Source organism: Bombina bombina, chromosome 8 (assembly GCF_027579735.1).
Source record: "Bombina bombina isolate aBomBom1 chromosome 8, aBomBom1.pri, whole genome shotgun sequence".
Classification (NCBI taxonomy): domain Eukaryota; kingdom Metazoa; phylum Chordata; class Amphibia; order Anura; family Bombinatoridae; genus Bombina; species Bombina bombina.
In genome coordinates, this window is record NC_069506.1 from 120,541,598 (window position 1) to 120,685,776 (window position 144,179).

Sequence of the window (144,179 nt, forward strand, 5' to 3'; positions counted from 1 at the left end):
CTTCTAGTAAAAGCTACTGTTTTTCATTGGCACATAAGCTGTGAGGGTCCGTGCACAATTATACAAGCTCAGAATGCTGGCAGTGGTATGTACTGTGTCTGAAGACTTGATTTGTGTCTTAAATGCCATTGCTGACTCTCTGAGAAGGTGTGGGGTTTGAATACTGGTGCACAGCCCTGACAGGAAAACAGTAATTACTTTTACTAATTTGAGGATCACCAGAATGCTAAACACGTGCAAGCTCTTCCTCTTATCCCTAAACTTTTTTGTTGTGTAGCAGGAAATAACCAAAACTGTGCATAGAAAGTTAAACTGCACCAGGGAAGAAAACGCTGCAAGGTAGTAAAGCAGACCTTTTTACCCAAACCTACCTCTCAAGCTGAAAGAGGCAAAATGGAGCCATCAGAGAGGAAGAGGGGGGGGGTATACATTTTTTGGGAAATTCCACTGAATTTAAGTGGGCAGAAGGCTATATACACATCTATGCTAAATATCAGACATGTATGAAATATTTCTTTATATATAAATACATGCAATTGTACTTTAAAGATACAGAGTGCAAGATTCAGTACAAAATGTACCATAAGGCTTTACAGTTTACTGATATTCACTACATGGCAGAAGACCTAGAAATTAATGACATGAACATGTTAAACAATAAAAGGTTTTAATTCTACAAATTTACAGTAATGAAAAATAAATAAGTCAAAGACTTTTTCTTTTAATATATTTCCGTAAGTCCTTGCTTATGCATTTAGGTCCCCTTTTGAGTATTCATTTCTGCCATATGTTTAGCTGCAACAGTATTTGAATAGATGCAAGGGGTCGTCAAGGTTTGCAGCAACAATAACAAAGAAAAACATAGTCCCAAGTCTAAAAAGATAGTGAGGTGGTTTTCCTTAGAGTTCATTTAAAACTTGAGGCTGAATCCAGGGCCGGCAGCTGAAGCTCCTTGATTAGTAGTAGTCAAATGAAATCCAGTATCTTTCAGATCATCATCACCCTGACAAAAAGAAATATGAAGATATTATAGAAAAACCTTAGAAAAGAAACGTGTACCACCTAGTGGCTAAGAAAAACTACTGCATGTCAATAGGGTCATGGTTCAATAAAACGTTAAGCCAAGAAACACACATATACATAATGCAAAGAATTTTATTAGAATATCGACCTACAAACCCATTTTAAAAATACTTTCCAATTTATTTTAAATCATCAAATTGACTTTGTTCATATGGAAGAGCAGAATTTAACTGATGCCAAATACCTGTTTTCTGTTTAGCAGTATAATAATTCTTGACAACAAGCATTCCCTGCTTTAAGGAACTGCAAACAATTATTGACTAAATATTGCTGGGACTTCATCTAACAACCTGGTTAGTATGAAAAGTTACAAGCCGTCTTTAGAACTTTCATTGGAATGACACTTGCAAGCAAATCTACTCACCAGCTGGCTATACCCCAGTCCACCTTCTGGGGGACGGGGACTAGTGCCACGTTTAACCCTCTGCTGCTCACTTTTAGCTGGCCATGTGGGGAACATTGATGGGTCGATGGGCAGAGGAGTTTCACGAAAATATTCATGCTTTAAGCCATCTTCTGCACTGATTCTCTTGGCTGGACAGTAAGTCAGGAACCTGCAATTCATATGTATAGAAATAAGAGGAGGAAAATGCATTAAAGGGACGTCATTTTAAACAACTTTTCAGTTTACTTCTATTATGAAAAGAGCTTTATTCTCTTTGTATCTTCTGTTGACAGAGCAGCAATGCACATCTAGTGAGTCAATGACAAGATGCATATATGTGCAGCCACCAGTCACCAACTAGCTCCCAGTAAAGTACTGCTGCTCCCAAGCCTGCCTAAAGGGACACTAAACCCAATTTATTTCTTTCATGGATCAGATAGAGCATGTAATTTTAATTTCTAATTTACTCCTATTATCAAGTTTTCTTTGTTCTCTTGCTATCTTTATTTGAAAAATAAGGCATCTAAGCTAAGGAGCCAGCCAATTTTTGGTTCAGCACCCTGGGAAGCACTTCTTTATTGTTGCTGTCCAATCAGCAAGGACAACCCAGGTTGTGAACCAAAAATGGGTCGGCTTCTAAACCTACATTCTTTCTTTTCAAATAAAGATAGCAAGAGAATGAAGAAAAATTGCTAATAGGAGTAAATTAGAAAGCCGCTTAAAATTGCATGCTCTATCTGAATCATGAAATAAAAAAATTGGGTTCAGTATCCCTTAAGTATGCTTTTGACTTAACTGTCCCTTTAAGAACTACACCAAAGCAAAATTGAAAAGATGACAATTTTTTGGTATCCCTGATAAATGCCCTACATACTTGTTCATTAGATCAAATCCTTGGTCTGAAAGAAGAGCGCCAAATCTCTTTCTGAGGTTGTTGTACGGATAGTCTGTAAAGGTCATCTTCTTGACTGCTGGAAGTTCATTGTACCCAGGCCAGATTTTCTCACTTGGAGTTCCAAGATCCTGCAGAACAGTAAAATTACCACAATCAATTATATATCAACAAAAATAAATAATCATCACATTCTTGATATAGCCTTAATTTACACAATAAAAGTGAGTTATCCAGACCATTTATCTAAATTCTGTAACCTATTTTTCCCTAAATGCTGCTTAAACCACCTATTTTATTAGCAGGATTTTAAAGAAAAACAAATTATGCTTACATGATAATTTAATTTCCATCATGGGGAGGAGAGTTCACGGCTTCAATCATTCATTACTTTTGGGAATAAAGAACCTAGCCACCAGGAGAAGGCAAATACATCCCAGCCAAAGGCTTAAATACCTCTCCCACTCTCCTCATCCCCCAGTCATTCTGCCGAGGGAACAAGGAACAGTAGGAGAAATATCAGGGTATAAAAGGTGCCAGAAGATAAATTCAATTTAGGTCCGCCAACTGGAGTTACGGGCGGGATCCTTGGACTCTCCTCCCCACGATGGAAATGAAATCGTCAGGTAAGCATAATTTATGTTTTCCATCTAAAGGGGAGGAGAGTCCACGGCTTCATTCATTACTTTTGGGAAACATAAACCCAAGCTTTAGAGGACACTGAATGAAACACTGAGGGCAATGTTATAAAGCAAGATAGCCAGTAGCCGATTCCAATGTTTAAAATTTAACTTTTATTCTCAATTAAAATTTAAAACATGGAGGGTAGAGTACCCAAAAATTCAAAAACAGACTGACATGTTTCGGCTTAGCGCCGTATTCATAGTCCATAAAACTTAACACACACACTGATGTTTAAAAACCCACCTCTTGTTTTTGATTGGTGGAAATGTTAATTGCACAAATTTAAAGGTACAATAAAAAGTTCTTGTATATAACATTAGTATGCCATGAGCTAAGATGAAAAAAATATATATGTATATATGTGTATATATATATATATATATATATATATATATATATACACACACACACACATATATATATATATATATATATATATACACACACACACACATATATATATATATATATACACACACACATATATATATATATATATATATATATATATATATACACACACACACACATATATATATATATATATATATATATATATATATATATATATATATATATATATATATATATATATACACACACACACCTAGGTACATAGGATTTTAAGTACTAGGCCTATCTGGAGATGTTTTAGTTGAGCCAGTTTATAAACATAATGTGTAATTAAATATGCACTAATCCTATTACCCTGGCTTCATATTCAAAACTTTTACTTTGTTGGAAGAAACTAGGAACATCCTACTTAATATTACTTGCTTATTTGGATATACTCTAGAAATGCAAAAACTGCAGATATTGCCAAAAATGCATGAAATTTGTGAGAAAAATGTGTACAGATTCAAATTGAATAAAGGACCTTATATAATATATTCGCGACATACATCATTCAATAACGGATGAATTAATCATCACATGTCATATATGATAAATATAAAAACATATACTAAAAAACTTTTTGTCTTTGAACAGACTGCATGTCACGGCATATCACAAAGGTTCCCATAGAGTGCATTGATTTGAGCATAAACAAGACACATGTAAAACATGTGAACCATATAATCCATAATATCATGTGCATTCATTCACCCTTGAGAGAAGGGGGAGGGTCAAATCTAATGCCAGTGATTGATAAAGTCATACTCAGAGTTCAGACCAAAGGGCACCTTGGTCTGAAGTCTGAAAATCCAATACATTTCTTGTCTGGATAAAACCTGGTATTTGCCCCCCTCCTCTGGGTCTGAACCTTCTCTATGATCATCCATTTGAGTGAATCACAATTTTTATCATGGGTCCTCACAAAGTGGTCCACCAATGGGGTACTTATCTTCCCCACATTAATAGTGGACAAATGCTCACAAATGCGTGAGCGTACTTCCCTTGTGGTAAGTCCTATATATTGCAGGTTGCAAATTGAGCACCATAGTAGGTAGATACAGAAAGTGGATCTGCAATTTAGGCAAGAGGTAACATCAAATGTCTCCCCAGTCACATATGACCGGAATGATGTGCCCACCTTAACATGTTCGCAAGCCTTACATTGTGTGTAGCCACATCTGTAGGTACCTCTATGTGTAAGCCAAGATGATTGGGACACTGGTGTTGATTTTTTGAGTAGTGAAGGAGAAACCATACTTCCTATAGATTTATTTCTCCTGTAGGAGAACCTACAGCCCTTCTTCACTGCATCAGTCAGGCCATCGTCAGCTACAAGCAGCCTAAAATGACCACGTATAATGTTACAGATATCCTGATATTGTTCACAGTATTCTGTAACAAATGTCAGTTTACGTTCCGTTACATGTTTGGGCTTCATTTTGTCTCTGAGCAACACCTCCCGGTCCATACTGGTAACCTCTCTTTTTGCTCTGTCAAGTACATTAGGGCTATAACCTCTATCCCTTAGTCTTTTATATAAGGAATCAGCATGTTTTTCAAAGTCGCTTTCTAACGTACAATTTCTCTTTAAACGAACGAACTGTCCCTTGGCCACTGAATATGGCACATGCCGGGGATGAAAGCTCTTCGCGTGCAAAAGGCTGTTACCTGAAATCAGTTTTCTAAATACTTCTGAAGTGATATTTTCCATGTGCCAGCCCTTTAACTTCAAGTCCAAGTAACATACTTTGGACTTGTCAAATTCAAAAGTAAATTGTAGGTTAAGCTCGTTCAGATTCAAATATTCAATAAATCTTTTCGCTCTGTCTTCGCTGTCTTCCCAGATGAACAACAGGTCATCTATGAAACAATGGTATATTTTGATTGCCGACCTGAATGGGTTACTATCTGCATAAATGTGGGACCTCTCCCACCAGCCCATGAACAAATTAGCGTATGTGGGGGCGAACTTAGCGCCCATTGCGGTCCCACATTTCTGCAGATAGAACTCTCCTTCAAACTGGAAAAAATTATAGGATAATAGGAATTCAGTTACCTCAAGTGTGAACTCTATGAATGGCACATCGTGTGCTGTATTATTTTTTAAAAAATATTCTATTGCTTTCAAACCTAGACTGTGGGGTATGCAAGAATACAACCCAACAACATCAACGGTGAGCCACCCTGAGTCATGTGTCCACTCGGTCCGCTCTACAATATTCAGGATATGCTTAGAATCCCTGATGTAACTCGGGAGGGACTTCACCAATGGCTGTAAAAGGTCATCAAGCCATTCTGACAAATGTTCTAACATTGATCCTATCCCACTAACAATGGGTCTCCCCTGAATGTTATCAGTCGACTTGTGCACCTTCGGCAAATGATGGAATATTGGGGTGACTGGATCCTTCACATACAAATATTGACTAGTATCTTGGTCAATAAAGCCATCCTCCAGTGCCCCATCCAAAAGGTGCACAAGTTGACGCTGAAAAGTAGTGGTAGGATTACTGGGGAGTTTCTCATAATTGTTGGCATTATTCAACTGTCTTAATGCCTCATCAATATAATCTGAACTATTCATCAAGACCACTGAGCCCCCCTTGTCCGCCTGCTTGATAACAATGTTTGGATTGTCACCTAACGATTTTAGTGTCTGTTGTTCCAATCTATTTAAATTCCATTTCACAGTTTTTTTTATTTTTATTGAGTAGCCTCAAATCTGTTTCAACCCTTTTATAGAATGTTTCTATGATGTTACCTCTGCTTTGCAATGGGTAGAATTCAGAGGGATTTTTGTATTTCACCTTAGTAGTAATTCGACTACTGTCATTTGACACCCCACTTTCTTGTTCTAACCCTTTCAAAGCAATGTGGTCACAAGTTTCTTGGAATTGAAATCTTGATAGACATTAATATTGTCTGACACCTGAGGAGGCGTAATATCAGTGTTTGTATTCATAGACGAGAAATGTTTACAGAGTGTTATGTTGCGAACAAATTTATTAAAGGGACATTATACACTCATTTTTTCTTTGCATAAATGTTTTGTAGATGATCTATTTATATAGCCCATAAAGTTTTTTTTTTTAAAAATGTATAGTTTTGCTTATTTTTAAAGAACATTGCTCTGATTTTCAGACCCCTAACCAAGCCCCAAAGTTTTATGTGATTACCATCAGCTACCTTCTCCAGCTTGCTCCTGTTTGTGTAAAGGGTCTTTTCATATGCAAAAGAAGGGGGAGGGGGGGGGAGTGTCTTATTTCCCACTTGCAGTGGGCTTTCCAGCTACCTTTTCAACAGAGCTAAACTAAGAGGTTCTAAGTAAGTTTTTAAACATTTTTATACTGGATTTTTATATCAGTATCTGTGCATCTTATTCTTTATAGTCATGTCTATTACATGCAGTTATATGAAAATGAGTGTATACTGTCCCTTTAAGGTCTAACATTGTCTGAAATAGGTTGAAATTAGCAGTTGGTACAAAACCCAAACCTAGGCTGAGTACTTTAGACTCCTCCTTAGTTAATACATGATCAGATAGATTTATGACGGTTTCTATTTTGAGGGTACTCTAGTCTGCCTTGTGGGATACCTCCCTTGTTGTTGTTGGGGTACTTGTGTACCTGTCCCTCCATATGAAAAACCTGTTCCATTTGACTAAATTCCTCATCCCTAACTCCCAATGTACTAATGCTCTGCTGTTCATGGGGATGCATTTGATGATTTGTTGGTTGGTACCTTCTATGTTGTTGTTCGTATTGTGCATGTACTCTAGGCTGAGCCGGATGTTGTGTCGCATGTGCTCTATTGGGGCCCTGTCTCACATCCATATTCATGTGGGTTCTGCCCCTCGCTGCACCTCTATTATAATAAGTATTTCTAGCGACAACCTCATCCTGTTGTAAACTGTCCTCATTTCCTGACTGTGTATCATCTCCAGATTCTGCCTCACTTTCCGAAAATGTCACTGATCTGTTACCTCTGCCTCTATGCGTTCTACTCCTGCCTCTCCTGTGTCCTCTGTTAGCATTATAATTTCGCCTATAATTGAATCTTTGGTTTCTGTTCCAAATATATATTTTACCACTGTCATAATCTGACTTGTCCCTTATAAACTTAGCATGTTTGGTTTCTACAATCTCTTCCTTTATCTCCAAAATAACTTTCTGCAAAACCAAATCAAATTTAGAGTAGTCAAGATTACCACAAAAACCATTCAACAAAGTTTTTTAGTATATGTTTTTATATTTATCATATGTGACATGTGATGATTAATTCATCCGTTATTGAATGATGTATGTCGCGAATATATTATATAAGGTCCTTTATTCAATTTGAATCTGTACACATTTTTCTCACAAATTTCATGCATTTTTGGCAATATCTGCAGTTTTTGCATTTCTAGAGTATATCCAAATAAGCAATAGGCATAGTACTTAAAATCCTGTGTACCTAGGTGTATATATATATATATATATATATATATATATATATACACACATATACATATATATATATATATATATATATATATATATATATATATATATATATATATATATATATATATATATATATATATACATACACATTTTTTTTTCATCTTAGCTCATGGCATACTAATGTTATATACAAGAACTTTTTATTGTACCTTTAAATTTGTGCAATTAACATTTCCACCAATCAAAAACAAGAGGTGGGTTTTTAAACATCAGTGTGTGTGTTAAGTTTTATGGACTATGAATACGGCGCTAAGTCGAAACATGTCAGTCTGTTTTTGAATTTTTGGGTACTCTACCCTCCATGTTTTAAATTTTAATTGAGAATAAAAGTAAAATTTTAAACATTGGAATCGGCTACTGGCTATCTTGCTTTATAACATTGTCACTTTTTTGCTGAAGCTGCACTGCCGCCCGGACAGTTCTTACGCTGGCATTTGCTTAACGGTTCCTGACATAGGAATCCTCCTCTTGGATATCGCAATTTTTGTGTGTGGACAATTCAACTATCCAGGATCTAATACTCATAGCAGAGGACGGTGAGCGGTGAATGAAAGATACGGAGTCCCCGTAGTCCCTGGAGACCCATCAAGCCCCTAGAGATCCGGTAATACAAACGGTTGCCAAGGAAGTGAGGTCATCGGAGTGGCAAGGTGACGGAGAACGCTCAATCCACGTGGAGTGGACGGACAGGAGTCCGGGAGCTGCCGCCTAATCGATTGCTATCAGAGGAGTAACAGAGGGACATCTAGGCGAGAGCTTGGATTCCGGGACTACTGGGTAAGACACGTATGCATTACAAGCAACTGTACATGATTAATTCACATACAGCCTTTATTCTCACGGTTTGTCAGTTCTACCAGGAGGATTAAACTTTGTTCACAGAGTATATAAATTAAGATGATATTAAATTGACTGTATTACGGAATGTACTTGACCAAGAGGAGAAGGGATTCAAATATGCAGTAATTGAAACAGAGTTAATTTTACAATATATACTCAAGGCATAATTGAGGAGCCTGGCTGCATGGGAGCATTGACCTATAATATATATTATTTGGTCCGGGCATAAATTGTTTTGAGCAGATATTTTTTAATGTTCATTTGGATATTTCTTTTTTCTATTTGCCTAATCTGAGGGCATCACAGCCTGCAAAACCTCTCTCCCCAAAAAAGCTTCCGCAGAAGCAAAAATATCAAATTTGTAAAACTTTGTAAAAGTGTGAAAGGAGGACCAGGTAGCCACCTTACAAATCTGTTCCATAGAGGCTTCATTCTTGAAGGCCCAAGACAAAGCCACAGCTCTAGCTGAATGAGCCGTGATCCTCTGAGGAGGCTTATGTCCCGCTGTCTCATAGGCCAAGCGAATCAAACTCCTCAACCAAAAAGACAAAATAGTAGAAGAGGCCCTCTGCCCCATGCTCTTCCCGGAATACACCACAAACAGAGATGTAGACTGTTTAAAATCCCTTGTAGCCTGAAGATAGAACTTCAAGGCACGAACCACATCCAGATTATGAAGTAACCTCTCCTTAGAAGACGAAGGGTTAGGACACAAAGAACAAACAATTATTTCCTGATTGATGTTACGGTTAGATACCACCTTGGGAAGAAACCCCAAACCGGTGCGAAGAACCGCCTTATCCGCATGAAAAACCAGGTAAGGAGGCTCGAATTGAAAGGCAGCGAGCTCAGATCCTCACGTGCCGATGCAATAGCCAACAAGAAGAGAACATTCCAGGACAGAATCTTAATGTCAATGGAATGCATAAGCTCAAACAGAACCCACTGCAATACCTAAAGGACCAAGTTTAAGCTCCATGGGGGAGCAGACTGCCTAAATACAGGCCTGATTCTAGACAGAGCCTGAACGAAAGATTGAATTTCAGGAAGCTCAGCGAGTCTCCTGTACAACAAGACTGATAATGCTGAAATCTGTCCCTTTAAGGAACTAGCAGCAAGACCATTCTCCAAACCCTTCTGGAGAAATAACAGAATCCTGGATACCTTCACCTTGTGCCAAGGATATCCATGCTTCTCACACTAGGACAAGTAAGTCCTCCACACCTTAGGGAAGATGCGACGAGTGACTGGCTTCCTTGCCTGAACTAAAGTGTCAATCACACTCTCAAAAAAACCTCTCTTGGATAAGACTAAGCGTTCAATCTCCACGCAGTCAGCCTTGGAGAAACGAGATTTTAATGCTGAAAGGGACCCTGTTCAAGTAGATCCCTGCGACAGGGTAACCTCCATGGTGGAGAGGATGACATCCCCACCAGATCCGCAAACCACGTCCTCCACGGCCACGATGGAGCAATCAGGATGGCTGAAGCTAACTCCTGTTTGATGCGTGCCACTACACGAGGTAGAAGTGGTAAAGGTGAAAGCTCATTCCTGTTTGATGCGTCCCACTACACGAGGTAGAAGTGTAAATGTAAGCTAGGCTGAAACCCCAAGGTACCACTAAGGCATCTATCAGCTCTGCCTGGTAATCCCTCAATGTCGACCCGTATCGGGGTAGCTTGCAATTGAGTCTGGACGCCATGAGATCTATTTCCGGCGTTACCCATCTGAGACAAATCTACGAACTTTGGGGTGAAGAGACCATTCCCCCGGATGGAAGGATTACCTGCTGAGAAAGTCCGCTGCCCAGTTGTCCACACCTGGATTGTGGATCGCTGAAAGCGAGCAGCTGTGGGACTCCGCCCACTCCAAAATCTGAGACACCTCCCTCATTGCTAAGGAGCTCCTCGCACCCCCCTGATGGTTGATGTAAGCCACCGAGGTAATGTTGTTGGTCTGGAATCTGATGAAGCCAAATGACCCCAGAGGAGGCCACGCCCTCAGAGCATGGTAAATTGCCCGATGTTCCAGAATATTTATCGGAAGGAGAGACTCCTCCCGGGTCCATTTTCCTTGTGCCATCCTGGCATCCCAAACAGCTCCCTATCCTGCGAGACTCGCGTATGTGGTCACAATCTCCCAGGACAGTCTCAAGAAGGATGTCCCCAGGGACAGATGCTGCAAACGGATACACCAAGAGAGGGAAGTCCCTGGTCCGAGCATCCATGGATATCCGCTGAGATAGATCTGAAAGATCGCCGTTCCACTGTCTCAACATGCACAATTGAAGAGGTCTGATCAGCTTTCACGGCAGGCTACTGGCGCTGGGTCTTGTCCGCACGAAAGGGACAAAAAGTAGATATTTTAGGCTTAGCCGCCTTATCCTGCGGTAGGAAAGCTCCCTTGCCTCCCGTAACCGTGGATATGATCGAATCCAATCCTGGACGAACAGAATCTTTCCTTGCAAAGTCAGGGACAACAGCCTTGACTTAGAGGTCATGTCCGCAGACCAAGACTTTAGCCACAGAGCCCTGCAAGCTAAAACGGAGAATCCTGAAACCTTTGCGTTCAGGCGAATAATTTGCATATTGCCGTCACAAATGAAAGAATTGGCGACCCTCAACACCTTAATCTTATTTCTGTATCTCGTCGACGGAAGTCTCCCTCACGACCATATCACACAGGGATTTACACCAATATGTTGCAGCTCCGGCAACCGCGGCTACAGCCGCTGCCGGTTGGAAAACAAACCCTGTGTGCTGAAACATTTTCCTTAACATGTTTTCCAACTTTTTATCCATGGGCTCTTTAAATGGCAAACTATCCTCGAGAGGAATAGTTGTCGGCTTCGCGAGCGTGGAAATAGCACCATCCACCTTAGGGAGTCCCCCATAGCTCGAGTTGAGAGTCCGGGACGGGGAACAGTTTCTTAAAGGAAGAAGGGGAAAAACTAAATTTATGCTTACCTGATAAATTACTTTCTTTTACGATATGACTAGTCCACGGATTTCATCCTTACTTGTGGGATATTAACCTCCTGCTAACAGGAAGTGGCAAAGAGCACCACAGCAGAGCTGTATATATAGCCTCTCCCCTTCCCCTCCACCCTCAGTCATTCGGCCGAAGGTTATAGGAAGAGAAAAGGAAAGGCTAAAAAGGTGCAGAGGTGACTGAAGTTTTCAAAAAATAAAATAAACCTATCTTAAAATAACAGGGAGGGCCGTGGACTCGTCATATAGTAAAAGAAAGTAATTTATCAGTTAAGCATAAATTTAGTTTTCTTTTACAAAGATATGACGAGTCCACGGATTTCATCCTTACTTGTGGGAAACCAATACCAAAGCAATAGGACACGGATGAAAGGGAGGGACAAGACAGGAACCTAAACGGAAGGCACACTACTTGAAGAACCTGTCTCCCAAAGATAGCCTCAGAAGAAGCAAAAGTATCAAATTTGTAAAATTTGGAAAAAGTGTGAAGGGACGAGCAAGTTGCAGCCTTACAAATCTGTTCCACAGATGCATCGTTTTTTAAAAGCCCATGTGGAAGCCACAGCCCTAGTAGAATGAGCCGTAATTCTTTCAGGAGGCTGCTGTCCAGCAGTCTCATATGCCAGGCGGATGATACTTCTCAGCCAAAAAGAAAGAGAGGTAGCCGTAGCTTTCTGACCCCTACGCTTTCCAGAATAAACAATGAATAATGAAGATGATTGACAGAAATCCTTAGTTGCCTGTAAGTAAAACTTTAAGGCACGGACCACGTCCAAGTCATGTAACAGATGCTCCTCCTTAGAAGAAGGATTAGGACACAAGGAAGGAACAACAATTTCCTGATTAATATGTTTATTCGAAACAACCTTAGGAAGGAACCCACGTAAAACCACCTTATCAGAATGAAATATGAGATAAGGCGAATCACAATGTAATGCTGAAAGCTCAGAAACTCTTCGAGCAGAAGAAATAGCAACCAAAAACAGAACTTTCCAAGATAATATATCTATGGAATGCATAGGTTCAAACGGAACCCCTTGCAGAACTCGAAGAACTAAATTCAAACTCCAGGGAGGAGTAATAGGTCTAAATACAGGCTTAATTCTAGATAGAGCCTGACAAAAAGACTGAACATCTGATACATTTGCCAAACGTTTGTGAAACAGAATTGACAAAGCTGAAATTTGTCCCTTTAAGGAACTTGCTGATAACCCTTTCTCCAATCCTTCTTGGAGAAAAGACAAAATCCTAGGAATCCTAACTTTACTCCATGAGTAACCCTTGGATTCACACCAATAAACATATTTACGCCATATCTTATGATAGATCTTACTAGTGACAGGCTTTCTAGCCTGTATCAAAGTATTGATAACTGAATCAGAGAATCCTCGCTTCAATAAAATCAAGCGTTCAATCTCCACGCAGTCAGTTGCAGAGAAATTAGATTTGGATGTTGGAAAGGACCTTGAATGACAAGGTCCTGTCTCAACGGAAGTTTCCACGGTGGCAGAGAGGACATGTCCACTAGATCCACATACCAAGTCCTGCGTGGCCACGTAGGCGCTATCAGGATCACTGAATCCGGTCTGCCCCATCTGAGAATCAATGAGGCAAATACCTCCGGGTGAAGTTCCCACTCCCCCGGATGAAAAGTCTGTCGACTTAGAAAATCTGCTTCCCAGTTCTCTACCCCTGGGATGTAGATCGCTGACAGATGACAAGAGAGGGCCTCTGCACAACTGATTATCTTGGATACTTCTATCATCGCTAAGGAACTCCTTGTTCCCCCCCTGATGATTGACATATGCCACAGTCGTTATGTTGTCCGACTGGAATCTGATGAATTTGGCCGAAGCCAACTGAGGCCACGCCTGAAGCGCATTGAATATTGCTCTCAGTTCCAGAATATTGATTGGAAGTAGAGACTCCACCTGAGTCCAAACACCCTGAGCCTTCAGGGAGTTCCAAACTGCACCCCAGCCCAGAAGGCTGGCATCTGTTGTCACCATCACCCACGAGGGTCTGCGGAAACAAGTCCCCTGGGACAGATGATCTGGCGACAACCACCAAAGTAGAGAGTTTTTGGTCTCTTGATCCAGAATTATCTTTGGAGATAAATCCGCATAATCCCCATTCCACTGACCGAGCATGCACAGTTGCGGTGGTCTGAGATGAAAGCGAGCAAACGGAACGATGTCCATTGCCACTACCATTAATCCGATTACCTCCATACACTGAGCCACTGATGGCCGAGGAATGGACAGAAGTGCTCGGCAAGCATTCAAAATCTTTGATTTTCTGACCTCCGTCAGAAATACTTTCATGGCTACCGGGTCTATCAGAGTTCCCAAGAAAGGAACCCTCGTCTGTGGAACAAGTAAACTCTTCTTTAAGTTCACCTTCCAGCCGTGAGTTCTCAGAAAACACAACACTATGTCCGTGTGAGATTTTGTCAGATATGTTGATGCCTGAATCAGAATATCGTCCAGATAAGGCGCCACCGCTATCCCTTGCGGTCTGAGAACCGCCAAAAGAGACCCTAGAACCTTTGTGAAGATTCTGCGTGCTGTGGCCAACCCGAAAGGAAGAGCCACGAACTGATAATGTTTGTCCAAGAAAGCAAACCTTAGAAACCAATGATGATCTTTGTGGATTGGAATATGAAGGTAAGCATCCTTCAAATCCACAGTAGTCATATTGACCCTCCTGGATCATTGGCAAAATCGTTCAAATTGTCTCCATCTAGAATGATGGAAATTCTTAGAAATTTGTTTAGACACTTGAGGTCTAAGATGGGTCTGAACGTTCCCTCTTTTCTGGGGACCACAAATAGGTTTGAGTAAAACCCCTGTCCCTGTTCCAATTTTGGAACAGGACAGATTACTCCCATAGTAAAAAGGTCTTTTACACAGCGGAAAAACGCCTCTCTCTTTATCTGGTTTTCAGATAATTTTGAAAGATGAACTCTCCCTCTTGGGAGAAAATCCTTGAATTCCAATTGATAACCGTGGGTCACTATTTCTAGTGCCCAGGAATCCTGAAAATCTCTTGCCCAAGCCTGAGCAAAGAAAGAAAGTCTGCCCGCTACTAGATCCGGTCCCGGATCGGGGGCCACCCCTTCATGCTGCTTTGTGGAAGTGGAAGAAGAAGCGGGGGGTCCTCCTTTAAAGTTCCGAAAGAAACGAAAATTATTCTGTTTACCCCTCATTTTAACCGACCTATCCTGAGGTAGGGCATGGCCCTTACCTCCTGTAATATCAGAAATGATCTCCTTCAATGCTGGCCCAAAAAGGGTCTTACCTTTAAAGGGAATAGCTAAAAGCTTATGTTTTGATGACACATCAGCAGACCAAGATTTGAGCCACAATGCTCTACGTGCTAAAATAGTAAATTTTACATTTTTTGCCGCTAATTTAGCAATTTGAAAAGTGGCATCAGTAATAAAAGAATTAGCTAGCTTAAGAGCCTTAATTCTATCTAGAATGTCATCTAATGAAGTCTCAACCTTAAGAGACTCTTCTAGAGCCTCAAACCAAAAAGCTGCTGCAGTAGTTACTGGAACAATGCAAGCCATAGGTTGGAAAAGAAATCCCTGATTAACAAATAATATCTTTAGTAGACCCTCTAATTTCTTATCCATAGGATCCTTGAAAGCACAACTATCCTCAATGGGTATAGTAGTACACTTAGCTCCCTCTACCTTAGGGACCGTTTGCCATGAGTCCCGAATGGTATCTGATATAGGAAACATTTTCTTAAAATTAGGAGAGGGAGAAAACGGTATACCTGGTCTATCCCATTCCTTACTAATAATTTCCGAAATTCTCTTAGGAACCGGAAAAACATCAGTGTAAGTAGGAACTTCCAAATATTTATCCATTTTACACAATTTCTCTGGAGGAATCACAATAGGATCACAATCATCCAGAGTCGCTAAAACCTCCCTAAGCAACAGGCAGAGGTGTTCAAGCTTAAATTTAAATGACATAGCATCCGAATCTGTCTGAGGCAAAACATTCCCCGAATCAGAAATTTCACCCTCAGACAGCAATTCCCTGATCCCCAACTCAGAGCACTGTGAGGGAACATCGGAAATAGCTAATAAAGCATCAGAGGATTCAGTATTTACATTAATACTTGACCTACTGCGTTTACCCTGCAACACTGGTAATTTAGACAATACCTCTGTAAGGATAGTTGACATAACTGCAGCCATCTCCTGCAGAGTAAAGGAATTAGACGCACTAGAAGTACTAGGCGTCGCTTGTGTGGGCATAAAAGGTTGTGACACTTGGGGAGAATTGGATGGCATATCCTGATTCTCTTCAGACGGAGAATCATCCCTAGGCACACTTACTTTATTTAAAATATGCTTTTTACATTTTAAAGCCCTTTCAGTACAAAAGTTACACAATAGCTTCTAAACACATAGAACAATGAGAAACCTCAATGTCAGACATGTTGAACAGACTAATAATACCACAAAAGTCGATTAAACACTTATTTATAGCATAAAATAAACATTAGAAAAAAACGTGTACTGTGCCTTTAAGAAAAGAAAAAGTGAACAATTTTTCTAAAATGCACAAAAAACGTTAAATTATTCCCAAATTTAACTTAATATCGTTGGTTAATCCAAAAATTACTGAACTCAGAAGCAAGGGCAGAAATAAGGCTTTAGAAGTACTTATATCAACATGTAGTCAAAAGATAGATAAAAATATACTCTGCACCTCGCCACAGCTCTGCTGTGGCGCCTACCTGCCCCCAGGGTATTTCGAATCCAGTTTCCAACCCTTCAGACCAGCTACACAATCCAGGAGCCACCGAGTTACTGTTTGCTGCTGCTAAGCCTGAAGAAACACCACTCTTATAAAAATAGGTTTTACTGCTTACCCCATTCCCATACAGGGAAATAATGCCAGCCAGTTCTGATACACCAAGTCTCCCCAGAAAAAAAAGGCTGCACATACCTTAATGCTAATTGTAGCATGAAACCGGTCTCCACACTGAAGATGTCTCATGGTTACCTTCAGAAGTCTTGTGGGAACCAGCGTGGATCTTAGTTACAAATGCGAAGATCATCAAACCTCAGGGCAGAAATCTTCTTCCATATCCCCCTGAGGAAAATAGTATGCACCGGTACCATTTAAAATAAAAAACTTCTTGATTGAAGAAACTAAAACTAACACCTCACTTTACCATGTCTTCCTAGTATAACACAGGCAAAGAGAATGACTGAGGGTGGAGGGGAAGGGGAGGGGCTATATATACAGCTCTGCTGTGGTGCTCTTTGCCACTTCCTGTTAGCAGGAGGTTAATATCCCACAAGTAAGGATGAAATCCGTGGACTCGTCATATCTTTGTAAAAGAAAGGAAGAACCTAATCGCTCCCATTGATTCTTAATGTTAGCCATCTTAACAGGAACCGGGAAGGTCTGAGGCACCACCCTGTCCTCGTATACCTTATCAAGCTTAGGAATCGAAGGTTCCTCCGGAAGCTTTGGTTCCAGAACCTCAAGAGTAGCCAGCACTTGCTTCAGCAAAAAGCACAAATTCTCTATCCTAAACCTAAAGTCAGGCTCCTCCACAGCTGGAGGATAAGATGACCCGGACTGACCCAGAAGGAGCCTCCTCTGAAGAGTCAGAGTGGGCCTCGTCATCGCATAACGCCTCTGATATTTCCATAGGCGTAGACAACCCCTGGGTTGGGCAGCCATGATACGCCCTACACTTGCGCTTAGCAGAATGTGGTAAGGCATGGATCACTTTCGATACTGCCGTTTGCAGTTGATCCGCAGAATCTGACGGCCAACGAATCTCTTCTGTAGGAGTAATGGTTGGACCCTGGGGCGCTGCATGTGCACTCTGAGGTGAAAGCAGGGAACGCACCTCGCAGGACAGGGAACCCTCAGAGGTGGACGGCTCAGTAGTACTAGACATCCCTATATTTTTAGATGTCGCAACTTTATCAAGGCATGTGGAACATAGTTGAGCAGGCTGATCTACAAGAACCTCCTCACAATAAACACAGGAATCAGACTTTGTTAAAGAGGGAGTACCCTCTAATGCGTCAGAGTCCTCCATAGCTTGCGCTTTTAATATGGACTAGATAAACTTCATAAACAGGCACCTTTATACCTCCAATGGCCGGGGCACTCACCACCTCCTATGACCCGGACTACGGAAAATGCTTTGTCTCCTGCACTGCTGTTCAACAGAGGAAGTGGAGACCGCCCACGGTCACATGGAAAGCCTTGCAGGACCGCCCCTGCACTAAGGAGAAAACGTGCGAAAAACGGCCACGCAAATACTCACGGAAGTCATCCTGAAAGTTCCACCATTGCCAGAGCCTCATCTCGCACATAATGCAGCAATCACACAATAAACAATATGGGCTTAGAAATTAGCATATGACCCTACCTAGGTTTAGCTTTGAACATAGAATACCAAGAGAACAAAGTGATTTTGATGATACATTGGAAAGTTGTTTAAAATTGCATGCAATATCTGAATCATGAAAGCTTAATTTTGACTAGACTATCCTTTTAATAGTGTGTATAAATGTCAACATAGAATTTGCCAGACAGTATAAAATCTTATCTGTAGTAAGCATATGTCCCAAACTCCTCGATAAATAAAGGACAATCGGTTCCATTGCACTTACAACTGAATGTGTTTGATAGACAGCTAAAACATCTAGGGTAAAGGAGACCGGGTAAAGGAGACCAGGTAAAGGTTTGAGTGCTTGGAGGCGTGATAGCAAATGGTATGCAGAGAGAGGAAGAGACTTATATCCAATATCTTGTGTGTCAGGTTTTGGTTTCTGCCATGCAACCTATTTTTTTTATAACCATTGGTTATATTGGTAAATATTACTAGTATGAGCCAAGATAAAAAGTTAGAAACCAGCAATGCATTTACCTTAAACACTTTGTTGATCTGATCTATCTCAGATTTTCCTGGGAACAGTGGCTTCTGGGTAAGGAGTTCACCAAATATACAACCAACTGACCACATGTCAATAGCCGTAGAATATTCCTGAAAAAAAAAAAAAGAGAAGATGCTCACTTCAGAAATCTGTAATTACAGTTGATTAACCAAAGTACTGATTTTGTGAACTTTACTTACCTTAGCTCCAAGTAACAACTCTGGGGCTCTGTACCATAAAGTGACAACTATAGGTGTGTAAGGCTTCAACGGCGAGCCATACTCCCGCGCCAAACCAAAGTCTCCAACCTGAAAAAAGAAAGAAATAGCACAAATTAACAGTTATAAATTAAGTTATAAATGATAAATATTCTTTAGGTTCTGGACAAATAATTTAAGAAAGGTCACTTGCAGAAAAACAAAATGTATGCTTGCCTGATAAATTAGTTTCTTTCAGGATGATGAGAGTCCATAGGTGAACCATAACATGCGGGATATATTTCCCACGACTAGGAAGTCACAAACCCTCACAAAAGCTTTAATCCCTCACACCTCCCCTCCCCACTCAGTTTATGTATAGCCGAGCAGAGTTACAGTAGGAAAGAGAAAGCTAGGTTAAGAGATGCAAATAAGAACTATCGCCATGGTACAAAAAAGGGGGCGTGTCCTATGGACTCATGGTAAGCATACATTTTGTTTTCTTTCGTAAGATGATGAGAGTCCATAGGTGATCCATAACATGTGGGATGTAATACCCGAGCGAGTACCATGTTAAGGATGGGTGAAACAAGAAAATAGGCAGTTCGTATTTGCTAGACACTGCGGCCTGAAGGACTTTCCTGCCAAAAGCAGCTTCAAAAGAAGTGAAAACATAAAAAAACTGTAGAATTTGGAAAGGTCTGAATAGAAGAACAAGTTGAAGCCTTGCAAATCTGTTCCAAAGAATCATCAAGCAGAATGGGCAGTTATTCTCTTAAGAGGTGACTTTCCCGCTACCAAGTAAACCTCACAAATTGACAGTTTAAGCCATGACGATAAAGCAACAGCTGTGGTCTTTTGACCCTTTCTAGGACCAGAAAAATGGACTACAAGCTTGCCTAAAATCCTTAGTAGCTTGAAGTTAAAATTTCAAAGCTCTGATCACATCTAAGTTGTGAAGAAGATGTTCCTTAGAATTTGATGGATTAGGACACAAAGATGGAAACACAATCTCCTGATTGGTGTTTTCAGATGAGATCACCTTGGGAAGAAAATCATATTTTGTGAGAACTGCTTTGTCATGGTGTTTTCTGAAGAGATCACCTTGCTAAGAAAATCATATTTTGTAAGGAGAAAACTGCTTTGTCATGATGTAAAACGAACAATGGAGCTTCACAGGACACAGCTGACAATTTAGAAACTTGTCTAGCTGAAGATATTGATAAAAGGAAAAGAACATTCTAGGAAAGCATTTTAAAGGTCCAGGCCTTGCATAGGTTTAAATTGATGACCTTGCATAACTAAAATAACTAAATTTAAGTTCAAGGTGGTTCTCACAACTGGATGAAATTCTCACCAGAGCTTGAAAACAAAATGTCTGAACATATGGAAGTTTCACCAACTTTTTATGAAAAAAGGACAAGGCAGAAATATGGCCCTTTAAGGAGCTAGCGGATAAGTCTTTGTCAAGGCCACGCTGAAGGAATTGAAGAATTCTAAAAGATTTCCAGAAACCGCCCCTGGAAAATCACCAATTGAAATAAGCTTTACAAACTTTATGGTAGACCTTCTGAGTGACAGGTTTCCTAGCTTGCAAAAGAGTGCGAATGACAGTCAGAAAAAACCCTCTATTTTTAAAGCACTAGGCGTTCAACCTCCACACCGCCAAATTCAGAGATTGAAGGACTGGATGGAATAACGGCCTTGAGACAGAAGATCCTTTCTTTGTGGCAGAGTCCAGGGAGGAGCAGAAGACATTTGTACATACTATGTTCTAGGGGCCAAGCAGGAGCTATCAAGATCACGGAGGCTGACCCGTTTAATTCTGGCAACGACTCTTACAAGAACAAATGGGGGAAATATATAAGCTAGTTGGAAGTTCCAAGGACAAAACAAGAACTTCTATCAGAGTTTTTGGATCTCTTGGTTTGGCACAGTATGCTGGAAGTTTATGATTCAGCATGGAAGCCATAAGATCTACTTCTGGAAGACCCCATCTTGAGACAATCTGATAGAAAATGTCTTAATGAAGAGACCATTCTCTTCGATGAACTGACTGAGGAAGTCTGCTTCCCAATTGTTTACTCCTCTAACGTGAATGGCAGACAGAGTGCAGCAATTCTATGCCAGGATAGGATTTGGGATACCTCTTGCATAGCTAGAGGGCTGTGAGTTCCTCCTTGATGGTTGATATAAGCAACTGCAGTAATGTTGAAACCAGAATAATTTCTCTTGTATGAGAAGGGGCATGGACAGAAGAGCTTGAAAAATCGCTGGAAGTTCCAGAATGTTTATAGGTAACTTCGCCTCCAGGAGAGGATAAACTCCTTGGACCCTTTTCGAGATCCCCAGACAGCACCCCAACTCTGTAAGCTTGCATCTGTAGTGACCACAGTACAAATGAGCAGGTCAAAAAATGACTTTCCCTCCACCATGAGCGAGATTGTATGAACGAGATATTAAGAAGAATCTGTTGATCCAGCTGAAAACTGAATTGCCTTAGCATGGACAGCTAAAGAGGGCGAAGGTGAAAGTGAGCAAATGGTACAGCATCTGACGCTGCCACCATAACACACTACCTCTATACACTGAGCCACAGTCAGAAAAAGAAAAGATTGGAGAGAAAGACAAGATTTCTGCAATTTGATCCTGCTCATGTCTGTTAAAGAGAAGCGCATAAGTCTAATACCCCATAAATGCCACTCTTGTTGCCTGAGATAAAGCACTCTAGGAAACATTGATTATCCAGCCCTATTCCTTTAGAAAGGAAAATATTTCTGAGTATGAGAGATAGCCAAAGGGAGAGGAGGAGCATGGACCATATGTCATCCAGGTAAAGGGCTATTGAGATTCTCTGGACTCTGAGCACTGCCAAGAGTGCTCCCATCACCTTTGTGAAAATGCAGGGAGCTGTGGCCAGACCAAACAGCAAGCGCCAGAAACTGGTAGTGGCTGTCGAAGAAGGCAAATCTCAGAAACGGATTATGATCTTCGTGAATAGGAATATGCAGATATGCATCCCTTAGGTCTATTGTAGACATAAATTGACCCTGTTGAATTAAGGGAATTATTGTGCAAATAGATTCCATCTTGAAGATGGGAACTCAAATTTGTTTAGGGTCTTTATGTCCAAAACAGATCTGAAAGAACCCTTTTTCTTGGGGGCAATGAAAAGATTGGAGTAGAACCCCTGTTTAGATATTGGAACATGAGCAATTACTCCCATGTCCTTTAGATCCTGAACACATTAAAAAAAGGCAACCGCCTTTAACGGATTCTTTGGAACATGAGACAGATAAAAGCGATCCTGGGACGGTCTGGAACAAAATCCTACTCAATAGCATTGGGAGATGATGTTTAAGACCCAAGGATCCTGAACTGAATGGAACCAGGCCTCCTGATAAGATTCAATCTGCCCTCTAACAGATGGGGATCTGGATTGGGGGCCATCCCTTCATGCAGATTTTTTAATAGAATTGTATTTCTTGGTCTGTTTGTTCTTAGACCACGATGATCCAGTTTACCAGAAGGGCTTTGAGGACTCAGGCTTCTGAGAGGGAAAAGATTTCTGATCTCTTGAGGAGCGAAAGAAGTGAAAACTGTTTCCTTGTCTGCTGTTCCCCTTAGATTTTTTTATCAAGAGGAAGAAAAGCTCCTTTCACACCCGTAAACGTCTTGATAATGGAGAACCAATTCAGAACCAAAGAGAATCTTTCCTTCAAAAGAAAGTCATTAGTATGTTTTTGAGACCATGTCAGCTGACCAAAGCTTCAGTCATAAGGCCCTCCTTAACAGAATATCAATGTACATATTCTTGATGATAATCTTGATAATGTCAAAAACAGCATCACATTAGCAATCTTTGAGGCCATTACATCCTCAGAGGATTGATCTGAGACCATCTGAGATATCAAGATCACGGAGAATCACATCAGAGTGACGCAGCGGCAGTCACACAGGTGACGGCAACTGCAGGTCCGAGTTAAACGCCTGTCTGGAAGCAGAGCTTTCTTAGGAAGGACTCAGATTTTCAGTACATTAGATCTCTAAAAGATGTGTTGTCCTCCATAGGAATGGTTGTCCGCTTTGCAAGAGTAGATATTGCTCCATCCACTCTGGGAATAGACTCCCATAATTCAAAATTATTTTCTGGAATTAGGTACATCTTCTTGAACCTGTTAGAAGGAATAAAAAATGCCAAGTTTCTTCCATTCCTTACCAATGTAGTTGGATACTAAATCAGGAACCTCAAAATTTTGATTTTTGGCAGAGCCTTGAAAACTACATTTAATTAGTTAACAGGTTTAGATTCTGCAGACTTTGTTTCTGTGATACCCAAGGTATTAAGCACTTCCTGCAAGAGAGTGCCAATGTGTTCTACCTTGAACCTAAAAGTAGAATCCAATTCAGGATCAGCTACAGGTTATATGTCCTCAGATAAAATTTCCCCTTCAGAAATTTCTGAACATGAACCAGCAATCAGAATTATGTAAATTAGCAGGAACCTGTACTTGAGAGGAAAAGCCCTGTAAATTTAGTAATTTAGCAGAGGATAAATCCCCAAGATTTGTGCTTACGCTTACTTGATTTAGGGATGACCATCAAAAACAAACATAGTTTTGTGGAGAATAGATTTAAATTGAGGAGAATAATCTGTGAAATCCCCCTGAGTAACATATACAGGTATAGGGCAGACATTTCTATTAGGTGCAGATAATGCCACCGACTGATTAACATGTAAAAGTTGAGGGGCACAATTAGTACATAACTAGTTAATTTGACGCACAGGAACAGTTTTGCAAAATAAATAAATTATGGGGCGATATGATCCGTGGAACTCCCTTCTAATTGGTCTGACATGTTAAGCGGGGAGAAGAGATGTTAGACTCCATAAATATAGCAAATCTGACAGATGAGAGAGTAAATCTTGTTTACCAAAGTTAAATAAAAATGGGTATTTGGATAAAATACCAGTAGCCACACTTGGATTTCACCTCAGACAATATGAAAATGGAGAGACAGAGTAAAAATTCCTTACACCAAACTGAGAAGAAATTGCACAACTACCAACCCCAGCAGCTCTTGTGAGAGTACTCACCACCCAAACCTCGAGATTGTGGCCAAAATTAGAGAGCGAGAAGTCTAGGATCACGCAAAATCATGCAGGAGGAGAGCCAGTACGGAGGAGACTGTGAAAAGAGCGTGAAGCAGAGGAGGCGGAGCTTACCACCATTATGTAAGCCCTCTGATGGGAATCTCAAAAGTTATGAAAATAAGTAAAAACCACTGTTTCCTTTCACAGTCCCCCTGACAGTCCCACTGCTAACCGCTACACTCTGAGGAACTTGAGTCTCAGGCAGTTAGAGGTTGTGGGAACAAATACCCAAGCTCTAGAACACTGAACGAAGAAAAAAAAAAACGGAAGGGTAAAAGGAGGCGGACCCTATACTGAGGGCACCACAGCCTGCAGAACCTCTCTCCCAAAAGCTGCTTCCGCAGAAGCAAAAACTTACAATTTATAAAATTTTGCAAAAGTATGTAAGGAAGACCAAGTGGCTGCCTTACAAATCTGCTCCATAGAAGCCTCATTCTTAAAGGCCCAAGAAGAGGCCACAGCTCTAGTCGAGTGAGCCGTAATCTCCTCAACCAAAAAGAGAGGTAGCAGAGGCCCTTTGCCCCCTGCGCTTCCCTGAATACACAACAAATAAGGACGAAGTCTGCCTGAACTCCCTTTGTGGCTTGAAGATAAAACTTCAAAGCCCGAACCACGTCCAGATTATGAAGTAACCTCTTCTTCTTTGAAGAAGGGTTAGGACACAAAGAAGGAACTACTATTTCCTGATTGATGTTACGACTCGACACGACCTTGGTAGGGAAACCCAATCCAGTGCGAAGAACAGCCTTATCAGCATGAAACACCAAGTAGGGAGGCTCACATTGCAAGGCCGCCAATTCAGAGAGACTGCATGCCGATGCAATAGCCAGTAATAATAGGACATTCCACGAAAGAACCTTAATGTCAAGAGCATGCATAGGCTCAAACGGAGCCCTCTGCAAAACCTTAAGAACCAAGTTTAAGCTTCAAGGAGGAGCCGGGTTCCTGAAGACAGGCCTGATCCTAATCAGCGCCTGAACAAAGGACTGAATGTCAGGAAGCTCCGCAAGCTTCTTATGCAACAGTACAGATAAAGCCGAGATCTGTTCCCCTTAGGGAACTGGCGGCAAGACTCTTATCCAGACCGTCCTGGAGAAAGGCCAAAATCCTGGATACCCTGACCTTATGCCATGTGTATTCTCGTTTCTCACACCAGGACAAGTAGGTCCTCCACACCTTGTGATAGATGCGTCGAGTGCCAATCACCCCTTCCAAAAATCCTCTCTTAGCTAAGACTAGACGTTCAAGGACCTTGAACTAGCAGATCCCTGCGACAAGATAACGACATCACCACCAGATCCGCAAACCACATCCTCTGCGGCCACGACGGAGCAATCAGAATAGCCTAAGCTTGCTCCTGCTTGATGTGGGCCACTAACCGAGGTAGAAGAGGCAACGGTGGAAATATGTAAATTAGGTTGAAGTCCCAGGGTACCGCCAAGGCATCTATCAGTTCCGCCTGGGGATCCCTGGATAGCGACCCGTGTCTGGGTAGCTTGCAATTGAGTCTGGACGCTATGAGATCTAACTCCGGCATTCCCCATCCTGCAGATCTCCGCAAACATCTCGGGATGGAGGGACCATTCCCCTGGATAAAACGTCTGTCTGCTCAAAAAATCCGCTGTCCACAGCAGGAATGTGGATCGCTTAGAGCGAACAATTGTGAGTCTCTGCCCATTCCAGAATCCAAGATACTTCCCTCATGGATAGGGAGCTTCTCATCCCCCCTCTGATGGTTTATGTAAGCCACCGAGGTAATGTTGTCCGACTGGAATCTTATGAATCGGGATGACCACAGAAGGGGCCAAGCCCTCAGAGCGTTGAATATCGCTCGAAGTTCCAATATATTTATAGGAAGACTCAACTCTTCTCGAGTCCACCTGCCCTGTGCCCTTCTGACACCCCAAACAGCTACCCATCCTGATAGACTTGCATTCATGGTCACAATCTGCCAGGATGGTCTCAAAAAGGATGTCCCCTGAGACAACTGCCGCGGTCGGGTCCACCAAGATAGGGACTCCCTCACCGTTCTGTCTAAAGATATCTGTTGGGATAGAGCTGAATGATCGCTGTTCTACTGTCTCAACATGCACAGCTGAAGAGGTCTGAGATGGAACCTGGCGAATGGAATGACATCTATGCTGAATACCATGAGCCCCGATCAGCTCCATACACCTGGCCACAGATGTCCTGGAGTATGTCTGAAGAGCTAGACAGTTGGACACAAGCTTCCAACGTCTCTGATCTGTCAAGAATATCTTCATAGCTGAAGAATGTATTATACCCAGGAATTCCACCCTGTTGCTGGGGACCAATGAACTCTATCCTTTTGTTTATATTCCACCCGTGAGATCGAAGGAGAAGAGCTCTCGAGTGATCCTCCGCAAGACTGTAGGATGGAGCCTGGACCAGGATATCATCCAGATAAGGTGCAACTGCAATTCCTCTGTCTCTCGCTACTGCGAGTAGAGCTCTCAGAACCTTTGTGAAGACTTTTGGGGCAGTCGCCAGACCAAACGGAAGGACCACAAACTGGAAGTGCTGGATCCAGGAAGGCGAACCTTGGAAACCTGAAGTGATCCCAGGGGATTGGAACGTGAAGGTAGGCGTCCTTCAGGTCTATTAGTTGTCATAAATTGCCCCTCTTGCACTAGGGCAAAATTGACCTGATCGTCTCCATCTTGAACGATGGGACTGACAAGAACTTGTTTAAAGTCTTTAGGTCCAGGATTGGACAAAACGCGCCCTCCTTTTTTGGGACCACGAAAAGGTTTGAATAATATCCCAGACCTCTTTCTACCCCCAGAGATGAGAGATCCTTCACACACCCCAGGAAGGCATCTATTTTCTGGTCTTGAAGATATGTTTGACAGGAGGAATCTGCCTCTGGGCGGATAAGACTTGAAACCTATCCTGTAACCCTGGGATACGACCTCAAGAACCCAAGGATCTATAATGTCTCTTCTCCAGGCCTCTGCAAAAAGATAGTTTGCCCCCTACATGATCTGATGTATACCAGGGGCAACCCCTTCATGCTGACTGATTCGGCTGGCTTCTTGTTCTGCTTGGACTTGTTCCAAGAGTTTGTTGGCTTCCAAGATCCCTTGGATTGCTCTGACTTTGCGGCAGGCTGCTGACGCTGAGACTTGTCCGCACAAAAGGGACGAAAAGTAGATCCCTTTGGTTTAGCCGCCTTATCCTGAGGCAATAAGGCACCCTTGCCACCCGTGACCGTAGAGATGATAGAATCCAGCCCCGGGCCAAACAACGCTTTCCCCTTCAATGGGAGGGAAAGCAAACGAGACTTAGAAGTCATGTCAGCAGACCACAACTTTAGCCACAGAGCCCTGCAGGCTAAAACAGAAAACCCTGATGTCTTAGCATTCAGGCGAATAATCTGCATGTTAGCATCACAAATGAACGAATGTGCCACCTTTAAGGCCTTAATTCGGTCTAGAATTTCATTGAGAAGAGTCTCCACCTTGACCATCGCTGCTAGTGCGTCACACCAGTAGGTAGCCACTGCCGCCGCCGGCTGAAAAACGAACCCTGTCAGTTGGAACATCTTCCGCAACATGGACTCCATCTTTTTATCCATGGGTTCCTTGAAAGAGGAGCTATCCTCTAGCGCAATAGTCGTTCTCTTAGCGAGCATGGGGATAGCACCATCCACCTTAGGGACAGTTCCCCACAGTTCAAGATGCGCCTCAGGAACGGGGAAAAGCTTTTTAAATGAAGAAGAGGGGGAAAAAGACAAACCCAGTTACACCCATTCATTCTTAATAATGTTAGCCATTTTAACTGGAACCGGGAAGGCCTGGGGCACTACCCTGTCCTCATAGACTATCAAGTTTAGGAATTGAAGGTTCCTCCGGTAGTTTTTGTTCCTGAACCTCCAACGTAGCAAGCACCTCTTTTAGCAGATAGCACAAATGCTCCATCCTAAACTTAAAATCAGGCTCCTCCGCGGACAGAGGCCTAGAAGTAGCCGATTCCGCCCCAGAAGCAACATCCTCCGATAAGTCAGAGTTGTCCTCCTCCACTAACAATCTGTCAGAGACATCCAGCGGATTCAAAGACCCCTGAGACGGAAAGCAGTGCTATACCTTCCGCTTGTGCTTAGAAGGCTGAGTCATCGCATCAATGGCCGCAGAAAACGCCGTATGTAATTGATCGGCAAAGTCTGGAGGCCGTAGGAGGATTAGTAGTGCCCTGGGGAACTGCTTGTGTAATCTGAGATGATTGCAAGGAACGCACCTCGTGGGGCAGAGAACCCTCAGAGGTAGATGGCTCAGACGTACTAAATACTTTATTCTTTTTGGAAATAGCAATATTGTCAAAGCATGTGGAACAGAGTTGCGTCTGCGGTTCGACAGTTCCTCACAATATGGCCGGGGCACTCACCACCTCCTATGACCCGGACTACAAGAACCGGCTCTCGTCTCCTTCGAACGCAGATCGAGAAAGAGGAAGTTGTAGAGGTCACACCCGGTCACATGGAGTGCCATGCAGGACAGCCCCTGCACTCGAGAGGATGCGCCAAAAAAGCCTGCCTGAATTTCTCTCTATGAACTGTGTTCCACACTGACAGTCTCATCTCACACAAATGCAGTAGTAAACACAAACAATATTATGCATATTAATATCCCCCCTGTTCAACAGCCCCCTTCCGAGGGTATTACCTTAGATTCTATAAAAAGATAAAAGGAGCCACACTGTGACCCTGTCTTCATGCGTTATCAAATATAAATATAAATATATATATATATATATATATATATATATATATATATAAATGAAATGCTCTTACCAGAATCACAGCTGTGTAACAGGAACACGGCCCTTCAAGTGTGACAGGGTAGTAGCATCGCTCCTGACATGGACTTGAGAGAAGAAAAGCAGGCAGCGAAACTCGTCAACGCTGATTGCTGTTAAACGGAGTCGGGTTGGGTTCACAGAAAGACTCTCCCTGCATCTCCGGACTCAAACATTCACCCAAGCTCTCACCGAGAGGCTGACAGGACTACTTAAAACTCCAGTCCCATTGCGAAGAGTACTACCCTCCATAAGAGACTACTCCGAATCTTCCGACACTTCTCTGCCAACCTCCTATGACGAAAGGCAAAGAATGACTGGGGGATGAGGGGAGTGGAATAGGTATTTAAGCCTTTGCCTCGTCCTGGTGGCCAGGTTCTTAACTCCCACAAGTAATGAATGAAGCGGTGGACTCTCCTCCTCCCATTAAGATGGAAAAGAGCTGCTGAAGGGGTTACAAACGGTGAGGAAGTCATCCAGAGTGTGTCCCCAATGATTTGGTAGCCCTTTATAGTGAAATTGGGTCCAAAAGTGTGCCTGCAGGGAAGTAGGCTTAGACCCCCAGCTATGCTATACGTGCTCTCCCAAGTATCTTTGGATAGCCTATGGATTATAAAAGTGCCTAAGTCACTTACCTGGACTGAAGCACCATTCCACTGAAGCTTACCAGCAAGATGAGTTACTGATCCAGTAGAGAGCCCATCCTGTACTAGTAGAGGTACTGCAGAGGATTTAGTGGATATACCTGTATCCTTTCAGGGGGAGGCTAGGGACAAGTCCATGCGACACCCAAGGGCAGTTATGTGCACAATATTACACTAAAGGGTTTTCGGCCATAACAGAGGTTAATCCAATGCCATTTTTATTACTCAAGACAGGTCCTCCTCTTGAATATTCTTTGAGAGGAGACTAAAGGGTGCTGGGTCTCAAATAGCTCCCAATAAGACTTGAAAGAAAATAATTATAAGAGCATCTCCATCTTCAACCCTCTCCTCGAAGGCCAAGAACATACTGAGTGGGGAGGGGAGGTGAGAGGCATTAAAGTGCCATAAACCATGTTGAGCTCTGTGCATATCCTAAAAGTGCTAATTAAGTAAAACTAGTTTGCATAACAAAATTGCTGGAAAGTATTTTAAAATAATTTTCAAAAATAAGCAAAATTATTTACATGGCAATGCAGACTGGAGTAGTCTGATCCCCCCCCCACCCCCCTTATCAGTGTTTTGCATCAGAAACACAGGCATTGTATTTAAACTGTGTTCACATCTGCTTATTTGCTTCTAGGCATGCTCCAGCAGATAATCAGTGTTAAAGTCTTGCGATCTACCAAATCAAAAGGTGGATATAGACACAGCCATAGAAGGAATTGTGTGGGTGGAGTTAGTGTAGGGTTAATGGCGAGGCACTGCAGTATAAATTTGCAGGTAAAGTAATTAAAGTACATATTATATTTTGTCTCTATCCCAACTTGTTTTATGTCCCTTTAAAGCTCTTGTGAGGGCTCTTCCCCTAGTGGCAGGAAAACATAATTTATGTAAGAACTTGCCTGATAAATTCATTTCTTTCATATTGGCAAGAGTCCATGAGCTAGTGACGTATGGGATATACAATCCTACCAGGAGGGGCAAAGTTTCCCAAACCTCAAAATGCCTATAAATACACCCCTCACCACACCCACAATTCAGTTTAACGAATAGCCAAGTAGTGGGGTGATAGAAAAAGGAGTAAAAAGCATCAAAAAAAGGAACTGGAAATATAATTGTGCTTTATACAAAAAAAACATAACCACCATAAAAAGGGTGGGTCTCATGGACTCTTGCCAATATGAAAGAAATGAATTTATCAGGTAAGTTCTTACATAAATTATGTTTTCCTACATGTAATTGGCAAGAGTCCATGAGCTAGTGACGTATGGGATAATAATACAAAATATGTGGTACTCCACAGAAGAGTCACTAGAGAGGGAGGGATAAAAACAGCCATTTTCCGCTGAAAAAATCAAATCCACATCCAAAAATATACGTTTCTCATAATTGAAAAGAAAAAATTTAAAACATAGGCAGAGGAATCAAACTGAAACAGCTGCCTGAAGAACTTTTCTACCAAAAACTGCTTCCGAAGAGGCAAATACATCAAAACGGTAGAAATTAGTAAATGTATGCAAAGAAGACCAAGTTGCTGCTTTGCAAATCTGATCAACTGAAGCTTCATTCTTAAAAGCCCACAAAGTGGAAACTGATCTAGTAGAATTAGCTGTGATTCTCTGAGGCGGAGCCTGACCCCAACTCCAAATAAGCCTGATGAATCAAAAGCTTTAACCAGGATGCCAAGGAAATAGCAGAATCCTTCTGACCTTTCCTAGGACCAGAAAATAAAACAAATAAACTGGAAGTCTTCCTGAAATCTTTAGTAGCATCAACATAATATTTCAAAGCTCTTACAACATCCAGAGAATGTAAGGATCTCTCCAAAGAATTCTTAGGATTAGGACACAAAGAGGGAACAACAATTTCCCTATTAATGTTGTTAGAATTCACAACTTTGGGTAAAAATGTAAATGAAGTCCGCAAAACTGCCTTATCCTGATGGAAAATCAGAAAAGGAGACTCACTAGAAAGAGCAGATAATTCGGAAACTCTTCTAGCAGAAGAGATAGCCAAAAGGAACAACACTTTCCAAGAAAGTAGTTTAATATCCAAAGAATGCATAGGCTCAAAAGGAGGAGCCTGCAAAGTCTTTAAAACCAAATTAAGACTCCAAGGAGGAGAGATTGGTTTAATAACAGGCTTGATACGAACCAAAGCCTGAACAAAACAGTGAATATCAGGAAGCTTAGCATTCTTTCTATGAAATAAAACAGAAAGAGCAGAGATTTGTCCCTTCAAAGTATTTGCAGACAAACCTTTATCCAAACCATCCTGAAGAAACTGTAAAATTCTAGGAATTCTAAAAGAATGCCAGGAGAATTTATGATAAGAACACCATGAAATATGTCTTCCAAACTTGATAATACATCTTCCTAGAAACAGATTTACGAGCCTGTAACATAGGATCAATCACGGAGACAGAAAAACCTCTATGACTAAGCGTTCAATTTCCATACCTTCAAATTTAACGATTTGAAATCCTGATGGAAAAACGGTCCTTGAGATAGAAGGTCTGGTCTTAAAGGAAGTGGCCAAGGTTGGCAACTGGACATCCGGACAAGATCCGCATACCAGAACCTGTGAGGCCATGCTGGTGCTACCAGAAACACAAACGATTGCTCCATGATGATCTTGGAGATCACTCTTGGAAGAACTAGAGGCGGGAAGATATAAGCAGGTTGGTAAAACCAAGGAAATGCTAACGCATCCACCAACTCCGTCTGAGGATCCCAGTACCTGGACAAGTACCTGGGAAGTTTCTTGTTCAGATGGGAAGCCATCAGATCTATTTCTGGAAGACCCCACATCTGAACAATCTGAAAAAACACATCTGGATGGAGAGACCACTCCCCCGGATGTAAAGTCTGACGGCTGAGATAATCCGCTTCCCAATTGTCTACAGCTGGGATATGTACCGCAGAAATTAGACAAGAGCTGGATTCTGCCCAAGAAAGTATCCAAGATACTTCTTTCATAGCTAGGGGACTGCGAGTCCCACCCTGATGATTGACATATGCCACAGTTGTGATATTGTATGTCTGAAAACAAATGAATGGTTCTCTCTTCAACAGAGGCCAAACCTGAAGAGTACTGAAAACAGCACGGAGTTTTAAAATATTGATGGGTAACCTCGCCTCTTGAGATTTCCAAACCCCTTGTTGCTGTCAGAGATCCCCAGACAGCTCCCTAACTTTAATCACAACAGATGCAAGTATTTCCAGTTCAGGTTAAACGAACAAAAGAGGAATCGGGCTTCAAAATGCTGAGAAGCGCATATCACAGAAGAAAATCAAGCACAAACTTACTTCACCACCTCCATAGGAGGCAAAGTTTGTAAAACTGAATTGTGGGTGTGGTGAGGGGTGTATTTATAGGCCTTTTGAGGTTTGGGAAACTTTGCCCCTCCTGGTAGGATTGTATATCCCATACGTCACTAGCTCATGGACTCTTGCCAATTACATGAACGAAATATATCCCACATGTTATGGATCACCTATCGACTCACCTTATGAAAGAAATGTAAACTATCCATACGGTAATATAGAGTTGCAACCATAAAAAAGCATTCTTATAATTAAAGTGACAATCAACTCCAAAATTGTTATTGTTCAAAAAAAATAGATAATCCCTTTATTACCCATTCCCCAGTTTTGCACAGCCAACACGGTTATATTAATATGCTTTAAACCTCTGATTACCTTGTATCTAAACCTCTTTTGACAGCCCACTGATCACATGGCTATTTATTATCTATTGACTAGCATTTTAGCGAATTAGTGCTGTGTCATCCACAACCCACTGGCGTGTTATCTAAATGGTCCACATGAACTAGCAGTCTCCTGTTGTGAAAAGCTAATAAAGCATGCGATAAGCGGCTGTCTATAGTGGCCTACAAACAGGAAGAAATTTAGAGTTTTAAATGTAATAAATTATATTAATATAACAATATTGGTTGTGCAAAACTGGGGAATGGTTAGTAAAGGCGTTATTTATCTTTTTAAACAATAACAATTTTGGTGTTGTGGGACTGTCCCTTTAAAAGCAACTATGGAAGAATACTAAGCCATGTTTAAAATTCTGCATTAATATTTCAAAATACAAAATCCTATATATAAAATGATACCAACAGAACAAATAAAATTTGATAATCTAAATAAACGGGAACTTTTTTTTTAAAAACGCATGCTCTATTTCAATCATGAAAGGTTCTTCTTTCTATCTTCCATGTGCTTGGACTTAAGGAACTTGCTAACTGCTTTCAAAGCTGCAAACTATACAGTAAATCTTACACACTGAAATAAGTTACCCAGATTTTTATTTAGGTATATAACTGAGAAATCATTTGTTTCAAGGATGCCTACCTTCAGTATCCCAGAATGACTGAGTAGCAAATTGGAGGTTTTTAGATCTCTGTGTAGAATCCAGTTGTCATGGAGATGTCTGACACCACGCAACAGCTGAATCATTAGTGTTTTCACCTCACCTGTGGATAGAACAGATAAAGAATATTATGGAACATACTAGAAGACTTTATCCAGTAGACGTGCGCATTTGACATCTTTGTTAGCAGCTGAATATGGCTGGTCGTGGACTTCAGCTCTTTTCTGAGCTGGATTCCTTCTTGTGAAAGTGCAACACATTAAGACCTGTCAAAATCCAGATCTGGGCTTATTATAGTTTTTAGAAAGAAATGTCCATATCCTGGGTCATTTTTCTAAACAGCACTCACCAAATAACTATTTCCCATTTAAGTTAAAGAGAAACATGTTTAGGCTAATATAAGCTCCCTTCTTCTGCCTTATACCATTCTTTTAGATCAATGTATCAAATAATAATAATGAAAGTATATTGTTAAGTTCTTTTTATGCAAAACTAAAACATTTTGTATTAAAATCTTGAGGTATTTACATTCCCTTTAACCATAGCCAGATTTGGTTAACAAAGGTCTAGAACAGGCTGCTAAAAGCCTTCCTTCTTGGTAACAGGAGCACTCTATCCACTTGCTTTGAGTACTTTAATTCTGGGAGCAGAACAAATGTTTGGACACAAAATATCTGGAGAAGCAGTGTTTGGCAAGCTGTGAAATGATCGGTAATATAACTTTGCATTTCCTGGTTCTATTATTTAGAAAAGCAAATCTACCACCAAAGCATTTAGAGTCCTGGTTATTTCAAAACCATAGAGTAAACTCAAATACAAACCACGGCTCTTTGCTTTAGAAACAACAATCTACTACCATATGTTGGCGAATATGTAAGGTTTGCTGCATTTGTGTAAGTATAAACAAGGTCTTATCTGTTTAAAGCAGTATTCAAAGACTGTTTATGACACGGGCATGAACAATCAATACAAATAAAGTAGACATTCTTAGTGAAAATAAAGTATCAGACCACCAGGCTATATGCAACTCACTACTATGTAGAGTTTAGGAAATTGATAACTTGTGAGTAATATAAATAGTAAAATAAATGTGTAAATAAGTGTGTAAATGTTTGATATAGAAGATTTAGTTTTATATAAATGGGTTGTATTCTGGAGGTGGGCAAAAGTGAGAAATAATGACAAAAGATACCAAATAAATCTATCTTCTGTGGAAACCAGATTATGTATGCTGTAAGTCAACATCTTTGCTCAGGCTATAGAAAACACAATTTATGCTTACCTGATAAATTTATTTCTCTTGTGGTGTATCCAGTCCACGGATCATCCATTACTTGTGGGATATTCTCATTCCCAACAGGAAGTTGCAAGAGGACACCCAACAGCAGAGCTGCAATATAGCTCCTCCCCTAACTGTCATAGCCAGTCATTCGACCGAAAACAAGCCGAGAAAGGAGGAACCATAGGGTGTAGTGGTTACTGTAGTTTAAATTTAAAAATTACCTGCCTTAAAATGACAGGGCGGGCCGTGGACTGGATACACCACAAGAGAAATAAATTTATCAGGTAAGCATAAATTGTGTTTTCTCTTGTAAGGTGTATCCATTCCACGGATCATCCATTACTTGTGGGATACCAATACCAAAGCTAAAGTACACGGATGAAGGGAGGGACAAGGCAGGAACTTAAATAGAAGAAACCACTGCCTGTAAAACCTTTCTCCCAAATATAGCCTCCAAAGAAGCAAAAGTATCAAATTTGTAAAATTTTGAAAAAGTATGAAGCGAAGACCAAGTCGCCGCCTTGCAAATCTGTTCAACAGAAGCCTCATTTTTAAAGGCCCAAGTGGAAGCCACAGCTCTAGTGGAATGAGCTGTAATCCTTTCAGGAGGCTGCTGTCCAGCAGTCTCATAGGCTAAGCGGATTAAGCTTCTTAGCCAAAAAGAAAAAGAGGTTGCCAAAGCCTTTTGACCTCTCCTCTGTCCAGAGTAGACAACAAACAAAGCAGATGTTTGACGAAAATCTTTAGTAGCTTGTAAGTAAAACTTTAAAGCACGGACCACGTCCAGATTGTGTAACACAAGGATGGAACCACAATCTCTTGATTGATATTCTTGTTAGATACCACCTTAGGTAAGAACCCAGGTTTGGTACGCAGGACTACCTTATCCGTATGAAAAATCAGATAAGGAGAATCACATTGTAAGGCAGATAGCTCAGAGACTCTATGAGTCGAGGAAATAGCTACCAAAAAAATAAAAATAAAATAACTTTCCAAGATAAAAGTTTGATATCTATGGAATGAAGAGGTTCAAACGGAACTCCTTGAAGAACCTTAAGAACCAAGTTTAAGCTCTATGGTGGAGCAACAGGTTTAAACACAGGCTTGATTCTAACTAAAGCCTGACAAAATGCCTGAACGTCTGGAACATCTGCCAGACGCTAGTGCAAAAGAATAGACAGAGCAAAAATCTGTCCCTTTAAGAAACTAGCTGACAATCCTTTTTCCAAACCTTCTTGGAGAAAAGATAAAATCCTAGGAATCCTGACCTTACTCCATGAGTAACCCTTGGATTCACACCAATAAAGATATCTACGCCATACCTTATGGTAAATTTTCCTGGTGACAGGCTTTCGTGCCTGTATTAAGGTATCAATAACTGACTCGGAGAAGCCACGCTTTGATAAAATCAAGCGTTCAATCTCCAGGCAGTCAACCTCAGAGAAATTAGATTTGGATGGTTGAAAGGACCCTGAAGTAGAAGGTCCTGTCTCAGAGGCAGAGACCATGGTGGAAAAGGATGACATGTCCACTAGATCTGCATACCAGGTCCTGCGTGGCCACGCAGGTGCTATCAGAATCACCAATGCTCTTTCCTGCTTGATCTTGGCGAGGGAGCAGAGGAAACGGTGGAAACACATAAGTCAGGTTGAAAGACCAGGGCGCTGCTAGAGTATCTATCAGTGTCGCCTTGGGATCCCTGGACCTGGATCCGTAACACGGAAGCTTGGCGTTCTGGCGAGATGCCATGAGATCCAGTTCTGGTTTGCCCCAACGGAGAATCAGTTGTGCAAATACCTCCGGATGGAGTTCCCACTCTCCCGGATGAAAAGTCTGACGACTTAGAAAATCCACCTCCCAGTGCTCTACAACTGGGATATGGGTAGCTGATAGGTGGCAAGAGTGAATCTCTGCCCAGTGAATTATTTTTGAAACTTTTAACATCTCTAGGGAACTTCTTGTTCCCCCTCGATGGTTGATGTAAGCTACAGTCGTGATGTTGACCGACTGAAATCTGATGTACCTCAGAGTTGCTAACTGAGGCCAAACCTGAAGAGCCTTGAATATCGCTCTTAGTTCTAGAATATTTATTGGAAGGAGAGACTCCTCCTGAGTCCACGATCCCTGAGCCTTCAGGGAGTTTTAGACTGCACCCCAACCTAGAAGGCTGGCATTTGTTGTTACAATAGTCCAATCTGGCCTGCGAAGGTCATACCTTTGGACAGATGGACCCGAGATAGCCACCAGGGAAGAGGATCCCTGGTCTCTTGGTCCAGATTCAGTTGAGGGGCCAAATCTGTGTAATCCCCGCTCCACTGACTGAGCCTGCATAGTTTCAGCGGTCTGAGATATAAGCGTGCAAACGGCACTATGTCCATTGCCGCTACCATTAAGCCGATTACTTCCATACACTGAGCCACCAAAGGGCGCGGAATGGAATGAAGAACCCAACAGGAATTTAGAAGCTTTGATAACCTGGACTCCGTCAAGGTAAATTTTCATTTCTACAGAATCTATCAGAGTCCCTAGAAAGGAAACTCTTGTGAGTGGGGATAGAGAACACTTTTCCTCGTTCACTTTCCACCCATGCGACCTCAGAAATGCCAGTACTACGTCCGTATGAGACTTGGCAATTTGGAAGTTTGACGCCTGTATCAGGATGTCATCTAAATAAGGGGCTAATGCTATGCCCCGCGGCCTTAGGACCGCCAAAAGCGACCCTAGAACCTTTGTAAAGATTCTTGGGGCTGTAGCTAATCCAAAGTGAAGAGCTACAACTGGTAATGCCTGTCTTGAAAGGCAAACCTGAGAAACTGATGATGATCTTTGTGTATCGGAATGTGAAGATAAGCATCCTTTAGATCCACTGTAGTCATATATTGACCCTCCTGGATCAGTGGTAGGATGGTACGAATAGTTTCCATCTTGAACGACGGAACTTTGAGGAATTTGTTTAAGATCTTTAGATCCAAAATCGGTCTGAAGGTTCCCTCTTTTTTGGGAACCACAAACAGATTTGAGTAAAAACCCTGTTCCTGTTCCTCCTTTGGAACTGGATGGATCACTCCCATAACTAGGAGGTCTCGTACACAGTGTAAGAATGCCTCTCTATCTGGTTTGCAGATAATTGTGAAAGGTGAAATCTCCCTTTTGGGGGGGAAGCTTTGAAGTCCAGAAGATATCCCTGGGATATAATTTCCAACGCCCAGGGATCCTGAACATCTCTTACCCACGCCTGGGCGAAGAGTGAAAGTCTGCCCCCTACTAGATCCGTTACCGGATAGGGGGTCGTTCCTTCATGCTGTCTTAGAGGCAGCAGCAGGCTTTTTGACCTGCTTACCTTTTTTCCAGGTCTGGTTTGGTCTCCAGACCGTCTTGGATTGAGCAAAAGTTCCCTCTTGTTTATTATTAGAGGAAGTTGATGCCGCACCTACCTTGAAGTTTCGAAAGGCACGAAAATTAGACTGTTTGGCCCTAGATTTGGACCTGTCCTGAGGAAGGGCACAACCTTTTCCTCCTGTGATATCAGCAATAATCTCCTTCAAACCAGGCCCGAATAGGGTCTGCCCCTTGAAGGGAATGTTAAGTAGCTTAGATTTTAAAGTCACGTCAGCTGACCATGATTTAAGCCATAGCGCTCTGCGCGCCTGTATAGCAAAACCAGAATTCTTAGCCGTTAGTTTATTCAAATGAACAATGGCATCAGAAATAAAATAATTGGCTAGCTTAAGTTCTTTAAGTTTGCCAAGTATGTCATCCAATGGAGTCGCTACCTGTAAAGCCTCTTCCAGAGACTCAAACCAGTATGCCGCAGCAGCAGTGACAGGGGCAATGCATGCAATGGGCTGTAGGATAAAACCTTGTTGAATAAATATTTTCTTAAGGTAACCTTCTAATTTTTAATCCATTGGATCTAAAAAAGCACAACTGTCCTCGACAGGGATAGTAGTACGCTTTGCTAGAGTAGAAACTGCACCCTCCACCTTAGGGACTGTCTGCCATAAGTCCCGTGTGGTGGCGTCTATTGGAAAACATTTTTCTAAAAATAGGAGGGGAAGAGAACGGCACACCTGGTATATCCCATTCCTTATTAATAATTTCTGTAAACCTTTTAGGTATTGGAAAAACATCAGTACACACCGGCACTGCAAAGCATTTATCCAGTCTACACAATTTCTCTGGCACTGCAATGGTATCACAGTCATTCAGAGCAGCTAAAACCTCCCTAAGAAACACGCTGAGGTGTTCAAGCTTAAATTTAAATGTAGAAATATTAGAATCAGGTATCTTTCCTGAGTCATTAACATCACCCACTGACTGAAGCTCTCCTTCCTCAGCTTCTGCATATTGTGAGGCAGTATCAGACATGGTTCTTAAAGCGTCAGTATGCTCTGCATTTTGTCTCACCCCAGAGCTATCTCGCTAACCTCTAAGTTCAGGTAGTCTGGCTAATACCGCTGACAGTGTATTATCCATGACTGCCGCCATGTCTTGTAAAGTAAACGCTATGGGCGCCCTAGATGTACTTGGCGCCATTTGAGCGTGAGTCCCTTGGGCGGGAGTCAAAGGGTCTGACACGTGGGGAGAGTTAGTCGGCATAACTTTCCCCTCGTCAGATTCCTCTGGTGATAATTTTTTTTAAAAAATGAATATGATCTTTATTACATAAAATAAAATCAGTACATTTGGTACACATTCTAAGAGGGGGTTCCACCATGGCTTTTAAACATAATGAACAAGGAGTTTCTTCTATGTCAGACATATTTATAAAGACTAGCAATGAGACTAGCAAGCTTGGAAAACACTTTAAATCAAGTTAACAAGCAAATATAAAAAACGGTACTGTGCCTTTAAGAGAAACAAATTTTGTCAGAATTTGAAAAAACAGTGAAAAAATGCAGTAAATCAAACGAAATTTTTACAGTGTATGTAATAGGCTAGCAGAGCATTGCATCCACTTGCAAATGGATGATTAACCCCTTAGTTCAAAAAACGGATCAAAAAAACGAAATAGACGTTTTTTAACAGTCACAACCAAATGCCACAGCAAGCTGTGGTCCTACCTTCCCCAATAAATGACTTTGGAAAGCCTTTGAGCCCTTTAGAGATGTCCTATAGCATACAGGGGACTCCTGAGGGAAGCTGGATGTCACAGTTTGTAATTTTAACTGCACCAACTGTAACTTTTATACTATAACAGTGGAAAGCCTCAGTAAACTGTTTTCTAGTCAAAATTTAAGCCAGCCATGTGGAAAAAACTAGGCCCCAATAAAGTTTTATCACCAAAGCATATATAAAAACGATTAAACATGCCAGCAAACGTTTTATATTGCAATATCATAAGGGTATTACCCCTGGGAGTAAGCATGATACCAGTCGTTATTAAATCACTGTATTCAGGCTAAACTTACATTAATCCGGTATCAGCAGCATTTTCTAGTATTTTCCATCTCTAGAAAAAATTATAACTGCACATACCTGATAGCAGAATAAACTGCACGCCATTCTCTCGCTGAAGTTACCTCATCTGTGTAATCCCCTCAGACATATGTGAGAATAGCAATGGATCTTAGTTACAACCTGCTAAGATCATAGAAACCTCAGGCAGATTCTTCTTCTATTTACTGCCTGAGATAAAATAGCACAACTCCGGTACTATTTAAAAATAACAAACTTTTGATTGAAGACAATAAACTAGCTATATTTAACCACTCTCTCCTACAACGACCTAGCTTGTTGAGAGAGTTGCAAGAGAATGACTGGCTATGACAGTTAGGGGAGGAGCTATATTACAGCTCTGCTGTTGGGTGTCCTCTTGCAACTTCCTGTTGGGAATGAGAATATCCCACAAGTAATGGATGATCCGTGGACTGGATACACCTTACAAGAGAAAAGGGCTTTTTTTTTTTTTTTTTTTTTTTTTTTTTTTAAGAAGAAGAAAAAAAAAAAAATCTGGAACACACACCTGGTAGGAAAGGCTGTTTCATAGTCTCCATAAGACTTTTAAGATCATGTTCCACGTAATTCATGACAATATAGATCTTATCCATATTGCTTCCAACCACAATTTCCTAAATAAAAGGAGATTACAGTTAAGGTATTTCTATATTAAAAACAGATTAAAATATATGGCTGCTGTTAACAGTAGGGCGGGTAGGACAAGGTACAAGAATAAGGGCTTTAGAATATGCAATTTACCGCACACAGCTTTTATACAAGCAAGAGCCATCATTGCTTTGAAGAGTTTAGCAAAGGCAGCAGAAGCACACTGCATAAAAGGGACACTAAGCTCAAAATTTTTCTTTCATGATTCAGACAGAGAATACAATTTTAAACATAATTCCAATTTACTTCTATTATCTAATTTGCTTCATTCTTTATATATCCTTTGTTGAAGAAATAGCAATGCACATGGGTGAGCCAATCACACAAGGCATCTATGTGCAGCCACCAATCAGCAGCTACTGAGCCTATTTAGATATGCTTAGCAAAGGATAGCAAAAGAATGAAGCAAATTAGATAATAGAAGTAAATTAGAAAGTTGTTTAAAATTGCATGTTCTTTCTAAATCATGAAAGAAAAAATGTGGGTTTCATGTCTCTTTAACAATAACACTGATAGCTACAGCTTCCAATTACTGAACCCAGAAAGCAAAGTCAAAGTGAAAATAAAATGCTGGCAAGTTAAGCGAGAGTAAATGGGGAATATTATCAATAGTCTTTTCAAGAAACTTTAAATTTAGGAAATACACCATTACACTTCAATAATACTAACATATATGCTTCTTTGTTCAAGCATACTACAGACTAGAAAAATGAGAAATGGTAAGTTGTCAAAATCTCAGGTGGTCCAATGGTCTCAGATGACTTTGAAATGACTTTCTAATCTGTAACGTTGAGTGGACTAGTAACTTTTCCCATCTCGGCTAGTAGCTTTTAACCCCTGGCTAGTAAACCATAGTGATATTTTCCATCCCAATACGTATGTATATAAAACTAATGTAAGCCTTACAAACATTTTTTTTTTTCTCCTGTCCCAAGTCTGTGCACCAATCCAAAGTGTCAGTTTTTATTATTTTAGTGCTTTCTGGAAGAACTGTAATGGTTTCATTCTCACATTATTCTGAATATTCCACATTTAAAATAAACAAATATCCTGGTATAAATATATAGCTTTTTAAATTAAAAACATTTAATTCAGTATAATAAAGTTTAACAAACAATTATTTGAGCATTCCTCATTACATTATATTAAGCCACACATGTACACGGCCTCCTTTGGTGCTTATTGAATGGAATATTTTGCTATTTGGATGATTCATGGTCAATGATCATAATGAAACCAAGTACAGGTAGCCCTCAGTTTACGCCGGGGTTAGGTTCCAGAAGGAATGGTTGTAAATCGAAACCATTGTAAATTGAAACCCAGTTTATAATGTAAGTCAATGGGAAGTGAGGGAGATAGGTTCCAGGCCCCTCTCAAAATTGTCATAAGTAACACCTAATTTATTTTTAAAGCTTTGAAATGAAGACTTTAAATGATAAACAGCATTATAAACCTAATAAAATAATCACACAACACAGAATATATAATTAAACTAAGTTAAATGAACAAAAACATTTGCTAAACATCATTATAAACCTAATAAAATAATCACACAACACAGACTTCACTTGCATTTTTCTGCAAACAGTTCTTTCTATGCATTCCAATCTGGACCGATATATAGACAGTAAGTTCCTTTGAAATCTGCTCGATAGCTCAGGTCTGGTTAAACTGATTAATTTCAGCTTGCTTAGCTTTGCTGCAACACAAACGGACAGCTCCACCTACTGGCTATTTTAATAAATGCACTGCTTCTCAATGCTTTTCAATAGCAGTCACATGACTGGAGAAAAAGGTTGTTATTCTGAAACGGTGTAAATTGAACCGTTGTAAAATGAGGGCCACCTGTATCCTATTGATCTTACCCTCACTGTAACAATATTAGGATGCTGAGCTTTAAGAATTGTGTTTATTTCACGAAGAGATGTTATAGGGAACCCTTCCTTCTCCTTTTCCATCTTGAGTCTTTTCAGGGCAACAATTTCATCTTAGAAAAAAAAAAAAAAAAGGGAAACATTTTAAAACCCCTTCCACAGTGGACAAATGCAGAGGAGAATACTTAAAAAGAAAGTCTGCAGAAACAAAACACAATGCATCAAGTTGGGATTGTTACACACCAGTTTTCCGGTCTTTTGCTCTGTACACAACACCGTATGTCCCTTCTTCTATACGATTTAAGCATTGGAATTCTTCTACACTACGGCAACCCTATAAAGCAAAACCACAAGTGTGATAACATTTTTATTAACAAAACTTTAATGATTATAAATACAAGAAACTTAATGTGATAATTGATATCACAGATTTACTACAGTGTGCATTTTGTTAGCTTTTAAATGTAAACGTGTTACAATTTTAGACCTTAAATAGCCTACATTATAAATTATATATTCTTTAAAGTAAGCACTTAAAACATAGTACAATTATAATTTCACTTCATTAATTGTAAACATTGTATTTAACTAGCATTAATGGGACATTAAACAAGTTGGGATAGAGACAAAATAATATAATATGTACTTTAATTACTTTACCTGCAAATTTATACTGCAGTGCCTCACCATTAACCCTTTCTTTTTAGTTTCTGAATTGTAAAGCTCTAACTCCCCCCACAAATTTCCATTTATGGCTGTAGCTATAGCCACCATTGTTTTGGTAAAATGCAGAAGTGAATAGGCATTATCTGCTGGAGCATGCCTAGAAGCTGTGAACTCAGTTTAAATACAATGCCTCTGTCTAAACACTTATAAGGGGGGTGGAGTTAGCTGCTCCAGACAGCACAGCTTTGTAACTAATTTTCTTTATTTTTGAAAACTATTTTAAAATTTTTATTTTTACTTAATTAGCACTTTTAGGATATGCACAGATCTCAACCTGTTTTATGGCACTTTAAAAAATATAAAAACATTTAAATCTTCCATCTTACCAAAGGTTGTACAGAATTTATCATAGACACATGCACTTAATATACATACATATATCCAGAGAGTTCTTGTCTAATCAGCCTCTGGCACCGCAATCGCCTCTGGGAACCTAACCATGGGCCCCCCCCCCCATGATCTGCTTTTAAAGTTTCTCGGACAAAATGCGTGTGAAAAATAAAAATGTTTCATGAATAAAAATGTTCTATGTTGTAAAAATGTTTAATTTCCTGTTGTTGTAACAAAAACATTGTAAGAAACATAAGTGTTTGTGTAATCCAAAATAAAAATGTTTAACTGTAGGTGTGTTTTCCTAGCATTACCCAGGTAAACCACAATTAAATGATTTTATTAGCGTTATCCAAAAGAATTTGGGTAATCCTAGGATTACTCGGGTAATGTCCAAAGTTTGTTCTTATTTTAGGCTTTACCAACAGAGAGGGGCTATAAGGGCAAGATATTTCACGCATTGGCATATTGGTAGAAGTGGGGATCACTAAAGGTTCACTCTTGTTTCTCGTCTTGTTTTTTGTCGGTCTTATCTAACTCAAACACTTTATGTCACAAGATTGAAACAGAAAGAGGACGCCTCATAGTGTAATATGTCCCTTGGCTTACCGGAGTAAGTTGCACTGTACTATGACCAGTGCTCTCAGGCAGTCTAGCTCTTAACAGTGGCTAGTGAACTGTTCCTTGGCGTCTCAGGAAACGGCTTGTGATAATCCAACAGCTATTGGAGCTGGGGCGGCAAATAGACAGGCTGACAACTTCCACAAAGGATAAAATAGTAAACGCTTTATTATTATGCAACGCGTTTCTCGACCAACAACAGTCGTTTCATCAGGCAGGTAAAAAAAGCCTTATAAATCTACCTTACACCGGGACAAGGGGAGCAGCCTCAATCATCTATTCACACACTGAAAATGAGCAGACTCCATTACAGCCACACCGGACCCGTTTTCTCATGCTGAAAGTGAACTATATATGAACATTTTTGTTTTGAAGAAAATATTCTTCGTTTATGTGTTAGAGAGCGCACCTCTTTCCAGACCCCCTTTTGGGTTCTGTTTTTTACTTTATTTTACACACTTCAGACACCAGGAACACGGGCCAATAATAAAAAATTATCTGTTATTTTATAGTTGTTAAAACTAAATAATTTAACAGTACCTATTGACAAATTGCATTTCCTCTGCTTACCTGTAGAGCTGGAAGATATTTGGGTAGCTCTTGCTTAAGTTCGATAGGAGATATGACTGGAGAGTCTGGGACATATTCTCCATCTGTTTGAGCATTAGAATGTGGGCTTGCATCCCTCATTTCTTCATCTTCCTCATCATCCTCCTCTTCCTCTTCACTATCAGCAGAGTCATGATCAAATCTGGATTCTGTCACTTAAAAGTTTAAACTATGGTTAAACTACTTCAAACATAGTATAGGAGGTTTACAGGAGGAACAGATACAATGAAACAATTAGTAAAGGACATCACCTCTCACAAAGAAAAAAAAAAAAAAAAAAAAAAAAAAAAAAACGCACGTTTTTGCAACATACCTTATGGCAAACATTGATGCTCTGCAAAGTGGTCTAGGACCTTGCATTCTACACAATTTAAAGGGACATGAAATCCAAAATCTGTCTTTCATTGATTTAGGTAGAGCATATAATTTTAAACCACTTTCCAATTAACTTCTATTATAAAATTTGCTTAATTCTCTTGGTACCCTTTGTTGAAAAACATATCTAGATGGGTTCAGGAGCTAGCTGCTGATTGGTGGCTGAACTTGTATGCGCATTTTCATTGGCCTACAAATGTGCTCAGATAGCTCCCAGGAGTGCATTGCTGCTTCTTCGATAAAATATACCAAAAGTATGAAGCAAAATTGATAACAGAAGTAAATTGGAAAGTTGTTTATACATAGCGCTGCGGAATCTGTTGGCGCTCTACAAATAACCGATAATAATAGTATCTCTCTTAATCATGAAAGAAACATTTTGGGTTTCATTTCCCTTTAAGAATATATTTATATACAACAAAAAGGAAAGAAAGAGGACATGCTCATGAAAATAAAAATGTACTTTCCACATTAATATTAAGAGAGCTTACCAACTGGAACATGATTTCCATTCTCCCTTTCTTCCTCGTCACTCATCTCTTCTTCACTGACCTCTTCTACAATGACCATAAAAAAATGAAATCATTCTATCAGATGAATTAATAAATCTATTGCATAAGTATTGAAACATTGTTTGTTAGTATTGATAGGAGTTTAGCTGTGAGGGCCCTCGAGGAATTTTGGATCCACTAAGGAAGTTCCAGATTTAGGAGCGGCTTCCCCTTAGCGCATCCTATACCTTTTTTACACTATGAGATGAATGTCTCATGCTGTAACTATAAACAATAAGTATTCCATAATGTCACCAGCTTAATAGAACATCCTTATAAATACTGACCTCTGGGCATCTAGTCACATGTTTATGATCAAGTAAAAGTCAGCTTGACATATGACACTAAACAACAAGGATCTTCTATAAAGCTCAACTCCACAATACTTTTTACATAGGAATCTAACAATATTTTGCATACACATTTCTTTCTAGGTCACTGTACCTGCTGTCTGTTCAGAAACTGCTTCTGAATTGCTTCCCGTTTCCTCCTCTTCTTCTTCCTCTTCTCCTTCAGTTTCTTCACTGGTAGTTTCTTCTTCCTCTTCAGTACCAGACACTGTCTCTGCTGAGGATACAATTGATTTCTCAGGTCAACTATTTAGCAATACTGATAACTTAGTAAAAGCTACTAATATGGGGCATTTAAGGCAAAGATACAAATTTAGAATCATAAATCTACTGAGTCGTTTATGGTAAAATAAGTGGTTGTCCATAAGCCAGGCATATTAGTGCATTTGTTTCATAACAAAAATGATGCAATGCAACATTTTTACATACAACTGTATATATTTTTACATACAACTGTATATATTTTTACATACAACTGTATAGGCTCCATTATTAAGTGTGAACACTTTGAATTGGGTATTGACATCTATGAATTAAGCAAGGTGGCAGGAACATTATTGCCCATATTTACTACATGCTCTAGCCCAGAAAAGAGTTTACCAATACACTACTTTCCATATATGTAGATTACTGCACACGCAAATAAAGCCTTTCTGGAAAAACTACCAATAATACTTAAAATACATCATGATGGGAAATAATTATGAGCACAAGCGTATAAAGACAAAGATTTTTTGCTAGAATAGAACAGAGTTTAACGTATGGATCATATGTAAAATACATACAGAAAAAGAAGCACACTTCCAAAATAGCTCAGTAGCCTGTTCTATGATGAGTTCCCAACAGCCTCTTTTAGCCCAACTGTGCTTTTAACAAAGAATAATTTTTCTGAAGTCTGATCCCATCTAACAAGGTTGGTCCAGTCCCGAAATACAAGGCAATCCTCATCTGAATAAAGAACAAACAACCCCAGACAATTGTTTCGGCCTTCTGTAGGCCTCGTCAGTAAGGTGCAGCCATATTCCTTCTAGGTACATTGGACAAGGTTGAGTGCTTCTCTTTCTGTATGTAAAAATCATATTTTCTGTAAAATGCATTTTCAGTTCAAACATGACTGTGTAGTCTACAAAAAGCAAAATAGACTTTAAACCATGTTGTTTGCATTATCAATAACAAGGCATCCTAAACACAAGTGGATGTTGCCTTTCCTTATTATACAAACCACTTGTTAGCTGTACTGAAGAGCTTATAGAATGAAAGGGATGCCATAAAACCACAGATGGAAGTGCGGAAGATGCCAGATTAAGTGTTTAAACAAACGGCTGTCTAAAATCATTTGACATTTCTCAGTACATTCATCTATATAAAATATTCCAGTGCTACAAGTTCTGATACTTAGATTCTTGCTGGGCTTTTTTAATTGTTCTTTATCTCTGCTATACGTTTATTGTATAATCCATTCCATCTCAGTCCAAACTGAACAATAAATTTGTGTTAGTGGATTTCTCAATTCCATGTCACTTATTACTGAACAAGAACTACTTGATGTCAAATCTCTCTGTGCAAAAGAAGCAACTGCTCTGTTGAAGTTTCTATGGGCTCATGTTTACAGTATCTTGAAAGGGGACTAAAGAAATCTTCTCAGACAGCATTAAATAAGCCCTGCTGAAGGTACCTCAATAACTGATGAGAATTATGATTCCTAGTACCTGATGAAGATGCTGCAGAGCTTGTTTTCCTTTCACTGTCACTGATGTCTTGGAGGTCCGACAAAGGATCACGGTCTTCCGACCTCTCCACTTTCGCTGAGAAAAGCAAATGTTATTCAGCAATGGTTGTAGTAAGGACAGGGTCAGAGGGCCAGGTTATGGACAGCAGAACTAAAATATGCAACAAATGTTGAGCTGTCGCTGAGGTTAAAGCGAAACTCAATTCTAGCATTTGTGAAACGCTAGGATTGACCATTGAAATAAAGGGAACTTTCAATCATGAAGTATAAAATACTTCATGCTGAAAGCTCCTTTATTTGTTTCATGCGTTGCCGCACTGAGCTGCTAAGGCAGCCCACAGCAGAACGCTATTTTGCTAAGAGGTGACGTTTCCACCTCTTAGCAAATAGTGTGCGGGAAATCCGGCACCACAGGGAGACAAGCTGGATTTCCCGCATGGCTATTGGCTAAGAGGTGATAAAGTCACCTCTCAAGCAAAACAGCGTTCTGCCGTGGGCTGCCTGAGCAACTCAGTGCGGCAAAGCATGAAACAAAGGAGCTTTCAGCATGAAGTATTTTATACTTCATGAATGAAAGTCCCCTTTATTTGTTTCAATGGTCAATTCTAGCGTTTCACAAACGCTAGGATTGACTTTCACTTTAATCAGGTTAATGGTTGAGTAATTAAGCCCTTTCTGTTGATTCTGCTTCCACTGAGAGATAAGGTAAAAAGGAGTTCAATAATCTCTCATGATCAACAAAAAAACAAAAATATAAAAATCACAAGGCAGAGATATCTGATCTTAGTTGGATTGCCATTGATGCATAATTTATGTCTTTTTATATAACATATTCCTAAAGTATCAACAATTATTGTACGTTTAATAATGGCTTACCTTGCTTCCTTCCTTCTCCCGCTTCTATACGCTCTCTCTCTTGACGTATAGGACTGCGACTGCGATAATTTGCTTTGTTTTTATCTCCATGTTCTTCCCTAGCAGTTCTGTGGTGGGTAGGCACTGGTGAATAAAACCAGCAGAAGAAAACAAATCAATATAAAGTAAAAGTATTGTAATCACTTTGTTATTCACCTAGTCTGGTTTTTTTGTCTTGCTACTATATAGAGAAGCTTTTCAAGACTATTAGATGCCTTAAGTATTTTAATATTTGTTTCCATGAACTGAGGATGTGTTTCAGATTATGGACAAGGATTTGTTTAAGGGACTGAATCATTGCATCTGTATTAAGGCCAAGTTTCTACATTTGATTGTAAAATGCAGCGTACAGGGGGACAAGGATCATTGGTTGATGTAAATATATCATTTTAATGTTTTGTATTAATCATGCTCCTTTCAAATGTCAACTAGTAATTTCTACCAAATAAAACATTAAAATAACCTACAAAAACCACACATCTAAGAACATACTAATTACTATATTATAATTACTACGGGTAAAGAACCAATGAGACTGTCCTACAATTATTTTTATAAGGAGGAGAGAGTCTCTTAGATAGAAAAAAAGAAAGAAAACAAGAAAATAAAAGTAGTGATCTTAGTACAGCACAATTAAAATACTTGAGTGAAGCTGTAATTAGGAAGCGGTCAGTGAAGCAAGCAATTCATACCCAACCATGAAATGTGTATTACGCAAGTGCTAAATATCTAGTTTTTTTATGGCCAGTATATATATCATTAAAGGGACATTCACGTCCAAAAACAATTTCCTGTTTTAAATAAAATAGGTCATGTCATTTTAAACAACTTTCCAATTTACTTTGATCAATTTTGCTTTGCTCTCTTAGTATTCTTATTTGAAAGCTAAACCTAGGAAGGCTCATATGATGATTTCTAAGCCCTTGAAGCCCGCTTCTTATTACATGCTTTTTTATTTGCTTTTCACAACAGGGAAGAGCTAGTTCATGTAAACCATATAGATAACACTGTGATCACGCCCGTGGCTTGTGGAAGACACTGCACTAATTGGCTAAAAAAAAAAAAAGGTCAAATAATAAATAAAATGTCATGTGATCAGGGGTCTGTCAGAAGATGCTTAGATACAAGTTAATCACAGAGGTAAAAAGTGTATTAATATAACGGTTGGTTATGCAAAACTGGGCAATGGGTAATAAAGGGATTATCTATCTTTTAAAACAACAAAAATTCTGGTGTTGACTGGCACTCAGTATAAAGGAATTGATTTTGCAGAGAATAGTATATGAAAAAAGCAAGTGTAAACTGTAACATAAGGTATAATGATAACAAATATAAGCAACTGTGGACATTTATGTCTGAATCTTCCGAAGCGGAGAGATAGCCAAGACATTAACAAAATGTATGCATCATAGTTATAACTAAATGATTCAATAAAATTACACACTCATGTAAATGCTTCATGGATGAGAGACTAATTAAATGTATAAACTAAACAAAACTACATCCAATGAATGAGGTGAGAGTAGTTTTTCTATTTGCTCAAAACACTAAACAAGAATAACTATGTCAGTCAGAAGTCATAGTCAAATAGCTAAAACCCTAACAGTACAATGGTAAACCAAAAAAATATTTATGATTCAAGAAAGGAAGGGCCCTTCCAGTAGAGAGAGAAAAAAAAAATGCCATAGCCCCCTGGTAAGACCGGTGTATATATATATATATATATATATATATATATATATATATATATATATATATATATATATATATATATATATATATATATATATATATATATATATATATATATATATATATATATATCCCCCATCTTCAAGATCCAAGAGAGAGATAGTTGTACTGCTTTAGCAATCAATAAGTCAAAGAATAAAAAGCATTATGTTGTCTTACAAAGACAAAGTGAATGATGGTAAATCAAAACCAGAGGTTTAAAAAGGACAAAGTAGTGTAAAATAGTTTTTCCCTAATGTGTTCACAATTTGTTATATTAGCTGCAGAGTAGAAAATGTAAGACAAATTGTTCCTTCCAGTTTATTTTTATATATGAAAGTGGTGTGTGTGTGGTTTTTTTGTTTTTTTTTTAAATACACTCCAGCAGGTGAAATGGATCATTGGGAATAAAAAAAAAAAAAAAGGAGAGAAAATTGTAGGTTAAAAAATCCCTTTAAAGCCCTAGCCTTGTAAGTGTCTTGGCATTGTAAGTTTGGACACTGGGATACAGAGACACAAAAAATAATGCAGATATTTTGAAGAAATCGTTCACTTAAGAGCATTACATAGTATTTAGGCAATTTTCATAATCTGCAAAACTATTTAATAGTTGATGAGTGCCCCTATTACAAGACCAATAAATACAGCAGAACTGCATAATCAACAAGTGCATAATAAAGACAATGCAATAGCACTTTGAATTTCAAGTTAGCAGCACATCTTTTCCTTACAAATTTTAAATTATAATTCTATTTCCTTCCCCTATATCATGTGACAGCCATCAGCCAATCACAGCCTCAAATCTATACACTGTAAACTTGCAAATGCAGGTGCCTCAAAATATGAATATACAAAATCTCCAAAATTTCATTATGGCAGTAAATTGGAAAGTTTTTTTAAAATTGCATCTGAATCATGCAAGTTTAAATTTTAAAATGACTTTATATATATATATATATATATATATATATACTACCTTTATAGCAAAATAAAGCAGATCGATATAAAATTATAAGACGTTGGGGAAAAAAGGTTTTTTAATTATTATTATTATTACAGGGACAGTCTACATCAAAATTGTAATTGTTTTTTTTTATTAACTTCTCACAACAAGAGACTGCTAGCTCATGTGGGTCATATAGATAACAAAATCAGGAATGTAAAGCTTAGGAGAGAAAATAATCAATCCTGTTAAAGCACAACTTTATTCTTTGTGTACCACAAAGCCCAACAGATCACAAACTACATTCTTTTATAACTATTTTGTTATATAGTGTCTGATGTGGTGATCTTACTGATATTTATTTCAGAATATTTTTTTTAAATTGCTGGACTTGGTTTTCCATGTCCCCTTTGAACAGTTATTTTCTGCATTTGAAAACAGAGGGATTTTCTCTTAGCACTCATGTTACGATTATAATATACATACACAAGTGTAGTTAAATCACAACTTACTTACAATTTTTATCACTTCTCAACACACATTTATCAGTGCACTTAAGGAGTGCAAAATAAGTATTTTATAAATTTTTGACCTTTTTTTATTTAGGAAAGTTTGAAGGGTCTTCATATTTAAGCACAATCCAGATAGACTTTTTATATCCAATATATATATATACACTAGTTTAGGGATCCAAGCACTCACTAAGTTGTTTTGCCTGTGTGCACTCTATGGTAGATAGGTAGAAACTTTCGTGAAAAGAAGAGGCACTTACAGGACTTAACACAAAAGTTTATTAATTGTTCATTAATTCAGTGAGTCAACGTTTCGGGCCTCGCAGGGACCTTTATCAAGACTGTTTCTCAATCAGAGGATGAATGTTATACTCACACACATTTTATTTTTAAATTCTTTTCTAGTTTACTTCATTTTCTAATGGTGCAGTATTTTTTGTAGCACCAGCTCCTACCGTGAAAGTGCAATTTTGCGCTACATAAGTGTCTGTTATTGGCTGATGGCTGTCACATGATACAGGGGACATGGAAATTAAATGAAAGTTATAAAAAGACCCAAAAACAATCATCTGTTCATTTGAAATTTAAATAAAATGCCACTGCATTGTCTTTTTATGATGAATGCATCGATTATGCATTTCTGTGTTTAACGGTCCTTTAAGTAAAATGCCACCCTGATTTGTAAAGGGAAGCAAGAATGATTTGGAGTTAGACATAAAACCCATATTTTTTTCTTTCATTTTTCGGATGAGAATATAATTTAAAAAAAAATAAAGTTTCCAATTTACTTCTATTATAGAATTTGCTTAGGGTAGCGTGCACATTTCTACAGCACTACATGACAGGAAATAGTGCTACCAACTAATACTCTCTCTAATGTATCACATTGTTGCAAAACTGCTGTCATAAAGTGCTTCAAACACATGCACACTCCTGAACTTACCTTCTTGCTTTTCAACAAAGGATAACAAGAAAACTAGATAATAAAAGTACATTAGAAAATTGTTTAAAATTGGAAATTCTATCTGAATCATAAAAAAAAAAATTGTGGGTTTTATGTCCCTTTAAGAAAAATGCAGATCCCAGAGAAAGAGAATTTATGCTTATCTGATAAATTTATTTATTGCTTGGTGCCGACAGTCCACAAGTCCTTACTATTGGGAATTCAGTACCAGTCCACCAGGTGGCTGCAAAGACAGCCTAAACAACTCTGTAGCTCCCAGTTTTATCTTTAGCCCAGAAAAAGTAGAAACAGAATGTAGGGTAAAGAGGTGCAAACTAGACGGAAACCGACTTGGGCGTGTCTCATGGACTCTCACCACCAAGAAAGAAATTAGTTTATCAGGTAAGCATAAATTATGTTCTCTTTCTTAAAGGTGGTTTGAGTCGACGAGTCCTTACTATTGGGAATACCCAAGCTCTGGAGTCCATGAAAAATGGATGGGACAAAAACAAAGGCAGGCACCTATTTACTAGACACTAAAGGCTAAGGAACATTCCTGCCAAAAGCAGCCTCAGTAGAGGCCAAAAGCAGCCTCAGTAGAGGCCAAAAGCAACATCAAAACTATAACATTTGGTAAAATGGGGGATTGATGACCAAGTTGCTGCCTTGCAAATCTGATCCACTTAAGTCTTATTCTTGAATGCCCAGTAAATTGAGACTGAACGAGTAGAATGAGCTGTGATACACAAAGGAATAAACTGTCCTGCCTCCACGTAAGCTGTATGAACTAAATTGTTTAACCAAGAAGCTAGATAAGTAGACAAAACAATCTGGCCTTTATGCTTACTCAAAAATTGAACAAACTTGAAGATTGTCTAAAATGACATATAGCTTGCAGATATAAATTTAAAGCTCTAACCACATTTAAATTATGCAATAACAGTTACTTTGAATTCTCTGGACTACAATCTCCTGGTTAATGTTTTCTGAAGTTAACACTTTAGGTAAAAATCTATAGTGTTTATGCAGTATAGCCTTATCCTGATGAAAAGCCAAACATGGGACCTTGTAAGAAAGCACTGATAATTCAGATACTCTTCTTGCTGATGAAATAGCCAATAGAAATAAAACCTACCACGATAATAGTTTAACATCCAACTCATGCATAGGTTCAAACAGAGGATATTGTAAAATTCTCAAAACCTAGTAAAGATTCCATAGAGGAGTAATTGGCTTTACAACTGGACTGATTCTGCATAAAGCTTGTACAAAAGCTTGAATATCTGGAAGGCTGGCTATCTTCCGGAGGATTAACACAGAAAGAGCAGAAATATGACCTTTCAGAGTACTAGCAGACAAACCCTTATTCAAACCAACCTCGTTCAGCATACCAGTAAAGATAACTCTTCCATACCTTATGATATATTTCCCTAGTAATTGGTTTACAAGCCTGGATTAAAAAAAACCTTTGGGTAAGAATTAACCGTTCAATCTTCAAGCAGTCAAATTAAGAGATGGCAGATTTTGATAAAAGAAAGGCCATTGTAATAACAGATCTGGATGTCAAGGAAGACGCCATGCAGGAGCACTGGACATCTAAACCAGATCTGCATACCAAGTCCTGCATGTCCATGCAGGAGCTATGAAAATGGCAGATGCACGCTCTTACTTGAGACGAGCAATTACTCTCAATAGAAGTACAACTGGATGAAAAAGATACACTAACTAAAAAGGCCAAGGAACTTCTAGAGCATCTATCAGTTCTGCTTGGTGTTTCCTGGACCTTGCCCCATACCTGGAAAGCTTGTGATTCAGCTGAGATGCCATTAAGGCTTTCTCCGGCAGGCCCCAATGCTGAACTGAAAACCTCCAGACTGAGAAACCATTCCCGTGGATGGAGAGATTGAAGACGCAAATAGTGCGCCTCCCAATTGTTGACCCTGGAATGTGAATTGGCAAAACTGCATACTGATGGAACTTTGCCCAAGACAAAATGCAAGCCACTTCCTCTATTGCCAGAGTACTGAGTGTACCTCCCTGATGAATGATGTAGACTACAATAATGTTGTCCGATTGGAAACAAATGTAAGGTACCGCTCCGAGAGAAGGCCAAGCATGTAAAGTCCAGTCCTGTTCCAGATTGGATTAGGTTTCATGTCTACTTTGTTGACTCTGGATTCTGGGAAGAAGGTGGTCTCGGGTTTGAGATTGATGAAAGGAATAAAAAAAAGTCTACTCTTTGAAATCCTGGCATGGTTTCTACTATAGAGCCAAATTTTTGACCGTCCTGAACATTCTCTAATGTAGCCTCATCAGAAACTAACTCAGATAAGGAATTGCACCAAAGTGATGCTGCACCAGCAACACAAGTGATTACAAATGCCGGTTTGAATACCCCCCAGGAAAGATTTTAAGATAAACTTCTAGCTTCCTGTCTATATGATCTCTGAAGGAAGTGATATCCTCTAAAGGAATAGTGGTTCTCTTAGCCAACATGGAGATAGCCCCATTAACCTTAGGAATTGATTCACAAGGTTCCAGATTAGCAATGGGAACCGTCTTCTTAAACTTTGGAGATAGGAGAAAAGGGACACCAGGTTCAATTATTTTGGAATAAGTTCAGAAACCAAGAAGTCTTAGGGTTTGTTCAGATGCAATCTTGCAAACCTAAGCCATGCTGCCATATTCTTTTTAGAGAGAAGAGCCTTTCTCCTGGCAACTCTTCCATACAAACCATACTTGTTCAGTCTTTTTCAAATTGTACTGTCATGAACTTTAAGACTTAACATGCTAACTGAGGACTGTAGAGTCTGAGATGTAACTCTTGGGTTTTTTGCAATTTCTCTGAGCATTGCACAAACTGACTTTGGGGTGAATTTGCTGGGACGTCCACTCCTGGGAAGATCGGCAACCGTCTTGAATGTTTTCCACTTGCGAATAATCTTTCTCACTGTAGAATGATAGAATTCAAATTGTTTGGAAATAGCCTTCTAACCCTTCCCAGATTGATGGCCAGCAACAATTGCTTCTCTAAGATCATTGCTGATGTCTTTCCTCCTTGGCATTTTGTTAACACACACCTAAATGCTCCTGATAGAACTGCGGGCTTTTATAGAGGTGATGATCAATTAATGAAGGGTATTTGATTAGCAGCGAATATATATTATTGAATATAGATAGGGGGCGCCATATAGAAAATTTCTTAGAGAAAAGATGTGTTGCTGAGTACTGAAAAAATATATTTGGAAAAAAATCTGTGGAAAAAAGTGTGTATCTATGTGGCAGAATTTTTTGTTATAAATAAACAGAAATGTTTCAACGCTGAGGTGGTGTTTGTGTTATGTCTCAAACAGGTAAGTGATTCTGAGATAGAATATAGTGGATAACAGTTCACACTGTTTACTACTGCTTAAGAGGTTCCGATTCCAACTGGAATAAATAAACAAACACCTTACCGAGTACGGCATCCAACAAAGGAGAGTTTGGGAATTTTGTCCTGGGATCGTAAGACACCGAGAGACCAGCACCTTATCGCTTTGGTCAGCGTGCTGACTGCTGAGAATGTCAGCCTGCCTGTATGCACTTTTTTAACGGAAAGTGCCACTCCACTTGTGAGTACCTGTCTTTTGGTTTATACTAAATCTTCCTACCTGTCTAGAGATATCTGCACTATGAGGCGCTCTCTTTTTCTCTTCACCATTTGATTAGCAGCACCTGGCTGCTACTTAGCCTCTTAATTCCTATGGAAGCAGTAAGTGTGTACTTAATTTTTTTCACACATCATGACAGTAATATGTCATGTGTTTTTCTGAGATTGTATTTACCTAATTTTAAGACTTGCTAAGGACCAGATGATTGATGTCATATCATGATACGTAAAACCATAGAATCCAAAGAGGGTCTGATTAAAAGAAATGGTTGCTGTCTGCTGCCTTGTGAGGAGGGGAGAAGAGTGAGCGGAGCTACAGCCTAGCAGGAAAATTACTAACCCCTGCCCGACCAGAGTGTGGCTACACTTTGCTATAGCTGAAACTTAAGCAAGCTAAAGGAAAGCATTAAGTGAGGCTGCTCTATACACCAACACGAAGAAAAAAAAGTTTGAGAGTGCTAAATACAACCTGTCCCAGCCACACAAATAAAGCTAGCGATCTAAGAAAAGTAAAAACATAACCCATAAAAAATACAAAAGCAGTTCAACATGTCCCACAATAAAATGTCCAAGTGTACATGCACTACACCCTTATACTGTATAGTAGCACCCCATATCCTCTGCACTGTGTTGCCTGATATAAAGTCCTCTGGCTATGATATACATGACAATATGCACTGATAGCCTGTGTGGAAGAAAGTACTTAAATGAGCTTTCACCCATTCCACTGTGCTTACCCAGCTGCAAATTATGTACGCAGTAGAGAGCCCTTCCAGTAGAGGATTTACATTGGGAGTACAGTGGTATAAGCATACAGGAGGCTGAAGGAACAGTCACAGTAACACATGTGGCAGGCTCAAGATAAGAATCCTGCAGTACTCTCCTAAGCACCTCTCTGCAAAGACAGGAAGGTACAGGGAGTGGGAGGGATTAAAAGTTCTGGTGTAGGGCATCTTTGCCTCCTCCTGGTGGGCAGGTACTGAATTCCCAATAGTAAGGACTTGTGGACTTTCACCACCTTAAGAAAGAAATGTGAACTATGGTGTCTATTTTGCCCCTTTTTCATAACTATCTGCATTACCCCAGAGAATGCAGAAAAAGAAAATTTATGCTTACCTGATAAATTTATTTCTTTTTTGACACGATGAGTCCACAGATCATCTTAATTACTAATGGGATATTCACCTCCTGGTCAGCAGGAGGAGGCAAAGAGCACCACAGCTGAGCTGCTATATATAGCTCCTCCCTTCCCTCCCACTCCAGTCCTTCGACCGAAGTTAGGAGAAAGGAAAAGCCAAGGTGCAGTTTACAATAACCCACAATCTGTCTTGTAAGAACAGGGCAGGTCGTGGACTCATCGTGTCAAAAAAGAAATAAATTTATCAGGTAAGTATAAATTTTCTTTTTTTAAGACACGATTTGTCCACGGATCATCTTAATTACTAATGGGATTCAATACCCAAGCTAGAGTACACAGATGATACGGGAGGGACAAGACAGGTAACCTTAACAGAAGGCACCACTGCTTGAAGAACCTTTCTCCCAAAAGTGGCCTCAGTCAAACTAAAAGTATCAAATTAGAAGAACTTTGAAAAAGAGTGAAGAGAAGACCAATTTTGCAGCCTTGCAAATCTGTGCCACAGAATCCTCATCTTTGATTGTCCATGATGAAGCAACATCTCTTGCAGAATGAGTCGTTACTCTTTCCGGAGACTGTTGTCCAGTAGTCGCATATGTAAAACGTATGATACTCTTCGGTCAAAAAGAAAGAGAAGTAGCCTTAGCTTTCTGTCCCTTACATTTTCCCAGAGAAAACCACAAACAAAGAAGAAGCATGACGAAAGTCCTTCGTCGCCAGTAGGATAAAGTGTTAAACACACCACATCCAAATTGAACATAAAAAAGGATTAGGACACAAAGGAGGAACAACCATCTCCTGATTAATGTTACGATCAGAAACTACTCTTAGGAAGAAATCCAAAGTTAGTATGAAAAACTACCTTATCTGATAAAACATAAGGTAAGGAGAGACTAACTGAAATGTCGAGAGCTCTGACACTCTCCGAGTGGAAGAAAGCGCAACAAAAAACAAAACTTTCCAAGATAATAAGGAAAGCACAGTCCCAAACGGAGCCCCTAGAAGAAATTTCAAGAACTAAATTAAGACTCCATGAAGGAGTAACTGGTTTAGGCACAGGCCTGATACTGACCAAGGCCTGACAAAATAATTGTACATCTGGGACATCCGCCAGACGTTTGTGTAACAAAATAGATAAGGCAGAGAGTTGACCCATTAGGAAACTCGTTGATAAACCTTCTCCAAACCTCTTGGAGAAAATACAAAATTTTAAGAATCCTAACTCTACTCCATGAGTAGCGCTTGGAACACACCAATAAAGATATTTACGCCATAATTAATGGTAAAGTCATCAAGTTACAGGCTCACAAGCCTGAATCATGGTCTCTATGACCGAGAAAGAAAAAAACCCAGCTTGGACAGAATTAAGCATTTAATCCCCAAGCAGTCAGTTTCAGAGAAACTAGATTTGGGTGAAGGAAGGGCCCTTGAATTAGAAGGTCCTTCCTCAACGGAAGACTCCAAGGAAGCGGAGATGACATGTCCACCAGACCTGCGAGACCAAGTCCTGCGAGACCAAGTCCTGCGAGACCAAGTCCTGCGAGACCAAGCCAGAGCAACGAGAATCACCGACGCCGTCTCCTGTGTGATTCGAGCAATGACCCGAAGAGGAAACACAAATGGAGGAAATAGGTATGCTAGACTGAAGATCCAAGGAACCGCCAGAGCGTCTTCAGTTCCGCCTGGGAATCCCTGAACCTCAACCCGTCACTCGGGAGCTTGGCATACTGTCGAGATACCATGAGATCTAACTCTGGCTGACCCTATTTGAGAGTCAGGCTGGAGAACACTTCTGGATGGAGTTCCCACTCCCCTGGATGAAGGTCTGCATGCTCAGAAAATCCGCCTCCCAGTAGTCCATCCCTGGGAAGTGGGTCGCCGACAGATATAAAGAATGGGCCTTTGCCCACTGAATTATCTGAGCTACCTCGGTCATCACTAAGGAACTCCTTGTTCCTCCCTGATTATTGATAAAAGCCACTGAAGTTATGTTGTTTGACTGGAACCTGATAAACTGGGCCGAGGCTAACTGAGGATAACACCATGTCGGTAAGGGATCCTGCTTGTTGAAAAAAAGGCGCCTGGACTAGAATATTGTCCAAATAAGGTGGCACCCAATGCCCCGTGGCCTTAGAAAAGCCAGAAGAGACCCCAGAACCTTTGTGAAGATACTGGGAGCCGTGGTCAGACTAAAAGGAAGATCCCCGAACTGGAAGTGTTTGTCTAAAAGGGCAAACCCTAAGAACTTGTGATGATCCCTGTGGATAAGAACCTGTAAATATTTGTCCTTTAAATCCCCTGTTGTCATAAATAGACCCTCCTGGATCGATGGAAGGATGGTACAAATGTATTCCATCTTGAAAGACGGAACCCTGAGAAGTTTGGTTTAGACTCTTGAGGTCTAAAATTGGACTGAAGGTTTCCTCCTCTTTGGGAACCACGAATCGATAATGATCTACAAAACCCAACTTGATTGAGAAGAACCTGCCCCCTTAGGGGTCGGGTGCACGCTCCTCATGTGGTGTCAGCAGCAAGCTGCTTACACTGATTTTCCCTATTCTAAATTCAATAGGGTCTCCGTGCTTGGAAAGAGGAATAAAAGAATTTCCAATTTCACTATATTACATTAAAGGAGCCTACTCATAAAACGCCCTTCTCTTATTCCTATGAGAGGGGTGTCTGTCCATAGAAGACAGACAATGCAACAGGCCAGTACGCAGCCGCACTGGAAACAGTAGTCACAGTAACCGCAGGTTGACAATGAAGACCCTCAACCTAATAATCATAGGGTCCGTCATCTGTATAAAGCCCCGAAGGAACTACTATCCTTCGAATTAAAAAACTCTAGACAAACGAGGGGATTCTATTATCCTCTTGTTACCTTGTAAGAGAAGAAAAAACCCTATAACCCTATCTGGTACAGGAATCCTTCCACCATGACGGGTCGTAATATTAGATAAATCTACTGGTGTCGAAACCACCCAGAGTAGCTAAAACTTCCTCAAGAAGCTCTTGATCAGATAAAGGAATTTACCTCATCCTTACCCGGTATTACCAAAATATCTTCCTCCTTAGCTGCAGGGAAGAACATTCGAAACAACCCCCACTGAATCAATCAGACTATCCTGAGTGAAGAAGACCTCTTGCACACTTTTTCTCACAGCGTCGGGAAAAGAATAGACAATGTATTAAAGCACGACAACTCCACCTGGGCTATAAATGTTTCTTTTGTAACACCTTATGAGAAATTTGTGGAACCTTTGACCATTGTCACTATGCTCTTAAGCAGAATGTGCCCAGAGGAAAAAAGGTTTGGGACAAGTCTATCCTCATCAACTAACGATTTCTCAATAAATGAGAAATAGAAGCGGATTGGTAGAACCACATTGGGATCCAAGTCTAAAACAATAGACCTCTAGCAAGGCCTCTTGGACCACCTTGATCGCAAAGGATGGATTACACAAATAAACAGCTGAATTCTTTAACAGAATCAGCACATAAAAAACGTTACTGTCTTTAAATTTTTAAAAAATAACTTTTTATTTCCGTGTGCAGAGGTAAGCTAAAATAGCATGCAAACATTGCAGAATTTATCAGAAACATTAATTCTCTGTTCACATGTATCGCCATGACATTAAAGAAGTGATAACCAGACAGATTAACAATGATAAAACTTAACTTTTATTTGGCCCACTGGCCAGCTTAAAACTGTATCAGTAAATTGACTGTGTTTGTACTTCAAGTTTGGGGCATATCGAGAGAGCACAGACAGGGTTGAACTGTTAAGTCAGAGCCTGTGTGGAAGGAAAGAGGGGTGTGTAACCTGTAACACCGAAAAAAACATTTGCAGCGACTGATCAAGAAAGGAAATATATAAAGATTGAGTAGCCGAAGCCGTCACGCAAGGAATCGAGGAGGGAGCGAGACCTGACAGGTAAACAGCTCCTGTGGACCGATGCAGAGATGGAGCACTCATCTATGATTACAACGTGATTGCCGTTTGTTTTCCAAGTCGCAGATAGAGGGATCGAGGAGGGAGCAGGCACTAAAGCCCATACAGCTCTTGTGGACCGACCCCTATTTTCAGACAGGGAAACACATATCCAGCACTGAGACCCGACGGAGTGGGGGTAAGACGTAATCTACCTTTCCCATATCGAACTGTTGTCTTGCATTAATATTGTACAGATGAAGTCTGAATTTTGCACAAAAGCAAAGATTGCATAAAGTATAGAAGACGCATAAGTTAAGGTGTTATTTGCATATCAGGTTGACACACCTTCCACAGGTGTTTAAGTGTATATTAAGCAAATAAGTGATGGTGCTTGGACTTTGCCCTGTTTGAATGTGTATTAAAGAAGTGATGTCTTGTGCAGCAATTCCAGATGGAAATTGCAAGGAACCAAAGGTACTGCATGTGAGATAGAAAAATGTAATGTACACTTCCTTAATCAATCTGCCTCTATCTATGGCAGAATAATTAATCTAAAACTAAATTTATGCTTACCTGATAAATTACTTTCTTTAACGATATGACGAGTCCACGGATTTCATCCTGCTAACAGGAAGTGGCAAAGAGCACCACAGCAGAGCTGTATATATAGCCCCTCCCTTCCCCTCCACCCTCAGTAATCCGGCCGAAGGTATAGGAAGAGAAAAGGAAAGCTAAAAAGGTGCAGAGGTGACTGAAGTTTACAAAAAATATAAAGAAAAACTGTCTTAAAAAGAACAGGGTGGGCCGTGGACTTGTTCTCTACTCCTGGGATGTAGATCGCTGACAGATGACAAGAGTGGGCCTCCGCCCAACTGATTATCTTGGATACCTCTATCATCGCTAAGGAACTCCTTGTTCCCACCTGATGATTGATATATGCCACAGTCGTGATGTCCGACTGGAATCTGATGAATTTGGCCAAAGCCAATTGAGGCCACGTCTGAAGCGCATTGAATATTGCTCTCAGTTCCAGAATATTGATTGGAAGTAAAGACTCCAATTGAGTCCAAACACCCTGAGCCTTCAGAGAGTTCCAAACTGCACCCCAGCCCAGAAGGCTGGCATCTGTTGTCACTATCACCTATGAGGGTCTGCGGAAACAAGTCCCTTGGGACAGATGATCCGGCGACAACCACCAAAGAAGAGAGTTTCTGGTCTCTTGATCCAGATTTATCTGAGGAGATAAATCCGCATAATCCCCATTCCACTGTCCGAGCATGCACAGTTGTAGTGGTCTGAGATGAAAGCGAGCAAACGGAACGATGTCCATTGCCGCTACCATTAATCCAATTACCTCCATACATTGAGCCACTGATGGCCGAGGAATGGACTGAAGTGCTCGGCAAGTATTTAGAATCTTTGATTTTCTGACCTCCGTCAGAAATATTTTCATGGCTACCGAGTCCATCAGAGTTCCCAAGAAAGGAACCCTTGTCTGTGGGACAAGTGAACTCTTCTCTATGTTCACCTTCCAGCCGTGGGTTCTCAGAAAAAAAAACACTGTGTCCGTGTGAGATTTTTTTAGATGATATGTTGACGCCTGAATCAGAATGTCGTCCAGATAAGGCGCAACCGCTATTCCTCACGGCCTGAGAACCGCCAAAAGAGACCCTAGAACCTTTGTGCAGATTCTGGGTGCTGTGGCCAACCCGAAAAAGAGAGCCATGAACTGATAATGTTTGTCCAAGAAGGCAAACCTTAGAAACCGATGATGATCCTTGTGGATTGGAATATAAAGGTAAGCATCCTTTAAATCCACGGTAGTCATATATTGACCCTCCTGGATCATTGGTAAAATTGTTCGTATCGTCTCCATCTTGAATGATGGAACTCTTAGAAATTTGTTTAGACACTTGAAATCTAAGATGGGTCTGAACGTTCCCTCTTTTTTGGGAACCACAAATAGGTTTGAGTAAAACCCCTGTCCCTGTTCCAATTTTGGAACTGGACAAATCACTCGCATAGTAGAATGTCTTTAATACAGCGTAAGAACGCCTCTCTTTTTATCTGGTTTGCAGATAACTTTGAAAGATGAAATCTCCCTCTTGGGAGAAAGTCCTTGAATTCCAATTGATAATCGTGGGGCACTATTTCTAGTGCCCAGGAAATCTGATCTCCTCTTGACCAAGCCTGAGCAAAGAAAGAGAGTCTGCCCCCTACTAGATCCAGTCCCGGATCGGGGGCCGCCCCTTCATGCTGTCTTAGGAGCAGCAGAGGGCTTTTTGGATTGTTTACCCTTATTCCAGTTCTGATTAGGTCTCTAGACTGACTTAGATTGGGTAAAATTTCCTTCCTGCTTTGAGGAAGAAGAAGAAGAAGCGGGGGGTCCTCCTTTAAAGTTCCGAAAGGAACGAAAATTATTCTGCTTACCCCTCATTTTAACCGATTTATCCTGAGGTAGGGCATGGCCTTTACCTCCTGTAATATCAGAAATGATTTCCTTCAATTCTGGCCCGAAAAGGGTCTTACCTTTAAAGGGAATTGCTAAAAGCTTATGTTTTAATGACACATCAGCAGACCAAGATTTGAGCCACAATTACCTACGTGCTAAAATAGCAAATCCTGCATTTTTTGCCGCTAATTTAGCAATCTGAAAAGCGGCATCAGTAATAAAAGAATTAGCTAGCTTGAGAGCCTTAATTCTATCTAAGATGTCATCTAATGGAGTCTCAAACTTAAGAGACTCTTCTAGAGCATCAAACCAAAAAGCTGCTGCAGTAGTTACTGGAACAATGCAAGCCGTAGGTTGTAAAAGAAACCCCTGATTAACAAATCTCTTTAGAAGACCCTCTAATTTCTCATCCATAGGGTCTTTGAAAGCACAACTATCCTCAATGGGTATAGTTAGGGTAGATATAGCTCACTCTACCTTAGGGACCGTTTGCCATGAGTCCCGAATGGTATCTGATATGGGAAACATTTTCTTAAAATTAGGAGGGGGAGAAAACGGTATACCTGGTCTATCCCATTCCTTTCTAATAATTTCCGAAATTCTCTTAGCAACCGGAAAAACATCAGTGTAAGTAGGTACTTCCAAATATTTATCCATTTTACACAATTTCTCTGGAGGAATCATAATAGGATCACAATCATCCAGAGTCGCTAAAACCTCCCTAAGTAACAGGCGGAGGTGTTCAAGCTTAAATTTAAATGACATAGCATCTGAATCTGTCTGAGGTAAAACATTCCCTGAATCAGAAATTTCACCCTCAGACAGTAATTCCCTGATCCCCAACTCAGAACACTGTGAGGGAACATCGGAAATAGCTAATAAAACATCAGAGGATTCAGTATTTACATTAATACCTGACCTACTGTGTTTACCCTGCAACACTGGTAATTTAGACAATACCTCTGTAAGGGTAGTTGACATAACTGCAGCCATCTCCTGCAGAGTAAAAGAATTAGACGCACTAGATGTACTTGGCGTCGCTTGTGTGGGCGGGCATAAAAGGTTGTGACATTTGGGGAGAATTGGATGGCATATCCCGATTCTCTTCAGACTGAGAATCATCCCTAGGCACACTTTCTTTATTTAAAATATGCTTTTTACATTGTAAGGCCCTTTCAGTACAAGTATGTTAGAGGGGGTTGCACAATAGCTTCTAAACACATAGAACAATGAGAATCCTCAATGTCAGACATGTTGAACAGACTAGTAATACCACAAAAGTAGTTTAAACACTTATTTATTGCATAAAAATAAACTTTAGAAAAAAACGTGTGCCTTTAAGAAAAAGTGAACAATTTTCCAAAATGATCAAAAAACGTTAAATTATCTCAAAATTTAACCTAAGATCGTTGGTTTATCCAAAAATTACTGCACCCTGAAGCAAGGGCAGAAATAAGGCTCTAAAGTACAAATATTAATATTTAGCCAGTTTATAGACAAAAATACCCTCTGCACCTCGCCACAGCTCTGCTGTGGCGCCTACCTGCCCCCAGGGTACTTCAAAATAACTTTCCAACACTTCAGACCAGCTTGCACAGTCCAGGAGCCACCGGAGTTACTGCTTGCTGCTGCCTAGCCTGAAGGAAGTGCGCATCTGAGCGCACGAAAAAAAAGCCACGCCCCTTAAGGTCGATGCTGAAGTAGGCCCAAACACATGGAAAGCAGTTTCACACCTAAGTATAATCAGCTAGTGCCATACAACCCCTCAAATGCACCAGTAAATAAATATATAAATATCTGAAAAAACATTATGTATCGTTTTTTTATAATGCCCATAGTGTCACACAATGCCCATAAGTCAACCATTAAATTAAATAAAATTAGGGATTCCAGTAATACCCTTTATATAACATAGGAATACTGCTTACCCCATTCCCATACAGGGAAATAAATGCCAGCCAGTTCTGATATATCAAGTCTCTTCAGAAAAAAAGGCTGCACATACCTTAATGCTGCTTGTAGGATGAAACCGGTCCACACTGAAGATGTCTCATGGTTACCTTCAGAAGTCTTGTGGGAACCAGCGTACGGTACCATTTAAAATAAAAAACTTCTTGATTGAAGAAACTAAAACTAACACCTCACTTTACCATGTCTTCCTAGTATAACACAGGCAAAGAGAATGACTAAGGGTGGAGGGGATATATATATATATATATATATATATATATATATATATATATATATATATATATATATATATATATATCTGCTGTGGTGCTCTTTGCCACTTCCTGTTAGCAGGAGGTTAATAACCCACAAGTAAGGATGAAGTCCGTGGACTCGTCATATCTTTGTAAAAGAAAAAGCGATATCTTGCGCAGCAACTCCAGATGGAAATTGCAAGGAACCGCAGGACACTGCATGTGTGATAGAAAGTTTAATGAACACTTCCTTAATCAATCTGCCTCACCTATGGCAGAATAATTAAATATAAAACAATATCTTGCTCCGCAACTCCAGATGGAATTTGCGGAGAACCGCAGAGCACTGCATGTGTGTTATCAAATGTAATTTACCCTTACATAATAAATCTGACCCACATATGGCAGAATAATAGGCTTAACCTGTTTAATAAAAAAAAAGGCAACATATAGCAAGCGTTACTGTCTCTTTAAATTTTAAAGAGTCACTTTATTTTTATGCAGAAAATATTGAATAAATATGAGAGGACTTTAGTGATTGTCTAACTCTCTCTACACCGCAGTCTGAAGACGAGACCCTCGTTCCCAGCTGAGGCATCAGACAGCCCTTCTAGCCAATCTTGCCCCTGTCATGGCACTATCTTAAGCGCAAGAACTGCGACAAACATTTGCACCGTTTCTTCCGATAACCGGAAGTGATATGAAGGAAGTGCCCACTGCAGGGCGCACACTCTAAAGTTAAAATTCTCTGCTCCTCGCTATTGTCTTATAAGTGTAAGGAGGAAGTAGTGTATTTGGCGCCCATTATAAACTCCGCCCCTCATGGGCGTTTCACCAGCTATCTCCCGGTCGCCATTGTTTATGTAAAGGCACCGGGAGTAACAATATAAAATTTGTAAACTGCAAATAAAAACTGCTCAGTCTGCTATCTCTAAGAATAGCCTTACCGGGAGCAAGACAACAGACTGAACAGCTTCAGCTGCAACAGCTGTTCAGTCCGTCTATATCCTCTAGAACACATATTGACACACTCAATTTAGTCCCACTGTCAGCTCTAATATTAAATAAGACCGCAGGAGAGGAGACCCATGTCACCCCGTGCTTGCGTTCCAGCTGCCATAAAGTCTCCTGAGAGACGAAGGAGAAACTCAGCCCAAATTCAATGAGATCTAAATAAAGAAGTGCCCAAACTTTTTCTGAGATCCTTTACTCTTCCCAGAAAAAAAGTTAACACTTACCTCATCTTCTGCCTGGCAGCACGGCAGTTCCCAGGTTAAAGAGGTCCTCTCCCTCCCATGGCCCTGTAAATAAACGAAAATCCTGAATAAAATCCCTCAGGTTTTCTTGGTAAGGTCAGCAGAATATGGGAGGCGCAGTGAGAATTATGTCCCACCAGTTCCCATTGCTCGAAAGTCACCAAAAGCTCTACTGAAGAGACTGATATGGCTATGGCTACACCCTAGAACAAAGCAGCACACTCTGGCACTACTTTAAAAATTATAATAAACACTTGATTGAAGAATCTAAACTAACACCTCACTTTACCTCTTCCTATCACTAACGTAGGCAAAGAGAATGACTTGAGTGGGAGGGAGGAGCTATATATAGCAGCTCTGCCTCTTCCTGCTGACCAGGAGGTGAATATCCCATTAGTAAATAAGACGATCCGTGGACTCATCGTTTCATAAAAAAGAAGTGTGTGTGTGTGTGGACTGAGGCCACATTATCTTATTAAAACATTGCTCATTAGAAATTTACTTACATACAATATAACACTAAATATACTTTAATATATAATCTCTGAACCTGATAGGAATTAAAAGTCTTTCAGTTTTATCTAAATGCCTATTATCTAATCCTTGTCAAATCTAATCAATAGTTTTTGCTTAAGAAATAAAATGTTAAACCCTACTGATCCATAACAAAGCCAGGTGATTGGTGGTAACCATACAAAGGGTGAAAACAATGCATTGAAACAATGACATTACTATGTAACTCAAGCATTTAAATGGAAGGTCAGAGAAATCCTAATATAAAAGAAAGCCAAGAGAAGAAGAAAAAGGAAAAAAAATAAATATATCATTATGTGGTACTGATAACTGCAGCGTTTTACAGTGTACAACAGTTCAAATCGTTGCAAACAGGTGAAAGAACACAAACTGAAAGGGCCTCAAATATTTAAAGCTACTTAAAGTGGCAGTGAAGTCAGGATTAAACCTTCACGATTCAGATTGAACAGGGATTTTTAAACAACGGGTCGGGACCCATTACTGGGTTGCAGCACCATGTTTATTGGGTTGTGACCTGTGTGTGTTGTATGAGAGTGTATGTGGTGAGTGTGTGTGTCATTACCTTTTAAAAACACTTATAAGTTTGACTACAATCAGGAATAAGGTATGTACACATTTTAATCACTTTGCCAAAACGTGCAGCTATCGTGTATATGACTTTAGAAATGTACAGACCAAGCATTAAAAATAGGGTCGTGAAGGTATGTGTTATTATGGCACTGGGTCTTGGGGGAGGGGGGGGGAGAAATGTTTGAAGAAACCTGAGATAGAGTATGCAATTTTAAACAATTTATGTCTATTAACAAATTTACTCTCTTGGTATCCCTTTTCTGAATAGTAAATCTAGGCAGGCCAATAGGAACGTGCACATATCTTTATCATTCTATGCCAGTAGTGTATGCAACTATGTATAACCACTATAGACATTGTTGCAAACACTGCCAGTTGACTAAAGATACATGCACACGCCTGATACCAAGTGAACTAAGAAAAATTGCTTAAAATTTCAAGCTCTGTCTAATGTATTTAGGGCTGCAGAATCTGTTGGCGCTTTACAAATAACTGATAATAATTTAGGTTCAGATTTAACTTTACTGTCCCTTTAAGTAACATTTTTTTTTTTTTTTTTTTTTTTTTACATATGAACAATTTGTAACGTGTTAAAAACGTGTTTATCCACTGCAATGACCTTTCAAGTAATTGGAACGTTAATACTCAGCAATATAGCTTGCCCTCAATCAGTTAGTGAGCTGTGCACAAACATGCATTTTATATTTTTGTTGTACAATTACATTTAAGCAATTTAAAAAGCAAACAGCATGTTACAGGTATGATAGAAATTTTTTAGTTTCTTTATTGTAAAACTGAATATGTTGTTGAAATTAGTAAAATGAGGCTACGTTAACACTGGACAAGCAGAAATAAAGACGTAAGAGGAAATTAAGCAAAAAAAGGGAGGTAATGAGGGAGAGAGTCAATTAGCAAAAGGATGTCCATCAAGAGAGTTAAGAGTACAATATATCAAACACATGCCCTGGAAAGTTAAAGCTGTCAGTCACATTCACACATTACATTTGTATTCTGATTTGTTAGTTTATTTGCTGAATGAATACACACGTTACGTGTGCAGCCCAGGCTTGTTTTTGGGAAAAATATTCTCTAAACATAAATGTCAAGTCAAATCTGGAAGAACTCAAAAAAATGTTAAGATTACACCCTTAAAGTGAAAGTAAATCCTAGCGTTTTACAAACGCTATGATTGACTATTGAAACAAATAAAAGGGGACTTTCATTCATGAAGTATAAAGATACTTCATATAGAAAGCTCCTTTATTTGTTTCAATCGATCGCTGTTTTTAGCTGCTACAGCAGCCCATGGCGTAAAAATTTTTTTGCTAAGAGGTGACGTTTTCACCTCTTAGCCAATAGCCGTGCAGTAAATCCGGCTCCCACAGGCCCCAAGCCATTACTGCACGGCTATTGGCTAAGGAGGTGAAAACGTCACCTCTTAGCAAAACATTTTTTAGCCGTAGGCTGCTGTAGCAGCTAAAAACGGTGATAGACTGAAACAAAGGAGCTTTCTACATGAAATATCTTATACTTCATGAATCAAAGTCCCATTTATTTGTTTCAATAGTCAATCCTAGAGTTTGTAAAACGCTAGGATTTACTTTTACTTTAAGATAGTCCTCCCCAAACAGAGCAAAGAACTATTGCAGTAAAAATGGCAGTTTGTTAGTAGTTTACTAGTAAGCTAGAAGGCAAACAAAAGATCAAGAGTTTATTGTGGTACTGACATGTCTACCTTGTAAAACATTTTGCTTTCTTTAATCACTAATTTAAACATTCCTCATCCTATATCCTTATACAGTGTTTATTAAAAACCATGAATATAGAAACCACTCAAAAAAAATATATAAATAGTCAAACATTTTAATAATAAATATTGAATATGGAGATAAACATTTTTGGAAGGAACATCTTTTGAAAGACTTCTGTTATTTGATAATGTAGTTTGCCTTTTGCTGCCAAAAGAAATTGTGGTTTAGATATAGAGTGTTTGCTGCCGGCTCCTTTTGGCAGAGAAAGGGTTAAACATGTGCAACGCAGTACAGAATTGCTACAAGGATATTTCCATGAAAATTGGTTAGAAAAGCCAAAACTTACTTTGAGTGCTAAACTCTACAAGAATTCTTGCATCTGCAAAGTGTGTATTGTACTGCGTTCTGTCTCTCTCTTGCAAGAGGTCTAGCTTCCTGTGCTTTGGAAGCGCAGATCCTGTGAGCCCTGGAAGGCATGTTGTATAGATTGGTACACTAAACTGACATGAATTTTATAACTACCGAATAAGAAATAATAATCTGGAGGAGTATACCATGTAACATTTGCAGAGCATACACAAATTCATTTCTATATTGGGAAATAAATAAAATGTCATTGGCTCATTCTGTAGAACAATATAAAATTGTTCCAAGACAAAATAAAATAAAACAAACATTTCTAGTGATGTTGCTCTCCGTTTTGAGAGAGACAGGGCAAAATTCACTAAGCATCTCGCAACCTTTACAGTTTTACCAGGTCCTAGGTTCTTCCATGTATCAGATTGAATAAGGAATGTAGAGGAGTAGGTTTTACTGAATGTAATTGCCTAGGATTATCCAGTCATGTGGCCAGACTGAAGAGGCAGGTGAAGCTGGAGAATTTTGCCCACTGTCATGAGGAGACAACAGCTTTAACAGGTCAATCATGGGATTTAGGATGCTGTTCAGATAAATGCCCAGCTTTTAAAATATCACAAAAACATTTCATCCTTTGTAAGCCGGGACATAACTCCACACCATCTGTATTAAGACGAGACTAAAATAACCATAGGACAATGGTTCCCAAACCTGCTTTAAGTGCAGCCCAGGACTAGGATTTGGCGACGTTAAGGGGACTATAAGGGTTCCTCAAGCTACCCCTGGGCTTAGGATTACACCCCCCCCCCCTCTCCTGTATTGGCGGTACAACCAATAAGAAACATACAGCTCCCTAGACTTGAACACTGCGTTCTTCCTGGCTCTATGCTAGTAGGGCCACACTGAAATGGGGATCCCCACCCATTACAAGCTAAAGAAGTTTGGATATTGCCAGGAGCAAACCCTATGCTAATTTAAGAGGTAAGTTTACCACTTTTAAAAGACGATATACATATCACAACTTTCAAAACCAAGACATTGCCTTACATTAAAGGGCCATAATAGTCTAAAAATTATATGCTCTAACAAATTACCCGAGTAGTTATAGTCAGCTGTGTAACCAGCGCTACTCATTGGATCAGTGGCTGTTTCTGCTTGGGACCAGTAATACTCTGGGGGTACTGAGAGGTATTTAGACTGTTTAACCCTTTTGCAGGGTTTAAACACACAGCTTTAACATGTCATTTTTAGACTATTGTGGGCCTTTAAAGCAGATTTGGGAACCATTGTCCTTTGGTTATTTTAGCCTGATCATAACACAGGTGGTGTGGAGTGAAGTTATATGCAATACCTATCTTAAAGGGGACAGTAAACTCAAAATTAAACTTTCATGATTCAGATAAGTAAGCAATATTAAACAATTTTCCAATTTACTCCTATTAACCAATTTGCTTCATTCTCTTGGTATCTTTTGGTATCAGGATTAGCAATGCACTACTAGAAGCTAGCAACTGATTGGTAGCTGCACATATATGTCTCTTGTCACTGACTCACCTGATGTGTTTTTTTTTCATAATTCAGATAAAGCATGCAATTAAACAACTTTCTATTTTATTCTCAATACTCTTTATCTTTTGTTGAAAAGCAGGAATGTATGCTTAGGAGCCCATCCATTTCTGGAGCTCTATATGACAGCAGTTTTGCAAGAGCACTAGATGGTAGCACTATGCCTGCCATGTAGTGCTTCAGATGACTACCTAGGTATCTCTTCAGTGCAGATTATCATGGGAACGAAGCAAATTTGATAATAGAAGTAAATTGGAAACTTTTTTTTAAATGGTGTGATCTGAATCACAAAATAAACGTTTTGGGTTTCCTATCCCTTTAACTAGAGTTCCTGAAGACAAGTTTCATACATAGAGGGCCACGAACTGTGAAGAGGAACCCTGAGCTTGTTTTTTACACAAATTGCTGAGGATGATAACAGAACAACATGCGCTTCCCTGAATGCTCTCTAGCGATCACACAAACTGTGTATAAAATGTGTGTTTTACACAAAATAATGATCTAAAACTTTATCAATAAGAGTAGCAATACATTTCCATTGCAAGTAAGTTTTACCCTTTCCAGTATGTTACTTACTTTATTCTGCGTCAGATCTTTAAAGGGGACATGAAACCCAAAATTTTAATTTGATGATTCAGATAGAGAACACAATTTTAAACTAATTTCCAATTTACTTCTATTAACAAATGTGCTTAATCCTCTTTGTATCATTTAATGTAGGAAAAACAATGCACTGCTTGGAGCTAACTGAAAACAACAGATGAGACAATGACGTATGTGCAACCACCAATCAGCAGTGCATTGCTGTTCAGCCTACCTTGGTATGATTTTCAAAAAAGGATATCAAAAGAACAACGCCCTTTTGATATCAGAAGCAAATTGTAAAGTTGTTTACAACGCTATGTTCTATTTGAACCATGAAAGTTACATTTTGACTTAACACTCCCTTTAAGTATTACATCAAGTGCTCTGCAAGACAACTACACAATAATTCCCCTTCCTTAGCAAATTGTAAGGTAATAAAACTATATATTTTTATGGACTGATAACTATTACAAACTACATACATTTTATATCTTTTCATAAAATTTGCAAAAAGTTGTATACAGAAAATGAGCTGAATTAATGATTTCCCCCTAGATATGTTGGTTCTTTTTACATTAATAAGTGTATCAATATTACCAGAAAACACTGGCTACTAAAAAATAATAATGCATTGTCAGAAGGTATTTTCTATAGTTCTCTTTACTCGTAACAGTTTAAAAGTGACAGTAAATGCCTTGAGATTTTCATATACAAATATTATGTGTAGTAAAACAATTTTGCAATCTACTTTCATTATTTATTTTGCCCCTTCTAATACTCAGACCCAGAAAAGCACCCTAAAGACTTTGCAAGGCTAACCGTGATCCATACCTTTTTCTCTTATTGGATTTAACAAATAACATCTACAAAACAATGCACTTTATACTAGACGTGCATTTGGTTATTGGTTTTAATAACAAATGTCAAATATGGACCCAGGGAGAAGCATTTGGGTATTTTTTCGGTGCTGGATTTATGATCTGGATTTGCACAGATCTTTGTGTGTTGCACTTTCACACAAATAAATCCAGCCCCATAACAACCTAAATGCTGCTACCAGTGGCCATATTCACCATCTGTTTATAAAACCAATAGCTGAAGCATGTCTTCTTTATACTAATAGTGACCATAGCTAGCCTTGTAGTCTGCAGACTCAAACCTGGATTGGGTCCTCCAAAAAAAGCAAGCGGTGGGTGCAGTGTGGCTATTAAAAAACAAATGCAGAAAACTATGTTAATTTGTTTTAAATGTGTAGTCTTGGTTGATATTTAATAGTAAGACAACAAAATGTAATTACAAGGTGTTTACTGTCCCTTTGTGTATGGATTATGTCACTGGTTTTCAAACCTCTCCTCAGGCCTCCCCAACAGGCAAGGTTTTCAGGATTACCTTGGATCAGAGCAGGTGAAACAACCATGTTTACTAATCAGCTGATTATTTCACATGTTCTCCAGTTCAGATATCCTCAAAATGGCCTGTTAGGGAGGTCTAAGCACAGGTTTGAAAACCAGTGACATAATCCATACACTTTCCAATATGCAATTAAAAGAGCCTTTCAAATATTTCAAAATGTATTAGAAAGTTACAATCTTTAAGCTAACAACCCAATTGAAATTACCATTATTTCTAAATGAATTAATGCAGTCAGCCTATGGAGCTCGTTTTTTTTTCCCTGCTGTTCCAGAAGCACAGCCAGTCCAAAGTTGTAATGATCACTTCTATTAATCTTGAAGGTACTTGTTCACATTGCCAAAATGTACCGTGCCTGCAAGTAGTGAATCTGTCTGCCTGCCATTGCCACTTGCAATGCTGCATTGCACAGAGAAATTTAACATTGCACAAGAGGTTTCTTGTGCAATGCTGCCACCTGCTCCTGTACAACCAACTGCGCTAGAGCTGCACATGTCAATCACCCTGAAAGAGCGATTATCTTGGTGATTGATCTAGTCACCTGAGGTGGCGGAGAGCAAAAAGAAGCAGTTGCTGCTTCTTAAATATGTGGCAGCAGGCTTGCTTATGTGAACCTGCTCCACACAGCCAAAAAACTTAGAAATGCAGTCATAAATCTAGCCCTATGGATGGTTTTCCAGATCTAACACTTGTGCAAAGGCTGAGAATAGGCAGCATGAGGAATAAAAAAAATGGCAAACAAGTGGAGAGGACGCATAAGGTAAGTTGGGGTAAAGCGGGGTTGATTTTAGAAAATATTCCATTAACATAACTTGAATTTAAAAAAATAAATAATTCTCAGTTACTGTAAGGCAAGTATGGAAGGTTTATACTATTACACTTTAAGGGGCTTGTTTTGTGTCCCTTTAATATAAAGCAAATTCTTCGTCTTCAAAACAGTAATAACTCTTAAATTGTCAAACTTCATTTTCTTCCTATATTTTTATTTAATTAAAGCCAAGTTATTAGAGGCTTGTAGAGATAGAAGAATGAATAAATCACAATGAAGACTTAAAGGGACATGCCACCCACATTTTTTGTTTTATGATGTAGAAAGAGAATGCAATTTTAAACATCTTTCTAATTTACTTATATTATCTAATTTGTTTTATTCTCTTGATATTCTTTGATGAAAAGCATATCTAGATATGCTCACTAGCTGATGATTGGATGCTTCACATAGAACCTCGTGTGATTGGCTCACCATGTGCATTGCTTTTTCTTCAACTAAGGATATTTAAAAAATGAAGCAAAATAAATAATGGAAGTAAATTGTAATGTTTAAATTTCTATTCTCTATCTGAATCATGAAAGAAAGATTTTGGGTTTAGTGGCCCTTTAAGAGTTGGACTAGGCTTCATAAAAGTGCTATGGTATGGGATTCATTTGCGGTCTATTCAAACACGCGGAAACATATTTAACTATATTTCATGTTTTTAGTTCTGTTATTGCAATAGATCATTATTATTTTTTGGTCTCTACCAAAGCAGTTACCCATTAAAACATGGCTAGGGAAGAAACTAAGGGTTACATTTATTAAGTTGCGTTTGGCTATGTGAAGTGGGTTCGAATAAGAGCCCGCTGCCACATATTTAAGAAGCAGAAACGCTTCTTTTTCATATCCGCCATCAGAGGTGTCGAGATCAAATCACCCCGACACTTGCTCAATTGGTTGCGCCAGTGCATGGAGCAGCATTGCATAAGAATCCTCTTGTATAATGTTAAATTTTGCTGTGTGATGCAACAAGTGGCGATTGCAGATGGAAAGGTTCACACTACTTGTGAACCTGTTGCCTACAGGGATAGTACATTTTGCCCTAAGTCTGGCTAGCGGCAAAGAGACTACCCTGGTAGCATGTTGTTCTTATATAGATGTTACCTTGTGTAAAAAAGTCTCAGGGGAAGCCACAAACCTAGTAGAATGATTGAGTTATTCCAATTAGCCCTTTCTGGGTCTTCAAAAGTATAGCAAAAAGGGAAAAGATTAAAAACAGATGATCTAAACCAAAAGTTCAAGTCCTTTACAGCAATAAAACTTTTGTAAACTGGACAAAGACATTCCAAACGCTGACAGAAAAATAAAAAACATTTAGACGAAAAGTCACCATCTATTGAAAGAAACCCTTCTAGTGTATTTTGTTGCAGCATTTAATTTTATTTTCTAACCAATTCTATTTTTTTTTTTTACTATGAATTCAACCCCTACAAGAGAGTTGTTTAAAGATACACTTTACAAAGAAAACTGCAGGTCACTCAAGTAGAAAATGGAGAAAATAGTAATACGCAGGAGGGTAGGGAGGAAACTGAGGAATCACTGAAGCATAGCATTCGGCTTTAAAGCAACCTTAAAGGCCTCTAAAAGCCAAAATTAAAATGTCAGGATTCAGAAAGAGCATGCAAAAAAAAAAAAAAAAAAAAAATTTTGCAGAACGTAAACATTCTTTTTATATGCACACTTTGAGGCTCCAGCTCTTACCGAGTGTGTGCAAAAGTGCACAGTATCTATGTTTATGCATTTTGTGATTGGCTGATGGCTGTCACATGATACAGGCAGAGGGAAAATTGGATAAACGTTGAAACTTGCCAGAAAATCTTCTGCTACTCATTTTAAATTCAATGCAAGTGCTATTGCATTCTCTTTGTGTTGTATGCAGGTTAATTATTTAATTCTACTGTAATTAGTGGTCCTTTATTAATGTGGTTTGGATCTATAAGCCCTAGAGAGTTGCACAACGTGGGGCTGACTTTATATATAAACTTGTATACAAACAGCTAGCTTTTGAATATTCTTGCTAGTACTAAGTTTGGTTGGTTAGGAAATTGATATAAGAGATCCAAAAAAATATCCCACAAAAAGTAAAAAACTGGTAACATTACCATTATAAGACGGGTAGCACTATACTTCATTTTGCATGCAGGAAAGTCCTGCATATTATTTGGATCATCAACTCAATGTGTCGCATGAGAGAAATAATGTTTCACTGTTATGTTCGCCCATTCAACTGTAATGCAGATTTCTTTCTTTTGACACGGTGAGTCCACGGATCATCTAATTACTTATTGGGAATATCACTCCTGCCCAGCAGAAGGCAGGAAAGAGCACCACAGCAAAGCTGTTAAATATCACCTCCCTTCCCTCCAACCCCAGGCATTCTCTTTGCCTACGTTAGAGCAAGGAAGTAGTAAAGTTTAGGTGTTAGAAAGAAGATTCTTCAAGCAAGATTTTATAATTTTTTCAGCAGTGCAAGATTGCGCTGCTTTGTCCTAGGGTGTACCTGTAGTCCATATCAGTCTCTTCAGTAGAGCAGTGGTGGCTTTTAAGCAATGGGAACTTGTGGGGTAAAATCCTCACTGCGCCTCCCATATATTTAATGCTACCCTAACTCTGAAAGCCTGAGTAAGATTACTCAGTCTTTGTTTTCTTCCACAGGCCCATGTGAGGGAACATGCCTCTCAAACCTAGTGAGCTGCCTTGCTGCCTGGCAAATTTCTAAAGGTAAGTGCTAACTTTATATTTTCTGGGAGCATATACAGAAAAAAGATGGCACTTTAAAGTCAGTAAGTCCCTTGGATTAGGGGATCATTTTATTATTGGCAGTTTGGCAAGCACTGGGGACGGGGAGATAGACTCAGACGTGGTGTTTTACTTTTTATTATACTCCCGACGGCTTGACAAAACATTTAGACGACCGGGAGGTTAATTTTGTAACTCCCACGATGGGCGGGGTTAGCTGAGGCGGCTATTTTCTGGTGCGCTTTTTTTCCCTACACTTCCTGTGTTCCGGAGCGGAGATAGCTTAGTTGCAGATTATTAGCAGTGTTGTGGTTACCGGACTGCAATTTACAGAGAGAAAAGTTGAGTCCAGATTATCTAACTGAATATTCACTCCGTTGTCAGGTAAGAACCTCAGCAAAGCTAAAGCTGAGGTGTAGAGGTTGTTTGGAGTGTTTTTATGATGCACTATTTTCCTGCAGAAAAATAAAGCAGTTTTGTTTTAAAATTTAAAGGAACAGTAACTTTTTTGTGTGTGGTATTTTCTAAATAAAATATCAGTTTATTTGTTTATTCTGTTTATTTGTGAATAAAGATGGAACAAGAGGCCCTGCAGGATGTTACATGTTCTTTATGTTTTAATGCTAACGAGGAACCACCAATCCCTTTCTGTTCCCCATGTATTGAAAGAACTTTGCATTACAGGGATAGACTTTTTTCTGAGCCAACATTGTCTAGGGCGGATGCTGTTCAGGAGTCTTCTGACAATGTTCAAGATTTCTGAGATTCGCATTTCTAGACAAACACTTCCAGTTTGTGGCTCTTCCATTCGGCCTTGCCACAGCTGCCAGAATCTTTTCAAAAGTTCTGGGATCCCTCTTGGCGGTGCTCTGGTTGCGGGGCATTACAGTGGCGGCTTATCTGGACGACATTCAGATTCAGACGCCATCCTTTCCACAAGCAAAATCCCACGCGGAAATGTTATCCTTCCTGCAATCTCACGGATGGAAGGTGAATTTGGAAAAGCGTTCCTTCGTTCCAACTACAAGGGTAGTTTTCTTGGGAACCATAATAGATTCCTTATCAATTAAACTTTTCTGACAGAAGTCAGGAAATCAAAAGATTTTTGATTCTTGTCTAGCGCTTCAATCCTCTCCTAGGTTTATCAGTGGCTCAATGTATGGAGGTAATCGGTCTGATGGTAGCGGCCATGGACATCATCCCATTTGCCCGTTTCCACCTCAGACCTCTGCAGTTATGCATGCTCAGGCAGTGGAACGGAGATTATGCGGATCTGTCTCCACAATTACATCTGGATCAGGAGACAAGGGATTATCTTCTTTGGTGGTTGTCTCAGGATCATCTCTCCAAGGGAACCTTCTTCCGCAGACCCACCTAAGTGACTGTGACAACGGACGACAGCCTACTAGGATCGGGAGCAGTCTGGGGCTCTCTAAAGGCTCAGGGAACATGGACTCGGACGGAGTCTGTTCTGCCCATAAACATTCTGGAACTGAGAGTGATCTTCAATGCTCTTCTGGCCTGGCCTCAGTTAGCCTCGGCCCGGTTTACCAGGTTCCAGTCGGACAACATAACTTTAGTGGCTTACATCAATCATCAGGGGGGAACTCGGAGTTCCTTAGCCATGACAGAGATAGCCAAGATAATTCAGTGGGCAGAGAACCACAACTGCTGTCTGTCGGCGATCCACATTCCAGGAGTGGACAACTGAAAGACGGATTTTCTGAGCAGACAGACTTTTCACCGTGGGAACTCCATCCGGAAGTGTTTTCCAGCTTGGTTCTCAAATGGGGAGAGCCGGAACTGGATCTCATGACATCTCGACAGAATGCCAAGCTTCTGAGGTACGGGTCGAGGTCCAGGGATCCTCAGGCGGTACTGATAGATGCTCTGGCGGTGCCTTGGAACTTCAGTCTTCCATACCCATTTGCCCCGTTCGCTCTTCTGCATCGGGTCGTTGCTCAAATCAAACAGGAGAGGGCATCAGAGATCCTCATCGCACCAGCGTGGCCTTGCAGGATCTGGTATGCAGACCTAGTTGAGATGTCATCTCTTCAACCTTGGAGACTTCCATTGAGGAAGGACCTTCTACTTCAAGGGCCCTTCCTCCATCCAAATCTAATTTCTCTGAAGCTGACTGCTTGGAGACTGAACGCTTAATTTTATCTAAGCATGGTTTTTCTGAGTCGGTCATTGAGACCATGATTCAGGCTCGTAAGCCTGTGACTAGAAAGTTTTACCATAAGATATGGTGTAAATATCTGCATTGATGTGAATTCAAAGGTTACTCTTGGAGTAGAGTTCAGATTTCTAGAATTTTGTCTTTTCTCCAAGAGGGTTTGGAGAAGGGTTTATCGGCAAGCTCCTTTAAGGGTCAAATATCTGCCTTGTCTATTTTATTGCATAAACATCTGGCGGATGTACCAGACGTGCAATCGTTGTCAGGCCTTGGTCAGAATCAGGCCTGTGTTTAAACCGGTTACTGCTCCCTGGAGTCTTAACCCTGTTCTTAAGGTTCTTCAACAGGCTCCGTTTGAGCCTATGCATTCCTAAGATATTTAACTGTTGTATTGGAATGTTTTGTTTCTGGTGGCTATTTCATTTGCTCGACAAGTTTCAGAACTCTCAGCATTGCAGTATGAGTCTCCTCACCTTATTTTTCATTCGGATAAGGTTGTTTTGCATACTAAGTTAGGGTTTCTCCCTAAAGTAGTTTCAGATCGGAACATCAGGAGATTGTTGTTTCTTCTTTGTGTCCTAATCCTTCTTCTCAGAAGGAACGTTTTGCTGCACAATCTAGACGTGGTTCATGCATTGAAATTCTATTTACAGGCGACTAAGGATTTTCGTCAGTCATCTGCTCTGTTTGTGGTTTTCTCTGGAAAACGTAAAGGACAGAAAGCTACGGCTACTTCTCTTTCTTTGTGGCTGAAGAGTATCATTCGTTTGGCCTATGAAACTGCTGGACAGCAGCCTCCTGAGAGAGTTACAGCTCATTCTACGAGGGCCGTTTCCTCTTCCTGGGCATTCTAAAATGAAGCTTCTGTGGAACAGATTTGTAAGGCTGCAACTTGGTCCTCTCTTCACACTTTTTCTAAATTCTATAAATTTGATACTTTTGCCTCGGCTGAGGCTTCTTTTGGGAGAAGGGTTCTTCAAGCAGTGGTGCCTTCCGTTTAGGTTCCCTGTCTTGTCCCTCCCTTATCATCTGTGTCCTCTAGCTTGGGTATTGATTCCCAATAATAGATGATCTGTGGACTCACCGTGTCATTAGAAAGAAAACGAAATTTATGCTTACCTGATAAATGTATTTATTTCTCGACACTGAGTCCACGGCCCGCCCTGTTTTCTTAAAGACAGGTTTTGTTGGTATGTTATAAACTTTAGACACCTCTGCACCTTGTTGCTTCCTTTCTCTCCTTTGCTTCGGTTGAATGACTGGGGTTGGAGGGAAGGGAGGTGGATATTTAACAGCTTTGCTGTGGTGTTCTTTGCCGCCTCCTGCTGGGCAGGAGTGATATTCCCAAAAGTAATTAGATGGTCCGTGGACTCACTGTGTCATGTAAGCATAAATTTCATTTTTTTAACCAAGATCACCAAATTTTTATGCAAGACCATGTGCTCCTTAAAAGCCAATGAAAAAAAGTTACCACCCTCTTAATTATTGTAAGACTGCAAAAAAGTATTTTAGGTGGTTTTCGAATATTTAAAATGTGCTCTTTTAAATGCATTATTGAAATTACTCAGGATATACATATGGCGGTTTTATTTTACTTAAATGGGGCATTGTGCACAAAAAAATATCAATCTTGAAATAAATGAAGTAAACATTGTCTAAATTTAAAGTGAAACTAACGCAGCAGTATCAGTTTGTACTTAATGCTAAAAGGAACACTAAAATCAAAATTAAAACTTTCATGATGCAGATAAAGCACAACTTTCCAATTCACTTCTATTATCAAAAGCATGCAGAATCTTTATATGCACACTCCTACTGGGCATGTGCAAGAATTCACAGTATATGCATTTTGTGATTGGCTAAGTGCTTTAGCTTTGTTTTTGTATTACACATTTGTTGAATATGCATTTCAAGGGATAGAAAGGTCAAAATTGAAAAATGCATGGGTGAATTTCACTGTGAAATAGAAGCATTTTTGAAATATACTTCCATCACCAAAAATGCTTCTAGCAAAATGATTAGTTTTTCTGTGGCTTCGCACATATCCTGTGAGGGCCTGTGGACCAGTATTTAAACACTATAGCAGTGGCTTGTATGACACTAAATTATGTCTTCAGAAGCAATACACACCACCGCTCTCATGGTGTTTGAATACTGGTAAATGGGCCCTCACAGGATATGTGCGTATGCTGCAGAAAAACAGAATTTATGCTTACCTGATAAATTACTTTCTCCAACGGTGTGTCCGGTCCACAGCGTCATCCATTACTTGTGGGAAATGTTCTCCCCAACAGGAAAAGGCAAGGAGAGCACACAGCAAGAGCTGTCCATATAGCTCCCCCTCTGGCTCCGCCCCCCAGTCATTCGACCGACGGTTAGGAGAAAAAGGAGAAACTATAGGGTGCTGTAGTGACTGTAGTGTATAAAGAAAAAAAATTTCAACCTGATTAAAAAAACCAGGGCGGGCCGTGGACCGGACACACCGTTGGAGAAAGTAATTTATCAGGTAAGCATAAATTCTGTTTTCTCCAACATTGGTGTGTCCGGTCCACGGCGTCATCCATTACTTGTGGGAACCAATACCAAAGCTTTAGGACACGGATGAAGGGAGGGAGCAAATCAGGTTACCTAAACAGAAGGCACCACAGCTTGCAAAACCTTTCTCCCAAAAACAGCCTCCGAAGAAGCAAAAATATCAAATTTGTAGAATTTGTAAAAAGTGTGCAGAGAAGACCAAGTCGCTGCCTTACGTATCTGGTCAACAGAAGCCTCGTTCTTAGAGGCCCATGTGGAAGCCACAGCCCTAGTAGAGTGAGCTGTGATACGGTCAGGAGGCTGCCGTCCGGCAGTCTCATAAGCCAAGCGGATAATGCTTTTCAGCCAGAAAGAGAGAGAGGTAGCAGTAGCTTTTTGGCCTCTCCTCTTACCAGAGTAAACGACAAACAAGGATGAGGTTTGTCTAAAATCTTTTACCACAAACTCCTCGCCATCCCCGTGGTAGATGCTACTTGTTCAGAGCGGCAAGGATAATGACTGGGGGGCGGAGCCAGAGGGGGAGCTATATGGACAGCTCTTGCTGTGTGCCCTCCTTGCCTTTCCCTGTGGGGGAGAACATTTCCCACAAGTAATGGATGACGCCGTGGACCGGACACACCAATGTTGGAGAAAACAGAAATAACTCTTACTAGAAGCATTTCTTGTGAAGGAAGTTTGCTGTAAAAATGCTTGTATTTCAAATTAAAATGTATGCACTTTTGAATTTTGACCTTTCTATCCCTTTAATGTTCATTGCACAGTAACGATTTGCCAATGCACATTAGCAAGAAGAACACAATTGATACTGCTATTCGTTTAAATTTATAGGCAAAAAAAATATATATTTCAATGTTTTGTGATGCTAAATTTTCATGAAGATGGTTAGAAAGAATAATAATTTGTTACCGGCTGAACAAACATGCAACATGTAAACTAAGCCAGCTACAGAATTGAGTTATAGCTGCTGTTTCAGTGTAGCAATGACTCATAACATACTAGTCACTGAGTACATACAGAACAAGGGAGAGTAAGCGAAAACTCTTACAACTCAATGTACTATATGCATGTTGATTTGATGCAGTATGTAGCACACCATAATACAATGTGGTTTCTAGCATTCTGTTATAAATCTAACAATTGTTTGTCATCTCAAAACAATTTTCTCTGCTAAAAAAAAAAAAAAACACCCAGAACATTGTTCTATCCTGTTGATACAGCAAATTCTCTGTAGTTGGAAGAAATGCTGAAGAGGAATTTAGCAACATATGTTTTCCAACTTACTTCTGTTATCAACATTGTTTTGTTCAATTAGAATCCTTTGCTGAAAAGTAAAACCGAGGTAGGCTGGTAGGTGCTTTGGAGCATGCATGTATCTTTAGCAGTCTATAGCAGCTGTGACTGCAACTATGTACAACTGCCATAATCATTGTTGCAAACACTGTTGCCATATGGCTAAAGACAACACGTGCACCCTCCTGAGACCACCTAGGAGTACTATAACAAAGCATTCTAAGAGAACTAAGCAAAATTGATAATAGAACTAAACTGGAAAGTTTTTTTGTTTCTTTAAATGTCATGCTATATTTAATCTATTTATGTTTATTTTGACTTTAATGTCCCTTTAAGGTACTGTACATTAAAACACACTGACAAAAAATAGCTTACCAGTGAACCTTTGTTCTACATTCCCTAACGAGAAACTCTCACCAAAACGTTCTCTAAGTATTTAAAGCTTTAGGTTGATTACATCCTTTAAGCACGGTTTACATTATAGAATAGTTTTAGTCTATGGAACTTCATGTCCTGAAAGTCTAAAACGGTATTATATGATCAGAGCCAGACTTGCTGTACGCTCACAGTAAACAAGAGATTTAAGATGTCTGGGTACCTTCACGCCTGCGTCTCTCGTCTGCTCTCCTCTCTCGTTCTTTTTGTTCCTTTACTTTCTTTTCACGTTCACGCTTACGTTCCAACTGTTCCAATCGGTCCCTACAAATGTTTTAAACATCTTAGGTAAAGTTAACATGAAAAGATAATGAATGTGTAAAACAATTTGTTTGTGTTAATGCAAATATTTCCAGTTGTAACAAATACCTTGTATTACAAACATATAAAGAAAACACATATCCAGCTTTACTAAGATCCTTTATGACTTATGATATGTGGTAAAGTGTCTAATGGATTTAAAATAAATTATAAACCACCAAAAACAGACTTTTATACATAAAGCTAAACAATCCTGACTTATGATGAAAGATCTAAAAAACAAAACAAAACAAAAAAATACACAAAAAACTGAGCTTTATAAAAAACAACATAGAATTTAACTGCGGATATATATTACATACACACATATGTATATATCCAAAGGTAGAATATACAGTGATCTGAGATGTCATTGCAGAAAATGCAGCATGTCTGCAGAAAGAACATGACACATGCAGGAACCATTAGCACTTTCACTTTGCAGCACTGCTCCACATTCAACTGTTTTCTACAAACAGCGCTTTGCTCTGGCTGCACTGTGTAAGTTTTCCTTAACACAGTGCATCCAGAGCAAAATGCTGCTTGAAAAGAACAGTCAAATATGGAGCAGTGCTGCAAAGCAGCAGTGCATTTATTGTTGACTGGCTCTCAACCCCACCTCCAGCCTTTCCTGGTCTGCAAAGCTGTGACTTTTGAATGTAAGATGTTCTTGTGAGTAATGCACCATTTCTATAACTACTTTTCTACCTTGTGATGTTAGACTAAGCAAAAAGTAAACAAATGAGACATTTGAAAAACTTTGCTTTACTCTCCAGTTAATCAACACAATGCAATTGAACTGGTGCTTTAGTGTAACTGCCTAATTTAAAATTGAATATATTTATATATATATATATATATATATATATATATATATATACACACATACACACACACACACACACACACACATACAGATATACACACACATGTGTTCTCCACATTAGATTTTGCTAGCTGGGTGGCATTATAAAGTAGCCAGGTGGGGGAAGTGTAATACTTTGTCATAACATTTTCTGGTTAACTCTTCCATTTTTAAAATCATTTCCATAATGTTAGCAATATTTTAGATGCAGTTTAATTCATTGGTTATAATGAAGTTGCGCTATAATTATTTTTTTTTATAGGAATATGAAATTCAAATAACCGCTGCTCTGCTGCCCACTTCAAAAGTAAATTTTTCTGTGAGCTAATTGTTTGAATTGTTCTCCAATCAGTGCTCTCCCCATATGGCACTTTTCTTATAGCTATAGCAGTGATTGGAGAACAATTCAAACTGTTAGCTCACAGAAAAATTTACTTTTGAAGTGGGTGGCGGTGCAAAGGGTATTTGAATTTCATATCTATATATAAAAGGAAGTTATAACGCATCTTCATTTCAACTAATGAATTAAACTCCATCTAAAATATCACTAACATTCCAGATTAGGTACGGTTTACCATAGCTTATATACACACACACTATTTATTACATAGAAAAGGAAGCACAGCAGTCAATGCCTACAGCCCCAGAAGCTGGTAACAAAGAATATAGAAACTAGAGCTCAACCCCAGTATAAAGTCTTAGCCTGCTCGGCCAGTACCTCAATCTGGTAAGTAAAACCGCCCCCATAGAGAATAGGGACCTAGCCCAGATAATTAAGTGATGGACGAAGAAAAAAAATAAAAAAATGAAGGGACTGATAACAGAAGCCATCTTTAAGGTGGCAAAAAAAAAAAAAAAAAAAAAAGGGGTCAATTGTATTCCATCTTCTTTAGAAAAAGGTGTCACCTCATTATAGCTAAGTGAGTCGGTTTAATAGGATGAAAAAATGCACTGCCAGAAAGTGCTGCCCATCTAAATGAAAGAGTTAAATCACAAGTTACGGTGAAGCTGCACCAATTGTGAATTTATGATTGCATGTATTATTGTACATGGAAAATATCCATTAAAGGGACATGATACCCAAATGTTGAAACACTTGAAAGTGATGCAGCATAGCTCTTCCTATGTAAAAAAAAGGAAGATATATTTTACCTCAAAATTTCCTCAACCACATCCCATTGAAAAGGGTCCTTTAGCAGCCAATCAGGATGCTAGTCCCGGGACTTGCAAGGGAGCGTGCATCTGTCATGTGCAGCACAGTCATTTTCCCACTTAGTTTAAAGGGACAGTCTAGTAAAAAAAAAAAAAAAACTAAATGTATGCTTACCTGATAAATTTCTTTCTTTCCGGATATGGTCCACGGCTTGAGTAATTACTGTTGGGAATATTACTCTTGGCCAGCAAAGAGCACCACAGTTAAACTGCTAAGTATCACTCCCTTACCCACAACCCCCAGTCATTCGACCGAAGGGATATGGAGAAAAAGGAGTAACACAAGGTGTAGAGGCACCTGAGGAACAACTGTCTTAAAATAAAGGGTGGGGCCATGGACTCACCATATCCGGAAAGAAATTTATCAGGTAAGCATAAAAAATGTCTTTCCTAAGATATGGTGAGTCCACGGCTTGAGTAATTACTGTTTGGAGCCAATACCCAAGCTAGAGGACATGGATACATAGGGAGGGACAAGAGAGGCAGTCTAAAACACTTAAAGAACCTTTCTTCCAAAAGAAGCCTCGAGCCGAGGCAAAAGTATCAAATTTGGAAAAATTATGTAGAGAAGACCAAGTTGCAGCCTTGCAAATTTGTTCCACAGAAGCGTCATTTTTTTTATATTTAGCAGATTTTCAAACATACATAAAACATAAAAAGAAGTACTTAATAAACCAAATATGTGGAGATGCAGCTCCAAATTGTACTATAGCTTTCAAAGAGACGCAGCTTCACTTTAAGGAAAAAAATAAAAATATATTACAAATACATTCTTATTGAGTTTTCTCCTTTATAGGTAGATAGTAAAAAGTGTGTTGCCTTATTCTTCCATACGTTCTTGAGCTTTCTTACATAAACATCACCTATACACTAAAACCAAATAATCTGTAAACGCAGCTCCTGCTCATGTTTAAACCTTCTAGGAGACGCAGCTCAAAAAAAAAAAGAAGTCCCCTTGCACCCTCCGCCTTCCAATCCCCTTGATTGTTAATTATACCTGTCCCCCAATCCCTCTCTCCTCCATTGTTGCTGGAGTTATTCTCCTAATATTAGGAGAAAGAATGCAGTTAAATTCTGTAGAGGGGCTATAAAGTGGATCTGGGTTATAAGAGGCCATGTTAAGATAACTTTTAACCATTTACAGAAATATAGTCTGAGGTATTTTTCTTGCATTAGTTTATTATCTTGCATTTCTAGTATCATTTGTAATTTCATAGTCTCAACAAACTGTGCAATACTAGGAGGGCGTAAGGATTTCCATTCTCTGAATATTAGATTCTGTGCTGCCAAAATGGTCAAGTTAATTAGCTGTTGGTCTCCTTCCCATATGGGGTTTGATAATAGAAAAAATATATAGTACAGGGTAATCTCAAAACTACGCTTAGTTATATTTTTCAACCAAAAGTTTACCTTACGCCAATACTGTCCTGTTTTGGGGCAATCCCACAAGCAATGCTTTATATCGGCCTTATCCCCTTTACATTTATAACACTTACTTTTTTGGTTATTCTGTGTCCACTTATTTATTCTATCTGGTGTATAATAATAGTTTTTGATCATTTTCGCTTGTGATTCCCTCCAACTAATTATTGCTGTGGCTTTTTCGGCAAGGATAATACTTTGATATATCCTGTGGCACTAAATCCGGAAAATATTTATCAAAGCCCCTTTTCAACTTGTTAAGATAGTCCTGACCATCTTTAATTAATCATTTATACCAAAATGCGATCAAACGTTTCCCCGTTCTATATATATTGACCCCTGCTTCTATATCCTTCATAATCCAGTCCCATCCTCTGACCTGCACTATATGCGCAATATAACTCCTACATTGTAAATAAGTGAAAAAAAGATTGAGGGAAGTTGATATTTTCTAGCTGTGTAAGGGATTTTAGTCCCCTTCTCTCCCAAGCACTATAAATTGAACGGTAAAGAGCCAGTGTAAACTCAGGTATACCTTTTATTGGTAAGAATTTTGAACTACTATGATCTACTCTCAATGCTTTACAGAATCTTTGCCAGGACTGGATAATATTAGCAAATGTACTCATAGAGCTAATATTGCTAGGTGATTGCCTGTATGGGTAATGAAGTAATGCCTTTAAATTAAAAGGTGCTGCTAAATCTGATTCACATTCATAAAAAGTAATATATTGGGCTTCTGTCAACCAGTCTGCTGCAAATTTAACCATAGTTGTAATCCAGTTGTAATATCTGATATTTGGTAAAGAAAATCCCCTGTATGCTCGAAGTTGGGTTAAAATCTACTTGTCGCAAGTCAGGGTTTCTTTTCATCCCATATAAAATGTGCACAAACTCTGTTATACTTGCAGATATCTTGGCTAGTTATATATATGGGTAGGTTTTGTAAAAGAAATAAGATACGAGGAAAAATAATAGTTTTGATTACCATCACCCTAGCAGAGAGAGATAGAAAGAACATGTTCCATTTATTAAACTCTTTGTCTAAATTTTTAAATATTTCAGCATAATTAAGCCTATACCATTCCTGTGGTTTTCTTCCGAGTTTAATACCTAGATAATTTATGTGAACTTTTTCCTGAAATGGGTGTATACTACAACTTTGGGATGTCTTATGTATCCACAGAATTTCTGATTTATTTGGATTTATTTTATATCCTGAGAATTTACTATAACTATCTATAATTTTTAATACTTTCGGAATACTAGTATTTGTATCACTAAGAAATAATGTTATCTGCATATAATTATGTGACCAGCTTTTTCCTTCCTAAGTCTATCCCATTAATCTCTTTCCGTAAATATACAGCTAACAGCCCTAATGCAATATTGAACAAAAAAGGGGAAAAGGGGCAACCTTGTCACGTGCCTCTCTGTAATGTTATGTACTGGGATAGTTCATCATTTACTAGCAGCTGAGACCTAGGTTTATTGTATATTAAGTTAATTCAACAATATTTCCAGAAAATCCAAATTTCAATAATGATGTGCTCATATGAACAGTTCCAAATACCAGTCAATATTGGCACAAAACCTTCAGGCTTCTGCTAGAAAGCTGAACATGAAGAGGAACTTCATTTTTCAGCATGACAACGACCCAAAGCATACATCCAAATCAACAAAGGAATGGCTTCACCAGAAGATGATTAAAGTTTTGGAATGGCCCAGCCAGATCCCAGACCTGAATCCAATCGAAAATCTGTGGGTTGATCTGAAGAAGGCTGTGCACAGGAGATGCCCTCGCAATCTGACCGATTTGGAGTGTTTTTGCAAAGAAGAGTGGGCAAATCTTGCCAAGTCAGGATGTGCCATGCTGATAGACTCATACCCCAAAAGACTGAGTGTTGTAATAAAATCAAAAGTTACTTCAACAAAGTATTAGTTTAAGGGTATGCACACTTATGCGACCATAATTATTTTCTTTTTTTTTTACTTCCCTTCACCTAAAAGTTTTTTAGTTTGTTTTTCAATTAAGTTGCATAGTTTATAGGTCACATTAAAGGTGGAAAAAGTTCTGAAATGATTTATCTTTGTCTCATTTTTTTACATCACAGAAACCTGCCATTTTAACAGGGGTGCATAGATATAATATAAATATAATGATCCAAAACAGGGGCACTTGCTGTGAAAAAACAAAATATTTATTAAGTTACAGAGTGAACGTTTTCAGGCTGCAACGCCCGTCCTCAGACTCCTGAAAATAAACCAGTGTGTTATTTTCAGGACACAAAAGAAAGTTAACAATGGCACTAACAAAGTGGCAGGCCCCACAAATTAAATATGTTCTCGTAGCGCCGTATGAGTAAGTGCGCTGTTACTTGATATTATCGTTAATGTGGGTTGGTGCTGTGCATTAATTATTCATCCAAAAAAAATAGTGGATAAAGAGTTATCCACTGAAAGAATGCACCTAAGCACTCTATGCCCAGACTAGAGGTGGTAGATTCCAAATATTTAAAACATAACTTTTAATTGATTATAAATAAAAAAAACTAACAAAATAGGTTAAAATTTACACTCTGGTGTACTCCAGGTACAACTAAACCAAAGGGGTGACTATATCAGTAATATGGTATGGCCCGATTCTAGGTAAGTGTCACCACATTAGGTTATAAACATAAATTGGAGTAACTAGCAGTAGTAATAATTAAGTATCCTACTGTCTAAAATCATGGGGGCATAGTTCAAACTCTGAGTACTACGTGCACTATAGTACCAAGATAGAGAAATAGGTTGTGTTCAATAATGATTATAAGATGGTATATGGGAATAATGGTAGCTATCACCTTCCTGACTGTATATGAAAGGTGTCATAGGTACCTGTTGTAATAACGCTGATCATTATATATGAGGAGGGTATTTATAATGTGGACTTTCCATGTAATAATAAAGAGAAAGGAATAAAACTTTATCTTATTTATCAGATCTGTATTGTTATCTCTCTTTATGTCTAATAAGGTAACATAAGTAAGATCCACTTATTAGATGTGACCCAGGCGTAGTTTGTGCCACTGCATGTGTGGAGTAATGTCTGTTTTCGTTTCACCTGTGTGGCAAACGATTACTTGTGAATTTATAGAACAGGATTAGTTATCTTGTTTATCAATAACAGTGATTATGTTTATATCTATGCTGGTTGCGATTCCAACCTTACATAGTATATTATTTGGAGAGACATCTCATCTATATCACCATGTCCTAATAGGTCAGATGTAACACACATATGGTAACGTAGTAACTACTCTCGTTCAACTTTATATATATTGTAATTTGTTCAACGTGTCCCTGTGTGCTGTGACACGTTAGTATTAATTAGGTGAGTACCGCTAACTCTGATCCCTATAATGAAAGTGAATGGTGCTGTTTCACTGTACTTAGATACGCCCACTTCTATCAGTATGATGGGAATGACTGTAATAATTCCCGGGGTAGCAATAACCAGAGAGCCACAGCCTTGTCTTGCTATAGATGTTAACAATAGTATATAAGCAGTATATATAGAGCACGGTAATATAACTTCTTATGTGTTATATTGTTGCAACACCCGTTATTATATCGAGGCTATCTGAAATCACTGACAAGGGTAATTCGATAAATAGTGGTTCGATTACTATATATAATGTTTCAAATCACTACATTTTTTAAAAAAAAAAGCCCTAACGGGCGAAACACGTCAGCGGTCTAGACGCCTTTTAAACAAACGCACTCTGGTTTGACTCCGTTGAGTCACTAGCATAATTATATTTATCTGTCGCAAACATAGTTAAAATATGGGGCATTAATTTATTTGACTTGGGAATATCTGACACTGTCAGAACGCTGCAACACTAATTGTGGCTAATGCAGGGGTACAATGTTGTGGAGATATTGACTGAGAATACCAAACATATGTAGCTACATGAATCTACAGAATTTAACGCTACTTTCATAATATATTAAATACTGACAGAAACTGTAGCAAGATATAGCTGCGGTTCTCCTGTATTTGACACCCTTGACTGCGAACGTGAACGCAGTATAGCTAACTTATGTTTACAGATTTGTAACATAATTTACATTTAGCTACCTGGAATTTATAGCAATCAGGGGCTAATGCAAAGGCGCAATGTTTTTAACATACATATCGTGAATATCAAACATATTCAGTCATTTGGAATTTAGAGGTATCAACATTGTCGCCAGAATTCATAAAGCACTGATATAAACTGTAACAAGATAGAGCTACGGCTCTCTTGTAGGTGATACCCGTAACGGTGAATGTGAACAAAGTATAGCCCACTCACATGTAGTGATTTGTAACATTATATATAGTAATCAAACCACTATTTATCGAATTACCCTTGTCAGTGATTTCAGATAGCCTCGATATAATAACGGGTGTTGCAACAATATAACACATAAGAAGTTACATTACCGTGCTCTATATATACTATTGTTAACATCTATAGCAAGACAAAGCTGCGGCTCTCTGGTTATTGCTACCCCGGGAATTATTACAGTCATTCCCATCATACTGATAGAAGTGGGCGTATCTAAGTACAGTAAAACCGCACCATTCACTTCCTTATAGGGATCAGAGTTAGCGGTACTCACCTAATTAATAGTAACGTGTCATAGCACACAGGGACACGTTGAACAAATTACAATATATATATAAAGTTGAACGAGAGTAGTTACTACGTTACCATATGTGTGTTACATCTGACCTATTAGGACATGGTGATATAGATGAGATATCTCTCAAAATAATATACTATGTAAGGTTGGAATCGCAACCAGCATAGATATAAACATAATCACTGTTGGTTATTGATAAACAAGATAACTAATCCTGTTCTATAAATTCACAAGTAATCGTTTGCCACACAGGTGAAACGAAAACAGACATTACTCCACACATGCAGTAGCACAAACTACGCCTGGGTCACATATAATAAGTGGATCTTACTTATGTTACCTTATTAGACATAAAGAGAGATAACAATACAGATCTGATAAATAAGATAAAGTTTTATTCCTTTCTCTTTATGATTACATGGAAAGTCCACATTATAAATACCCTCCTCATATATAATGATCAGCGTTATTACAACAGGTACCTATGACACCTTTCATATACAGTCAGGAAGGTGATAGCTACCATTATTCCCATATACCATCTTATAATCATTATTGAACACGACCTATTTCTCTATCTTGGTACTATAGTGCACGTAGTACTCAGAGTTTGAACTATGCCCCCACGATTTTAGACAGTAGAATACTTAATTATTACTACTGCTAGTTACTCCAATTTATGTTTATAACCTAATGTGGTGACACTTACCTAGAAACAGGCCATACCATATTACTGATATAGTCACCCCTTTGGTTTATTTGTACCTGGAGTACACCAGAGTGTATATTTTAACCTATTTTGTTAGTTTTTTTTTTATTTATAATCTTATTATACAACATTTCCTTTTTAAAGGGACAATCAAAATTAAACTTTTATTATTCAGATAGAGCATGCCATTTTAAACAACTTTCCAATTTACTTCCATTAACAAAATGTGCGCAGTCTTTTTATATTTAAACTTTTTGAGTCGCCAGCTCCTACTGAGCATGTGCAAGAATAAGTGTGTATGCATTTGTGAATGGCTGATGGCTGTCACATGGTACAGCAGGAGTGGAAATAGATAACTTTTAAAATTGTCAGAAAAAAAATCTACTACTCATTTGAAGTTCAGACTAAGTGCTATTGCATTGTCTTGTTATCTTGCATTTGTTGATTATGCAAATCTACTGTGTTGACTGGTCATTTAATCAGGTTCAATAGTACACTGTGTTCTAAGCTGTAACACTTATGGATCTACTCCAGTATTAACACCATACAAAAGAAAAGGAAAAACAGAAAAAAACAAAAATAAGGTTGAGCAAAGTTACTGCTTTTGTATCTATTTAGTAAGAGTCCCTTCAAGGAGAGAGACTGATTCTTTTTAATTACGACTCTTTAAGCGATCTCCCAGGACAATTCTGTTCCCTCTTCAGGTACAAGTAATGCTATCATTTATTTTTGACCCAGCAAAATATGATCCATAAACAGAAACATGAGTCATCTATTAAGTATTTCTTGTCAATATTGTGAGCAAAGTCTCTGAGTTTCCGTGATTGGGCAAAGTTCGAGCTTTTCACTCAAGACTACCACTGTATTATCAGGTTTTATGCTGAACCAAGGACAAAAAAAAAAAAGGTATATATTGTACCATATCAGATAGTGTCCAGGCTCTTTATGGATTTCTACAAATATTTCTTATACCCAGAGTATTTATCCTTCACAACATGGGGTAGCTTATAGGCAGATGTAATAGTTTGGCTTTTTACGGCCAGAAATGCAGAATACTTGTGATTTCCTGTGCAGGCTTGTGAGTATTAGCGTCAGCTTTGGCAGGCCGCATCACTGATGCACTTCCGTCGTCACCGTCTCGCCCAGGACAGCTCCCGTACGGTCCGGTGGCCACTATATTGAAGATCGCCGCTGCTTGTCTGCGTAACCTCCGCTTGCTTACTTTCAGACTTGCCTTTATGGGATCATATTCCCCTTGTCAGCATTTTCTGCCACTTAGCTTCCCCTCTGGTTGGAGTTAGCGCTGTTGGGTTGCGGTCTGCGCCGCCCGACCAATGGTGGCGTTGTCGGGGCTTCTGAGCACCTTTAAGCCGATAGGCCCTTCTTAAGCTGGTTGCTTTCCCGGCCAACTGGAGATCAGTGCTAGGGAAAAAGTGTCTCACTGCTCCCTTGACAGAGCTCAGAGCGTGCGTGTGTGCTCTCTGCCGCTCCTCCCACCGGAAGCCCCATTTTTTCTTTTTTTAAATAATTTTTATTAAGTTTTTGCATTTTCTATTATAACACAAACATAATAAAAAATAAAAAAAACAGAAAGCAAAAAACGGAAGAAAATCCGTACAATTCTTACAAACGAATAGCAAGAATTAGCAGTGCAATATCATGAAAATAAAAGTTTTTAACAATAAAATGTTTATTGATATTTTAAACATTAGGTGTTTTTCAGCAAGTTAGAGACAGGACGAGAAGAGTAGGATGATTTAGTCATAGTAGGTTTTTGTTAGTTGTTCAATATGATAAAGATTTATCCAACAGTACCTCCAAAATATTGTGCTGTACTAGGTTTGGGAGTGAATAAATACTCTCTATCAAATCATTTACGCTTTGTGGGTAAGAATGGGAAGGAAAGAGGAGGAGGAGGGAAAAAGAGGGAGGGAAGAGAGAAAAAAAGGAGGGGGAAGGGGTGTGTGTGTGTGCAGAGGGGAGATGTAATTCACTAGAGCTCTCACCACCACATACAGAGATTGATTAGACTTGTTTACTAGGGCGCTAAAGCCATGTTTTAGTCATATTCGGATTAACGTGTTACAGGCTATTGTTTATCTAACTTAGGGCAAATTAACATGGGTGATCCTTCTGATGATGCCTCCATAACTCCCAACTCATACAATGTATATCAATTTTGTTATGAGCAGCAAATATAGGGCTTTCCATAATTTCAATATGTGCCTTTATTTTTAGGACTTGGTTCCACCTAGGGCCCTTAGGACGGCGCAAAGCTCTAGACAATTTAACTGCCATAAACAAATATACACATAAGTTAAGGATATAAGATGGGATGTTTTTAGGGAACAATTGAAAGAGTCCCATTTGGGGGTTTCTGTTTCTGACAATACCAATCTGTTGACTGCACAAGAAGGTTCTAGCCCATATACATTGAATTTTTGGGCAATCCCACCACATATGTGAAGGGGAACCTATTTTCCCACAACCTCTCTAGCACAGCAGGGAGTGAATATGAGAAATCTGAAAGAGCCTCTGAGGAGTCAGATGCCACTGGGTGAGAATCTTAAAATTCAACTCTAAATAAGAAACACTATGTAACACAGTTTTTGTAAGTAGGACTGCTGTAGACCAAAATAGTTAATTAACATCGAACCTTAATGATCGTTCCCACTGTTTAATATATAGTGTTTTGCAGAAAGTCAGAAAGTGGGAGATCCAAGGATATCCACGTATGATAGGGAAAATATCTTTGGGATTCGTTTACCTATGGCCCATCTCTTTTCCCAGTTGGTTACCTGTCTCAAAGGCCCATCCAGAAAGCCAAAGGATCTTAGGAAACTTTTCAGTCTTAGAAAATCAAAGTGTAGTAAAGGTGAGTGAGGGAACTTAGTTTGGAAGATGGTCATGGGGAGGATGGAGCCGTCAATGAAGAGGTCAGAAAAAGAAATTCCCTGCCTCTGTCCATAAGTCTGTGTGCAAATCAGTCAGTGCTGTTAAAAGTCCTGTGATCCAAATGAACCGTTGAGGGGTGGGGTGAGACTACTCTTATGACGGATCTTGTCCCAAAATTTTAAATTGGAGTTAACTATAAAATTCTCAGATAGGTGTGTTTTTCTCATATGTTTAAGTATCCAGATGAGGTCATGAAGATTTATCTTAGAAGTGATTGATGCCTGTTCGAGCCTGGCCAAAACATGCGCCAATCTAGCTGCCTCACGATACGCGATAAGGTTAGGTATAGCGGCTCCCACAGCCAGCACTGGGTTACGCAATAATCTCAAGGCCATCCTGGGTCTCTTCCCATTCCAAATAAAGGAATTGCAGACTTGCTGAAATTGTACAATTAATGGTTTTGAGATAGGGATCAGCAAGCAACAGAAAAAATTTGGGTAACAGGCTCATTTTAACTGCAGCTATTCTACCCCACTATGAAAGACATGGTGAGTTCCAACTGTTTGTGAGATCTTTAAATTTTTGCAACAGTGAAGTTACAAGATACTGTTGTTGGGATGTCATGTGATAAGTAAACCCCAAGGTGACAGATTTTTTCAGTGGACCATTGGAACTGAAACCGTTTTCTCAGGTCAGATCATCTGCAATACTTAAAGCATAAGCTATTGTTTTAGTGAAATTTTGTTTATAAAAGCTAATTTTAGCAAACTCATCTAGCAGTGAGAACAGGGCTGGTAGTGAGGAGGTAGGGTTTTAAGTAAAAATAGTAAGGTCATCCGCAAACAATGCCACCTTTTGCAAGGTGCCACCGAGGCAGACTCCCTGTATCATGGGAGATATTCTAATGGCTTCTGCAAGTGGTTCCATTGCAAGTGTGAAAAGCAGCAGGGAGAGAGGACATCCTTGACGGTTGCCGTTGGTTATCTTAAACCTAGGGGAGCAAAAGCCCAAACAACATACTTTTGCCGAAGGGGACGAGTATAGGGCCATAACCATGGAACAAAATGTTTCAGGGAAAACCAAATTTCAATAATGTTTCCTGTAGATATAGCCAGTCGACTCTGTCAAAAGCTTTTTCAGCGTCAAGTGACAAAGTGACACAGGGTTGGCCGAGTATACTGGCCTCCAGGAATATGTTGAGCAACCTCCTGGTGTTATCAGGTCCCTCTCTGCCTAATGTAAAACCAACCTGATCGGAGTTAATTAAATGTGGGATTAAAGTGTTGAGGCAATGTGCCAGGATCTTGGCATACATTTTAGTGCCAAGGTTTAATAAAGAAATAGGCCTAAACTTTGCACATATGTCGGGAGTTTTACCCGGCTTGGGTAGGGTAACTATCGTTGCTTGAAGAAACTCCCCAGGGAAAACGCCTTGTAGCCCCGCCACATTGAACACTTGCAACAGGAGGGGGGCCACCTGACCAGCAAAGATTTTATAGCATGTATCTGTGTACCTGTCTGGGTCTGGTGCTTTTCAAGGTTTCAATTTAGATATGGAAGCAGAAACTTCCTCTAGGGTAAAGGGGGAATTTACGCTATCTATTTGATCCTGTGTAAGCCTGGGGAGATTAAGATGATAGAAATTACCTTATTTGGGTTTGTTATGATTGATTTCCCATTTTTAAAAGGTGGAGGATCCGGGCCCGAGCAGACCGATACCTTAGCTTTCTGGCTAATAAATAATGTGGCTTGTTCCCCTTAAGATAAAAGGGTGCGTTTGCATTCTCATAGACGTTCTTGGACTTTTTTGGTTTTCAATTAATTGGAGGTGTTTTTTTAAGTAGAGGCTATGCACGGAAGAAGCTGTGAGTTTAATGTTAGTTTATGCTCTATCATGAGGTTTCGAAGTGTGACGTTTTGTGCAGTAAATCTGGCTTGGCGCCCATGGAAACCGGATTTACCGCACGGCTATTGGCTAAGAGGTGAAAACGTCACCTCTTAGCAAAAAAATTTTTTAGCCGTGGGCTGCTGTAGCAGCTAAAAACGGTGATCGATTGAAACAAATAAAGGAGCTTTCTACATGAAGTATCTTATACTTCATGAATGAAAGTCCCCTTTGTTTGATTCAATAGTCAATCCTAGCGTTTGTAAAATGCTAGGATTTACTTTCACTTTAAGAGAACTGAATTAAAGTGCATAACAAAAACATATAAAACATCTAGTCAGTATTTAAATGATATGTGGAACACATAAAAAAGCTCGAGAAATATATCTAACTATTATTACTAGAGCTCTGCATACATTAAAATATAAGATGTGGGAGTATATCTATAGGAGTATAGGAGGGGTGTGAGTCTAGAAAAGCGGAGATGTTTCAGACCTATAGTATGAGATTGACTACATGTGCATTAAGACCTGACCCTACAAAACTTGAAGAGCCAATAGAAGTCAGATGGTCATTACATATACGGGTGCCTAAACTGGCGGTGGGGCATTAAATGAGGCACTATTTTTATCATGCTCCCATGCAGAGTGTATGTCATTGGATACTGCCTATCAATTGGGATAGTAAACAAAGTAATTTCAGGTGAAGAACACTTGTTTAGATATCTCTAAAGAGAATTGTTAAACATTGTAAATAATATACAGAAACAATTTCCCAGAGGCAAACAGAAAAATTTACAAACAGGTTTATAGTCTCTAGTCGGCATTGTGGAAAAAACCTCATTCGTTCCCACCTTTTAAATGGATGAGCAGAAGTCTCAAGTTGTTAATATAGGTTCCAATCAAAAAGTTAACAACATTTTTGAAGAAGGACACTACATGTTATATACAAACATTTTCAATTTCTGGTAACCTAAATGAGAAAGAAATGTAAATAGAATTAAACCAACATAGGTACAAATACTTATCGTAAGAAGATCTTCTTCAGTCCTTCCACCCTACTGAAAGGGCAAGCACAGGTCCTAGTAAATGGTGCAAGGTCCAGGACAAAGTACAGCTAAGCACAGTCCAGGTCGTGTCTTCTCTGTTGGGGTTCAGGTTCGCAACTATGAGCTCCAGCACGCAAAGGACTATCCGATGTGCGAGGTATTCCAGTTGTGGTGGGTGAATGTAGGGTGTGATCCAGAGTCCGTGGGTGACTAGAAGATTCCATTCTCTTCATGTTTGAGCTTGGTGTTGTTCTGACTTGGGGTTGCAGGTTCCAGGACTGCAGCATATTTAGTCCCTGAGAAATGTCGGAGATGACATAAGTGTGATCATCCCTGGAAATGAACAATTTCGTGGGGAAACCATACCTGCATCTTATATTAATGTTGTCTTAGCGTCTGGGTTATTTCACCAAAAGTTCTTCGGTGCTGCAAATCCTGTGCGATCGCAGGAAATAACCACCTGAAAGGATAAGAGAAGGGGTATCCAAGTACGCAATACCTCTGTGTTGCTGATCGGATGTGGGCGAGGCTTGCGTTCCCGCTGTGGAAGGCCTCATATGCTGGGTCCTAGTGTTCTGGTGCTCCGCCGCGTTACTGCCCCACATTGATACACAGAAGAGGCAAATAAGGGAATCCTTTCAGGAACCTGTATTAGGAGGATCTACAGTGGCGGGTAGGCCGCGACCGCCAGCGTGCAACGGCCGTGGAAAATATTCGGCCCCAAAAATAAAGAGAAAAGTCCACCAGAGCTTACTATAGTTAGAGGTGATGTGGATATCCATTTTACTCCTTACAAAAAAAAAAAAAAAAGACTGATTTTTAGGCTTTTTAGTAAATTTAGAGTCGGAGCACAGTGATGTTGCGACTGTTTGGCTCGAGTGCTGGCTCTGCCTCCGGAAGCTTCATTTTTAAAAATCCAAGAAGAGAAAACAGCTCTTGTGGAATGAGCCGTAATTCTCTCAGTAGGCTGCTGTCCAGCAGTCTCATAAGCCAAACGAATTATACTTTGTAACCAAAAAGAAAAAGTAGTAGCAGTAGCTTTCTGACCTTTACATTTCCCAGAGAAACAGACGAGGGCAGAGGACTGGCGAAAATCCTTAATCGCTTGTAAGTAGAATTTAAGAGCATGTACAACATCCAAATTGTGTAACAAACGGGAGAGGGACACAGAGAGAGGAAAGGAAGGAGGAAACAGAAAGGGGAAAGGGAGGAGAACACAGAGAGGGAACAACAATTTGCCGATTTATATTTCTATTAGAAAAACAGTACGAAGAACCGCCTTATCGGCATGAAAAAGATGATAAGGGGAATCACACTACAGAGCTGAGAGTTCCAAAACTCTTTGAGCAGAAGAGATAACAAGAAACAAAACCTTCCAAAATAACAACTTGTCTATGGAATGCAACGGATCAAACGTAGCCAGCTGTAAAACTTTAAGAACAAGGTTAAGGCTCCAAGGAGGAGCAACCGACTTAAAGACAGGCCTGATTTTGACCAAGGACTGACAAAAAGATTGCACATCTGCCAAACATTTAAGTAGTAAAACTGATAAAGCAGAAATCTGACCCTTCATGGTACTGACTGACAATCCCTTCTCCAGGCCTTCCTGCAGAAAAGATAAAAGTCTAGGAATTCTAATTCTACTCCAAGGAGTAGCCCTTGGATTCACACCAATAAAGATATTTACGCCATATCTTATGGTAAATCTTTCTAGTAACAGGCTTGCGAGCCTGAATCATGGTCTCAATGAATGACTCAAAAAAAACCACACTTAGACAGAATAAAGCGTTTAATCTCCAAGCAGTCAGCTTCAGAGAAATGAGATTTGGATGAAGGAAGGGACCCTGAATCAGGAGGTCCTTCCCCAGAGGTAGTCTCCAAGGAGGGAGATACGACATCTCCACTAGGTCTGCAAACCAGATCCTGCAAGGCCACGCAGGGGCTATTAGAATTACCAACGCCCTCTCCTGTTTGATACGAGCAATGACTCATGGAAGGAGAGCAAATTGAGGAAACAGATATGCCAACCTTAAAATCCAAGGAACCGCCAGATCATCTATCAGAACGGCCTGCGAATCTCTTGACCTTGAACCGTACCTTGGAAGCTTGGCGTTCAGACGGGGCGCCATCAGATCTAACTCCGGCACCCCCCATTTGAGGACTAAGCTGGAAAACACCTCCGGATGGAGTTCCCACTACCCGGGAGGAAAAGTCTGTCTGCTCAGAAAATCCGCTTGCCAGTTGTCTACTCCTGGAATGTGGATGGCAGATAGACAGCAATTGTGGGTGAAGGAAAAAGAAAAAGATGCAGGCACTGCTATGGGTAACTTAAAAACGATAAGTCTTTATTTGAAAAGCCATAAAAAATAAACAGCTACAACCGCTGTACAGGCAAGAGCAAAAAGGTACAAAAAACGACAGAGGCAAGGCAGGGTAGAAAAATAGACAGAAAATTGCAATTGTGGGTGCAATTGTGGGTCTCTGCCCACTGAAGAATCTGAGTAACCTCCAATATTGGCTAATGAACTCAGAGTCCCTTCCTGGTTTTTAATGTAAGTCACAGAGGTTATGTTGTCTGAATGGAACTCGATAAACTGGGCTAAAGACAACTGAGGCCAAGCCAATAGAGCATTGTAAAATCGCCCTCAACTTCAAGATATTTATGGAAAGAGCAGACTCTTCCCGAGTCCAAAGGCCCTGAGCTTTTAGACTGCTTCCAGACTGCTCTCTAGCCCAGCAGGCTGGCGTCCGTGGTCACGATCACCCAGGAAGGTCTCCGAAAGCATGTGCCCCGAGACAGATGTTCCCGAGAAATTCACAGAGAGAATCCCTTGACGACTGATCTAACTATTCTCTGAGATCTGCATGGTCACCATTCCATTGTCTGAGCATGCACAACTGGAGAGCTCTCAAATAGAATCAAGCAAAAGGAATGATGTCCATGCAAGCCACCATCAGACTGATTACCTCAATACATTGAAGGATGAGCAGTAGCCTGAAGAGAGATGCAAGAAGAAATAAGTTTGTTTTTCCTGACCTCTGTCAGAAAAATCTTCATCAATAGAGAATCTATTATGGTCCCTAAGAACACTACTCTTGTAGCAGGGGAAAGGTTGCTTTTTTCCAGATTCACATTCCATCCGTGGGAACAAAGAAAAGAAAACAATATCTCTCAGATTTTTATTGTTGAAAGATGGCGCCTGAACCAATATGTCGTCCATGTAGAGTGCCACAGCAATTGCACAAGAACGGATCACTGCCAAAAGAGCCCCCAGAACCTTTGAAAAAATTCTGGGAGCCATGGCTAGACCAAATGGAAGGGCTACAAACTGGAAATGTTTATCCAGAAAGGTAAAGCTCAGGAATCAGTGATGGTCCCTGTGAATAGGAACATGAAGATATGCAATCCCATAGGTCTATGGTTGTCATGAACTGACCCTCTTGTACTAAAGGAAGAATGGAGCGTATAGTCTCCATCTTGAAGGATGGAACTTTGAGAAACTTGTTTAGACACTTCAAGTCTAGAATGGGAAGGAAAGTTCCCTCTTTTTTGGGAACCACAAATAGGTTGGAGTAGAACCGAGACCCTGTTCCTGCACTGGAACTATCACTCCCAGGGAGGAGAGATGTATACATTTCAAGAACGCCTTTTTATCTGGTCTGCAGATAATCTTGAGAGAATGAATCTGCATCTGGGAGGAAAAGTCTTGAATTCCAACTTGTAACACTGGGATACTATGTCCACAGTCCAGGGATCTGGGACATCTCATATCCAGGCTTGTGAGAACTGAGAAAGTCTGCCCCCCCCCACCTGATCCGATCCCGGATCGGGTGCAAACCCTTCATGCTGATTTGGAATCAACTGCAGGTTTCTTTGATTGTTTCCCCTTATTTCAAGACCGATTGGGTTTCCAAGAAGACTTAGGGAAGCTTTCCTCTGAAGTTACGAAAGGAACAAAAATTACTCTGAGGTCCTTTAGGCATATTCTTATCTTGGGGTAGAAAAGACCCTTTCCCACACGTAATTGAGAGAATTTCTGCCAAACCGTGTCCAAACAAGGTTTTGCCCTTGTAAGAAATTGCCAGAAGCTTGACTTTAGAGTAAACGTCTGCAGACCATGATCGCAAACATAACGCCCTGCGGACTAAGACAGCGAAACTAGAAGTTTTAGCTCCTAGTCTAACAACCTGTAAAATGGCATCTGCAATAAAGGAATTGGCCAATTTAAGAGCTTTAAACCTATTTTGTCAATTTCAAACAAGGAAGTCTCTACTTGAATCAGACAAGGCGTCAAACCAATAAGATGCCGCACTAGTCACGGTGGCAAAACATACCGCAGGTTGCCATTGGAGACCTTGATGAACATAAATCTTTTTCAAATAAGCCTCTAGCTTCTTGTCCATTGGATCCTAAAAAGAGCAGCTTTCCTCAATAGGAATGAGGACACCCCTGGTTTCTCCCACTCCTGTGAGAATCTCCCTAGCACGGTCCGGCATAGGAAAAACCTCCTAAGTTGAAGGTTTATCAAAGAAACTATTAACTTTACTAGATTTCTTAGGAGTGACAACGCCAGGGGTATCGGACTCATCTAAAGTAGCTAAAACCTCCTTTAACAATACACAAAGGTGTTCAAGCTTAAATCTGAAGGATACCACCTCAGTCTCAGAAGAAGGTATTATACTGTCCGATTCTGAGATTTTACCCTCAGAAAGTCCTGCTGTATCTTCCTCATCAGACTTATGAGAAAGGGCAACTTGGGAAGCAGGACTGAGGACAGGCACCTTACTTTATGAATTTCTAGATTTTCTCTTGCGTTTTCCCTGTAATCTGGGAATGGCAGCTAATGCCGTAGATACCGCTGAAGATACCAGGGCAGCAATTTCTGGTTTTAAATAAACTCCACTAGGAGTTATAGAGGAACTGCAGGGAACTGCATGTGATGCCAATTGAGGCTTGGGACGTAGCAGGATAAAGCTGAGGTCATCCTGAGAGAGATTAGGCTCAAAAATGTTACCTTTATTTTGCAAGGTTTTCTTGACGTATGAAGAACAAAATTGCATAGGAGCTGCAATTTGTGCATCTAAACGTTAGCATGAATTCATGAGAGCAGGCTCTTGCTCCATATCAGACATGTTGCGAAACAGTAAATACACTTGTACACATACATTTCAAAGATTTTAATATTCAATTAAAATAAGCCAAGGAAAAATACACTTTAAATGTAATCCCAAAGTAGGATAAATCCCCAGATAAAATTATGTGAGAAAAGTTAAGAAAAAAACTTTTAATAAACATCAAATAAACTTATGAAGTAAAGCCGTTCATGTGACCGCAACTGCCAAGCTCAAATTACTGCTGCTACACAGAGGTGCACTAAAAATAGCTTCCTGGTACACTGAGTACCAGAAATATCATTTTTTTCAAACCTGACAGTTTAAAATGTTGTATCGTTTTATTTTAAAGCAAAGGGGAAACGAATAAGCTGCTGAAATAGAAAATCTAGCCTTACTTTCAGTTTAAACTTGTATTGTTTTATCAAGTAAATATGTGTCAGAAAATGAAGCCTAATAAAAACATTTTACCCTTTCTTTTTAAGAGAGTTTAAATGTTAGTCTCACATGTTCCAATCCTGCTTCATGCCCCAGTGTAACCCATACAACAGGATTATCCATGTTCCAATAAAAAAGCAGTGTCTTTTAATTTGATAAGTGTATGCTCTCTCCAACTGGAAGAAAAAGCACTTACCTGCTCCGCTGTCCTGCATGTAGACAGTTACAAGTTATGAGAAGACACAGTTCTTCACAGAGACCTTTGAAAAAGAAAGAACAGAGTAGCCAACTCTGGCTTTCTAAACTAGGGCAGCAATTGTTAGGAAAACGCAGTAAGTACCTCTTTACATGTTCCTAACTGATTTAAAGCCACTACCCGACTGCAAGGAATGATGTGGAATATGGCTATATAATTACTCAAGCTGTGGACTCACCATATGTTAGGAAAGAAATTAAACTTCCATGACATGATTCAGATTGGGCATGCAATTTTAAACAACCTTCAATTTACTTTTATCATCAAATTTGTTTTGTTCTCATGGTATTCTTTGTTGAAAGCTAAACCTCAGGCTCATATGCCAATTTCTATGTCATTGAAGGCAACTTCTTATCTTAGAGCATTTTTACAGCTTTGACATCTAGTTTTTTACAGCTAAAAAGTGCTAGTCCATGTGTGCCATATATATACCATTGTGCTTACTCCAGTGGAGTTATTTAGGGGTCAGCAATGACTGGCTAAAATACAAGTCTGTCAAAAGTTCTGAAATAATGGGGCAGTCTGAAGAGGCTTAGATAGAAGGTATATTAAAAGGACAGTACTATAAAATTGTTTTTCCCTTAATCTGTTTAAAATTACTTTTTTTACCAGCTGCAGAGAATAAAATGTATGAATTTGTTTTTTAAGGCTTATTTTGTGTATATGAATTAGCCGATTTGTGTTTCGAAGCCACAACCTAATAAAATGGGTTGAGCTTGTATGTATAATCAGATCTCATTACTTTATCACATTGTGTAAATATACATGCTTCTTTATCTTTTATCTGTCCATAAACTAATCACCAATACTTGGAGAGAACAATAGAAAATTAACATTTTATTACCTTATCTCTTTTATAACCCACTGGGAGGGTAATTTCTTCTACTGGCTGTGTTAACACAGCTTGGCATCGAGGCCAAAAACTTTTAGAATAGGTGGGGATACCATAGGCTAATTAAACTAATTCAAATGCCAATATAAGGTTAATGGAAATACTTGTAAACAATTTAAGACACTCCAGCAGGTAAAGTGGATCATTGAGAACAAAGTTAAGGAGAGAATATTTTTAAGTAAACTGTCCCTTTAATATAACTGTGGTTGGTTATGCAAAACTGGGGAATGAGTAATAAAGGGATTATCTATATTTTTAAACAAGAGATTTTAGTGAAATTTTCTTGAGATCACAGTAAATTACAGCTGAAATTTTGAGGTAAAATATTTTCTTTTTTGTTTTCTTCTTTTTTTTAACAGAGATTTCAGGTGATATTTTCTTGTCAGGTTTTTTAAAGTTATGCTGCATCACTTTCAAGTGATTTAGCATAGAAGTATTATGCCCCTTTAAATAAATAAATAAAAAAAATGTATGCTTTCCTTTCTTTCCTGGAAGGGAGAGTCCACGACTTCATTACTGTTGGGAATATCAACACCTGGCCACCAGGAGGAGGCAAAGACACCCTAGCCAAAGGCTACTGTTGAGTACCAAAACCCAAGCTCTAGAGGACAATGAATGAATAAAACGGGAGGGCAAAAAGGAAAGGCGGACCCTAATTTGAGGGCACCACAGCCTGTAACACTTTTCTCCCAAAAGCTGCCTCCACAGAAGCAAAGACATCAAATTTATAGAACTTCGAAAAAGTATGTAAAGAGCACCAGGTAGCCGCCTTACAAATCTAATCCATAGAAGCTTCATTCTTGAAAGTCCAGGAAGAAGAAACTGCTCTAGTGGAATGAGCAGTTATCCTCTCAGGAGGCTGTTGTCCAGCCGTCTCGTAAGCCAAACGGATACTTCTCAGCCAGAAAGATAATGAAGTCACAGTGGCCTTCTGACCCCTGCACTTGCCAGAGTATAATACAAACAAAGAAGAGGATTGCCTAAAATCCTTAGTAGCCTGAAGATAGTATTTTAAGGCACGTACAACATCCAGATTGTGGCACAAACTTTGAGGAAGGAGGATTAGGACAAAGGGAAAGAACAATTTCCTGATTGATGTTGCGATACGTGACTACCTTAGGTAGAAAACCTAACTTAGTACGTAAAATCTTAGAGACTCTGCAAACTGAGGCAATAGCAAACAAAAACAAAACCTTCCAGGATAGAAGCTTAAAGGATTACTTTCTGTTATAATTTTTAAGCTAAACAACTAACATATTAAAGTTAATAAACATTAATTAAAACCTACTGACCTATATTTTCTCCAAAACGAAGTTTCATAGCCTTCTAAAAGTTATATCTTTTATTCGCCGATGATGTCACGTTATCCTGCCCACTATTTTCAGCACTGCATGTTCAAAATACTTAAACCAATAACTTTGTGTTTAAAGCGCCATTTTGAAACCTAGGTATTGTAAACGGATTGGTACAGAGCGAAGGATACCCACAGAGTGGGTTTGGAAAACAATTAAATATGCAGACAAGATTTCTGATATACGGTAGAGATATGTTAATGAAATGCTATTGATAAAAAGTGTATTTGGGGTAGTTAGTTAGTAACATGCATAGAAAATATTTACTTACAGTGGCCCTTTAAGATCAACAGAATGCATAGGCTCAAAACAGAGCCTGTTGCAAAACATGAACAAGGTTGAGGCTCCAAGGAGGAGCAACAGGTTTAAAAACAGGCCTGATTGTAGCCAGAGCCTGAACAAAAGACTGCACGTCCGGAAGATCCGCTAATCTCTTGTGCAGTAAGACCAACAGGGACGAGATCTGAGCCTTCAGAGAACTGGCAGATAAACCCTTTTCCAAACCATCTTGGAGAAAGGAAAGAATTCGGGTAACCTTCACCTTGTGCTATGGAAGACTGCGTTCCTCACATCAATGAAGGTAAGTACGCCATACATTGTGAAAAACATCTCTTGGATAAGAATAAGCGTTCAATTTCCACGCAGTCAGTCTCAGAGAACCAAGATTTTGATGTAGGAAAGGACCCTGAGTCAGAAGGTCCGCACGATAAGGTAACCTCTTATTTGGTTTGGAAACCAAGTCCTTTGAGGCCACAAAGGAGCTATTAGTATCACCGGAGCCTGCTCCTGCTTGATGCAAGCCACTACTCCAGGAAGAAGGGCCAATGGAGGAAAAAGATATGAGATTGAACCTACATGGAACCGCTAATGCATCTACCAATTACGCTTGAGGATCCCTCGATCTCGACCGATCTCTGGGTAGCTTGGTATTGAGATGAGAAGCCATGAGGTTTATCTCCGGACCCCACCCCATCTAAGAGTTATCTCTGATAACACTTCAGGGTGGAGAGCCCAATCCAATGGGTGAAAGGATTGTCTGCCGAGGACAGAAGACAGTTGTGAGATTCCGCCCATTAAAGAATTCGAGACACATTTATCATTGCTAGGGAACTTCTAGTTCCTCCCTGGTGGTTGATGTAAGCCGCCAAAGTTAAATTTACTGATTGGCAGCTGATATACTGGGCAGAACAGAGCAGGGGCCATGCCCTTAGAGCATTGTAAATCACCCGAAGCTCCAAAATATTGATTGGAAGAGCCGATTCTTCTCGGGACTATGTCCCCTGAGCCCTTCTTGGGACCCCAGACTGCTCCCCAGCCTGAGAAGCTGGCATCCGTTGTCACAATCTCCCAGGATGGTCTCAAGAAGCACGTGCCTAAGGCCAGGTGCTCTTGACAGAGCCACCAAGAGAGAGTCTCTCATCAGATTGTCCAGAACAATTTGTTGAGACAGGTTTAGGTGATCTCCGTTCCACTGCCTCAACATGCATAGTTGTTGAGGTCTGAGATGGAATTGAGCAAAAGGAGGCGATGGCTTTAAGTCTAGATAGTCAGAGATCGTTCCCTGCGACATCTAGAGCCAGTGTTCACCACAACTCTCACCGAGAGGATTACATGGTTACTCACACACCTCAGTCCACACTTGAAGGGAACATACCCAATAATGGACTAAATTTTTTAATCTAACACTTCTCTGCCATCCTCCTATAGTGACGAAAGGCAAAGAATTAATGGGGGGATAGGGGGAAGTGAGAGGGATATTTATAGCCTTTGGCTGGGGTGTCTGCCTCCTCCTGGTGGCCAGGTGTTGATATTCCCAACAGTAATGAATGAAGTTGTGGACTCTCCCTGCCTTTGGAAAGAAAAAGGCATAACTTCTGTATGGGAAAAGTATATGCACTGCACAAAATGTTATTTCTGTACATTACTTCTACACCCCTAGACACTTCTCTTTTGCCTCACCTCTCTCTCCTGGAATGCTCTCTTGCCATTTCTCTCCTTTTTTGTCTCTCCCAATCACGCCGGGCCTTATCTTGCTCTTCTCTGTGCCTCTTCCTTCTATCATGTTCCCTTTCCTTCTCTTTCCCACGGGCATGTTTTCCTAAAAATCAATATAAACAGTGCTGTAAACTCATGCTAGAAAATTGCTGTTTATGTAGTTATGGTTAATAATTATAACATGACCCACCACTTCTAATGTTACAGAATTCTGATATAGAACTTAAGTGAAAACAGAGTAATATGAATTAGTGCTTGTGAGCTAACAGTGATTTTTTTTTTTAGAAATGAATATAACGTCTCACTCAAATTGTTTTTAAAAGGGACATCTTACAGTCTTTTCTCCCTCTTAATGTGTCACAATTATCCATACTGGAGTTTATTAAACAATTTTTAATTCTAGTCTCTCTAGGGAATGTGGGAAAAGCACAATTTTCAGAAGCAATTTAAAGTAAAAAAAATGGATAAGTGGATATTACAATGTTTTATTTTAACTATATTAGGTTTATGGGAAATACAATTTTGAGTTGTATTACTTAAAATTATGGTAAATCCTAGCGTTTTTGAAATGCTAGGATTTACCAGTGCTACAAATACTTCATGCTGAAAGTTCCTTTATTTGCTTGCAGCGTATGCTGCAATGAGCGCCTCAGGCATCCCACGACAGAAAGCTATTATTTTAGTTGGGTGACGTTTCCGCCTCTTAACCAATAGTCGTGCAGCCCAATTGTCATTATGCTGTATGACTAGCACTCTATTAGCCAACATCACCTCATTGATAAAGTAGCGTTCTGCCGTGGGCAGCCTGAGACACTCAGAGAGGCATACACTTTGGGCAAATATATTTATTTGTAGCACTGGTAAATCCTAGTGTTAAAAAAATGCTAGGATTTACCATCACTTTAAATTTCAGTATACAGCAAAAAATTAAGAGGGGACAACAAATCCGTGGCACATACCACCCGGTACTTCAGATGAGTGGCTGCGGTGCCGGTGTTTTTCTTTCCTTTTCTCATCTTTCCTGTGATGAGATTTTTCTTTTCGAGAAATCTGCTGCGGAGGTTTAATAGCCAAGGAGTCATCTTCCTCACCTCTAAAGACAAAAAACAAAATTAATTTTTTGTAATTTTTTCATAAATACTGCAAACACATTTAGAACATAAGTACAACAATATAATTTGATGTTAAATAAAAAATTACTCATTTCAAATTAGAATATAAAATATATTATCACTTTGCACCAGGTAGCAATTTATGCAGAAAATGAGAAGAAATAAAAAAATCACTGTTTAAACATAGGGAACACTATGGGCTAGATTGCATTTGACTGGTAAGCTTTACCTATGCTCTCATTACACGTCCAACTCCATTAAAGTCTATGGAGTTAGAAAAGTGAACAGAGCATTGGTAAAACTTACCAATCAAATGTAATCCAAATCTAGTCCTATAATTGTAGGATGAGTGTTCATAGAAATTAACTTAATTTGTCCTATGAACACTCTTCGTGCAATTATATACGCTAAGGATGTTCCTCAGAGTACAGTATGTTTTGAGCATAATTGTGCAAGATGAGAACTAGCAGTATAACAGGCAATCTAGCAATTAAAATCATTTTTCAAAAGTTAGTGGCAAGTTCTATTTAAGGAACAGAAGCATCTCTGCATGTTCAGCTATAAGTCTGTTTCTCTTATCAGTAAGGACGTTTGACGCCAAGTTGAACAGTCTTTCACTTTCCGCACTACTGCATGGGGTAGAAAGATATTTTTGGGCCATTTTAGCCAAAGCTGGAAATCTCAGTTTATTAACTGCCCAGTACTTCAGGGGTTTGTCTGAACAAGGTACAGTGATCTCTTCTACAATAATACAAATAACAGCAATTTGTATTGGAAGAAAAGAAGTGAACAATGTTTAGTTAAGTCTCCACTCCAGCTTAAAATGAAATGGGAACATGCAGTTTGAAAAAACGCCACAAGATGGCGTATAGGTAGGAAGTGGAGGTATCGGAGCGTTTGCACGAGTAAATGTGCTCATGCAAATACTCAGTATCTGCAACCCTAATTTATTTATTCTCTCAATGCAGAATAGGGTCATCAACCAGGGTGCCAGATCAACTATATTCACAGTCTATTCCAATTAGGGACTGCACTCACTGGGTTTGGATCAAAACGTAATTTATTAATATGGTAACGTTTCGATGTGTGAATATATATATATATATATATATATATATATATATATATATATATATATATATATATATACATATACATATATACATACATACATATACACGCACATATATACACACATAAAAATGTAGTTTACAATTTATGTTTGTTGTCATTTTAATAAAATGATTTTTGAGGAAAAAGTAACAAGAAACAAGATTTCCCTATGCTTAAAAGCCTGTTAACGTGTTACTTCTGCTGGGTCTATGTTAGGGACAGTTATAAATGAGCTACTAGAGCAAAGATCCTCAAACTTGGCCCTCCAGAGGTTTTGGAACTACATTTCCCATGATGCTCAGCCAGCTGATATGCTGGCTGAGCATCATGGGAAATGTAGTTCCAAAACCTCCAGAGGGAAATGTAGTTCCAAAACACAACCCTAAAGTAAGCTTTTACCTATCTTCCATGGAATCCTCTCTTCTGTATGGGGAATTTCTTATGGTAATCTCCATTCTGTGATCTCTCAACTCTCCCTCTTCCAAAGAGTCTCTCTTAGAATCACGGTCATCAGCCTATCAAAGTAGAAGATAAAACACATAACTGAAAAGAAATGCAAGGGGGTGCTAGGCAAAAAATAATTTCTAAAAATCATATTACAAAATGTCCTAATTAAATGAATAGTTAAAAGGGTCAGTAAACACCTTGTAATAAATTGACATATAAGCCTGACAGATTAATTTATCAACAGAACCTGAAATATACCGGAAAAGATTAACACCTTGTGTGCTGCAATTGTTTTTCCATGGTTAAATTTCACCAATTCATTTTCTTATTTGAAGGAACCCTTCTAGGCTTTGGTTGCGGGACATTATTTTCAAAAGCATTTATTAGACCTTACTGGGACATATATTTCTAAGGGGCTTTTTTTCCCAAAAAATTTTTTTTTATATATATACATACACACACAAAAGTGTGTTTTTACTATAATTATATGCTATTAGATACCAGTGCTTCCAACAGAAGCGATTGATTGTCCAGCCTAGCTTTTAATAAAATGATATTCATATTTGACATGTTCTCGAATTCCAGTTTAATGTGAAAGTATCTTAAAAAACGCCAGATTAGCTCACTTAGATTGTACTAAGGAAGATAAAGCAAATATCCTTAAAGGGACAGTAATGTCAAAATTAAAAAAAACTTTCATGACTCAGAGCATGCTGTTTTAAACAACTTTTCAATTTACTTCTATTATCTAATATGCTTCATTCTATTGGTAGTTTTTGTTGAAAAGCATACCTAGGTAGGCTCAGAAGCAGCTATGCACTACTGGGAGCTAGCTGCGGATTGGTTGCTGCACATATATGCCTCGTCATTGGTTTCCCAGATGTGTTCAGCTAGCTCTCACAGGTGCTTTGCTGCTCCTTCAACAAAACATACCAAGAGAATAAAACAAAATTTGATATAGAAGCAAATTGGAAAGCTGTTTAAAATTGTATGTGCTATCTGAATCATGAATGAATGCATTTGGGTTTCATGTCCCTTTAAACCTAAAATGTAGGTGAAAAAAATCAGTCTATTCTATAAAGAGTGAAGATGTGCACATAGATTCATGATCAGCCTTAGGAACATACTACACAAAACAGAACATTAAATTATGCTCTCTCTCTCTCTCCTGGGTATGGTAACACAAGCTCTACCATTTAAAGTGACATCTAACCCATAGTTTTGCCAACATTATCCTGATAGTGCATGCAATCTTAAACAAATTTCCAATTTACTCTATACTACTATTATCTTTTTCTTTTTGATGAAAAGCATACCTAAGTAGCCTCAGGAACAGCCATGCACTACTGGGAGTCAACTGCTAATTTGTGACTGTACATATATGCCTCGTCATTGGCTAACCGAAATTTGTTTAGCATCCTCCCAGTAGTGTATTGCTGTTACTTAAACAAACGATGGTAAAAGAATGAAGCATATTTATTAAAAGTAAAATGGTCTAGCAACTCTAGCTGAATTGTTAAAGTTTAATGTGCCTTTAAAGCAGACATCCTATAACTTAGCCCTCCATAGGTTTTGGAACTACATTTCCCATGATGCTCAGCCAGCTGATAAAAGAACATTCTAATGCAAAATGAAATGCTCTAATTTTTTGCAAAACTTGCATCTTCAGAACAGGAAACAAAAAAAAGTCAATTGGCGAGTTTGTACAATTTCCATTCCTGTCTGACTAGCTGCAACACATCAGCAGGGCTTTCCCTATGTGCAGTGTTCTCCCCAAGACCTTTTTTAGCCAGTGCACCACATGACTGATTTTACTGACCACCTGGCTAAAATTTTAGCCAATATTAAGTTAAAATTAGGCAATATTAAAAATGTTCATGTGTTTGATTGCACAAAATAAAATTAAATACATTTATGGTAAATTAAGCAATTAATTTGTGCTTTGGATAGCAGAAAATTATATAAATATTAAAAAAATATTACACTGCACCCACCCGACTACTTCATAGTGCCACCCGGCTGGAAAAGATTTCTGTGGAGAACACTGTAGGTGTTTACCCATTTGAAGGGGTTAAAACAGTTATTTAAAAATGTCATTCTAATGAATTAGTGCATATATTTAAATCAGCATGTATCCAAAATAATTCACAAGCCCTTAAAGGGACAGTGAACTCAAACACTTTATTTCATTATTTAGATAGAGAATACAATTTAAAAAAAGTTTCCAATTTACTTCTATTATCAAATTTGCTTTGCTCGCATGTTCTTTGTTGAAGGGATACCTAGGTAGGTAGCGTGCACATGCCTGAAGCACTACATGACAGGAAATAGTGCAGCCATCTAGTGCTACTGTATAACATTGTTGCAAAACTGCTGCTATATAGTGCTGTAGACACGTGCACACTCTTGAGCTTACATCCCAGCTTTTCAACAAAGGATAACAAGAAAACAAAAGAAAATTTGATAACAGAATTGGAAAGTTGTTTAAACCTGTATGTTCTATCTGAATCATGAAAGAAAAACAATTGGGTTTTATGTCCCTTTAATGTCAAAATACTAATAAAACATTTTATTGTAATTCAAGCTAATTATAAATACAATAGTTTATAAAATGCACTAAACACATAATTAAATTGCAAATTATTAAATAGTACACTACTCTAGCTGTCTAAACAAGCAATTCTCAATCAGAATTTGCTATGAGGGTTAAAAAAAAAAAAAAAAAAAAAAAAAAAAAAAAAAAGGGAATCCGAATATTTATGTCTGGGATCATAATTACAGTATTAAAATAACAAAAGAAGAGTTTAGAATGTTTTTAGAACTATAACGAATGGGTTTCTTTTTGAGTAAATGGCACATACAAATTTAACCTGTGCATTAAGTAATGGCGTGTCAGAGAGGAAGAACTAAAAAAAAAAAAAAAAAGACTGACCTTAGCTTATAAATTAAATTTAATCTTATCAACAAATCCCAGTTGCATTTTGCTACATTTTGCTACAGTGACTACAATATCTAATACATTACTGCTCTTTTTAAGCTTTAAAATTCCAGCTTCAACTTCCTCCAGGTGTGGCTATTACACTTGAAATATGGCTGTAGGAATCAGTGCCTGCTTTAGCTAGTGTGCATGTGCAGCAAGAAATACAAAGACAGCCAAGCACAGGATCAGGAATATGAAGGAATCTTGTTTTTACTAAACATTTGAGTTGTGTGCCTCAAGAGGTACTAGGGGCAAATGAGATAAAGTCACTGTATACAGAGCTCTCTGAGCGCCCTCCCACTCTTGACCTACATATAAGTGCAGCTGAATTAGAGAAACAAGTAGTTTGGGCAATTGGCCACGTAAAAGGTTAAAAATTCTAGACACAACTGTAAACAGCATTATATGTTAAAGGGACACTGAACCCACATTTTTTCTTTTGTGATTCAGATAGAGCATGACATTTTAAGCAACTTTCTAATTTACTCCTATTATCAAACTGTCTTCATTCTCTTGGTATCTTTATTTGAAATGCAAGAATGTAAGTTTAGATGCTGGACCATTTTTGGTGAACAACCTGGGTTGTTCTTGCTGATTGGTGAATAAATTCATCCACCAATAAAAAAAATGCTGTCCAGGGTCCAGAACCAAAAAAAAAAAGCTTAGATGCCTTCTTTTTCAAATAAAGATAGCAAAAGAACAAAAGTAAATTGATAATAGGAGTAAATTAGAAAATTGCATGCTCTGAATCACAAAATAAAAAATTTGGGTTCAGTGGTCCTTTAAGACAGTGGTCAACAAATCTTTTTTAAATGTAGGAGACAGTAAGAATATTTAGGAGCCAGGTACACTTTTTAGAGACAGACAGTGATATTTGTATATAGATATATGGAGAATAACCCAAGGAGTTAGGAGCCAGGTAAAATTCTAGGAGCCAGTGGCTTCCAGGCTCCTGGGTTTGTCAAACCCTGTGTTAAAGACCTGTACAAATCTTTGTTGGCTTTTTTTTTTTTAAATAATGTCATCTAGTGCAACTAATATAATTAAAATCAGGATGTGGCAAATCCAAGAGACAGGTCGCCACAGCTCCTTAAATCTTACCTTTTGTATGTATTTTACATATATTAATATACAAACACCCTTGTGTGGTTTATAAAGTCTATGGCTAGCACCTAAGCCCTTAATTACATGCACTCTAACATAAGTAAGATGATAAACAGAAGCATCTTAGTATGGTTAGAACACTTACCGGGCTTAGCATTTTGTATAAAATTAAAAGTTCTTGATGCTTTGAAATCCTGCGTGATTTTGTATTTCTCCTTTGTTAAAACTGCATGACATTGCCTTCCCACTAGTTGAAAAAGGACCAAATTAAATATAATCACAACATCTTTGATGTTTCTCAGCTAATTATTGTGTGTGTACATAAGTAATTAAAAAGCCCAATTGCTGAGAAGCATCTCATAATATGTTCACACAGAACCAGGAAAGAAGACAACTGAAAAACTGATTGATTAAGTATATTAGAAGAAAGGTTGTAACCATTCCAAAATGCTTCTCTAGATATTTAGAGTAAAAAGGGTGATTAAATGTGTTTTAAGGATATAATCAGATTTAAAACCAATCACTCACATTTTTGTTGTGCTTCGACTCCTTTTCTTCTTGCTCTTTCCGTCTTTTCTTTTCCTGCAAAATCTCGTCCAGTGTTTTTACTTTCCAGGTGTCTTTTTCATCCCCCATTTGGAGTGGAACAACCTAAAGCTATGAAAGTTATAAAACCATTATTACTAATTTCACCATGGCACAAAACGGATAATCTTTACCAGGGTATGGTGGATAACAATCAAAGGATTTTTTTTTATTATTATTATTAAAATGTTTTGGAGGAAAAAAACTATCAAAAAATAGTTTCATCGTAAAATATATATTTATTTTAAATTTTATAGCAAGAGCCTGTATATTTATGGCTGTAATGTTTAATTTTTTTGGTAAATTAAAGGGATACTAAACCCAATTTTTTGTATTTCATGATTCAGATAGAGCATGAGATTTTAAGCACCTTTCTAATTTACTTCTATTATCAATTTCTCTTTGTTCTCATGCTATCTTGATTTGAAAAAGCAGTACTGTAAGCTTTAGAGCCAGACCATTTTTTGTTCAGCACATGGGTAGCACTTGCTGATTTGTGGCTAAATGTAGCAAACCAATCAGCAGCTCTACCAAGGTGCTGAACTAAAAAATGGGCCGGCTCCTAACCTTTTATTACTGCTTTTTCAAATCAAGATAACATGAGAACAAATAAAAATTGGTAATAGGAGTAAATTAGAAAGTTGCTTAAAATTGCATGCTCTATCTGAATCATGAAAGAAAAAATGAGGGGTTAGTATCCCTTTAAAGGACCAGTAAATACAGTAATTTGCAAAATCACCAAATGCACAATAAAAAGACAATGCAATAGTACTTAGTCTAAAATTTAAAATAAGCAATAGATTTTTTTTTCTGATAAGTTTCAAAGTTATGTCTATTTCTACTGCTCCTGTATCAGCCAATCTCAAATGCATACATGTGTATTCTGCGACTTCTTGCACATGCTCGGTAGGAGCTTGTGACTCAAAAAGGGTAAATATAAAAATACTGTGCACACTTTGTTAATAAAAAGTAGATTGGAAAGTTGTTTAACGTTGAATGCTACATCTGAATCATGAAAGTTTAATTTTGACTTGAGTGTCCCTTTAATCTATTCACAAAGTCATGCTCTGCCAGAGGTTTCTGTAAGATTATTTTGGGCATTTTATCTTGAAGAGATTATTACATATTATTTGTGCTGTAGTCCTCATAACTGAATTTTTGTTGGCAGAAATAACATGCAGGGTTGACAAAGAGACATGAAAGGGGCATTTTCTCATGAAAGAAAAACTTGGTTTTCAGATAGAGCATTCAATTTTCCCATTTCAGATTTGTTCTATTATCAAATATGCTTCATTCGCTTGGTATCCTTTGTTGAAGGAGAGCAATGCTCTACTGGGCCTAGCTGAACACATTTGGTGAGTGACAAGCAGCTAGCTCACAGTAAGTGCATTGCTTCTGAGCCTACCTATGTATGCTTTTCAACAATAGATACCAAAGGAACAAAGCAAATTAGATAAGAGAAGTAAATTGGAAAATTGGAAAATATTGCATGTTCTTTCTAAACCACAAAAGTTTAATTTTGACTTAAAGGGACAGTCAACTGCCACAAGAATTTGTTGTTGTTTAAAAAGATAGATAATCCCTTCATTATCGATTCCCCAGTTTTGCATAACCAACAGAGTTATAACACACTTTTTACCTTGGTGATTACATTGTATCTAAGCCTCTGCAACCTGCCCTCTTATTTCAGTTCTTTTGAGAGACTTGAATTTTAGCCAATCAGTGCTCACTCCTAGGTAACTAATGAACGACCTCTTGTGGTGAAAAACTGTCAAAATGCATTCACATAAGAGGTGGCCTTCAAGGTCTAAGAAATTAACATATGAGCCTACCTAGGTTTAGCTTTAAACTAAGAATACCAAGAGAACAAAGTAAAATTGGTGATAAAAGTAAATTGGAAAGTTGTTTAAAATTACATGCTCTATCTGAATCATGAAAGTTTATCTTGGACTTGACTGTCCCCCCAGAGACAGAACTTTTTTTCACTTTCTGCAATGACCCTATTTTAGTGAAAATTTGTCAGTTACACTAAAGCACCAGATCAATTGCAATGTGTTGTTAACTGGAGAAAAGCAATATTTAAAGTTGTATAATCGAGTGCAGTAGTTGAAAATTGCATTGCAAATTAGCTGCAGACAAAAAAAGTAATTGTAAAAAGTCTCTTGAATTAATTTGTTTCCTTTTCTCTTAGTCTAACATACAAATGTAGTAACTAAAAAGGTGCATTGCTAATACGAACATCTTACAAACAGAGGAAAACAGCTTTGCAGACTGTGAAAAGCTAGGAAACAAGCTTGCAAAAATCTCAGAGCTGGACAACAATCAATGCACTGCTGCTTTGCAGCACTACTGCATATTTGACTGTTGTCTTCAAACAGCACTTTGCTCTGGATGCACTGTGTAAAGGAAAACTTATACAATGTAGCCAGAGAACAGCTCTGTTTAAAAAGAACAGTCTAATGTTGAGCTGCACTGAAAAGTTAAAGTGCTAACAGTTCCTGCTCTTTCTGCAGACATGCTGCATTTTCTGTGATGACTCTCAGATCACTCTATGTTCTGCCTTGGGGACTGTCCCTTTAATGTCATTGCTCCCCTGCAAATATGTACACAGAATTAACCCATACTAAATTTCAAGAAACTCAATGAATAGAAGAATGTTTGGAGTGGAATAAATCTGCACAAGGACCTAACGTGTGAGGAGGTGGGGCAAGCATTTAAAATTGTTGGAAAATAAAATTCTAAACAATACCAATATTTAAATATATATAAAATAACACACCCATCACTACTTCTCATATAGTAACTGCAGACCTGAAATACAATTTTCACAAAGATCTGCATCACCGTTATAAAAACACACAAATATCTTAGAGAGAGAGTAAAGTCAAGAATTAACTTTTGTGATTCAGATAGAGCATACAACTTTCTTCTGTTGTCAAATTTGCTTTTTGTTCTCTTGGTATCTTTTATTGAAGAGTAAAACTAAGTAGGCTCATAAAAGCCTCAGGAGTGTGCATGTGTCTTTAGTACTCTATGGCAGAAGTGCTTTGCAACATTGTATAACACCGCTACAAGTAATGTTGCAAAACACTGCTGAGTACTAAAGACTCATTACAGAAGTAAATTGAAAAGTTGTTTAAAATTGCATCATGAAAGTTTAATTTTGACTTTACTGTTCCTTTAAGCACTCTATTGGGAAATGTGGTGACCAAGTGAATTATGAAAGTAATAAACCTGGGGGCAGCATTTTACCAGCCCTGAAGTCATATACTCAAGATTCTAAAGTTACATGCAGAGACTGGACACACTAACATAACGCTTCAATATTTCTGCATGCCAAGTTAAATCTGGGCGGGGAATTCGCTTTAGAAGCATGGTCAGTGGAAAAGACACAGTTAAAAAATGTCATATCAGAACAGAAAACGCTTATTACTAAAGTTCTCCTGGCCATTTACATACAACAGTCTGTAACCTACTGTTGCCTACCCTTCCGTTTATCCGCGCTCTGTTCGTGTCAAGTGATAAAAAGCACCAGGCCGGTATAACACCCACACACAAATCTGACTTTAATACATACAGCGGTCCTGTGTGTGTGCGCCCTGCAGACAGCACAAACAGCCGCCAATTTGGGTTGCCTTCCGCTATCCCTCAGAATCTTTATTCGCCGAACACTACCAAAGAAAAGCGATTCTCCAGGCCTCCCGGCTCATACAATGTACGTCACTTCCGTAGCGAAGATATCTGTCGCAGTGGTAGAGTAACAGAGAAGATTGGGGTAGCAATCACTTCCTGTATTGACAGCCCCAGTGCATTGTAGGGCAGTCTTGGGAAGACTGACGGTATTGTTTTGATACCCAAGCACATACAACAATTATACATTCCCATATCTAAAGCGTTACAGAAGGAAGCGCACACTATTAAAGATTTATTGTAACATTTGCTATATGGTCCCTTATCTAAAATGTTAAATTAAGGAGGGACGTGCTAAGGCAATTGTAATATTTGCTGCTGGCAATTGTAAAATTTGCCCACCTGAAGTTAGACACTTTTTCTTTATTAGTTATTCATTATTCAACATTTAATGGTGATTTTTAAGTTAAAAACAAAGAAAAAAAATATAAAAAAAATAAGCTTTATGTCACTTAGTGACCCAACCATACCCCTGACTGAGCATAACAACAAAATAATATCAAAGTTAGGAATCTAACTATGGGATAAAGACCCCTCAGGAGCTTCCTAGATGGACTGCCCCTATTCACTCTCATAGGTGATAATGGCAAACATATATTGTGTATAAACATGATCTGACTTATAAAAACTAGGTTTTGTGTCAGTGACTACTACCCAAGTATACCACAGACTGAGTAGAATTAAATGACACCAAAGTTAAGACCCTAACTTGGGGGTAGGAACCCCTCAAGAGCCCCTTGTATACACTGCCCCTATGCACAAATAGATGATAATGCAAATACATACATCACATAAAGACATATAAAACTAGGCTTTGTGTCACTTAATAGCTTACCCAGGTATACCCCAGGCTGAGCAGAATCCAATGACACCAGAGTTAAGATCCTAACTTGGGGATAGGACCCATGTCCCCTGAATGCACTGCTCTTATCCACTCTAATAAGTGAGAATAGCAAATACATAATCATATAAACATCTTCCGTAGAAAAAATTGGCTTTGTGTCACTGAGTGACTTCTACCCAGGTATACCCTAGACTGTGATTAATCCGGTGACACCAAAGTTAAGATCCTAACTTGGGCATAGTACCCCACAAGAGCCCACAAGGTATACCCTAGACTGCGCTGAATCTGATGACACCAAAGTTAAAGGGACACTGAACCCAAATGTTTTCTTTTGTGATTCAGATAGAGCATGACATTTTAAGCAACTTTCTAATTTATTTCTATTATTAAATTTTCTTCATTCTCTTGGTATCTTTATTTGAAATGCAAGAATGTAAGTTTAGATGCCGGCCCATTTTTGATGAACAACCTGGGTTGTTCTTGCTGATTGGTGAATAAATTCATCCACCAATAAAAAAGTGCTGTCCAGAGTCTGAACTTATAGCTTAGATGCATTCTTTTTCAAATAAAGATAGCAAGAGAACGAAGAAAAATTGATAATAGGAGTAAATTAGAAAGTTGATTAAAATTGCATGATCTGAATCACGTAAGAAAAAATATGGGTTCAGTGTCCCTTTAAGATCCTAACTTGGGCATAGGTGTAACATATGCCTGCCTGATATCACTGTTCCTTTAAGACTGCTTTTCCTGCTACTGACAATAATACTGTTTGGGAAGTATCTGCATTCAATTTACCTGCCAAATGAATTAATCATTCATGCACCTGATTCCCTTAGCCTCTTTTTAAATCATCTCAGGCCTAGGGCGCGATCCGATATACGGCGTAGTTTTTGGCGCAAGTGAGGGAACCCGCGCCGCCCGTAATTTCACCTCCCAACTCGAGCTATCCAATATACTGCGCCGTCAGATGCTAAACTGGCGTAAGTATGAAAACCCGGCGATCAACTAAAATGTGCGCAAATACACATTTTAGTCGTCGCAAGTACTTACGCCAGTATTTTGTTCACGTAAAGTCTCAATAAAGAGTAGTTTGATGCAAATTAGGCTACGATTCGTAAAAAAATAACCGCCAGTTCTAAAAGATGCGCCACGTAATTACGCCATTCAAAATTCATACATAAACCCATGCGCAGCCGCCATTTTCTTTAGTGTGTTTGGTTGGTTCTTGGAGCTACAGCACACTACAGTGAGTATAGTGATTATTAGTAAGAGCAGTGAGAGAGGCGCAATTCATCAAAGTTAGTGAGGTCGGATTTTTGGATTTGTGTTTGGTTAAGCCTGTACATTTACTTACACTTTTTTTTACATATTGCACACATTTTGCATACAGACATATACAAAATACACAACATTTTTTTTTTCTAACACCTCACACATTTTATTTATCTTTTACAGTGTGATAGGCTGAGTGTTTGGTTGTGATTGTGTGTGATTGAAGTGGGAGGGAGTGTGTGTAGTTTGAGGATGACAGGGAGAGGTAGGGCGGAGGGGAGGAGGGGAGGGGAGTTGCAGGGAGAGGATTATGGACAGGAGGAGCAGCAGGGTCCCTGTCAGGGAGTAAGTGGAGTGGGGAGAGGGAGAGCCAGAAGGGATGATGGGAGTGGGGCTGCCCCGAGACCAGGCACACTTAGAAGAGGGATAGAGGGTGCACATGGGGACAGAAGGGGGGAGGAGGGAGAGGATAGGGAGGAACCCACACCAGGGACATCCCAGGGAGGAAGCCAGGCGGCTACGGACGATGAGCGCATGAGGTGCCCGAACTTCTCTTTCGCTGAAAATCTAGCGCTAGTCCAGGCCGTCATGGAGAACCACACTGCCCTCTTTGGCCAAGAGATGGGCAAAGGAGTTGCCCTAAGGCGTAGGGATGCATGGCTGTTGGTTGAGGAGGCAGTCAACAGCGTGGCCCAGCAGAGGAGGAATGATGATGGGCTAAAGAAAAGATGGAACGACTGCAAGAGGCGGGTGAAGGAGAAAATGGGCCAAGAAGCCATGTACCAGAGGGGAACAGGCGGTGGTCCTTCCCAGGAGGCTGAATACAATGAATGGCAGGAGATAATATGCAGGTCCCTGAGCGTCACAGCAGTCCGTGGACTTCCAGGGGCTCGTGACTCAGGGGCTGCAACATCAGCACAGCATGCTGGTGAGTAACATCCCACACACCAGTATTATATGTATTTGAGATATAACATCCTTTAATGTCACACATTCCTGTATACAATGAGGAGCATGGTATTTGGCCTACTAACAAAAACATCTACAATTATATTTCACATTAATGGGACATTAAACCAAATCTTTTTATTTCATTATTCAGATAGAGAATACAGTTTTAAACAACATCCCAATTTACTTCTATTATTTAATTTGCTTCATTATTCTGATATTCTTTGTTTATTAAATATCAATGCACATGGGTGAGCCAATCACATGAGGCATTGATGTGCAGCCACCAATCAGCAGCTTCTGAGCCTATCTAGATATGCTTTTCAGCAAAGAATATCAAGAGAATGAAGCAAATTAGGTAATGGAAGTAAATTAGAAAGTTGTTTAAAATTGCATGCTCTAGCTGAATCATGAAATAATAAAAATGGGTTTAATGTCCATTTAATGCTACTTAACACATTGAAATTCATGATATGAGGTGGAATAGTGAAATACTAACATCTCTCGGAGTAACACAGGCCACAAGCCACATGTAGAGTTTTCAGTAAATGGACACTATAGCCATCACAATACTTTTAGCTCAAGAAAGCACGTTATGTGCCTACATCAGGCTAAAGGAAATTGTGTGACCATAGTGTCACTTAAAGAACACATTTTCTCCATCACTGACATGTACACATAACTATTGTATGAAACACATACATGTATACTTTGCATATTAAAATCCCTCATATCAAAAATCACAATGTGCACATGCATGTTATAGAGTTTGACATGATAATGAGTATAGGCCCTAGCATGTATCAATGTACATTGTATGCCCACATGGATATATATATATATATGATTGTACGAATACCTCTCATCATTTGACTCCTCCACAGAACCTCCTGTCACCAGGGTGCAAACGGGCATGCATCCACCGCAACCACCAGTCCAGAGAATGCCTCCACCGCAACCACCAGTCCAAAGAATGCCTCCACCGCAACCACCAGTCCAAATAATCCATCAACAAGGACAGTATGCTACTAGGCATGAGCTGGGTTGGATTGCCTCTGTTGAGGAGCCAGACGTCATGCCACCAACATTTGCAGACGAGCCCTGGCAGGATCCCTGGCCGGAGGATTGTTCTTTTGGCTTTGAGGGGGAGCCAAACTGGACAGGCTGAGTGGTCGCACACCAGTCGGCAATGGGACTACCAGTCCACCCAGAGAGCTCCACCATCCGCTTCCCTTGGAAGAGCTCCAGCACCAGCTGTAGTAGTTCCTCAGGCAGCACCAACTGTAGTAGTTCCTCAGGCACCACCAGCTGTAGTAGTTCCAGAGGCAGCACCAGCTGTAGTTGTTCCAGATGCAGCACCAGCTGTAGTTGTTCCAGATGCAGCAGAAGCTGAGGATGTTCCATATTCAACAGCAGCTAGAGGTGAACCTGCGCCTATAATCCCTGCTGGTCAACAGCCTGTAGATCCTCTGTATTCTCCCATGGGCGACAAATACATTTCCCTCCAGAGGAGGCTCATAGCAAGCTGCCGAGAAAATACAGACAGACCAACGCAGGTTTTACAGGAGCCAACAGACTTTACTCCAGCGTTCCATTGAGCTGCAACGGGACATGGCAGCATCTTTAAATGGTATAGTCCAAAACCAGTCTCAGATGATGAGAGTTATTTTGGATATGCAGATGCAGACTGACAACAGATGGCGGGAACAAAACCAACTGTTGGGTGTGTTGGTGGAGCATTTCACACACCAGCAGGACACTGCCTCCAGCCTCTCATCTGTGGCCAGCACTCCTGCAGAATCCTCTGAATCCACACAACCCAGGAGAGCCTTCCAGGCACCTCAGCCCCCTCATCTAAGAAGCCTAAAAAAAAAAATATTGTTATATTTCAGCATAAATCTTGTCCTCTGTTATTTACCATATAATTGTCATCCACATCCATGTGAGGGGTGTTTTAGTACACTAATATTGTTGAAACATATAATAAGGCCTGTGTGGAAATGGCCGAAAAAAAGGTAATATCATCATGTTTATGACATATTCATGTTCTATAAACCACATCACATAGTTATTCTGAGAACTAAAGGGTGCAAACGCACTACACAAATTATTGGGGGATGCCAGTAAAATGCCTACTGTCGGTAGACTTTATTTGTTGGCTGGAGTGCTTATGCATAAGACAATGGTTTTGAACACTATTAGTTAAAAAAAGGAATTGAAACTCGCTGCAGGATGCATTTTGATAGCACTTCCTTCTCCTTTTTTTAACGAATAGTGTTCCACATCACATAGTTGTGTATGAAGGGTACATATAGTGATATTCAATTATAAGATGTAAATCAAGGTTTCTCACATCCAATAGAAATTGACACATGGGCAGGGATAGGCACGAGCCAAGGCTGTGGCGGACATTTTCTAAGGTAAAAACCTTTAGTGAAGGACACCTTGCCTATCCCTGCACATGGGTATATATATCTAAATAATAATGTTTTTACAGAAGGTGTGAACATAAGGTATAAACATCCATTTTCATTCTTCTAAATGATAGTCAATAAATCATAGTGACCAAAACATGAATTAAACTAATGATATATTTTCAGTAATTAGGGTGGTTAAGGGAATGGGGGTGGGATGTATTAGTTTCACTTACATGCAGTGGAAATCCGCAGTATGAAAATTCGATGACCAGCTGCAGCAGGGGTAGCACCATGACCAGGAACCTCAGCAGCAACTATAGAATCAGCATGTGTAGACGGAACAACAGGGGATTGTAGAGCTTCCAGCACCCCTTGTGCCCAATGATGCACCCTTGTGCCCAATGATGCACCCCTTGTGCCCAATAATGCACCACTTGTGCCCCATGATGAACCCCTTGTGCCCAATGATGCACCCCTTGTGCCCCATGATGCACCCCTTGTGCCCAATGATGCACCCCTTGTGCCCAATGATGCCCCCTTGTGCCCCATGATGCACCCCTTGTGCTTAATGATGCACCCTTGTGCCCAATGATGCACCCTTGTGCCCCATGATGCACCCCTTTGTGATTGGTTTGACACACTTGCAGGGGCAGGAATAATAAATGCTTTGAAGTATTTGTGATCAAGCTGCTGATATGTATGTTGTTAAGCATGCATTTGTTAGGCCTTCAGAGAGTTACGTTGGTTTCTAAGTCAGTGCAAAGGTTGCTGCGCCTGCAATTTGTGGCAAGATGAGAATGGAGTAGATTTTCTGAAATATGCGCGCGTAAGTCCTTAATCTGTATAATGGATACCAAACTGCGCGTGTTTTGTATGTCAGTCTATGGGCCAAAAAACTACGGGCGAAGGCAGAAATATACGCGCATAACTTCTAAGTTGCGCCGTATATAGGATACCAAACCCACGCAAAATTTGGCGTCGCCGGCTTTTGCGGGCGACGATTTTTATCGGATCGAGGCCCTAATGTGCATTGCATTAGCTTTGAAGTTTTGTTCCAGAACAACAGAGGTCTGTGACTGTTCCAGTATGGATTTTACCAGCATATTCAAACTACAGCCTTTCCTTTTTTCTTTTTTTTAAAAACAGTTTTTTATTGAGGTTATACAGTATATAAACATTAGTAAGGTTGCAATGCAATTATTGACATAAACATATGTCTAAACAGTAGCATCTGAGTGATACAACATACCGCCAATACACAATTTGTACATTATAAATAAAACATAGTATCATGAAGTGCAGATATAATCCTTGATAAATAATCAACCTATATACTCTCCATTAAACCTCATTTTATATATATTTGGTCGCCATTTGTAAGGCAATGTAAACTGATCATTTACCCCTAATGCAAGGTGTAAAAATAATCTAGATACGGGGGGCGGAGCCAGCAACGCTTGAGAGTGGATGCACATTTTTGAAGGTCCAGCTAGTATTGCTCTAAAATTGATTTTAAATGCTTCTTAAAGACATTTCTCATCCTCTAAGTATTGAAGAACATGAGACAGATTCCTGCTTCATATTCGATGAAGGTCATAATATTGCATTGAGACAGTTTTCTTAAGTTAGAACCGGAGGCCTTATCTGAAGTTGGACGGGCGGTGGCCATTTTCCTGCCCACGTGGTGGGGGAAATTACCTTACACAGACCAGCCTATACTTTTCTGTGTGAACTAAGACTTCTCTCGCTATCACCCTAACCTTCGGCATCTAAGATGGTGGAAGCCCATTGGATCCTAGCCAAACTAAATAAACTTCTAGAGTCTTATAGACTTACTTTCATCACAGCTTTGATCGGAGCCCCAGACTCTGCGGATGTCGGCGGAGTACAGGAGGAAGCCTGCATATGTCCGGCCAATAGCGGCAGCGAGAGAGGTGATGCTTTGGGGCCCCAGCATCTCCCGCATACTTCCGCGGCTGAGTCTCTGAGTGTTGCTGCCGGTGGGGGCTGGCCACCCGATCAGTGCAGATAATGAAGGTTTGGCTCTGGATCCCAGTGCTTTCTCACACAACCCTACCCTTACCTACTTGCCTTTGTCACTGCAAAACCAAACATCTATGGGTCCTACACGTGGGTTAGCCTCGGTCAGTGATTATGCTTCTCATCTAAGACGCCAGGAGAAGAAAGATAAGTGCGGCTTTCTCTCTGACCAAACGCTTAGACTGCACTTGAGACTCAGCTTTGAACGAACTCATGTACTTGGGGACAGACTCTCCTTCCTCTGGCCCTCCGGCGTGGGATAAATAAACCGAGATGAAGCTATTGAAGGCCCTCCTAAACAGATAATGTAACTATGAGGGTGAACTGACATTAAGATACCGTGGGACTGCATTCTTTTATTCACTTCTTGAGCAGAGTGCTTGTTTTTTGGTTATAGGACGGACTATGTTCTTATGTTCTTATGCTATTTGTTAAGTGGCAGGTTAATGGGTTTTATATAGTATATAGTTTTATATGTTCCGTCAGCTCATGCAAAGTTAGGTAATTATCACTTGGTGTTGCTTGCTAGACATGGTATATTTCACACTCATCAATGGGTTAATAAATTCTGTAATCCACTCAGTTGAGAGAGTTAGTTAGAGCAGATTTTATTAGTTTAGATGGTTCAAACGATGACATTTATGATCCTAGGGTTTTTGTGGTCAGCAAATTATTAAACATAATGCTAGATTGGGTGCTAACATTCTCAGTACGTCATTGCCATAGATGCCAGTTTATACTATTTTCCACGTATGTATGACCACCTCCCCTCCCCCCCCCCCCCCATTCTCATATAATGTACCTTCCTGTTTGGAAGGGCTAGTTATGCGGTCTGTCTTAGTTGTACCGCAACCTTTATCATTGAAAGTATTAATGTGACATTTCTCTACTTCATTTATACTGTAATGCTAGTAATATGTGACTATGGAACAGTCCACAAGATATAAGAGATTCTCAAAATATTTTTGTATTACAAAGCTGATTAAACATGGCTGCAGGTTGTTTCCCCTAAGTTCTACAAGTATCCATGCTATATTACATATGTTTACAGAATGTTTCAGGATGTAGGGGGACCTCTTAATTCTTTATGTCATAGAACTAGAAGTGCATATCAGCAAAATGTTTTACAGCCAAACTAAATCTGAAAAAGTGAGGTATTTATTTTGTACGGGTAAAACTCTTTATGATATAATGGTTATGACTATATCTTTGTAAGTATCATGGATATGATGTTGCTCTTGTTCTGTTGCTCTTTCTATATGTCAATATCCCTCTTGCAATGTGACATGTATGTTGTAACCTGCTTTTAACCTCAATAAAAAATATAAATAAAAAAAATAAAAAAAAATAATAATCTAGATACGATTACCCCTCATGTAGCAGATGACGGTCACTATTGGACCTCTGATGTTATTATGCAGTGGTTCGAGGATATAAAAGGGGTTATGTAACAAATAGAGCCATATAGGATCGCTCTTGGACCCTTAGTAATATGATACATGGTCGTGACATAACTAAAATATGGAACAGCAAGGTAACAAGATAGCAGAATGTCACGTGTAATTACGATTATAGATATCAGTACATATGTATCAGTATATGTAATAATATAAAGCAAAGTTTCTATAGGATTTATTTTCCTTTGCTTACAAAGTAAGCTCAAAGGTGTAAGGGGGAGGGGGAAAAGGGGAGTCGGGGGACGGAGCTAAGAGATACATTTTTGAGGCTGAGTTGGCAAAGAATATACATAACATTACAGTGATGGCACTACTCAATATGTTCATTAAGTTGAGATTGGGCCTGAAATGATTCAGATTGGCCTTGTATATAGTTAAATTGGCCCCAAGGTGCTGTGTATAAACAAACTGTTATTTATTGCAGATAAGATTAGATGCAGAAAAAAAGTATACACATATAGCACTCTATTCTCACATTGGTGGGTAAATCCCAGGAGGTGGGTATGCTACCACTCTGGATTAAACATTAAACTTTATTAGAATTGCTTAAAAATGGGTGTATTTTTAAGCATGGGGAGAATCACATAATAAAATAATGGTTCTGAGCGGTAGTATCGGTCAGTTGGGTACTAGTATCTGTATATTATATAGAAATTAGGTATAGTTATCTCCTTTATATAAAGTTGTACAACTCAGAGAAAATAAGTAGTTGATTAAGTAAACCAGACAGAGATGGTAAACAACATAAGAAGACAGAATCGCCACATGGCCCAATATTGTTTGGAAAACTGATGACAAATAACAATGTAGTATCACACTCACATTTGGTGAGACATCCCTAGTGACACCCCTAGATGGTGCTTGGTGTGAACAGTATCAATATACATTTAACCACATGTTGAATTCCCCTTATTAGGGGTTATTGAGAGAGTTACTGCACAAATCGCTACTTATTTAAGCTTAACATCTACTGAATCTAACCCTATTTCTCATTTACTTTCAGGTATGTCTCTTTAAAACCCTGTGTCTTTGCTGGATTTAAACACTGTTTCTTAACTCCTGGTATGTCCCTTTAAAACCCTGTGTCTTTGCTGGATTTAAACACTGTTTCTTAACTCCTGGTATGTCCCTTTAAAACCCTGTGTCTTTGCTGGATTTAAACACTGTTTCTTAACTCCTGGTATGTCCCTTTAAACCCCTGTGTCTTTGCTGGATTTAAACACTGTTTCTTAACTCCTGGTATGTCCCTTTAAAACCCTGTGTCTTTGCTGGATTTAAACACTGTTTCTTAACTCCTGGTATGTCCCTTTAAAACCCTGTGTCTTTGCTGGATTTAAACACTGTTTCTTAACTCCTGGTATGTCCCTTTAAAACCTTGTGTCTGCTGGATTTAAACACTGTTTCTTAACTCCTGCTGTCTGCTGTAGCCTTATAAATTTAGGAGCAGTTAGGGGAGAGCGTTAGCTGGGGCCTGAGCGTTTGCAGAGTATTCCATCTCTCTAAGCTTCCATCTGTCTAAGTGACCATCTTTAAGTGACAGCATTGAGAATTAGATAAGAATTGATCAAGATTTGAAGAAGATTTGAGGCAAGCAAAATATTTTAATTCAAAAATCTTTGGCACTTAACATTCTGCTATGTTTTCAGGACTGCTTTTTCTTTTAACAGTCTCATGTCTATTCCACAAGCAGGCTCAAATGCTCATACCTTACCCTTCTCCACATGCAGTTTATATAGGCCCCTCTCTCCTTTCCTCTCCATACCTTAGCTCTCACAAACTACTTTCTATTTTAAAATCTATGTCACTAAACTGCACCACCTCACAGAAATACCCCCACTGCTAAAAATCTCATTCTCACCTACTCTTACTTTCCATCTTGATGATATTAGAATCAGGCAACATCTCTCCAAATCCTGGGCCCACCCTCATTCCCACCATTACCCAATCCCGCACTCCATATAGAAACTTTAATAAAAGCAACACACAGACATAACCTCATTTCCATCCAATGCATCCCACACGCATACACTCCTTTCAACTGCGCACTATGGAACTCTCGCTCTGTCTGCAACAAACTTACAGCAATTCATGACCTGTTTATATCAAATGCTTTCACCATTTTAGCAATTACAGAAACCTGGGTATCTCCTTCTGACACTGTTTCCACTGCTGCTCTCACACACGGTGGTCTTCACTTTAGCCATACCCCTAGGCAAGGTGAGAAACGATGCGGCGGTGTTGGCATCCTGCTCTCCCCCTCCTGCACTTATCAGTACCTACCTCCAATCCCATCTCTTTCCTTCTCCTCCTTTGAAGTCCACTGTATTCGCCTGTTCTCCCCCCTATCCCTAAAAGTGGCAGTCATCTATCGCTATCCTGGACTAACCTCCCAATTCTTTGACAACTTCGCTGCCTGGCTTCCTCACTTTCTCTCTTCAAATATACCAACCCTAATTCTTGGGGACTTCAACATTCCCATTGACAACCCATCTGCCCCTGCTGCCTCTAAACTTCTTTCACTCACATCCTCCTTCGGTCTCTCACAATCCACCCTATTCCCGACTCACCATGATGGACACTCCATTGACCTGGTATTTTCCTACCTCTGCTCTATATCTGACACCACCTGTCGCCCTTTTCCCATCTCAGACCATCACCTGGTCACCTATAATATTAATGCAACAGCTAAACCCACTTCTCCATCCCGCCCCCCAACCTGTAGAAATACACATGCTGTGGATCCGCTCCAATTTTCAAAAATCATTCAAAATCTCCTCCCTCACACCTCCACTATAACCTGCCCTGATTTCGCTACATCCCACTATAACAAAACTCTCTCCTCTGCATTAGACACACTTGCCCCTCCCCAGCTGCGCAAAACACCACGCCGTCAGTTACAGCCCTGGCATGCTCAGCAAAGACGCTATTTGCAAAAATGCTCCCGTACTGCTGAGCATGTCTGGAGGAAAACTCACTCTGAACCCGATTTCATACACTATAAGTTTATTCTTCGTTCATACACTTCCGCCCTTCACTTAGCCAAGCAAAATTACTTCTCTTCTCTCATATCTAATCTTTCCTCAAACCCTAAACGACTCTTCTCCACATTTAACTCTCTCCTCTACCCACCTGCTCCACCACCCCCGCCTGTCTTTAGTGCTCAAGACTTGGCAGACTACTTTTTAAACAAAACACATACTATCCGAAGCAACATCCCAACACCAACCTGCAATACTCCAACAACAGGCCCAATTATTCCCTCTGCCACCCTCTGTAACTTCCATCCAACCACTGAGAATGAAGTTTCTTCCTTACTATCTTCCTCACGCCTCACTACCTGTCCACTCGACCCTATCCCTTCCCATCTAATACCCTCACTCCTGCTCTTACCCACATCTTAACCTATCTCTCTCTACCGGCTCATTCCCATCTTCTTTCAAACACGCAAAACTCACTCCCATACTCAAAAAACCCTCCCTCGACCCTAATTCTCCTGAAAGCTACCGCCCCATATCACTGCTTCCACTAACATCAAAACTCCTTGAAAAACTAGTTTACAATCGCCTAACCCACTTCCTGTCCGCCAACTCCTTGCTTGACCCACTGCAATCCGGATTCCGCCCAAAACACTTAACTGAGACTGCCCTTACCAAGGTCACAAACGATCTTCTCTCTGCTAAAAATATTGGCCATTACTCTATACTCATCTTACTTGACCTCTCAGCTGCCTTCGACACAGTTGACCACCCCCTCCTCCTACAGACCCTTAGCTCTTTTGGCCTCTGTTACACTGCTCTTTCCTGGATTCACTCCTATCTTTCTCACAGGTCTTTTTCTGTGTCATTTGCCGGCGACTCCTCCTCTCCTATGCCTCTGTCTGTTGGAGTACCTCAAGGATCTGTTCTGGGTCCTCTACTCTTCTCCATCTATACTTCTTTGCTGGGTAAACTTATCAACAGTTATGGCTTCAAATATCACCTCTATGCTGACGACACCCAGATCTACCTCTCCACCCCTGCTCTCTCTCCCTCTGTCCTCTCTCATGTCAGCAACTGCTTATCTGGTATTTCTTCCTGGATGGCCTCTCACCACCTAAAGATTAACATGTCCAAGACTGAGCTCCTTCTTATCCCCCCCCCTCAAGCTCTACACCGACTTCTGACTTCTCTATCCCTGTTGACGGAATCACCATTTCCCCATCGCCCCAAGTCCGCTGCCTCAGAGTCACACTTGACTCAAACCTATCCTTCATCCCCCATATCCAATCACTTTCTACATCCTGCCGCAATCATCTACGCAATATTTCCAAAATTCGCCCTTTTCTGAGCGCTGACACCACAAAGCAAATAATCCACTCCCTTGTTATCTCCCGACTTGACTACTGCAATAACCTACTCCCTGGCCTTCCTCTTTCCCACCTCTCCCCCCTTCAATCCATCCTAAATGCCTCTGCCAGACTGATCCACCTTTCCTGTCGATCTGTATCTGCTGCACCTCTCTGTGAGTCACTTTATTGGCTCCCCATTCACAGCAGAATTAAATTCAAAATTCTCACCCTTACATACAAAACTCTCACCAACGCTGCTCCCCTCTACCTATCCTCTCTAATACACAAGTATACTCCAGCCCATCCACTAAGATCCAACAATGACCTACTCCTTGCATCCGCAACTATCACCTCCTCTCATGCTAGACTGCAGGACTTCTGTCGTGCAGCACCTACCCTATGGAACACTGTCCCTCGTGCTGTCAGGGTTTGCCCTAATCTTTCTTCCTTTAAATGCTCCCCTGAAGACTTTTCTGTTCAGGGAAGCCTACCACCCAACTCAATAATAAATTAATTTCACCTACCTAACACTTCCCTCATCTAACTCTGTATTAACATCCTTCTCAATCTTGCAGTCCTCACCTCCTGTTTCTCAACCTCCTACCCTTCTAGATTGTATGTTCCCACGGGAATAGGGCCCTCAATCCCTCCTGTATGTGTTTGTAAATTTTGTCCTGTATCTTACAAGTCTTGTATTGTTTTATTTAAATAATTTGTATCCATGGACAGCGCTGCGGAATATGTTGGCGCTTAATAAATAAAGTATAATAATAATATGATAGTAGAACTGAGCCATTATATCGGTCAGTTATGTACTGGTAACTGTATACTGTATATAAGTTTGTAATAAGTATGTCCTCTCTATCTGATTATATAATTCAAAACAACTGAAGTAGCTTCTTGAATCAACCAAATCGAGATGCTGCTTGGTGTAAATAATATCAATATAAAGGTAACCACTCGTTGTTGTGTTCTCCTTATTTAGGGTTATTTCTAAGGTGAGGTAGATCAAGTTACCAGTACATAACTGACCGATATAATCACTCAGTTCTACTATCATATTAGTAACTCTCTCAATAACCCCTAATAAGGGGAATTCAACATGTGGTTAAATTTATATTGATATGTGGTTAAATTTATATTGATACTGTTCACACCAAGCACCATCTCTGTCTGGTTTACTTTATCAACTACTTATTTTCTCTGAGTTGTACAACTTTATATAAAGGAGATAACTATACCTAATTTCTATATAATATACAGATACTAGTACCCAACTGACCGATACTACCGCTCAGAACCATTATTTTATTATGTGATTCTCCCCATTCTTCTAGTTGATTTTAAATACACCCATTTTTAAGCAATTCTAATAAAGTTTAATTTCTAATCCAGAGTGGTAGCATACCCACCTCCTGGGATTTACCCACCAATGTGAGAATAGAGTGCTATATGTGTATACTTTTTTCTGCATCTAATCTTAGCTGCAATAAATAACTCAGTTAGATATATCAATATCACCCCTCCAGGACTTTTTTGTCACTAGACCAATATGGGGAGGGATGTAAACTATATCTCCCCTCTGGGGTTGCTGTCACCACTGGACGGAGACGGAAAAGGGGTGTTGGATATGACCCACTCTGATAAACAGAGTGGGAAAGGGTGAGGGGAGATACCTTTCTTGTCTTTTTTAATATAAGTTTTCATAAGGGGCTGAAGAAATATAAGCATTCAAAATATTGTATGTTCCAAATATATCATACAACCAAATGTATAAATGATATAAAATAAGACAACTATGTAGAGACCTAGTATACTGCAGAAAATATTACTGAGTTATATAATTTGCTAACTTATATGAATGGTTTAGAACATAACCGTCTATTGAAAGACAAGACTCATTTTTTATAACGTAGGTTAAACAAGGCTTAGAAACATAAAAACGGTTAACCTATTCCCCTTCTGCTTATAGTTTGTATAAGGGAGAAGTCAGAATGATCAAGGGAGGGTTTAACAATAACTTTAATAGTTAGATGTATATATTTGAAATTTGGGGAGATGAACGTGGGATATATTTTCCTTGGTTTAACAGGTAAACTCTATTGGGGGGAAACAGAGCTAGCAATAATGGGGAAGGCTCGTTACCCATGAGTGGTTCAGTGTCTTAAGGAGAGGTACATCCTATATTGTGGGGTCAACCAATGAAGAGACATGTACTGATCTTAGCTGCAATACCACTGTAAAGTGAAGGGAAAATTACCCATCATATAGGGATAGGAGGAAGTACACTCAATAAAGGACATTTGGAGCTACAATTTAAGAGAAAACAGTGAATCAGATGTCCATATCTCATATGGTAATCTAAGGTATGCTAATGCAGTGTGTTTCCCTAAATCTGCCAAGTAACATATATGAAATAAGAGGGAGAAAAGCTTGTAAATATAGTAGAAGTGAGAAGTATGGATGTTTTTGCTTTCTGAGTACATACTAATATCCAACGTAAAGGTTGGTGGGAGTCAATATGGGTCACATGTTAACTAGAATATAGCTAGTAGTACATCCCTATATCTAAAGCGGTACATCCCTCTTCTTGTGCCCAAATGCCCACATATTAAAGACTATAAAGTTTGCTAGGGCCCTTGACCAGTGTAGACACTATAACAGTATGTAGCATAAATGACATGAGTATAGCATCTCATATGCTTAGGATATAAGCAAGGTACAAATTATAATTATAAAGCTCCTTAATACAAAAAACTCAGGGAGAGAATAAGCACCGGTCTAGCTTAGATAAAGCTATGTATTGTTTTATATCAGCAGACAATCATTATGGATAGGATTATCCCTTCTACTAGTAGTGCAAATTATTAATCCTGTGCTCATGATAACATTAAGCAGAAAGGCAGGAAATTGTAACATATGAAAAAACCCAAGTATACAAATTGTCCTCAAAAGGGGAGAGAGCAGTTAAGAGGGTGTCCGTTGGGGACTCATTCCTACACACCAGATTAGGTCCATATTATAGACACCCGTCTGATTCACAGTCTATCCTACCCCAGTACTACTGAATAATAATAGATGGAGAAGATCTATATCACGGGACCATCTTGATGTTACCATCATAAGCTCTTCAGCCTCTTGTATATAATAGTTCAACAGCACAGCCGACACGAAACTTCTCTCTCCTTCAGGGTAATACCCAGGGACTTTCAGCATGGATATCGTCCAGAAAGGCAAGTGCTGAGCCAAGATAGAGTAGCTAGGGCCCTCAACTCCCGGTCTCATTTTAACTAGGCATGTCAGATCATCTTGCATATCTTCTTGCAGATCCACTGGTTCCCCGCCTTCATAGGTTGTACGCGTTGGGACCCGCTCCTGGGGATCGGCCACATCCCACAAGGTTAGGCCCCCAGTCTGCTCATCAGATTGCCTCTGCGGCTCCAGTAATATCGGCACATCTGGAGGTGGTTGTGTAATATTGTGGTGCTGCTCCATCTCTTTCTCCTCGGTCCGTCCCATACGTTGTATGCTTCTGATCATGTCTGCTTTAAAGTCAGCAAAAATAGCCTTTATCGCTAACGTGATATCTTCCATGATGCAGAATATAGGGGTTTGTACAGGATTGCCTTAGGTTCACTTCATATCTGACGTAATTTCATACAAAAATAGTGTGAAGTTGCTTCATAGGCATTATTCTGCGCCACGGTATATAACAGACAGCCTCGTGGCCTTAGCAAAAAAACCTTTATCAGGGATATAGTACAGCTCCGGCTCCAAACCACTATTTCTCAACAATGAAGCCAATATATATTGTTAAGCCATAGTTAGGGGTTCCAAATAATAAATAATTCCCTATATTAGCCTCTATATTCAAATCTATAGCCGGGAGCTCCTGATGTGTGCGTCATGCCACTTTGGTGGTTAGCTCCGCCCTACAGCCTTTCCTTTTAGCTAAGCTTAAAATCATCTAATCGTAAGTATCCATATAATTCCCATTTTGTTTCCTAGACACTGCTGCTTAGCAAACTCTGAACTTATTCTAAATTACAAGTATGCATTATACATGCAGTATAGCTAATTGCTATAACAGCATCATACTCAGAACTTTATAACTATTCACTGCTACAAGTTGTCATAGCTGAAATATCCTCCTGCAAATATCTTAATATATTCAGAACGCAGCATCTATGTGTTCAGTTAAACAGCTTTCCTGTGATTCTCCAATATATGCACAAACAGTATTTAATGCCTTAAACTTGCAATTTGTCTATCACCTGTGCTGCTCTGCTTATTACTCTGGCATACAGCTCTAAATAATATTATGAACTGTGAACCTGCAGCAACTCTTTGCATCTATGAGTCACAATCTTTTACCAGTTTACTCTGAAGCCTGAACATCTTTCATTGCTATATTTTTCAGTCATGAATCCTGCAGCTATTCCTATTAACTATAAGTCACAGTATCAATTTATGTTTCCATTGAAGCCAGCATATATTGTATACATATGTTTTACTCTAGATGAATTCTACAATAACTTCTTGCAATTATGAATTACAGAATATCATCTATCCACGTCCAGGATACTCTTCCCCGGGTCAGGGGTCAGTGTCTCCAATTCTCTACCACGGCCCCAAGGGTCTGTGTCCTAAACGCATATACACCGGAACATGACAATAGAACCCCACAAGAGCCCCCTGAATGAACTGCCCCATCCACTCTCATAGGTGTGTCAAGGTATATGTAAGGTTAATAAATATATATATTTTAATCATATATTTTAAGGCTATGCAATACAATTATATTTATTCAGATCTGACTAATCAGTAGAAATGATTCATGTCTTTCAGAAGGGCTGACTTCAAACATGTTAAATTTTCCCCCACTTTTTCAATTAGACAATAAACTCTTAAAGATTACTTTAAAAGAGACATTCCTAGCTAAAGTGGGAACATTAAGCCCATACCAAATTTGCTCTAATCAACTTACAGTTTGAGACAGGATGAGTCATTAAAGGCAAATTAAGAGGATAGATTGTCAGATAGGTGACACCACCAGTGTATGGAGATGGGACATAAGGAATAATTAGCAGTATTAAATTGCCTTAATATAATAAAATGTTAATAATATGACATATTTGGTATCAGAATAATCAGAAAAAATAACCTAATATTAATCATCTATAATTGGAGTTATATATGATTAATGCAAAGAGTGTGATCTGATTAAATAACCATGTTATGAGAATAATTAACTTGTCAAAAATGTTTTAGAAATGTAAGGGTGAATTTGTTTTGTCTGTATGACTGCTGCCACCTAAGGGCCAATACCGGTAGGACAGTTAAGGGAATTTAACTGTTCAAAAGGTACGTTGCCATGGTAAACATGCTTCAACTCTAAGGGCGGACCAGGGACAAGCACGAGGGCCAATCCGAGACAAGGTTTCCATTTGGGCGTTTCCAATTTCAACAGTGAGGAGAACCCATATAAAGTTATTGCAAGATAGAGAGAGAGGGATTTTCTGCTAAGCTAAACTTGTAACTGGTTCCTGTTGGGCGCAAAATACCATTTACTCAAAGCAAAGCTGATCTATTATTCTCATTGACTGCAAATTATACTTTTTGGTATTCTGAGGTGAAACAATTCCTATTAATGAATATTGGAGATTGATTGCTGTTTACCCTGGTAACGTATTCAAGATTATTGGTAAGAACATAATCAAGTTATAATAAATAGATTTGAAGAGAATAGTCTGTATTTTTGCGTATATTCATAGCCCTATGTAGGCTAAAATTTATCTTTTGCATGCAAAACAATTTAAAACAAGCATTTACTATTGCTGTATGTAGCAGAGTTAAAGAAATAGTTTGGATTTTAAGCTAGTATTTCATAAGCCTATGTATTGTTTAAATTTGTATCTGGTAGACTAAGTAATTTATCTGTGCAAGTTCTGACGTTTTAAATTAATATTGTATTAGGATAAATTGCAGTTAAATAGCATAATATATATTATCCTATTGTTTAAGAGCACTGTTTAGGATTGTATTGCTTGGATGTTAAAAGTTAAAGGTTTTAGTCCCATTGTGTTAACTGAATAAAAGGCTATTTGTAAATAAGGTTGGTTTTAAAGGTAAGCGTGTATGAACTTTGCATAGCATATTTAAATAGTTTTCAAGTGCATATAAAAAAAATTCATATTCTGGTATTGCAAATATATTTCAAAATGTTCGTGGATATTAACTAAATAAAAGAGTTCAGGTATTTATATTAATTGTATGGTTTCATTCAGACGACTTGGGGTGTCTGATTTTTATGTGAAGTATTATCTACCACCAGCGCATAGATTTTTAGTTGTTTAATCATAAATGGTTTCTAGTAGATGCATGTTGGTTAAGGGTTAATATTTTTAAGGATAATTATTATTTGTATTGTCTTATAACCCTGCCATAAGCTGATGTATTGTTTGTAGAGCACTACTTAGATTTTCATAAATATACTGACATAATATATTGGAGGCGCTGTTTGAGATTTATTAAATCCATCATATTGATATAATATATTTGTAGTAAATAGAAATTGTTATAAAAGAGAGAAAAAGTTTCATATTTTGATATTAATATTTTGAAGATATAAATTTTGAAAAGTTGAAATATTGATTTTCATATTTCAAGATTGATATGAATATCTTGAAATATTATTAAAGATTAATTTTTGAAACATTAATTAAAATATTAATTTTTCATATTTCGAAATTAATAAAAAATAATTTTTTTTATATTTTCAAAGTTAATCAAAAATAAATTTTTCATATTTCGAAATATTAATTTTTCATATTTCAAAATTAATATTATTTAAAAAAAATATATATATATATATATATTTTTTTTTTTCTCTCTTTTTATTGGCAAAAATTGTATTAGCGTTTTAAAGGGACAGTTAACACCAGAATTTGTGTTGTTTAAAAATATAGATAATCCCTTTATTACCCATTCCCCAGTTTTTTGCAAAACCAACACTGTTATATTAATACACTTTTTACTTCTGTGACTAACTTGTATCTAAGCATCTTCTGACCGCCCCTAATCACATGACTTTTAGTTATTTTGCATATAGTTGCATTTTAGCCAATTAGTGCAGTGTCTGCCACTAGCCACGGGCGTGATCACAATGCTATCTATATGGCCTACATGAGCTTGCTCTCCCCTGCTGTGAAAAGTAAATAAAATAGAGGCGGCCTTCAAGGGCTTAGAAATTATCATATGTGCCTCCCTAGGTTTGCTTTCAACTAGAATACCAAGAGAACAAAGCAAAATTGTTGATAAAAGTAAATTGGAAAGTTGTTTAAAATTACATGCTAACTCCTTTAGCGAACGCATCAGGGACGAGGTACAGAAATATATGGAACAGTATAGACAAATGACCCCTAATGGGTCAGAAATAGATTTCCCAAATAGGCAGTCACCTCATGATATAAATCCAGAGGACTGCTGTAACGCAGCTGGTGTGGGGGAGGGAAACTCTAACAGAGAATCCCAAAGTAAGTCTGATAAAGTATATGATTCCCATAAAATAATCACCTTCGTACAACGTGCAGTACCTATATTCTCCAATAAGGGAACAACATCTGTAATTGATCATTTAGAGGCTTTTGAAAATGCGTTAGCTATAATGAATGTTACAAGTGAGAAATTGAAAATTGAATTTCTGCCTTGGGTATTTGACAGTAAACATCACAAATTCATTGCCTCACTAAAGGATATGAATATTCATTCCTGGAGTGGGATAAAACGACAATGCAGAAAAGAATTCGGGCAATATCGCACTAAAACTGCCGCGAAAATAGCGGTATATGGTTTAAAGCAGGGGTCGCCAACCTTTCAGGCCTCAGAGACCACTAAACTCACAATTTTAAATCCCGTGGACCACTAACATGATTTTGTTTTTAAAAAAGGTACAAACCTCTATAATGTATGTATATATATATATATATATATATATATATATATATATATATATATATATATATATATATACACACACATACTGTACATAACTAGTATAACTATAGCTAAGTTTACATTATGTATATATTTACACATTTTTAAGAATTATTTTTTGGAATGAACTAACTGAATGACAGAACTGAGAGAATATTTCCACATGACAGATGGAAGGGTGAGTGCCAACTTTTGAGCTGGAAATAGAGAGGCAGAAAGTGGGGGAAAAAGAATTATGTTTAAAAGGATCACAAGACTTCCAAGTTACCTCCCCATTTAGGAATTATTCAAAACTACTTATGATCATGGACAGACATTGGAGTCATAAATTAAAGGGACCTGAAACCCAATTTTTTTTTTCTTTCCTGATTCAGATAGAGAATACAATTTTAAACAACTTTCCAATTTACTTCTAGTATTTAATTTGCTTCATTCTCTTGTTATCCTTTGATGAAAGGTTTACCTAGGCAAGCTCAGGAGCAGCAGAGAACCTAGGTTCTAGCTGTTGATTTGTGCCTGCACATATATATATATATATATATATATATTGATTGTGATTGGCTCACCCATGTGTTCAGTTAAAAACCAGTAGTGCATTGCTGCTCCTTCAACAAATGATACCAAGAGTAAGAAACAGATTAGATAATAGAAGTAAATTAGAAAGTTGTTTAAAATAGTATTTTCTATCTGAATCATGAAATACATTTTTTGGGTTTCTTGTCCCTTTGAGTTTATATCAGAAAGCTCTCAATATGGATGTGAGCAAACCACGACTGATGTTACTGGCAATTACTATAACACTGGTGGGATATGGCTAATCTGCTGGATGGCAATTACTGGAATTCAGGTGGAATGGCTTTGTGCGCGGGAAAATTATTAGAATGAAAGATAATTAATATTTAATAAAAAAAAAGAAGATGGAGTGAGGGAAGACAAATATTGATGTAAGTCCATCTGAAGGAATTAGGAAAACTACTTCAAAGAGACAGGTAAAGGGAAGAAAATAAATGAAATATAAGGAAAAATTTTTTTTTTATATACTTTAATTCCACTATTTCAAGCCAAGACTATACCAACCTTTGCTGGCTTTAGAATGGAAGCATCTTCCTCTGAGCAGCGTGCTGGGTGGGAGGAGTTAAAAATACAATCTAGATACGCAAGTTGCACAGTACTATGCAACAGGCGTAGGGAGATTGTAATTTAACTCCTCCTCCGTCGGTTTTCACTGAAGTCCAGCCAGGCACTGTAGGGAGTTGCGGCGCGACGGGGGTGACACCATCAGAGGAGATTAATTCCTGCTTGATGGTGTCAAGGACCACCAACATTTTCTCGTGGACCACTGGTTTAAAGTGTCGTGCGAATCAGAGTCCAATCAAATTCCTTTCTGAATTGAAAAATGCATACAGTATGGCTGAAGATAGTCCCAGATTTGATGGCTCAGAATTTGTAAATTTATTTTTTGAAGCATTGCCTACACCCATCAAAATTAACTTAGCTAGAGATTTTGATGAGGACTGCTCATTGGAATGGCTGATCAAAGAGAGTACAAAATTATACTCTATTCAGCAGTCCAGTGAGCAGGGGTTAAAAAGGAATCAAAACCCCAAATTGTGGCAGAAACTAGGGTGTCACCTAACCCCCTAAATTTGGAGTCTAAACAGAAAACCTATGCGGAGGTGGCCAGTCAAAACAGGCCATCTCCACAGAGGTTTAACTCTGCCCCCTCCCCTACACAGGTTGAGACGCAGGGAGACTATAACCAAAGTGGGGGACATAATCAGGTGAATAATTACTCACAAAGAGAATACTCACCAAATAATTGGTATCCGCGCAAGGGTAGATACAATAGACGGCGAAGATATTCTCAGGGTAACCAAACACCCCAGGTATATA

At 39.2% G+C, this 144,179-nt stretch overlaps 1 protein-coding gene across 8 annotated transcripts; it reads right to left on the reverse strand.

Annotated features, from left to right (window-relative positions):
* Positions 1-650: 650 nt before the first annotated feature.
* On the reverse strand, positions 651-121,028 carry LOC128638537 (cyclin-dependent kinase 11B). Of its 8 annotated transcripts, none has more exons than XM_053690549.1 (21): positions 120,871-121,028; positions 117,237-117,365; positions 112,577-112,692; positions 110,912-111,045; positions 109,917-110,055; positions 85,058-85,158; positions 71,331-71,450; positions 49,329-49,451; positions 48,433-48,528; positions 46,818-46,940; positions 46,314-46,379; positions 45,409-45,602; positions 43,405-43,495; positions 43,153-43,274; positions 41,148-41,253; positions 33,882-34,003; positions 18,907-19,014; positions 18,700-18,816; positions 2,343-2,491; positions 1,448-1,637; positions 651-1,003 (listed from the first exon to the last, which is right to left on the reverse strand). In XM_053690549.1, exons 2-21 carry the CDS (start codon positions 117,342-117,344, stop codon positions 911-913), a joined length of 2,418 nt encoding a protein of 805 aa, XP_053546524.1. In that variant the 5' UTR covers positions 117,345-117,365; positions 120,871-121,028; the 3' UTR covers positions 651-910. The 8 variants fall into 8 exon arrangements, with proteins under 8 accessions (XP_053546524.1, XP_053546522.1, XP_053546523.1 ...); XM_053690547.1 differs by having other exon boundaries at positions 85,058-85,161; XM_053690548.1 differs by having other exon boundaries at positions 85,058-85,161; positions 120,780-121,027.
* Between the last annotated feature and the right edge of the window lie 23,151 nt (positions 121,029-144,179).

What these genes read in the sequence shown, in the direction of transcription:
- LOC128638537 (XM_053690547.1), bottom strand. Translation starts at nt 117,344, where the DNA reads ATGGGGGATGAAAAAGACACCTGGAAAGTAAAAACACTGGACGAGATT. An exon ending in GAGGATTCCATGGAAGATAG is followed by an intron (nt 111,046 to 112,576) that starts GTAAAAGCTTAC and finishes TTTTGTCTTTAG; the next exon opens with AGGTGAGGAAGATGACTCCT. An exon ending in AGTTTCTGAACAGACAGCAG is followed by an intron (nt 46,380 to 46,817) that starts GTACAGTGACCT and finishes TGGTCATTGTAG; the next exon opens with AAGAGGTCAGTGAAGAAGAG.